Source organism: Erigeron canadensis, chromosome 5, assembly GCF_010389155.1.
Source record: "Erigeron canadensis isolate Cc75 chromosome 5, C_canadensis_v1, whole genome shotgun sequence".
NCBI lineage: Eukaryota > Viridiplantae > Streptophyta > Magnoliopsida > Asterales > Asteraceae > Erigeron > Erigeron canadensis.
In genome coordinates, this window is record NC_057765.1 from 29,590,938 (window position 1) to 29,729,386 (window position 138,449).

Below are 138,449 nucleotides of genomic sequence, written 5' to 3' on the forward strand. Positions count from 1 at the left end.
GGTTGATATATCGTTACTTTTTATAAAATACAGTAATGTTGGGATTTCATTGGGTTCTGACTTAATTTTCATTCGACTCAATATTTGTTAACTTTTGATTATTAATATTTTCATTGGGATCTGCTAACTAATGCATTAAGATTACACTTATCAAAGTTTTATTTCCTAAATAAATAAATTCTTTTTAAAATTTTTTTATCTTTATTCCTATATAAAACAAATAGCTTTTTATTTTTTCTATACTTTTCAACCTTTTAAATACCTAAAATGTATTTACTAATATAACTAAACATTATATATGAGTCTAATGAATACTCAATATATCATCAATGAAATTATTTTACAAAGTGCCACTTTATTCTTAAAATAACTATATTTACATTAATAGCCTAGTATGATCGGCACCACCACCATCATGCCCCCATCACCAACATCGTCGATGCATCGTGGGTATACGTCTAGTAATGCATACACAAAACTTCAATCCTATTAAAAAACAATTTCTTTTAATGTTGACCAAGGTAATTTATTTTACCTAAAATTATAAATTTGGATATCAAAGCTAACAATCTGAACTTACAATTGGTAAATAGGTGTTTCATCAATGAGATAGCAATACGGGTTATGGGCGGATACTACTAAAGATCAGATGTTTCCTTGCATCTACTTTTTTTTTCTTCTTTTCTACGTGGGTTGTATGAACCCATACCCTCCACTCAAAAGCTAAACCGATAGTCATTCTAGTTTAAAATGGTGAAACACCCTGAAAATATAGTACTCGATCTATACCAAAGTTACAGATTTAACTCAATTTATAAATTTATAAAATAAAATTCTACTATAAGTAGAAACGATAGTATCATACTGTCACACCCCACCTTAGGCGGAATCGTAGGATATGACGAAAAGATATAGTTATAGCACATGGACTTTATAATAGAGTCAACTAAATGAAATTAAAATAAATGTAATTTCCACAAACGGAAAGTCTAGGCAACACGCCTCAAATAGCAAAGAAGTAACAATTGCAAATAGCGTTCAATGTTTCACATGCAATCTAGGAGTCCATGAAGGATCTCTTTATTGGTCATCCTAAAGTCCATAAGCTCAATCTTCTTAATCATTGTTATTACCTGAAAATGAATGCTCGAAAATGTCAACATAACGTTGGTGAGTTCGTAGGTTTAAAGGAATACAAATGAGTTTGCTGTGCATGATATATCAAGTTTTGGACAATAGTGTAAATATAAACATGTAGTAGCGTACTAAATACTGATCAATGCCATCATAGTTATCCAACAACAATCCCCATCACTCCTGTTAACAACTCAATCATGCTTTAAATACCAACAACTACCAGCTGGAGTATAAAGTTGGTCGATAGTTATCCAATAGTCTTCAATAGATATCAACAGACATCTATTGCATCATAGAAATCAACACAAGCAAGCTAACATGCACATTTCATAAGTACACGTATATGTCCAATAAAACAAACTAGTTTTGGCACAGCTAGTAAAGAAATAAAAATATTTTGAGCATCATTTTCCCCCAAAGAAATAATATAAAAAGGGGCCACGAAACTCACCTCAAAAAGCAAGTAGTTATGCAAATCCAACAAGGTCGCTAGAATCTACACAACATATAAATATGAACAAGTTACAATTATGGACATAGTCAAGAACCATCCATTGTAACCCGTATTTGATGGAATACACATATGGCTACTTTCAAAATATTCACAACTAATTTGTCATATATTATTAAGTTACAAGTCACATAACTTAATAATATTTGTTTTAATGATTTAAGATTAAATTCTACAAGTTCATATTAACTGAAATTTTTGGTAACTTTATCTATTTTTTTTTTTTGGGATGAAACGAACGATTCAAGATTCCAAATCTTAACTACTGTTACCTTAGAGTGTTATATACTTACATGAATTTTTACATAATTTATTTGGCACGTTAACTATTTTTAAAAATTCAATGATTACAGACTAGTCAGAAAAATCACTGTTTGCGCACAGAAAAGTTTTATAAAAGTTAAGGGACTTCGAAGCTTCAAAAAAATCCAATTTTTTTACTGTACAATCTTAACATCTCAAAAACGTTTCTGGAGAAAAATAATTTTCCAGTTCATAAAATCGACCAAGATATGACTATTTGAAGTCGACCAAAATCCGTTCGGAAAACTCAGCTTTGCGCAGTTTTGTTATAAAATTCGTTTGACAACCTTAAACTTCATATTCTGACACGAAACCACTTCCACCAGAAAGTAGACTTCCTGAAATTAATTTTAGACACCAAAAACGTGACTTAACCATCTTCCATGACCAAGATACGACCTCTTAAAGTTAACAAACTGAATCTGTCCAGATTCTGAAATAACTCAAACTTACTGTTTTAAAGACTACTACAATTAAATACTTATATAAAACTTTCAAATCCTTCCAACACCTATTTACATCTGTTATTATGATTTCCATGTCCTCATAATTGTATTTCTTTAATTACATTAATTATTATGCTACAATAAATACGTAAACTTTTAACATTAATATGATTTATACTTCAAGCTTTTGATTTAACCCTAAAAAAAACCCTTTCATTCATTATTATAAATTTGCCATAATATATATTCATCAAATAGGTTACTTATAAATAAAGATTAATAAATAAAAAGATATGCTTATATATATATATATATATATATATATATATTAATAAATAAAAAGACTAATATATATGAAAAGAGAAGACAAGTGATTTTACCCCAAGATTGATGATCTTCTTCTTAGATACCTTGAAAAAAAGAATAGAATATAATCTTTAAGAATTTATTATTAATTGTAATTTAAATCAAGATTCAATAGAATTATAATTAAACTTACTAAAGTTTGCTTTGACAATGAGATGATTAATAATAATAGAAAAAATATTTGATGTTGTGATTTTTTGTTGGTTGGTCGACAAAAGAGAAAAAAAAATCAAAAAGGGTTTTGTTTTTTTTTTATTTATTTATTTAGGGTATAGTTATTATATATATAGAGAGAGATAAGTGTTTTAGTTAGTTTATGATTAGACTTAATGCATCATAAGAATTCTAATGGAATTAAAATTCCTTGCTCACCATAAATTGTTGTAATATATATATGACTAAAATTTTTTACTAAACATATGATATTTTACTATTACTATTACCATCTTACTACTTATACTAATTATATATTATTTTCATAAATATTGATTTCGTTCACCACTAAATAGCGTATACTAATTTATCAATGTCTAGAAATAAATATGACTAACAACTACAAGTCTAGAAATTACGGGGATAGTTATAGTCATCTATGTTTAGGAAGATCAAATATCTCAATCCTAAACTTTTGAAATTCAAGTAATAGAAATCCCATATTGGAAATGATCACCACATTTTTATGCTTGTTATACTATATAGGCATATTGACTAGTCAAGAAATTTGGAATGTAAGTTAGAGACTATAATAAATTACCAGTTTTGGTGACGGATGTCACACATACACACAAATCACAAATTAACCTTAATATGTAAATCAAAAGGTCGATCATCATCTATTTTCTTAAGTTTTGATTGTATACTTTTATCAGGTTTACTTATATAAGCTTCAGGGTATATTTTATAGTTGAGTTAATTACAGAAATCGTCCTTGTCGTGGACCTCTACTTGTAGTTTTCGTCCCTAAATTTTAAAAATTACAGTTTTGGTCAAAAAAAGTTTGCTCCGTCAACACTTTTAGTCCAGATGACTAACGGACGTTTAAAAACCCATCATGTGACTTGTACGTGATGGGTATATTCTTCTATTCAATTGTTCATGGACCAAAAGTGTAAAAACAAATAGATTTCTTATCATCATCATCAACTAATACAAACAGATTTTCATTATCATCAAATCCAAATCTTATGAGATTTCTTCAATCCCATTAACACTTATATATATATATATATCCAGTTCTTTCTCTTCTTTCTTTTTTACCATCAAAAGAAGATTGCTGGGAACCGATGCAGGAATCTATTTTTCCAAAACAAAAAGAAAATTTATATATATATATGTAAATGTACACACAAATAATTTTATGCATAACAGAAATACAAACTCCACCATATATTTGTATATACGGGTATTTATATTACCTTGCTGCCATGAGAAGAAAACGATGGGTGGATGAAAAATCCTAATACAAAACAAGGGATCATGAAAAATATAAGAAAAATAATAAGTCGGATGCACGATGTAACTTAGATCTAGCGAGGATTTGGTCAAATGAATTCGCTCCAACATCAGATCTAGCGACTTGCACGATGGCGATAGATAAATGGTGGCAAGCGTAACTCAGTGAAGGGTGGCCGTTGGAATTAAAGGTGGGACAACCATACCTTCCGATCTCTCTATCTCTCTCTCTCTCTCTCTCTCTCTCACACACACACACACTATATATATATATATATGTATGTATGTCTCCGATCTATATATATGTCGGAGATGGTCACCATGTCGGTAGATCTTGAACTAGGTGTTTCTACATAATTTTCATTTGTTTTACCAAATAGATATATATTTTGAGATTCCAGGGGATAAATTTTTTTGGATATTATTTATTTTGTGTATATGGTCTATGAAAGGATGAAAACAAGGAAATATGACTCAACTGTCTTCTACTCGTATTAGTTAATCTACATATCACGTGAAGTATCAAAATTGCATCTTATCAGAATAAAGCATCTTTGATTTGTTAATTTATTGTTATTAAGTTTTATTTATATTTTGACATTCAACTTGTTAGGTTTTTGGAATTTAGATCAAGTTTGAGTATTTAATTTGAAAGGGTTAGATTGATGATGAATGTAATGAAGATTTGGAAAAAGTATTGTTGATCTATTGTTTATTGTTGTAGATATAAATATAAATTTTGGATCAGATTTCTTTGGTTTCAAAATCTAGAAAACAAGATTGAGATGATAATGATGATAAAAGGTTTATAATTAATTACATTTTTGGTCCTTGAAGATTCAGAGTTAATTACGCTTTTGGTCCTATGATAAGAAACAAGACTATTATACCTATCACGTGCAAGTCACATGATGGGTTTTTAAATGTCCGTTAATCATCTGGACTAAAAGTGTTGATGGAACAAACTTTTTTGGACCAAAACTGTAATTTTTAAAAGCTAGGGACAAAAGCTGTAAGTGCATGTACACGACGGGGACGATTTCTGTAATTAACTCTTTATAGTTTTATACTACTACTACTACTCTCGCTTTTACAATACCAAATGAAAATAAACAACTTTTTGTATGAGTCATTGGCACAATAAAATCCGTATTTATAAAAAATAAGATGGGTACCCGCGCAATGCGGTGGCGGTTGCGGCAAATCTGTATTTATAAAAACGAGATGGGTACCCGCGCAATGCGGCCGCGGTTGCTGCAAAGGGTGGTGCTGGTTGGGGTGATGGTAACGATGTAGTTATTAATCTAAAAGTGATTGATGTAAATGGTAGTGTAGTTATGTTATGGTTAGATGATACATCTTTTGTAAATAACTTTATTAAGAGTATTATCGAGATATTAAGTGAAAATATTTAAATTAATGAATAAAGAAGATAGATAGTTTGAATAAATATGGATGAAAAATATTTTAGGGATATATTAAGTAAATTTAGCGTGTGAGTTAAAAATGTGTCAAAAATTAAGGGTATTTTAGGTATTTTAAAGTTAGAGGATTAAAAAGAGTGAATGGTAGTTTGTTTATTAATATTCGATCCTCATCACATGCAAAGGTTGGAGGGTCTTTTTTACCATTTAGGTAGAACATGGAAGCAGCCTCTCTACTTAGGTAGAGGTAAAGTCTGTCTACATCTTAACCTCCCTCATACACCGTCGAGGTATCAAGGCTCAAAAAACCGACAGAAAGCTCCACCTGAACAATTTCTTTCTTTCTTTAGATATATATCATCGTCATCTTCAAAGGATTTCCTTACTGGGTACAAGTGTACAACACCATATATGGTATTTTGATATAAATAAGTTAGCATTTTCCTTGCAATTTTTTTTTTTTCAATTTGTCTGTGTGTGTTATTCTTATTTCTTTCTTTTCATCAAATTTCCTTTCCCTTTTTAATAAATATCAATCGTCATCTTCATATTGTGTTACTTAATTATAGTAAATACTATATTTTAGAAATGATTGGCCGGTGTCAATCTATTAGCGTGCCGTCATGCAACGTTATTAAAATGGTCCGCATGGACACCTCCAATTGTACGAACGTGACTTGATTTTCATTCAACTCAATATTTGCTAACTTTTGACTAGAGTTATATCCGCGTAATGCGACGACAGGCGGGTAGTGATGGCGGGGGTGGTAGTGGTGAGTTGGTGACTGTGGTGGGGCAGCAGTGGGGACGGTAGTGGAAACGGTTATGGGGCGACGATGGTAGTGAATGTAAAAATAATTGATGTTAAAGGTGTTACTGTAATTATTTTAAGTGTAGGGGATCTATACTGTAAATTATTTTATTAAGGGTATTATAAGTTTATTAGATGGAAATGTTTAAATTAGTGAATAAAAGAAAAGAGTATTTTTGGTTTTTCAAAAGTAGAAAGTTTAAGAATAAAAAGGGGTGGTTGGTTTTAGGGAAGATCTATTTACACACCAGCAACTGTTCAAAAAAAAAAACACCACTCATACGCCCCGTTTTATGTAGCACTCCCCGTTTTGGTGATGAAAATTCCCCGTATGAAGTAAAACGGGGTAAAAAAGACGTGTAAATACGACGCAATGATTGCACTGACATGTCAGAAAATGACACTTCAGATTCCATTAAATGAGGATATATTATAAAAATAATACGGACCGTCACACATTTAAAACGGGGGATATTTGATTTTTATTATAAAAAAGAGTAGAAAATAAAAAGTTTCCATGTGTTTTCACTATTTATCACTTATCATCTCTCTTTCCTAACTTTTTGCAATATCAATCACTTACTATCCCAACGTTAATCCCATCAATTGGTTTCCCGTAATTATCCATATACTATAAAACGGAGAGTATTTTACCTAGCTAATATAATACGGTATGTATTAGATAAATGGCATAAAAACCAAATCACTAGGTGTCCCATAATTATCTATATATTATAAAACGGAGAGTATTTTATGGCTGATAGTCTATATTAAATAAAACGACACAAAAAGTAACATTTTCTAAATAAAAAAAATTTGATATGCTACTGGTCAATATGCTTCTCAAATGGGCCTATTGGGCCTTATGGGACAAATTAGGTTCATCAGTTATCTAAATGGGTCAAATGGGTTGTATATGTTCGTCTTTCACTCGAATGGACCTATTGAGCCTCATACTCGTTGGATATCTCATCTGAGTAATACATACATATATATGGATATATGTATGTATTATCATTCAAAAGATCCATATCTTATTACTCAAAAGTTTCATTTCTTACACCTAGCCTGTTACAGACATATGGCCCTAATTAGCCCAATATGGTTATCATTAAATCGTTTGGGCCTAACAGGCCAAGTATGCTTACATTTTTAACCATTTGGGCCTAATGGACCAAAAGATGTTTATTATTTGTATAAATGGGCCAAATGGGTTGTATGTGCTCATCTTACAACATATGGATAATACAAGACACCTATTGATGGAGAAGTAAACGGAGTTAAAAGTAGAGGTGCACAAAAAAACCGGTTAACCGAATTGATACGGAAGTTAACCTATAACCGTAACCGGTTAGTAACCGATACTGTACAAAACGATTATAGGTTAGGAAAAACCGGCGGTTAGTAATCGATTTTCACTTCCAAAACCAAAAACCGATTCCTAATCTGTTAACCGATAATCGATTTTTATTTTTAATATTAACTGGTTAATCAATTAATTATATATATATATTGGGATTGTTTTGTATTTTATACTTACCAGTCACTCACTCAGTTATTATTATACCCAATTTAGTACCGATCGATTCACAAACCAAATAAAAACCCTAACAAATAAAATCCCTAACAAATAAAATCCCGAAAATCGATCAAATATCCTGCAACTCCCAAATCGATCAATCGCAATCCCCAAATCAATCATCCATTTCTTCTTTCAATCATCATTCGACACACCCATCAACCCCTTTCTTGTAATGCTACTGTAATGTTTATGTTTTTGTTGGTTTATGAAATTCAATCTATGCTACTGTGTTTATGTTTCTGTTGTAAATGATTCTTGGTCCTTCGGTTAATTATGAACGAAAATAGGTTAACCGGTTAATAAAAACCGAAATCGGAAAAGGTTTTTACATGTCGTAATCGGTTATTAACCGATATAGGTTAACCGAAATCGATTATTTTTAAAAAATAAAAAACCGGTTACGGTTATTACTAAAAATTAACCTAACCTATTAACCTATATTTGCACCTATAGTTAAAAAGGGGAGACGGTTGTGTTACAGTTTTTATATAGTAGCGATGGATAATGCAAAATCTTAACAAAGAGGGATGGTAAGTGATAATTTCCTGAAAATACAGGGAAAATTTATGTATTTGAATCATTTATATATAAAAAATTACTTATCTCTTGTTTTTATACGAAACTTCCTGTCTTAAATCATAAACACCAATTTGTTGATTATGACGTGTCATTCTCTGACATGCCAGGCAATCATTGTGCCGTATTTACACACCTTTTTTTACTCCGTATTACTCCATACGGAGAACTTTCATCACGGAAACGAGGAGTACTACATAAAACGGGTCGTATGACCGGTGTTTTTTTGAACAGTTGTCGGTGTGTAATTAGGAGCATCCTTGTTATAATAGATAGTATAGATTATTATTATTATTGGAATTTGCTAAATAATACATTATTTCTAAACAATCAATTTTTTCTATAATCTTTATCTTTATCTATATTGTTAAAATACCAGGGTCAGACCTCCATCTACCTCATATATTTTTATTTTTTAACAATGGGTGGTGGGTTGCATAACCCATGCCCATTTCCATTCGATCAAAAACTAAAAGTTATTTATAATTAAAAATGATGAAACACCCTGAAAAATGTAGTAGCTGATCTATATGAAAGTTACAGATATAACTCAATGTATAAATAGATAAACTTCGATCTACTAATAAGTAGATACGATCATACAACGTACATCCTTCGACCTTATAATGACTACATTACCCCATCTTACATTAATTACTTTTACATCAATAACCACACAACTATCGCCACCATTATTACCAACTCTGCCATCACCGCCATTACGTACCGCCACCACCATCCGTTGCCGCCACCGCCACCACCACCATCTCACTGTTGCATTACGTGGATAATTGGCTAGTTATCTATAATATAACTAAAAAAGGAGGTTGGGGGTACACTTGGCACCCTAATCCCCCTCTTTGAGTATAATCCTCCCTCCTTATTAATCCGCTAATTTTTTAATATTTATTTAATAGTTATATTTATTAAGGTCGACCTTTATATTATTAATAAAAAAAAGACTCTCAAAAATTATTATTATTATTATTATTATTATTATTATTATTATTATATATATACAGCTTAGAAATAACCGTCACATATTCTAAACCCGGAAAAAAAAAAAATACGGCCAAAAAAAAAAAAAAGCTACAATCGACTAACAAAATGTTTTTTTACTTATATACTATGTTCATATTTAATCATTATTGTTATTGTTATTGTTATTATTATTATTATTATTATTATTATTATTAGTAGTAGTAGTAGTAGTAGTATTTAACATTAAATTCTTATGTTAATTTTTTTATTATCTCTTTTAGTTTATTTTGTTGTCCATTATAGGTTCATTATGGCTTATTCTTTAACAACAAAAAATAAGACCAAGCCAACACATGTTACCATTATTTACGACTCCGTGTTGTGCATGTATGAACGGTTTCGAAGTGGAACATCCCGAAGAAAATCAAAATGTTCGAGATGGTCTTTGTTGATGAATTGGTATGTATTTTTCAAATTATATACTGTACACTTTTTGTTGAGATTAACTCTAAATTGTTTAGTATAAAATTGTTGTTTGTGTTTGTAGTAAGTTTAGATATAAAAAAATTACAAATTTTTTATTTAACTAAAGTTGATAAAAATGGATAAACTGAAATAAATATTTATATGGAGTTAATTTTCTTATGTTTCTTCTTTAGTTTTCGTATTGATTAATGAAATTGTTGCACAATATATGTATTATGTATACGTTATGAATTGGTAATGGATCTTGACGATCATGAGCTGATTCAACGTGAGGGATAAAAGTATTATGAACGTTTCCTTAAAATTTGTTTTGGTTTACCAATAATCAATTTTATGGTTTGTATGTGTGTTTTTAATTCTTTAGGTATGTGATAACTAAATTTGGTTTACCAATGTATGTTTTTTTTTTAATCTTCTCAAATTTCCTTTCCTTTTTTTATAAAAATATAAATATCATAGTTATCTTCAAATTGTGTTATTAGTAAATACTATTTTGTTAAACGCAACTTAAAGACTGTAGTTAAGGTGCATTAAATAGTTGTACATTTATTATAAAATTTATTCGGTGTGCTTAATTTTAATATGGAAGATATAAAATTTTGTATGCGCGTTAAACTTTTTATGCCGTGGCTGTAGTCAGATTCATCAGCAGCCACATTAAAGGAACACTTTTCGATGTTATCATTGACTAGAGAAAGATGGGCCGCCGCTATCAAGATTCAATCAGTCTTCAGAGCTTATTTAGTAACTAATTTTCCTTATTTTGCTACGAGTAATGATATATCAACCTAACAAATCAACCTAATAATCAACCTAAAACATTTATCACATGACAAGTGTATATATATGGAAAATGATTGATCAACTTAAAAAAACAACCTAATAATCAACTTAAACACATGATGATAATATTTGACATAATTAAAGGAAAAGATTAAAAGAAAGAATAAGTGGATTACACTTGTCATATAATAAATATTTTAAATTGATTATTAGATTAATTTGTTAGGTTAATATATCATTATTCTTTTATAAATCATTTGGTTAGACACCATAATAAAAACTAAAATGAACCATATTTAAATGAAGATGTCCGTTTGGACCGTTATTAATAATGTTGCATGATGACATCAGACCGACTATCTTATATTTATTGAAAATTTTGGATACAAAATCTTTTTAATAGTCAAAATCTAATTAGATTTCATCAATAAGGAATTTAAATAAAATTTTTAAACAGAGAAAAACTTTTTAATTAATATAAAATAAAATAAAATTTGTGTGTTCAACTTTATGCGATTTCAATCTGGCAATGTGCAATTTTCTACTATCCAATTCTCTAGGTGACCAATCCATCTCAGTAATTAACTGAAAAGATTGCTGTTATCATTTCTTCTATATTTTTGATAATTTCTGTCTTTTCTTTTTCTTTCTATTCCAAACCCACTGTAATTAAATATAGAATTGTACTTGTAACTAGATATACTAGGAGCAGCAAATCGAATGAAGTATGATCTAAATAATGCACAAGGATTGCTTGCTAGACCTGCCGCTTTTACAGTAAACGAGCAGACTAGCTTAGTAATAACGACGTGTGGTTTGCTCATCTTAACTAACAGGTTAATGAAGTACGAAAAACCAGAATCCTACACATCCTCTTTGCTTTCAAGAAAGAGTGAGATATTATGTCTGCAACCGTGGGCACATCCACCATATGTCCAGATTAGTCATTTCTTATGTGAAAAGACAAAACATTATGATGCACAACAGAAATATGAGATATAGAATAAAGTATAGACCGTAAACATGAGATTTTGATAAATTTGAACCAAAGCAAAGCCACATGTGAATATCTAATAAGCAAAATCACTCTTGAAACGTTAAAAAGGAAATATATATGATAAGTCTTAAGCAGACTTCGACTACATTGATTTATCAGAACTCGTAATGTCTATAAAGACTTTAAACAATTCTAAGTATTCATCCTAGATTGGAGGTTTTAAGAGTAATACCCAACAATTGATTACCAGATGACCCAAGCTCGATTTTTCACTGACTGGGTAAAAAGTGGAATGGGATGCTTAAAAGTGCAGCATGTTAACGCATCAGGGGTATATAAAAGTAATTAGTACATCTTGATTCACAAGTAATTAGTACAGGTTTCTAAACCAACATCTTTCAGCCATACTAAAACCAATTTGAGCTTAAGCCGCCAGGATCACCTTATGATCCCTTCGAGTTCCAGCTACCTAAGTTTCTCATCAATAGTCCCCCATCACTATGTGTTTGGATCTATACACTATCAATTTCGCACACTTGTCAAAGTAAATGAATATAAGGACCTTCCACACCTGTTGTAGCAACGCCGACCTTCTTTTCCTCTTCATGCGCATCAGCCTGAAGAAGTTGTTCTGGTGTAGCAGCAGGGTCAAGATCCCAACATCCATCTGGCAAGTTCAGGCCTTGACCTTTTAGCAAGCAAGATGGAACCTGGTGCGAAAAACGAACCATCTCTTTTCTTGGAATTATCCGAACAGCGTTCTTGTTTGGGTTCCTTTGATACACAGTCTTGTATCCTTCTAATTTGACCAAAGGTGTCACAGAGACTCCAAGTTTTTCAGTATAATCATCAAGAACCTCCACCATTTCATACTGTTGCCTCACTTTTTTTAATGTTTTTTTACTCCAACTCTCTGACCAGTTCTTGAAAATCGCCCATATGTCGCCTCTTTTAGGGTAAATGTTGACAATCGCACCTTTGCCAGCCTTTTCTCGGCCCAAATAATGAGAAAAGATGTTGACTTGGTCAACAAAGTCAGAATGAGAAACCTTGAAAATTCCACACGATTTATTGATTCCAAATTCAGTGTCAGGTTTTGAGTTTAAGTAACTGATATGAAGCTGAAATGGTTTCACAGAGATGACCTGGCGGACCAGACAATAAAGGCGGGGCATCCCGTCTGCTTCATCATATATAGCCCATATTTGTTTTGGCTTAAAGACCTCCTCAGATCTATCCATGTCAAAATCATGGAAATCTGGATCAGGGACCGTTATTGCCATTGAACTACTTTTCTTGAGCATTTTTCCATTATTTTCGGACTTTGTAGCAGAAGCTAATTTCATTTCTTTTAACTTGCAACGAATTACCGATCTAGCCTTCTCAATTAACAACTTTCTAGCATCAAAAGCAGGGGCAACCGAGTATACTCTAGTTGGAATATCACTACCATTTCCATTTAAGTTGTTAACTACCAAATCTTGTTCAGTTCTAATACCCACTTCCCCATTTTCTATCTTTCGTTTCTTAGGAGGCCTGCCCATCCTAGGAGCCTGTGTATCCCCAGGGCGGTGTCTCCCGTTTACCTTTGATCTACTACTGTCGACAGATCTAGAAGGTACACCATTAGAATCCGAAGTTTTCCACTGAAATGCTACAGTGCCTGCATACTCATAGCCTTGTGTAGGATGCATAACAGTGGGCCCATTGCTCGTAAAACATACCGAGGTGCTTGGCACATAGGAACCCGCATTGTATGAGTGGTTGGCATATCCATTTTCAGAAGTATAAGCCCAAGGAGTATAAGCCACTGGGGCTGATCCTGTTTCAACAGCTGTAAAAACCCCTCGACAATTCTTGCAAGAAAGTCTTTTGTTCACATATTTTCTAAGATATTCATACTGAACCCGACATGAGGTGCACACAGTCCAGAACGTGTCGAGTCTCGGAGTACTCTCCGAACCTGAAACACCAGGATTACCATAAGTTGCAGCCGATAACTGTTTATTTCTTTTCGCGTCATACAAATTTCTTTTCACATTATCAGATAACACGGCCCACGCCTCAGACACAAGCTTAAAAGCCTCATCAGCTCCAACTGTCTTGTTCTTGTCAGGGTGAAGAAGAACAGCCATCTTTTTATAGCGTCTTTTCAGTACTGACTTCTCTGCAGATGGATCCAATCCAAGAATTGAATAAAAATCAACTTCCCGATTCATACTCGCCTCTGTAGCTGCGTATATTTCAAATGTAGCTACCATTTGAGAAATACCCTCCAGTTGAGGGCATAAACTTTGGGCCCTCAAAGCATACTGCCTCGCACCTCCAAAATCTCTCACCGCAAATAACTTCTCTGCATTCTCTTTTGCTCTGAGAGCTTCCTCAATGTTCGGATCCATCTAAAAACTTCAACCCTACAACAAAAAGAAATAGCCACTGAATAATCGACAAAAAACCGTATTACAACTTCATGCTCTACCAAACCTACATAACACAAAGCATATACAACATAATTTCAACATGAGCTACAGTAACACTCAAGACCGTAAAATGTAAAAAATCCACCACAAAAAGTTCAAATTTCCCTATTTCCAAGAAGTTGATTTCCCGGCAACCCTCCGGACCCATATAAAAGAGGTCAATCAAGCTAACCCACCGGAAACTAAAAATCACAAATGCATGATACATTTGCACAAAATAAAAAACAACAACAATCCATACATGTCATGTTCATGTTTCAGAATAACTATAACTATCCATCATCAAAAAATTCCCAAATTACCAAATCAAGATGATAATAATCAACCTTGGAACATTGCATACTCATTTCTATCCTAATCCACAAAACAACCTTAAAATAACAACATGATCAAAAAACACACAAACTAAAAATTCCCAAAAATAAACAAAATTTACCAATTCAAGAAAGTTAATATACGTCAACAAAGATTCAAACTTTATCTCAAATTCATAATCAGAGCACCAAACCCACAAAACCCTTTTCAAATTTCAACAAACCCATCAAGAAAATAGTAAGATCTCAGCTTAGATCAACCAAAAAATCAATTTTAAAATTGAAAAACCCTAAAAATTAAATTTAAAAAAATAAACAATATATCTTATAAACATAATAATGAAGTAAACTTACTTGAATCTGCATCAAATAGCAAGTGAACAGGAATTAGATGTAATATTTGTTAATGGATTTATATGTGTTTGCTTTAGATCTAAGATAAATTGAGAGGAAGGCTTAATAACTTTTTGTAAAATATTTAGGGAAAAAGTGAAAAATAAAAATAAAACTTGTTAACCTTTAAATAATAAATACTTCTAAATATACTACTACTACCTTTGTTGTAATTAATTATTTATATAAAAATAACAAATATTTATTATTAGTAGTAGTATTATTAATAAGGTATTGTTGGGTGGATTTGATAATTACTTTCTTAAAAACACAATAAAGATTACAAAATAAAATTAAAAACTAAATTGTGGGAATTCCGGCAACCGGCGGGAAGAATTGAATATTCCGGTCAAATTGCACTATTTGGAATAGAAATTTAAAATTATTGTAATGTAATGTAATGTAGTAAAATAAAATACTTGTATAATAAGTATACATTGATTTAAATTATTTATACATACATTGACAAGTGAATATGTTAACAAGTATGGTTATTTTGTAATTAAAGTAGTAAGTTAATGATGTTAGTTTTTTAAAGTTATTTGTGTAAAGTTAACAATGCTAGATTATTTGGTGATAAATGATTAGTGATTTAAAGATACATTTGATGTGTATGTTAAGTTTTTTACATCAAGTATGGTAGATAATTTAATTCAAAAATAAGTTACACTAAAAAAACGTTCCTCCATATAAATAGAAAAGGTATATAAAGAAATCTTTAACATTATTCATTTTAATTTAACTAGTTTTTAGTTTCGTATGTGTATATACATAAAAAAATATATAAAGTATAAATACTTCAATGACTATAAAATAATATTGAAATTTTTATATATATAAATAGCGTATATGTATAAATCAATCATTTTGTAAGACATGAGGTTTTTATATTTTCATTTTAATGGGTCATTTCGTTTGAATATTAGTATAATATTTCGATTTAGTAAAAAATTATGTTGAGCTGTCTATAAAAAAAATCTAAATTAATCATAAATATATTTCGTGTACATGCGTAATACGTTTGCATTTTTAAGAAAAAAATAAATTGTAATGCACACAAAAATCGTCAAATTATTTAATATACGCAACAAAGATAATGATAAGTCTAATATACGTGTACTTAAAATATATGTTCGTTATGGCTAAAATATCTAAAAACGAAAATAATTATGTAAGGTAAAGGATTTAAAAATGGTATAGTAAAAATTCAATAATTGATTTTTTTTTAAAGTTAAGATACCTTAAAATGAATGATAATGTACAGTATGGACATATAAAGAGATTTTTATATTTTATTTTATTTAAAAGATGTAATGATAATCTATTAACAAAAAGTAACTATAATTATCAAAGTGTTAAAAAAATCAACTTTTAACCATGGGCTTATACTCCAGTGGCCAAGGTTTTTATAAATCTACTATATGAGCTCCGAAGGTGAGTTTACTTAAAATCTCGGGTTCGAGCATTAAGGTTTTCACTTTAAATGTATTTTTCATGAGAAGAGGGTTGGAAGTCCAAAAAAATATGGTTAAAACTGTCTCTAACACGTCTGAATCAAAACTCACTTTGTAAAAAATAAAATAAAATAAACTTTCTATATCTATGTATATACGTTTTATAATAACGAGCATGATACCCGCACAATGCATCGGCGATGACATTAGTTGCGATGTGGTGGCGTCAGCGTCAAGTTGTGTTAGTAATTGAAAGAAGATATTTGATTTTTAGAGATAATGAATGTCTTTAAAAAGATTATGGAATAGTTGTATAAGTTAATTAATTAAGGGTAAAATGATAATTTTGCATGTCATAAAATTGTAAACTTTTCAACATATGAGAATATTTTTTATATAGTAGTATAGTTAAATGTATTATAAAAAGTCCAAGGGTATTTATAAGATTTTAAAGACAAAATTGCTTAAAATAAAAAAGAAGGCTTTCTCTTTAGGGTTTGCTAAATACAACCTTTAGGGCTGTGTTTAAGGTGCATAAGTTATTTGTACATTTACCATGAAAATCAGGGGGCGACCTTTTAATTTGGAAGGTACAAGTTTTTTTTTATGCACGTTAAATACAGCCCTAAGGATTGTATTTAACATTTCCCTTCTCTTTATTAGGTAGTATAGATTTCCTAACTCATATTGAAATTTTATATATCTATCTATATTTTCCTTATATATTTAATCAAACATTTCATTTTTATAATTACCCATTTGACATATTTTAACTTACTTTTTATTATAAAAATTAAAAAAAATAAAATATTATAATTTAATTATACGTTAGTTTTATTTTTATAAAACAATATAATAATATTTAATAATTAATTGAGAAAAACTAAAAAATAAAATAAAAATGAGCTCAATAAATCACAGTCACCACTCACCATAGATATGAAAGAAAGAATAAAAAAGAGCCCAAAACATGACACTAATTAAAAAGTCATAAAATATACCAAAGAAGCCCATAAGGCCCATTAGTGCTAGGGCTGAAAAAGAAAGGTTCTATAAAATGCAGTCATCAAAATAGGGTTTGTCACATTTCAGTGTTTCGCAACGGCTTCCTTCTCTCTGATAAAATCGATTTAATTCATTAATTCCCAGGTTTTATAACATATGTAGTAATTATAACATTTTTATTTTATTTATATTCATTATGTTACTATGAGTCTATAAATATAAGAAAAGGAAGGCTATATTGTACCAAGAGAAAGATTGATTGAAATATCTTTTTCTTGATTGCCAAAGTGGGCTGTAGCTATAATAATTTATCACATGAAGTTTTACTGGCCGGGTGTCGTTTTTTTCAGTCGATAACTCTGCTTACCGAACTTCATACATATTATATTTTTTTATTATTAATTATAATTATCCCTCTTTTTTCAGTTTTTTTAAAGAAAATGTTGATTTTGACTTTTATAGTTTTTTTCATGTAAAGCTTTGCTGATTAAATGACATAATTTTATGAAATGTTATTTAATCATCACTTCAGTGTTTCTATTATTTAATACAAAAGATCAACCAGAAATGGAATCGTTTGATGAATTGAGTTTACTAAAATGATGTTGTAACCAATTAATTCGAGAGGAAATTACATCTTTGTCCCAAACTTGGCAGCTTTTACATTTTTGTCCATAAAGTAAAAAAAATAGAAATTTTTTCCAAAACTTGGTATTTTTCACTTTTTGTCCTGTGTTTTTTTCTTCCGTTAATGTTTTTTGTTAGGTTTTTTTTTTCCACTTTTCGTCCCTTTTTTTCACCAACCAATCTTAAAAGAAACTATTAAAAAGCCAATAGCAAATAATACAAAGGATCCACAAAAATGATGAATTATAAATGACATAAAAGTAATAAATAAAATTAAACACATAATATGTTGTATAAATGAACTAAAATACGATACCTCTGTCTCTTTGAGGCTATATTTATTAACCTTTTTATTTATTATTTAAGATAACATTAAAAAACAATAAATGTTGATACTTTTAGTATTATCAAAAATATTATTGTATTTGTTATTACCGTATGTAAATTAAAATATATATGTAAGTTATTTTTCTAACATTTTCGATTATTGAACTTGACAAATGATCAAACCAAGCCATAGATATTTTTTGTTAATTAACTGTAATATATCTATACTTCTTTATAATAATTATTAACCCTTTTATTTTAAGAAAGTATTAGAAAATGGATAGATACAAAAATACTAAATTACTCTTAATAAATCATTTCTATGAAAATGGTTATTAGAGATTACCAAATTTACCCTTAGTGAATTAATTTATACTTTAGAACCTTATCTAATTTACACTTTAAGTCCTTATCTTTTAAAAATATTTTCACTATCACCATTACATCAACTTACACGGTTACATCACTCAACACTAATTGTAGATGTCATCACCACCCGTCACCGACACCACTAAAACGCTGTCGTCGTCACCGCCGCCGCATTGCACGGGTACCATGCTAGTAAACTATTACACAAATTAGCTATTTTATTTTACTTTGTTTAAAATTACAATGGGTATATTTTATTAAGTATAAATATAAAAAAATTGTAAAATGTCTCGATTTATACACTGACAGGTAGTTTTGAAATTATCAAAATGTAAAAAAGTATAGTAAAAAATGGGAAGGATTAAACGTGAATAAAAAACTAATGAACGTGGACAACATTAACAGAGTAAAATCAACGCCTTTAGTTGCAGGGACGAAAGCGAAAACTATGTCAAGTTTAGGATTTTTATTTTTTCACTTTAGAGATGAAAATGAAAAACATACCAGATTTAATGACAAAAGATGTAATCAGCGGCGGAGGAATTCTTGTTTAGGGGGCTTGAACACGAAAAATATGCTACTCCAAGATTTAATAATTTCTATTTACTGATATTGTCCTTTAAAATCCTTTTAATTATTCAATTTTAAATGAAAAATTAGATGAAAAATTATTTAATTTTTATATTTAAGAATAGTAAAAGTTAGAGTTAAATTTGTTTTTCACATAATTGTTATCGTGTAGAAGGTTTTGAACATTAAAAATATTGTTATTATATGTCTTAAAATATACTGAAAATGTAAAAAGCTACAAACTTATGGACTAATGTAAATTTTAAATGGATGTAGAAGGGGTTTTATACAAAATGAGTAACAAATATCTCGAAAGTCTTATCTTCTCCATCGTATTGTATATTTAGTATTCGCACATGAAGAAACCTTCATTAAAGGTACCAAAACCTGCATTTTTTTTTATTCTTCAATAAGTAGTTCAAGCATAACACAAAATATACATCAATCACCATAAAAACTATTATAGTTTTAATATAATATGAAAATCACATCAATTTAAACCCCCAGATTTGGAAATTGGGGGTGGCTAAGTTGGCAACATGTTTAGAATTATAAACCTTGTAAAGGAAAAGAACGACAAGTTGGCGGGGGCTAAGCACCGATCAGCCTCTGCTGCCTCCGCTACTGTCATTAGCATTAGCACTACCAATTTTACATTTGTACACTATGAAAAGTGGCATTTAAGTTAGATTAGGTGATAATTACATACCTAAGACCTTAAGCCAAATTTCGATATATATATATATATATATATATATATAGGAAAGTGGGATGTAAACATAAGTTTGAATCACGCACTGATATATATAAAAGTTAAACATTACATATATATATATAAAAACAATAAGATAAAATAAACAAAGCATAAATGAGCCACACACAAAAATATATAAAACATAAAACATTGAGGGCATGTAACATAGTTTTTGTCACAAAATTTTTGTTAAGTTTTGAATCATTTTGATCAATAGGCACCAAATAACCTTTTGTTCCATTATATATAAGATTAATTTTTTCACATATCCCTGAATGCCTGACATATTTTAATTTTCCCCCCATTGTTTCTTGTATTATTACATTACTCTTTTATGGTTACTTTTTGTATTAATTCATATCTCTCACCCTATGATTATTCGATGGGCTTTGTTAAACCTTTCATGTGTGTTGCTCATAATTACATAAGTACATATGGGTTCTTTTGCATCTAAACACCCTACCCCCTTCTTTATGTTATTTTCTAGATCATAAGGGATTTCTTTTAAACAAAAACTATGTTAAATATAAAAAGAGTAATGAAAAAAAAGGGAAAGATGTTTGAGATACGAACAAACCAATATACCCTCATGCGAAATGTTCAACGAAGCCCATTAAATAGATTTTAGGGTGAAGGAAATGCGTTGATACAAACATTCACCGTAGGAGTATGTAATGATACAGATAACTAACATAATACCCGTACAATACAACGGTAGTGGTTACGATAGCGGTCTGGTTTTGAATCTTCCATGTTGCCATGAAGCTCGTTAGTACCATTTTTTTTGAAACATTGGTACCTTAAAGCATGTGTTACCCTAAATAAAAGATTAAGATTTTCTAAAGTTGAAAGCAACTTTATAGGTAATATTGGAGAATTTTAACCTTTGTATCAAAATCAAAAGTTAAGATTCAAAAACCACCTTTAAAATCAAATGTTAAGACCCTTACTTATAAAGTTGATTTCAACTTTAGAGGATATTTATCCCTAAATAAAGGGTGCACCCTTACAAAAAGTATATGGTCATAATAAAAAAATTATTAGTAGAACAAGTATAAATTTTATCACATATAAATACTTAAATTTTGTTAGCTACAAGTCGATCTTTTAAAGGGGCAACAACTCACTCATGCCCTTCATGTCTTTCGCCACTGAATGCTGCATAGGCCTTCACATTGATGCAGTCGTCAACAAGAGCGGTTGTTGAGAGGGTATTGGCAGTGATTCTTAAAGATCAATTCTCGCTACCTTGTGAAAGTGAGTCATGGAAGTGGTTTTGTACGTGAACATGTAATTGATTTAAGAACAAGTTCTAGGCCCAAGAACACACTTATTCTTTACCCGTAGAGATACTTTTAAATTAAGAGCATAACTCGTTATCTACAATCGGAGCGTAAGACAAGTGTCACTTCTGTAGTTGGATTGATAACAATTTAAGGAAATAGATGATACACATGATTTACTAGATTCCATGATGAGAAAGCATTTGGTGGTTTCAAAACCAATATACTTGGTTGAAAACCACCCTATAAGACTATAAATACGTGAAATAAAGACAGTCTTACATCAATTTACAAAGGGAAAGAAGTTCACCTCCAAGCAAAAAAGGCAAAGCAAAAATATATAGTTGTTACGTAGAAGAACAAATTTTTGGTCCAAAAGATGCACCTCCAAATGTGAAGTAGTGCATCTGAATAGTTCATCGAACCAAAACAAACCTTCAAATTATTTGTAACATGAGCCAAATAATCCATTGACTAATTGAATTTCATGACAATTATCTTTTATTAGTATTAAGATAAGATTACTATTATATAAAAAGTAATAAAATGGGGTGGCAAACATTGTTAAATATTTATAAAAAACTCCTACATGTTTACGATTGGGTACAAATTTAATGATTAGGGATGTTTACGCGTCAAAACTTGGCCAGATCCGGCCCGTTAAGTACACACTGTGACCTGTAGATGCACCAAAACGGGAATCGTTACCCGGCTCGTTACCTTCTCGGGCGGGTCAGTTCAGGTTAGACGGGTCAAAAACAGATCACGAGTTTTCGGGTCAATTGCACACCCATACACATGATAATTGATTCCAAATCATGAAAAATTTATAACATAAAACAATGGTGGATTTATATATTTCGTCGAAAGGGGTTAAAATAAAAATACATTGTTGGAGTTTTTTATTCTTTGTAATAGCATCTCTAATTAAGCTTGATGGAGAAACAAGTCTCTCAAAAGGTTAACACCATTGGGTGTAAAAGTTTTTTTTTTTTTTTCAAAAGTTTATGATGAAGCTATTTAACAAAAGTTTTTCTTTTTTCAAATCATTGATATTTAATCAAAAAATTACTATTAGAGTAGATGATTTTTTAAAAAGGTTGAAGTTAATGGATTTATAGGGTGATAACATAAAAAGAAACTTTTAAAATCCTTTTATTTTTTAAGATGTTCAAGATTAAGTGTTTTTTTGTGTTTTTATTTAATTATCTACTTAACTCAAGATCTATCCAATTATAAAATTTATATATATATATACTAAAAACCAAGTTATTTTTTACAACCTTTTATGCCTAAGTTACAACCATACATGCATATAACTTTTACCTCTTTCCCTTTTAACCCTCTAAACTTTTAATCTTGTACATTTTTTTCCATCTTCACTTATTTACCTTTTAACTCCTAAACTTTTAATCTTTTACATTTTTTGCCATAAACTTTTACCTCTACACCTTTTAACCCCCTAAAATTTTATATCTTTTACATTTTTGCCTGTCAATAACTATATTTAACTTTTGCTTCTTTACGTTTTTATAATAGGTTCTTATGTTTTTATCAAACAACTTCCATTTATACCTAACCTGTGTTTGGTGTGAAGTTATTTCTGATCATTTTTTGCCTATATTGTTAGAGTGCCAAATTAATGTATGTTAGGGACTTTATCAAATAACATTGTCATCTAAAAAAACAATCTACTTAGGTCCCGCTGCAAGGTGTGTGATATAATCTGCGACAACGTGTGAAATACACAATTACTACGTTTAAGCTTAATGAACACTTATCCGCGATATTACTATAAAAACTCCGCGACAACGCGCGGGTGTTTATTTCTAGTATACTACTAAAATTTCATTGCAGGTTGCAACTTACAAGCCTACAGGTTGTTGGGACAGACTCTTCCAACTTAAATACATTGGATCCGATAAAAGCACAAAAGACACAATAGCAAAGTATTTAATGAAACAGAACATTGGATCCATCATATCGTAACAGACCGTACTCACAGATTGGGGATAACTTGCCCCCGATGGTGCTCCCAATCTTTCTAATTCTCGTAATTTGTAAAGCTTTCAAACGATTCTGTTTGTACTCTTTTATATCTCTAGCGTCTTGTTTACTTGGTACTCGTAATACATTACTCAGTAGATAAGAAACGTTTAGTTGGATTAAATCTTTAACTAGTATGGTATCCGCGCAATGCGACAGCGGTGACGAGAACGGTGCTCTAGTGGTGTCGGTGATGGTACTATTGGTGGTGGATGCGGTGTCAAGTGAAATATTTTAGAGGATAAGGGCTTAGAATGTTAATTATTAGTATAAGGGTTTGGAGGATAAATTAATTCATTAGGGGCAGATTTGATAATTTATAAAAACTATTGTGTAATTATTGTGTAACATTTCTAAAATTAGAAGGTGTGATAATTTTTTATAAAGGAGTACAAATAATGTAACAAAGAAATTCAATAAACAAGATAAGATTACATTATATGGTGGAGTAACATATATAATCTCTTTAGTGTAGTCATAAATCTTATAAGAGGTGGACTATATAAATAACAATTATTAAGATTGACAAAAATAATCATTGAACCAAGCTAGAAAATTAAAATAAAAGCCTAATTAATTAACATCATATTCACTTTTCAAAAAAAAAAAAAAATTAACATCATATTCAAGTTTCTTACGTACCAACAACATTCACAGCCTCGCATAGAAACTTGAGTGACTTTTCTTGCGACTCGTATCCGATCACCCCACCCTCCAACAATCTCTCATAATACTCGACACAAAACAAAGACAATAATACTTCCACCTCGTTTCGGTTCCACAACAAAGACTCACCAACTCTCCTTATCTTGAGTCTACTTACCACGGGACGTATACAAACCATGTAGAGTCTTCGATACCCGCCAAGTGCCACAACAACTGAACGAACACGAGGGGGAGACAAGTTTTTGAAACATAAATGTTCCCATAATGAATCGTTGCGAACAATGGAACACCATTGTTTGCAGACACATGCGGCCATGCCTAATGACTTACCATCCAACAATTGTAATATTTCGATTAGTATATCTACGTGATCGTTTATAGGAAATTTGTGTTTTTGTAGTTTGGTTTGGCATCGGTCATATTTGTTATTGTTATGAATTTGCAGCATTGGTGAATTATTATTAGTTATGATTATGATACGAAGGGAATGTTGGAATTATGGGTTGTGTTGTGATATATAGGAAGTGGACTTGACTAGTGAATATATGTAAATATTAGGGAAACTTATAATTGGGGGTATCAATAGGACAGTAGGGAAATGACAACCCACAAAATTCCAAGGGGGCGTGAGAGAACAGTGAAAATTGATTAGGGGTTTGTTTAAAAAAATTATAAACTTCTCTATCAAAGGATTATTAGTTAGATGTGATTATTTTGTCTATTATTGATGTTATTAACTATCTTTATTTTTATTTTTATTTTTTTATAATAACAAGTTTTATAAAGTTTAATCATGTTTCTTAACATATCACGTTAGCCTAATTAAGAATCTTTTTTTTGTTTACCAGTTTTAATAATAAAAAAAAAATTCTATGTTTTGGTTCTAACATAAAAATTTTAACGCATCTAACAACCACACTTTGTAATTTTCAAATAAAACTGATAGGTATTCCTACGTACCTCTACTAGAAGTGTTCATGTTGTTTCTTCTCTTTTATCATGTAAAAATAGATAACTATTTCTCTTTCATGTAAGATTTAGATTATGTTTATTGTACTTTATGACCACCAAATTTTATATCGATTATTCGTAGTTATAATAATTATTTGAGAAAACTACAACATATTAGCAAATGACATCCGTATAGTCAATTTCTTTGTTTATAGGGAGAAGGAAGATATTGGTTGTTTGTTGTTGTTTCTCATGAATTATTTCGGATTTCAAATCTCAATACTTCTCTTGGCCCGTTGGGTTGAAAATGCGTTCACCTATAAACGTTATGACAATAATATCTAGTATCTACACACTCCGTATCAAATTATCAGTCTACCTTTACTTTTTAGTTATCCCAAATATATTATCCACCAGAATAAAAAGTGCTGGAATTGTTCAAATCAAACTTATCGTATTAAGTATTAAATTAGTCAAAAAACTTATTAACAAAATTAAATAAAAGGATTAATATATAATCGTCAAAGGTACGACTGTGTTATTATGGATTTTGCAAAATTCAAAGCCGTAAGAAATACAGTTTTTTTGAAATACGAGTTTTATTATTTTATCTAAAAAAATGATATTGAGATAAAAGGAATATATATTTTTGTAATACAAGGTTATGATATTTCAATTAGAGCTGACAAATCATGACTTAGAGTGTTTTTAAAATGTTAGAAATGACGTGATTAACATAAGTATCAAACATGAAAACAACTCGTTTAATATTTGGTTTTAATGTTATAAAAATAACAGTTATATGTTTTATGTATCAAAAAAGTTAAATGACAAATTTTAAAATATCTATTTCTTTTATAAAGTATAAAATTGCATGTTTTTTTTTTCTTTTACTTTTTTTTTTACAAACATGACTTATCGTGTCTTAACATATACATGTGGCCATATTTGATCATGATACTTCATGTTAATGTAGAATAATCTTAACTTTAAATTTCTCACTAAAAGATTCTCACAAGAATCTTCCCCTATACATCTGTACTAGTCCTAATATCTGTACGATGTACGGTAGTTATATAGATTGTATCATAAAGAAATATGAATATGCCTCATACATGATTCGTGAGTACGAAATAAAGTGTGGTTAAAATAAACCGATGATCGAAACTAAGTTATAATAAACATTATTGATAAATATAATATATGTTTAGTTAAAGTTTTGGATTTACATTAAATTTTTACAATCACATCAAAATCGGAACTTGTAAATATAGTGGATGACGACAAATAGTCTTGTAATTTCGGATCGTAAACTTCAATTTTTGAAGTATTTATGCTAATAACTTATTATAAGTAATATAATTGATAGGAGATGAAGAATTAAGAAAGAAAGAGAGACAATTTTATTAATGAGAAATCGATGAATCAAATATGGTTATAATGTGTTTTGTATCTATATGTCAAGATTTAGAGTTTAATTCTAAGTTTAATAAGGAAATTGAATGTATATACTATTAAAAAAACTAGTTTAATATAAATTAATTAATTAAAAGGACACGTATCATCAGAGATTACGCCACGTGTCATTTCAAAATTATCTCAATCATGTTTTAGTTTAATAATAAATATATTAAATTATTAAATTTATTGTAAAAAATAAGATTAGTGATGAAAATCTATATTTATGGTAATAATGAACAAATATAATTTTTAATATAAGAGTCATAATTTTATTAGGAATCTATATATATATATATCAAATAAATAATTAGAAGTTTTAGTTGTATATGGAATCTAAAATCTAAAAAATATATAAATAAAGATTTAAACGGACACGTGTTGCTTAAGAAACACGCCATGTGTCGATCAAAAGATGTCTCATATCTGTTTTAGTTTATTGGTAGATGTAATATGTATAAGCAAACCACAGGATCTCGTTTACATGGTTGGATGGGAAAAAATGACTGTGAAAAGACCATCCTACCTCATACTTGTTTCACGTGCTTTCATTAACGGCTAAAAATTCACGATTGCATATACATGTTCGTCAGCTTTAAGATAAAAATTAATATTTTATCATTATTGGGATTGAAAATGAAAAAATCGTCAACTTCAAAAACGAAAGAATAATTTACTCCTAAAATTCGGAAAATAACATCAAACTTTGAAAACCGGTTTTTCTTTTTTATAAAATGTAAGAGAATAAGGTTCGTTAACATCCGACCAAACTAAAAGAAGACCAAATGAATATAGAGAGTCAAGTTGCTTTCACTTCACAAGTGCTTAAGTTTCAGGTCCTACAAAATCCCAAGGCCAAGATAAGATGCCTTGTATTATTATCGAGTATATATCTATAATTCTACATTCCCGTTCTTAAATTAGATTTTTTGGATTGGAGTTATAAATTGCTTACTTAATGCCTAGGATAAATAAGAAAAAAAAAAGGAGAGAAATAGGTAACTTTCAAATTCAAATAGTATAAAGATAATATATTATGTAATGTAGTTTTGTTTTTTCACTAGTCTTTCACAAGTCACATAACATTAGAAAATAGAAAAAAAAAAACAAATCTATATGAGGAGACATAAATAATGATAATAATAAAGATATATAAGTAAATAAGTAACGTCCAATGCCGTCTTTTATGGGTTTTGGGTCCCAATACCTCGACGGTGTATGAGGGAGGTTAAGATGTAGACAGCCTTATCCCTATCATGACGGTGTAGAAAAACTGCTTCCAGGTTCTATCTAAAGATAGAAAAGGACCTCCGGCCTTTTCTACAAAGATATATAAAAAAGTTATAATAGTTGTAATCGTGAAAGAGTTTGTAGAGTAAACAAAAAGAAGAATAAAACAAGAGACAAAAAGGCAAACAAAGAAACCAAGTATTTAATGCCAAATATTTAACTCCATTTCAATTGGGAATTGGAATCTGAATGCCCCCTATCATATGGTGAAGCAGACTACTCAATACTAAGACATAAAAAGTTTTCAATGATATGATTGGAACAAAATAATTAACTGTTTTTAAGCACACATTGGGATTACCCATTTGAAGCCTTGAACGTATTTGTTAATCTTTATGGAACATATATGTATTGTTTAAGCAGATAGATTTGCATGGGTAATGGGTTGGATATGATTGTCGATCATAAAAAAATAATGGGCTTTGATTGTGTTAAATAAGAGGTGTTACTTGAAATAGATACTATTATACTAATATCTTTATCTTCATTAGTTGAAGCTTGTATTCGGGTTCAAAATAAGAGCTTTTATTTAGAGATTGTAATTCAGTAATTGGAGCTTTTATTTATATTATAGTGTTTGACAAAAAAGCTTTTGAAGTACAAAGAGAAGTTTATTAAATTATTTCAAAATATAGAAGTATACAAAGCAAATAAGCATGCTGGGAACACAAAAGGAAAACCCCAACAAGAAACATATTTGTCCAAAAAGAAAACAGCCAAATAAAATGTAAAGTAGTCAACCTCCTAGGTAACATTAGGGATTTGGATTACATATGTTCAATTTCAAGGTAGACTTATCAAAGATTTTGCGAGTTTGTTGATGGGTTGCTGCTAATTTATGTTATAATAATATTTACATAGAATTGAAATTGTTCATGTATTGTTGAGTTGTGAGTTGTTAGTGTGATAATGTAAATTGCTCTTCTATTGTTGAGTGTGTACAAGGATAGAAAATCTTTAAAAACTTCCGCCAAAAAAACTAAGCATTACAAACGCAAGTATGTTTTTTAATTACTCCGTATGTTCAAAAATCGTGAGATGACTTAATTTTTAAAGTATTAAAACATCAAAAATATAAAGATAAACAATAAATTTAAACTTTTATTAAGCCTGCTCTAAACAAAACATGTTCCATGAGTCGAATATTAAAAATATCGCCATACTCCTTTTTACTGTACTTTTATCAAGTTATCATTGGTATCAAGTTTTTAGCCTGTTTACTATGGGCCTGGGTGCTCAAAGGTTAAACCCAAAGACTATCCACTTCAGCCCACTTTACTTTATGATTACGTGACTACCAATCCATTTGTCGAAGCTACTATATTACAATGACATTTGAATTTGACTTCACTGGGTCAAGTATGGCAACTTAGGCCTGTGCTTATAGTAGTCCAAATGGTGCGTCCTAAGCATCAAGGACGGAGGACTCCATTGGCAAGGAGCGTCCTCCAGCTGTGTTTTGAAGGGGGAGTCCTCCCCAAGACTCCGCAGGACGACACGATGTGGGGTAGGAGGAGGACTAATGTGAGGTAGAAGTGGATTAATGTGGGGTAGCATGTGGGGTAGAAGCTTATGTTATAGGTAGGGAGAGTCCTGAAAAAAATCCTGAGGGGAGTCCTGCTGAGTGAAGAAGCGAAAGGACTCTCCTCCTTATAAGGAGAGGCCTTAGAAAGATCAATTCAACCTTACCATTATTATATTATATATAAAGACATATATACACCACATATATTATACATACACATCCACAATTATCATTGTTAAGCAAATTCAAATCCTTTTTGGCAGAAAATTATGTCTCCAGTCAACCCATCTATGGATAACTTACCATCAAATGTCATGTTTGATATTCTATCCAGAGTTCCGGTCAAAACAATCATCCACTGCAAATGTGTATGCAAGAGGTGGCAGAATATTATTTTGGACTCTTACTTCGCGGATATTCACCTCTCGAGATCACCTGCAGGCCTCATGATTCATCACAATCCTGAAAAAGTGAGAGGTGGTTACGAACCAGGAATATTGAAGTGGGTGGAGATCGAAGACGAATCTGATTATCACTACTTGCATCATGATCTTTTCATGAGTCTTAATCTTAATCTTGCAACCATATTTCAGGACTCTCAAATCCTTATAGTGGGATCAGTCAACGGCTTGATATGCTTGTGGCAGTTCGGCCCTAGAGGTCATGATAACACTTACATATGCAATCCAATCACCAGAGAATATATGATACTCCCTAGGCAACAATACTATAGAGAAGGCTATGCGATAATTGTTTATGGTTTTGGAGTTGGTTTAAAGACAAACGAATACAAAGTTATTCGTACTTTTCAAGGGAACATACTGCCTGATCCTACCTCAGTATCTCGCCCAAGGCTATTAGAAGCTGAAGTATACACCCTTGGCACGGGCCAATGGAGAAGTCTTGGACATGTCCCTTACTGGAATGATGGATTTCTCGGTCCTTTTTCGAACGGCCATACTCATTGGTGTGTTCTTGACCCGGATTCCCCTGAAAAGATTTGTGCTTTTGATTTTGACAATGAGACATTTAAGTTATTTCCATCTCCTCCTGTTGAAACTATCGCAGAAAGTCAGATACATTTTCGAAGTTTGGGAGTCCTCAAGGGTTGTCTAAGTCAATCGGATACGTTTGATTCTCAATTCACGATTTGGGTCATGAAAGAATACGGGATCAAGAGTTCTTGGCATAGAGAGGTGGTTATCAAACAAAGTATTTCGCCTGAATTGGATTGGGTGATGTGGGAACCAATGTATCTGCTAGAAGGTTTAAAAGATGGAACAATTTTGATGATCTATAAAGAGAACACATTGTTGTCATACTGTAATTGTAGCAAAACAGTTGAAGACAGAAGCATTTTCGAGCCCCAATTCACAAGATTGGCTTATCATCCTAGCTTTCTTAAACTCCTGGATTTCAAATCAGAGAAAGTTCATGTGTTCTAGTACTCTAAGTGACAAGAAGATTACGAACACCTACTATATATATATATATATCATTGGATTTTGTATCAAACAATCATTGCGACTTCTAAATGAAAGTATTTACTAATGTTTTACTTACATATATAACTAAGACATGTCAAGGGCGATAAAGAATAGCATTTTTCTACAATTAGCAGTCTAGCACATATTGAACTTCAAATATGAAGTTGAACAAATTCAAATAAACCAATAGAGTCTAGCAATAAAAAGAAGAACATCATCGAATTGAATCAAGGTTAGGCCAAATGTAAATGAGCCCAGCAGTTTATATTTCATACATACTTTGGCAATACAACCAGCTAGTTCTATTTTGGGTACCAGGTTTTTAAACACTTTTCTATAGATGTAACTATTTAAGCTTATAAAAGTTAGCTCAACAACATCAAACTGCTTCTAAGGATGAAACAAGATATCAATTTTTAAATTTGGTATAAAGAATATCTTTTAATGTACTTTTCACAAAATATTTCAAAATAACAAGGAAAACAATGCATGAATAATAAAAAGTTAGAGATGACTAAAGAGGTTCAATACATACTTCAACCGGTGGTTTTTTGAATAAACATTTTTCGTCCTCGCCGTTAACTTTTGGCTAAAATCGTCCCCATGGTTTGCATTTCGTCCTTGCTGTTATAACTTTGCCGTTAAACCCCTCACATGCAAGTCACGTGAGGGGCATTTTCGTCTTTTCATAGAGTTAAGTGCAAAAATCGTCCCTGTGGTTTATCGTTTTTGCATTTTTCGTCCTCGCCGTTAATAATTCCAGGAAAAAATTTCAAAAAATAAAAAAAACAAAAATTACCGTACCAATTTAATCCAAACAAAACAAAAACCTATATACCTACATTTGAGGATATGCTCAATCACTTTCAAATGCAACCACGTACATACAATATTTTAAATACCGGTAGTATACCCGTAATACCGGTATCGGAAGGTACCCCGCTACAACTATTTCTGATATTTTCGGTATTACCGTTCCAGTACTTCCGGTATTCACATTTTTTATTTTTTGAATTTTTTTAAAATTTATTTTTACAATACTTTAATGTTATTTTTTGTAATTTGTTATAAAGTACCTATTTTTTTTTTTTTTGAGTGAATTCTAATTATATTTTGACTATTTCCCTTATATTGTAGTAAGTTTTATAACATTTTTTAAAAAAATAAAATAAATTAAATTAGTTGTACCGGCCGGTATTAAATTAGATCCTCATATGTAGGTGTATATATAGGTTTTTGATTTGAGTTTGTTTTGATTTTTGATTAAATTTTTGTTTGAAAGTTTGTTAAATTCAAGGATGAAAAATGCAAAAATGACAAACCATAAGGACGAATTTTGTACTTAACCATAGGAACAAATGGGTAAAAAGACATATATGCCCCTCACGTGCAAGGCACGTGAGTGGGTTAACGGACCCAAGGACGAAATGCAAACCACAGGGACGATTTTAGCCAAAAATTAACGGCGAGGATGTAAAGCGCTTATTCGAAAAACCACAGGGACGAAAAAAGTACTTTGGCCTTTAACTTAATTAGTCTTTGGGTTTGACTTCCTTTTCATAACGTAGTTATTGACAACTGTGACTTTTAATGATAGTGATTTAGCAAACAAATTCATACAAGTGACACTTGGTTGTATGTGCAGGTCATTTATAACACATTATAATATAGGAGGTTTGAATAGTCATATGTGGCAGCTTAGAAATATAGGTTTGAATAGTCAAACATGGCAAAATAGAAATGGGGGAAGAGTAATGATATACAGATTATATGACTAATTTTATAGGGCTAAAAAACATTTGAAAATCTGATGCTGACACATAAATCATGTTCATTCTCTCCTAATTTTAACCTTTAATCTATCACCATCAAATATTAGGCATGTTTCCTAGAAATAAATACCAAACACTAGCCAAAAAGTCCAAATCTACTTTACTAAGACTTTTCTATTTAGTTTCTGCAACAAAAAAAACACAATTACTTATATACCAGGACACCACAAATAACATATCCAAAATCATCACCCACCAGCAATTTCTAACTCTTCTTTGACCAGAACATTATGTCTTCTTTCAGTTCATCTATGCAAGACTTACCGGAACATGTAACAATCGATATTCTACTAAGGCTTCCAGTCAAGAAAATTATCCACTGCAAGTGTGTATGCAAGAAGTGGCATAATATAGTTTCGGACCCTTACTTTGCTGATCTTCATCTTTTGAGATCACCTAAAGGACTTATGATTCATCATAACTCCGAAAGAGATAATAGGACCGGTCACCTTAAACCGGGTATCTTAAAATGGGTAGAAATTGAAGACGAACCTGATCATCACAATTTACAACACGACCCCGTCATGAGCCTTGACCTCAATCTTGCAACCATTTTCCAAAAAACTCAAATACTTCCAGTCGGGTCAGTCAACGGCTTGATATGCTTGTGGCAATTTGGTCCTAAAGTTGATAACACTTACATATGCAATCCAATCACGAGAGAATACATGATTCTTCCTAGGCAAAGATACTATAGAAAAGGTTATGCCATAATTGTGTATGGTTTTGGAGTCACGTTGAAGACAAACGAATACAAGGTGGTACGGACTTTTCAAGGGAATATACCCCCTGATCCTACCTCAGGATCTCGGCCAAGTCTATTAGAAGCCGAGGTTTACACCCTAGGGATGGGCCATTGGAGGAGTCTTGGTCAGGTCCCTTTCTGGTGTAGTGGATTTGACGGTCCTTCTTTAAATGGGCATGCTCATTGGATTGTAATCGATCGAGACTCTCCTGAAAAGCTTTGTGCCTTTGATTTTGACACTGAGACGTTTAAGTTGTTTCCATCTCCTCCTTGTGAATACATAGAAGAAAGCTATAACCATTACATAAGTTTGGGAGTCCTGAAGGGTTGCTTATGTCAAGCTGATACGTTTGATTCTCAACTCACGATTTGGGTGATGAAGGAATACGGGGTGAAAGAATCTTGGCATAAAGAGGTGGTGATCAAGGAAAGTATTAGCCCAGATCTTGATTGGCTGATGTGGGAGCCTGTTTATGTAATAGAAAGTTTAAAAAATGGAACAATTTTGATTGTATTTCGCAGGGACAAATTGCTGGTCTACTGTCCTCACAAGAATGTTGTTCAAGACACGAGGATTTTTGATCGCTACTTAACTGGAATGATATATTGTCCAAGCTTTCTTAAGCTCCAACACTTCAGATTAGAGAGAGTCCATGTGTTTTGAAGTATCAAAACATCAACTACAACTACTGTATTTGAGTTCATTTAATCACACACTTTATACTCTTGAGCTTTGATCCTGGTAGTATGTGTTCAATAATTAACAAATAGCTAGTCGATTCAACTTTTGATGTAAATAACCTCTAAGCAATCGAGAAGTATTGGAGGATGTCCCTTACTGGACTGATGGATTTCTCGGTCCTTTTTTGAACGCCCATGCTCATTGGGGTGTTCTTGATTCCCCAAGAAACTTTGTGCTTTTCATTTTGACAATGAGATATTTTATTTATTTCCATCTCCTCCTATTGAAACTATTGAAAAAAGTCGAATACACTTTTATATTTTGGGAGTCCTCAAGGATTCTCTAAGTCAATCAGATATGTTAGCATGATTGAAAACCAAAATGAGACGCCATACTGGAAGGCGATAGGTTGCTCGATTGAGCAGACAAGGAGTTAGTCAGTACAAAATTTGAGTATTGAGAAGATCTTAGAAGAAATCCATTGATCTCAGTTGAATTACATTGACATTTTGTATTATACTTGAGTGTTTCTAATTTCTATATATGTATGCAGTATGTATAAATGAGTAACATTCACATTTCAAAGAGCAAGAGGCCATCCAACCACTAATTAACAAGTACAACTCGCACACTGGGTTGGATCAAGTGGTTGGAGTCCTTGCCTCTGAACACAACGGTCCAGGGTTTGATCCTCCAACAAGGCTGGAGGTCCTTTTCTACCTTTGGTAGAACTTGGAGGCCGCCTCTCTACCTATGATAGAGGTAAGGCTGTCTACATCTTAACTTCCCCATACACCGTCGAAGACGGTATTGGGACCCAAAACTCTTGGAAACAGCATTGGGGGTAAATTACAATAATTATTTTTTTGTTAACTCGCACTTGAACAGTTCCACTTATCACTTAGTCACTTACTCCGAACTTAATATAGTCTTTACTTCATAATCCTATAAGGCTTTAAAAAGGGGAGATTCTCATTCAGGTAATTCATCAAACAGATTGCGTTCAACTAGTAAAGTAACTCAAATTCAATTAAGCATTATTATAATCAAGCTAATCCAAAATCATCTCAAATAATAATTAAATTATACAGCCAAGAAATAAACAAAAAATTAAACCGAAACACATCAGAACAAAAGCAACAATTAAGCAATGGTGTTTGTGTATTTAGTTTATATAAGCATGCAGAAACACTTTCTCAATCAAATTAATACAAAAGTAGAGCTTTTAGGATTGAAGAATATAATACCGAATTTGATGAACAAAAAGCGAGATAGAAAGTATTATTATTAGCACACTTGAATCTGAAATCGCCATGTGAGCTTCAAAATAAGTTTTAATGGAGGATGAACATAGGGGGTGTTTGGCCTAGCTTTTATAAAATGGCTTATGGTTATAAAATAAAATGGCTTATGATTATAAAATATAAATAGCTTATGGCTTTTTTCTTTTAAGTTTATAAGGTTTTTTTTAATGTTTGGATTAACTTATGGCTTTTGAAAGGAAAATGAAGAGAAATAAGCTAAAAAGCTTGACAAAGATGGCTTCTCAAAAATGACTTATATAAGCTAATAAGCCTAAGCAAATAAGCCTACACAAACACTAAAAAGTAGCTTATTTTACTTTCATAAGCAAATAAGTAAAAAAGCCATGAAAATAAGCTAACCCAAACACCCCCATAAACCGATTCGAGCTACAGAAAAACAAAGTTTACACTGTATTGTTTAGTTTATTTAGAGGTGGAGGTGGAAAGGAAAGAAAAGGAGAAAGAGAGTGGAAAATTATAAAATACATTCTTAAGATTTTTTTAAGTGTGGAAAGGGAAGAGTGGAAAGGATTAGGGGGAAGTGTAGTTGTTTTTGTTTAAAAAGTTTTCCTCTCACTTTTGAGGTGATTATGAAGGAAAACTTTCTTTCCCTCTCTTCTCCTTTTCTCTCTTAAGTTAACTAAACAATACAACGTAGTGAATAAACTAGCCTAGGTTCCCTCCTTCTATTGGGTCGATACCAACCATTTTTTAGTGAATTTTAAGCTTAGAAATTAGAATATTGATTATTTATGGATAAATTTGAGTTATTATGTGAAAGAGGTGGAATGTGTGTAATGGCAACACCAACAATGACCCAATTCGGGTACGGGGAAGTGAGCGGAAGACTGTCTTACCTCTAACAAGAGCTAAAAAAAACTGCTTTCATAAGGACCTCTGGGCACAACGAGGTAAGAACGGAAAGTGTGAAGGTACTTGTCGGTCGAAAACAAAGCATTACCCAGCTGCCTAAAGAGTAGGGAAGAGTAGCAACATGTGATTACGACCTAACATACTATAGTGTAGGTTCGACAATCCATATACAATAACAATCATATTGAACATATTAAACAATAACAAGCATAGTTGTCGACTCCTAATTTTTGACTCGACTCGAAAACATGATTTTTTGACTCGTGACTCGAATCGCAAGAGTCAAGACATTTTTATAAATAACTAGCTAATTAACCCGGGTTCAACCCGGGTACTTTAACTAAAATTTTAAAAGCAAAAAAAAATCTAAAAAAAGTATATAATTTTTGTTATTGATATATTTTAACCTCGAAGGTATTAAAATTGATAGCACACTAATCTATATATCTATTTATATATTAGTACCTATTGCATTAATAAAACATAAAAAAACCATTTTTATGATATTATATAAAAAAGAATTTACTTTACAAAACATAAAAAGCCATTTCATAATATTATATAAAGCCAAATTTACTATCTTTCTAATAAAAGAATAAATTTGTAGACATCATAAATAAAATAACATATTTTAAAAACATTTAATTGGCTATTTATTTTTAAAAATACTATTAATTAAATATGACATCATAAATAAAAAAAAACATTTTGAAAATATTTGTAGACATGCCACATCATAATTGTTACTAAAATTAGTTTAAAAAGGCAATCCTTCATTATTATATATAAAGATAAAGATATTGTATAATTTTATATATGTGATGTTTTTTAAAACAAAATATAAGTTGATTTATCTTAATTCATTTATAAAGTGATTACATGTTCGATAATTTGAGTCATAAACATACAATTTATTTCCAAATTCAAATTAAAAGTATCAAAAATACATATATAAAACACAAAATAATGTAACTATAAATATAAAGTCAATTATATAACCATAGTATCTAATTACAACAATCATAAATTTACGACTCGTATGACTCAGTTCAATTTCACACATCGACTTGTAAGAATCTGGACAAAAACGAGTCATCTAGCGAGTCGGCTCGTTTTCATTGTAAAGTGATTCAAGTAAGAGTTTAACAACTATGATAACTAAGTGTAACAACATAATACACATAGGGTCTTGCTTGAAACCAGCATGTGATGATAACAAGCATGCACATACATATAAAAAGACATTAACTAAAAATTTATAGGCTGATATTTTTGGGAATGCCTTATTCTAAATAAACAAACAAAAACCAAACAAGGTCTGAGTAAGATTCACACCTATCTCATTATATACGAGTGTGGATCATTTCATTGGACTCTGATATGACAAGTTGCTAATAATACGTATGCAAGTTTTTGTCACTAATTACCATAGGCCAATTCCTGCTTTAAAAAATTTAGTCTTTTCATAGTGAATTTTAACAGGGTAAGATTATATGTAGTTATATCAATTTTATAGATGAGTTGAATAGTTTTAATTTTTGGATTAAAATCATAAGAATAGAATCGTTGACCTCTTCAAGGTGTTAACCCATCTAATGTTCAAATTTATCTATACTGCAAATCTTCTCTTTCTATATTTACATTTTATGTTTCAAACATTTAATTTTCTAAAATACCCCTATATCAATTATATATTTACCTAACACTCTTTCTCTCTCTTCAAATCTCAACTAATAATTTTTTTTTCTCTCTCCTCCATAAATCATTTATTCCCCCAATTCATTTAAAATCTTTTATCTCAAAAGCCGTACATCGATAAATTATAAAAATTATATGGGTGTTCTTAAAATTTCATGCTCTTTCATTAGAGATGTCATTCGATATACTTTCGGCAAATTTTTAAATCCGAAAGTGGACCCCATACGGTTAAGACATTTGGCTATCAATGTATCACACTTTATGACCTATCACCTCAACCATCTCACCGTCGCAACGCGCGGGGTCTTACTCTCGTATTACTATATAAAAATTATGGCCCTATGTTAAAAATTAAGAAACTTACGAGAAAAAAAGTGACCAAACCACCTAAATGAAATAAATTACAGTACTAACAACCCTTAATAAATTATCTCTATTATTCATTCTTAAAGAAACACCTTTGCATCAATTGTTTACACCCATTACCACCATCACCCTCTGTGATCGTCATATCATTGCTATTACATTATGCGGGTAACATGCTACTTATATTTTAAACAAAACATGTATATCTAATATAATTTATCAACTTAATATAATCATATTTTAACCGCATCTTTTAATCAACAATAACAAACATTTCTGATATAGTTGCGAAGAATCCGGTAGGATTAATGATTCTATTATCTTCATTCTAATTTATAGGACTTTTTATGCTTGACATATTTGAAGAAAAAAAAAATCCTATTTTATATATATCTTTCTTTCTGTTGTTCTTACTATCATCAGAATTCAGAAACCAAGAATGTCTTGTCGCTACAAACCGGACATGGAACTAATGTTACCTGACGAGGTCATGTTCGATATTCTACCGTGACTTCCTGTCAAAACAATCATCTGGTGCAAATGCGTAGGCAAGAAATGGCGTAATCTGGTTTCGGAATCTTATTTGGTTGATCTGTTTGGGGTGAAGTTCCTAACCGGGTTAAGGGAGATCATTGGGATCGGTTTGGGGTGTTTTTAAACGGGTATTTGCATTGGGTTGTTGATGGTGAATTATATGCTTTTGATTTGGAAAATTTCACATTTCAGTTATTTCCAACTCCTCCGAGATATAAGGAACAAAGGTATACTTATTTCGAAAGTTTGGATGTTTTAGGAGGTTATTTATCTTGCTTATTGTGTTCTGAAGACGGGTTAAAAGTTTGGGCGATGAAAGAACACGGAAGTAATGGATTTTGGCAAGAAATGGCGACGATTAGACTACCAGATGAATGTACATGTCTTTTAGATGTCGACCCGTGGTCTTTTTTGTGTCGAACTTTGTTAGATGATGGTTTTTTTCTTATCAGTTTTTCTATGATTTCTTACGGCCGCTTTTGTTCAATTTCTTACTTTAATAACTTTTACCTTATTGCTCATCAACGCTCTTTTATTCTTAATGCTTCTTAAGATGAGATCATGCTTTTTCGTCGATGTATAATGAATGTACAGATTTTTTTTTACGCGCACAAGGCGTTTGATGAAATATTTGACAGAAATTCTAACAAATTTTTATAGGTCAATATTTTATAGGTCAAATTGGTTGAACTGTATTTACTGGTTCTTCTACATTTATTAATTATTAGTTATCTCTGATAAATAGTAACAAATTAGCTGGTAATTTAATATTTGAAAAATTAAAAATATTGACAGTGGCAAAGGTCATTTTTAGTAACCTTGTTGGGCCAGCCCTGTATTTAACTTGTTGAATATGAATGAATAGTCACGTGCAGCTATATGTATTGTGGGGGAGGTCAAACCTATATACATTATTCTAAGGCCGGTCACTAAGCTGTGTCGACAGCCTCTTCCACGCCTCGTCGACGAGGCAAGGCTTAGGGAGGGAGTCCGTCGACAGAAGCTTCCTTCGACTTGTTTCGTTCGGACGATGACCATTGACGAGGAGGAGGAGCGTGGTGGTGGGACCTTGTTAACGTTAAGTTTTTTTTTAATTCAAACGGCTAGATTTTTTTTTTTAAAAAAACCTCCTCTATAAAAACCAACTTCAACCATTCTCATCTCATTCACTTCTTTTCATTCATATATTTTTATACATAACAACACACACTCCTTATATTTTCACTAAATATGTCGAGTTCCGACGAAGATTCAGTTTCATACATGAGTTAATATACAATAGATGCGGAAATGTTAAACACTTTCGTTACTTTAATCGAAGATGAAGAAGCAGAAGCAAAGAGCTCGAGAATGGCAATCAGACCAAAAATACCGAGACGAACAATAACCAGAAACCATGTGGAAGCCTCCACACGTTTATACAATCATTACTTTGCCCCGCAACCCATTTTTCCTGCCGATTATTTTAGAAGGCGTTTTCGAATGCCGAAAGAAATGTTTCTTCGTATAGTGAACGATATATATAACTTTGACGCCGTACAACCATTACCGCCCCACTTTGCATTCTTCCACAACGCTCCAACCGACGCTGTGGGTCGCCCGACGTTAAACATTTTTCAAAAATGTACTTCCGCTATACGCCAACTGGCTTATGGTTCTACAGTCGACCAGTTAGATGAATACCTCGAAATGGGTGCTCAAACGTCTGCCGATTCGTTGAACTCCTTCTACAAATGTGTTGTTCAATTATATCACGCCGAGTTTTTGAGAAAACCAACACAAGAAGATGTTAACCACGTGACCGCTAAATATGAGGCGGTACACGGTTTTCCGGGTATGCTTGGAATCGTTGATTGTATGCATTGGGCTTGGAGAAACTGCCCAACGGCATGGCAAGACCAATACACTCGTGGTGACAAAGGACATCCGACGATTATGCTTGAAGCAGTTGCTTCGTATGATTTGTGGCTTTGGCATGCTTACTTTGGACCCGCCGGTTCGAACAATGACATCAACGTCCTTAATGAATCTGACTTGTTCGACCAGCTTCTCCAAGATAGAGCTCCTGCGGTAAATTTCACCGTTAATGGCCAACAGTTTACAAAGGGTTATTATCTAGCTGATGGTATTTATCCAGAATGGGCTACACTTGTCAAGTCTTTCAAGTGTCCCATGGACCCTAAGACCTCTAAATTCAAACGCTTCCAAGAGTCTGCAAGAAAAGACATGGAGCGTGCTTTTGGGGTACTTCAAGGCCGATGGAGAATCCTTCAACAGGGTGCGCGTCCATTAAGTATTAACAAAATTAAACGCATCATGTACACTTGTGTGTTGTTGCACAACATGGTCGTTAAATATAACGGGCGTGCAATCAGTCCTTTGGATTTGGAGCTAATTCCCGATAACCCGCCAACGCGTTCTTGGGACGAACGTGTTGACATTCAGTTATGTATGACATGGGAGTTACGTGATAGGGCGACACACAACCGTCTAAGAGGCGCCCTAGTCGAGCACATTTGGAACTTGCCGGAAAACAAACGTGAACGTTGAGTGTATTTTGTTTTTTCTAGTTGTGTTTTTTTAATTAATAAATGTAATGTATTGTTTTTCTTTTTTAAATAAATGTATTGTGTTTTTTTTTATTAATGTAGTGTGTTTTTCTTAATAAATGTAGTGTGCTTTTTTAATATTTAATTTTAAATAAATGTTGAATTATTTATTTTTTATGTAAATACAAAATAAAATAAATAAAATAAAAAGTGTAGAAGAGGTGTGGAAGAGGGGTTATAGGGAGTGATTGTGGAAGAGGTGGATGAAGAGAGAAAAAAAAGCTGATGTGACAGTGTGGAAGAGGTGTGGAAGAGTTGGAAGAGGTTCTAGCTTAGTATAAGGCCTAACAAACTAAGAGCATCTCCAATGGTGTTTTTATAAAGCTTTTTCTAAAACACTTGATACTATTACAAAAACCTTTTATAAAGACTTTTATCATTGGGAGTAAAAGTTTTTTTTCCAATGACTTGTAAAACTTCAAGCTTTTACACTCTCTCTTACATATTTTATTACAATTTAAAAGATTTAATGCTAGTTTCAAGCTTTTACCATTGGGGCAAAAACTTTTTTATAAAAAGCTTTTGGGAAAAAGCTTTGTCATTGTGTATGCCCTAATTCAAGTTTTATGAGCTTGAAAAGATTGTATGTAGATATAAGCCGCGCCCGAATGTAATATGAAATGGTTTACTTTTTGAGGAAGTCACTTTTACATTGATTAATTCCACTATATAGCAACATATTAGGCTCTATTTGAAATATAGAATGATGTAAAGAGCCTTCACGGTAGAATATTTTACGACCTAATTTAGAACACATGAACTGTCTCTGCTCTGAAATTTTGGAGTTTCAGAAAGCTAGGACGATACGCCATAGCATCAAGGTAGCGGTCAAATAGTTTTGTGTCTTCAACTGTTTGGTTTTGAGGACAATATTCGAGTAGTTTGTCTTCATAATAGACCATCAGTATTGTTCCATCTTTTAAACCCGTTATTAGATACATGGGTTCCCACATCACCCAGTCTAGACTAGGGCTAATACTTTGCTTAATCACCACCTGTTTATGCCAAGAAGTCTTTACACGGTACTCTTTCATCACCCATACCGTGAATTGAGAATCAAACGTATCCGATTGACTTAGACAACCCTTTAGGACTCCCAAACTTCGAAAATGTATCCGACTCTCTGCGATATTTTCAACAGGAGGAGATGGAAATAACTTAAATGTCTCGTTGTCAAAATCAAAAGCACAAATCTTCTCAGGGGAATCCGGATCAACAACCATCCAATGAGCATGGCCATTAAGAAACGGGCCGTGGAATCCACAAAGCCAATAAGGGACATGACCAAGGCTTCTCCATTGGCCGGTCCCTAAAGTGTAAACCTCGGCTTCTAATAGACTCGGCCGAGATGTTGAGGTAGAATCTGGTGGTATATCCCCTTGAAAAGTCCGTACCACTTTGTACTCGTTTGTCTTTAAACCAACTCCAAAACCATAAACAATTATTGCATAGCCGTCTCTATAGTATTGTTGCCTAGGGAGTATCATATATTCTCTGGTGATTGGATTGCATATGTAAGTGTTATCGTGACCTCTAGGGCCAAACTGCCACAAGCATACCAAGCCGTTGACTGATCCCACTAGAAGGATTTGAGAGTCCTGAAATATGGTTCCAAGATTAAGATCAAGACTCATGAGAAGATCATGGTGCAAGTAGTGATAATCAGATTCGTCTTCGATCTCCACCCACTTCAGTATTCCTGGTTTGATAGTACTACTTCTCATATCTTTTTCGTAATTGTGATTAATCATGAGGCCTGCAGGTGATCGCGAGAGGTGCATATCGGCAAAGTAAGGATCCAAAATAATAGTCTGCCACCTCTTGCATACACATTTGCAGTGGATGATCGTTTTGACCGGAACTCTAGATAGAATATCAAACATGACATTTGATGGTAAGTTATCCATAGATGGATTAACTGGAGATAACACAATTTTCAGCCAAAAAGGGTTTGAGTTTGCTTATAATGATAATTGTGGATGTGTATGTATAATATATGTGGTGTATATATGTCTTTATATATAATGATTAAGGCATGTTTTCTCTTATGCTTGGAGGACAAGTCAGGTTGAATTGATCTTTCTAAGTTGCCATATATATTTGAATGGATGAAGTCAAATTCAAATCTCATAGTCAAATATATATAGTAGCTTCTGCAAATGGTACGTAGTCATTATCAATTTTTATTTTTATTTTTAAATTTCAAAGGAGATTTGCATAAGTCCATTTATGTAGAAAGAATGCTTTAGAAATAGAGTATCTCTCAACAAATGCTCACAATCAGCCTGCCCACAAATAAACAAGTACTTATATATATAGTGTATATGAAACAAACAATCTCTGCCTTCACAAATTTCTAAGACAAACCATCCAAATATAAACCATAGAGATCATAAGGAGAACTACTTCAGTGACAAAATTGATACCTTTTTCTACACCTTTCTTGTCTTTGCAGCTTCTTTGTAAGGCCGTAATTCAGCTTCAACTGCCTCTAGCCTTTATCAATCCTTTTTTCATCGACTACAAAACCTTCGTGTGACCTCTTTTCATCACTAAAACTAGATTTACCGAATTAGGGTCCCATTTCGGCTGCATTTCTTTCTCATCGCCAAAAAAATGATAACAAGTAGACCTATCAATCCTGAGTTGCTCCATACCACACAAGAAATGATCGTGATCACCCTACATCGAAATACACACGTACTTATATCGTGAATATCAAACACACAACAAAATTATCCTTAGAAATCCTAAGGAAAACTATACAACAAAACTAGACCAGTTTTGAACCATAAAACGTACAGCAGTTGAATGACAAAATCGATACCTTTTTCCACACCTATCTCGTATTTGCAGCTTCTCTGTAACTCTCTAATTCAGTTTCAAGTTCCTGTATCCTTTCCTCTAAAGAATGTTCAGACCAACTGGAGCAACTACTTGTGATGCTAGAACAACTGGAAAATGACACTCCTGATGAGCTCTTCGTCGAATCACCCGTGTAACTAGATTTACCAAAGAGGGTCTCCATGTCGGAACCAATTTCAAGATTTCATCCTTGATCCGGTCTGCTAAGGTATCAACATCTTCATGAATTATGCCAACTTCTTCAATCATATCTTTCGCAGTTTCATGTGGATCTTCAGCATCCAAGTTGAATGGAAATTCAATATTATGCCCATTTCCATCAACATCAACCACTCTCAACTTTATTGTCACAAACTTTTCTTCATTCTTCTCTTTTTTCACATCGAGATCCTTTTTCTCATCAACACACGGAAGTTCTTCTGACAAAACACACGATGGGCCGCCATCATCCTTCTTTACACATGAACTACCCAATGACACCATATTGTCGTCACTAAGCTGCATATCGCCGAAAAAATCTTCAAGTCTTGGCTCAAGTACCTCCTTGTTTATACATCCTTCGGCAAGATAAGGGTCTTTTAACAACTCTTTTGCTGACAATCGTTGAGCCGCAGGGACCAAACACTTCTCTTTGAACTCCTTCACTTGTAGATCCCTGACTTTTGAAAGACAAAGCGGCTTTACACCAGAAGTAACTTTCTCATGTATCTCTGATTGATCACCTTTGCATTCGCTATACGGATGCTCACACGTAACAACCTCTAATATGCACATTCCAAACGAATATGTGTCAACAAGTTCATCATACTTCTCTTCAAAAAACTCCGGTGCCATAAAATCAAGAGCCCGGCTACGTGTAAAACTTGCTAACCCTGTATCTCCTATCTTCACTTCTCCACGACATCCATTGAAGAAAATATTGTCACAACTTAAATCTCCATGAATGATCGGCGGTTGTTGACTATGAAGATAAACCAACCCTCCAAGAATCTGTCTAGCCCAATTCTTGACAGCCTTCAAATCAATACTTTTGTGTTTCATTCGAAATTCCCTCAAACTGCCCAGAGTAAACGATTCAGTAATCATGTTAAGCGTTTTCTTTTCCTCATCCACCCAAGTAACATACGACTTAACTACGTTCTCATGCCGGGTGTGGATTCGTCAATCCACCGTCACGTCAATACATATAATATACGTCATACGTCACAAGTATAACATCATAATAGAGTGGCCATGATCATACCGAGTGTGGATTCGCCAATCTACCGTCACGTCTATACATAATAACAATATATATAATATACGCCATTCGTCACATTTAAACATCACATAACACGTATCACAATCAATCAAGTAGATATCTAATGTCTCATTTCATATCACAATAAGTTGTATCAACCGACAAATGTTTAACAACTGAGTACACTTTCCACCCCAAATAAAGTATATGTAGGGGCTACGAAACTCACCTTAGTCAATTAGAGGCAAGTTAAAATCAAGTTATAAGTATCCAACGAGCTACAAATATCCGGAAGTCTTCAATGTTCGCAACCTATCAATGTATATATATATATATATATTTATATATCGTTTGTATTAAAATGCAAGTATTTATATGTTCATATTAATATAAATCATAACATTTACAAATCAATTCCTAATTGAGACCTAACCAATTTATTTGTATAATGTTGTATATATATATATTATTATGTGTAAATTAAATTGGTAAAGATCTTCATTTGGTGACAACCAAATTTTTATATCAACATAAAGAAGGAAAAGATGAAGACTTCGGGTGGAAACCAAACCGACCCAAGAATTGAAAAGTAGGCTGGCCCAAATTTGATGACATTAGTATTCCCATTTTATTGTTTAATGTGGGCTTTTATACTTTGACTACACCCTCACGACATAATTAAAAGAAACATAATCGGAGCAAGGAACACAGTTTGACTTTTCAAGTCAAACATTGACTTACGAATTTCACCCCAAATTGACAAGTGAATCCGACTTGTGAAGGTTCAACTCGTTTTTGTGCAATGGTAAGTTTTAGAACTTAAATGGTTTTAGAACTTAAATGGTTTTTGACTTATTTTTATGAACAAAACCCTATTTTGACCCACAAGAGATTTGACTTGGAAAGATGACCCAAGAACACTTGTATATGATTAAAAACAAGTTTATAAACATGTAATGATAGTAATGAATCAAGCTTAACGAAGCCTCAAATCCGAAATTTAAGCTTTAAATAACTATTTCTTGCACTTGAAGGTTCCAACTTTTTATATAATGATTAGATGATGATAATGATGATGAATTTAATAGCAATCCAACTTGAACAACATTTAATTGGTGCAAGAATTTAGTAAGAGATTGAGGTAGATGTCTTGCATTTAGTGTGAGAGAGAGAGATAGGTGGAAGAATGATTGAAATGAAGGTGTAAGGCTTGGATTGGGTGGTTTGAGATAGGGTTGGGTCAAGGGTGGTTCATGGGTCACGGGTCGACCCATGGATCACCCGATTACATTTCTAGTTGATTTAAACGGCACGTCACGCCATATATCGACTTAATTCCATAATATAATCCCGACTAGCATAATACACGTCATAAAATCGTCAAATAACATTTAAATCATTTTATTACCCAAGAATAAATTAAATCCGCACACGTCACGTCAACGGGTCAATTTAAATAAAATTTTACTAAATCAGGAGTTTAAATTACAATTAGTCACGTAAATTACGAGTCAAAATTCACGAATGTTACACTTTATCATCTTTAGTACACCTGGCATACTGAAGCAATCTTCCCTCTGAACGTGTATCTTTTTTTTCTCTATCATAATTGAAGAATCTTAGCTTTGCTCGTCGAAAATGTTACTTTTGAAGTCAGATGTCATTAGCTTTCAATGTAGCAGGGTAAGTGGTCTCAAAGTGGGAATTGGGGCATAATTTGTGGAGTAATTAGTTTTTCATATTAAGCCATTTCATGCATTACTGGGTGCAAGATGCTCTTAGTAAGCATCTGAAAAACCATTTGTACTATGAGAATGACTTGTCCCTGCATGTTCGCCGTTTTTGGCTTCTATATTGCACCCTTACTGCAACTTTGGGTGGCAGAAGATATATATATGAACAACTCGCACTTGCCTAATTCGTAAGGACATTCATATATTGTAGGAAATACAAGGTTAAATGAGTTGTATGGTTACATGATCAAACACCATGATGATAGTCATTGACCAACTCCCTTACTGTAATATCTAGTTTTTGTGACGAGTTTGGCACTTGTATCTAGTATAAACATCCACTTGATTTATGTGAAGCCTGCGGTTGTTAGTAACATGGATTGGCTCCTCTTTGGAGGAAGCAACTCATCTGCTAATAAGTGCAGTTGCAAGGTGTCGGGATTGAAAAGATTGTATGTAAAACATTTAGATATAAGCCCGAATGTAATATGAAATAGAGTTTGATAACAGTGTACCTCAAAAACTTAGGATAAATAATTAAATTGAAAGAACAACTTACATTCTTTGAAATAGAATCAAACTCAAACTTTAGCTCAATTAAAACAAAATCTTTAGTTTTGTATAAAGTCTCAAAAATCTGAACTCTCCTTTACTTGATAAACAAAAATATGTATCAACTACAAGAACATCCACAGTTCCACACTGCCTTTTCGGAGGTTAAGAAGGCTGTATTCAAATGGTCTTGAAACAAAATATATGGGTTAGAGTGTTGACACCAGTAAAAGCTAAATGATCAAAAAAAAATGGGCCGGGCCTATCAATCTTGAGATTTTTTTTTTTTTTTTCTTTTTGTGAAAATGTGAATTATATTACTAACCAAGTATTTACACATTCTTGGACAAACCCAAGTACTTCAATCAAAGTGCAGAAAGATTCATAACTCCTATACATCCCAAAAACAACTTACAAAACCAAACAAACCAGAAACTCGAGTCTTCTCAATCCCACAATTAGTGCTAGAAGAGGACCAAGTAGCCTCATCTTTCACGGCTCACTATTCCAATTCGCAAGCACTAATTAAAGCACAAATTCCTCACTCCCCAAACCTATTCATCCCCTACGAACTTTGGTTTTACATCCCGCTTCTTGTATTCCTTTATCACATTCATAGTTTTCTTGACCTTAAGCCCCATAAGTCTCATTCTAACAGCTTCACAAATGCATTCAGTTACTGCTCTCTCATCTCTTTCTTCACCATTAACCATTCTTCTATTTCTCTCCTGCCACAAATAGTAAACAGATGCACCTAATATTAGCTTCCCTATCACATTGCAACTGCACTATTACCACATTTCCGCAACAATTCCTCCCAAATCACTTTAGAATATCTACATTGAAAAAATAGGTGGTTATGAGGGTCCATACTTGATTTGCAGAGGTAATATATCATATTATTTTCATGATTCCACACCGCAATTCTGTCTTGAGTTTGTAATCTTTCTTGAACTGCCAGCCATAGGATAAACATGTGACTTGGGATTCCTTGAGAGAACCATACAATTTTGTTCCCCCACTTCAGGACTATTTATTTTGAAGTCATTCCACACTCTTTTTATAGCAAACTCCCATAATTCTCATTATTTTGCTGCCAAACCACTTTGTCATTTCTTTCTAAATTTTCAGCCATAGGAATCTCCCTTAATATAGGAAAGATTGTTACCCAATTTATTGGCCAATTCCACCTGCCATCAACAAGCATACTTGCCACTTTCATATCAACAGTAAATCCAGCTTCATGAACTCTTCTCACACTAAATTCCTTACATAATGGTCCACTCTCACTATATATCTGTAGTTGGGATTTGTCGTTTCTTCATGGTCGTAACACCACCAGTCATACCAAATTGAAGTGATATTTCCATTACCCACCAGATGCTGAATGTGAGGGTGTAACTCTTTCTCTTAACCCCAAGAAAATCCTCCACAACTCTTTCTCAATTTTTAACAGTGCTAACCCATTAACCCAAAGACTCTTCTTTCTTGAGAATTGCTCCATACTTCTCGCAGCAGAACCCTTTTCACAATACGACACAAGGAATACTCGTGATCACCCTACATCGAAATACACACGTACTTATATCGTGAATATCAAACACACAACAAAATTATCCTTAGAAATCCTAAGGAAAACTATACAACAAAACTAGACCAGCCAGTTTTGAACCATAAAACGTACAGCAGTTGAATGACAAAATCGATACCTTTTTCCACACCTATCTCGTATTTGCAGCTTCTCTGTAACGCTCTAATTCAGTTTCAAGTTCCTGTATCCTTTCCTCTAAAGAATGTTCAGACCAACTGGAGCAACTACTTGTGATGCTAGAACAACTGGAAAATGACACTCCTGATGAGCTCTTCGTCGAATCACCCGTGTAACTAGATTTACCAAAAGAGGGTCTCCATGTCGGAACCAATTTCAAGATTTCATCCTTGATCCGGTCTGCTAAGGTATCAACATCTTCATGAATTATGCCAACTTCTTCAATCATATCTTTCGCAGTTTCATGTGGATCTTCAGCATCCAAGTTGAATGGAAATTCAATATTATGCCCATTTCCATCAACATCAACCACTCTCAACTTTATTGTCACAAACTTTTCTTCATTCTTCTCTTTTTTCACATCAAGATCCTTTTTCTCATCAACACACGGAAGTTCTTCTGACAAAACACACGATGGGCCGCCATCATCCTTCTTTACACATGAACTACCCAATGACACCATATTGTCGTCACTAAGCTGCATATCGCCGAAAAAATCTTCAAGTCTTGGCACAAGTACCTCCTTGTTTATACATCCTTCGGCAAGACAAGGGTCTTTTAACAACTCTTTTGCCGACAATCGTTGAGCCGCAGGGACCAAACACTTCTCTATGAACTCCTTCACTTGTAGATCCCTGACTTTTGAAAGACAAAGCGGCTTTACACCAGAAGTAACTTTCTCACGTATCTCTGATTGATCACCTTTGCATTCGCTATACGGATGCTCACACGTAACAACCTCTAATATGCACATTCCAAACGAATATATGTCAACAAGTTCATCATACTTCTCTTCAAAGAACTCCGGTGCCATAAAATCAAGAGCCCGGCTACGTGTAAAACTTGCTAACCCTATATCTCCAATTTTCACTTCTCCACGACATCCATTGACGAAAATATTGTCACAACTTAAATCTCCATGAATGATCGGCGGTTCTTGACTATGAAGATAAACCAACCCTCCAAGAATCTGTCTAGCCCAATTCTTAACAGCTTTCAAATCAATAAGTTTGTGTTTCATTCGAAATTCCCTCAAACTCCCCGAAGTAAACGATTCAGTAATCATGTTAAGCGTTTTCTTTTCCTCATCCATCCATGTAACGTGCGACTTAACTACGTTGTGATGCCTTAATGTGTTCAACAACCGAACCTCAGAATAAACTTTCTCCAAATTCTTTGAAGATTGCATGGAATCTTGATTATCATCATCTAGGATGATCTTGACTTGGTTCCATGCAACTTCAACTCCTCCAACTTCATCGAATCCTTTGTATACCGTCTTGAATGGACGTTTCTCTACTACTTCGTTATTCCTAACGTAACGATTATTAAGATAACATCTTTCTACGACGTCATCGTCTTCTTCAAACTGATCTTGTTTTAGTTTCAGATTCATGGTCTCATGCATCAAAGCCATCACTTCAGAATCCATTAACACCATGATGATGAATCAATACTAATAATAATAATTGAAAAGATATTGAAAAAGTAATAAAAGAATGTAGAAAGGACGTACTTACGAAAGAATATTAAGAACTTTAGGGTTATAATAATGTGATTGATCGAATTACTTTTTGCTTGCTTAATTTTGAGTAGTAATGATGTACGAATGGAAACCCCAATTCTTGCCCAAATATATAGGAGTACGTACGTACTCTAGGACCGTCATATTGTAAGTTATTAATTACGTGCTCTTCACTACATAAAAAAGTTATCAAAAAAAAAAAGAGTCTGTAACAAACCAAACTCCAATTTATAAACGGTGTAAAATTACTTAATACTTCTAGCTACTTAATTAAACTATCTTTTTTATTATTATTATTTATTTATTTATTGTAATGTTTTTTGTTTTTTTTTTAATAAACAGGGAATACCCATTATCTCAATATTTTCAAGGGTGGTTATTACAATTTGATATATCTAATCTAAAATATATTGAAAGTGTACGTACTATCAAATTAAGAACACCATGTTGGAATAAATATGATTCGATTCGAGTGATAAAACATCTCAGATCATCCTGTGGAACCTGTAAGAGCATTAAACATGATTGCTATAGATTTCGGGTTCCCAAAACAAAATGATTGAGTAATAATGGGATGAGAAATTCGGCTGAAACATGATGCACGAACTTCTTAGAGGAGAGGCACACGAAATTAAGTGAGGGATTTGTTTCTCATTAACCTTAAGTTAGGGTTAATAACTCTCTATTTATATAGAGAGTATTTACACATTCAGTGTTTAATGTGTGTAATATTAGTCATCATAGTTTCAATCATGTAAAGGGAATTGAAACTCTATAATATGTTTTTAAGAGTAAATACGTCAATTATATATTTAATAGACATATGGATTTTAGGTCAATTATCATATCAGGAATGATAGATGATCAGTGACGGTCACTTTCAATTCACCAAGATCAAACGTATACATATTATTATTGGGTCATTGATTGGGGCCATTCACGCCACTATTGTTTAACTAGATCGACACCCGAATCAATGGTTAAAACAGTTACATTACTTTGAAAATTGGATTTAACTTTAACTATATTGTCAATCAATAAATTTATTGAAAATGTAAGTGAAATATAACTTTGTTAATTTAATCTACTATATAATCGGATGGTTTCATATGAAAACAGTAGAATAATTTCAATAACTTAACATTGATATTTTCATTCAATGGAGAAAGTAGATGAGAATAATTTAGCTATTGTAGGTCCGTAGTTTAAATATTTGATAGGTTGACTATTCGGGTTAATGTAAAAAAATCAAGTTAATCAAAATAAAACCTTTACCCAGTTATTTAAAGACCACATCATTACTCAGTTTAACCTGAGCTCTAGAGGTATTGATCGTATCCCATCACATGAGTGCCCTTTTTGTTCATTGGGGGTCGACACAATGTCTCATGTATTTGTTGATTGCGCGTTTGTTGAGGAAGTAAGACAACATCTATGCTCTTGTTTGCGATTTAACATTCTACAGATGTTGCCGGAGGAGATTCAAGTGTGGATTACTTCAAGTTAGTCGTCGAAGAGGTCAAAAAACATGGTTAGAGCCATTTGTTTCGTATGGTGGTGGTCAATCTGGAAACACCGCAATGATATCCTTGTTAACTCGAGACGGCCGAGTACCTACGATGTGTTCTCCTCTATTGTTTCATTATCTTTTTTTTTGGTTGTCGAAGCGTTATAACGCATTTGATTATTTGTGGTCTACTTGGATTGTTAGTCCAAGTTTTTTATTGTAATTCTTTAGCGGCTTGCCGAAGGTTTGTTAAAAAAAAAAAAGCCTTTGCCCAATATATATATATACATATATTTTTTTTTGTTGTTGCTAGATCAGATATCTAAATAATTTTGAAATTAAGAACGTATGATTTATGTAAATTTTTAAAACAATGATGCATACAATTAGAAAAAAAAAAAAAAAGCGTTTTTAGTTAATTAAATTGTTCACGTGGTTTCTATAGATGAATATAATTTTTTTTTAAAGCTCATTTTCTTATTCAGTCATCAATTATCAGTGAAAGATGTTTTTATAAAAGGAGGGTGTTGTTATAAAAACATCTCCATTGTTAGCAAATATCAATCGTATAGCCTGTACGAGTATATACAACCCCTATGAATTGACTGGTGATCCTTTTTTTATGGACTGTTCAACACTGTTAATATATTTTGTTTTTTCTTTGACACTTAGTAAAAAGAGCTGATCTTATTTCTGATGGACATATCTAATCTTTTTTCTGACATATCCAGTCTCATACAACCAGTATAGGTTGATATGAGAGTATAGGTTGATATGGGAATATAACACTTTGTTTTTTCTTTTTTGCCCAGAGTATACGTATAATAACATACGGATTATATGATTGGTGTTTTGTGGAATTAGTAGGTGTGGATAGACGAACCGAAAAGAATCTAAGTTTGGAACTTCATAACTTTTTTCAAGTGTTACTATTTACTTAAAATTAAATTAAAATTTTTTTTTCATTGAAATGTCTCAATCCAATTTTAGTTGTCATGTTGACTAACTTTGACCGTAAATAACTTTGTTTGTACTATATGTTAGTTGATGAAACTTATATGGACGAAAAGTACATTAAAAACCCAATTCATTCATATATTTTATATCAAGTGTTAAATGATACAAACAAATTTATTTACGGTCAAGTTCAATATGATAATTAAAATGGGACGGAGGATAATACGGTATATACGAGTATTTTTCATGTAGTCAAAAGTCAATGTTTTGTTTGGTGTTGGAAGCGAAGGTTCCTGCCAATCTTCAACATCCTACCAAATACCGTGTGTTACTCGCTGGCCCACTCTTTCTAACTTTTCCTAAATTATAAGTTGACTTACCAAGACTTTGACGACTTCTTATTCTTCTATTTTCATTTGAGGTTACCAAATAATGTTCCTTCCTTATCAGAAAGGGAATTAAAATTTATTAGTTTTCTACATAACTAATTCCCTAGCAGAAAGGGAATTAAAATCTATTTTCCTTGTTTCCACAATTATTTAATCATATTCTAGTTATATTATTGTCAATACATGGCAAACATATCATATATTTACATATTGATGGAGAACCACATGCTCAGTACATAATGATTTTAACCGTTTTTTCCCCTTACATCATAGTACATTTAAAGATAGTGTACTTTTAAGTACATTTTTGTTGTTAAGAACCATGTAAAGAGTTTTAGATATATCGGTAAAAAAAAAAGTTAATTTATAGTTGTTGATGGGTAGTGATAAATTTATGATATTTTGTTGCCATCAATAACAAATACATATATCACTTTGTAGAGTATACAATTATATAATCTATGTATTGTTGTATATAATAATTAAAAATTGTTATAAATTTATTATTCTTATAGTAGTTGATAGTTGGTAGATACTCAAAAACTTTTTAAATATATTTAGGTTTTTGATAATATATTTGAAACTGTTAATAAAAAATTAAAATGAGAAAAGCTAGAAGCTTAAATCCAAAAGTTGGTTTATTTAGCTTCAGATTGCAAACCTTATGATCAAATAAGAGTTTCATTTACAAATCATCTAACTAAAGTTTTGCAAAATTACAATACATCTAATATATGATATACAACATTGTTACAAATTTACAATACATTATGATATCCTATCATATCGTTATGATGATATACAATAATGTTTTGATGGAAAAGAAGATCTTTTTCATTTTTGTTTTTTGACGTATCAAATAAGTAGTTTAAATTAGAGGATAACTTGGATGATGTTAACATTATTTTAGTTGGATGATGTTGCTCTCACAAACCATTAAAATCATGGGGGGCTTTTTGACATGTGTAGAAATTAATTTAAGTGAGTTTGTGAGAACAACATCATCCAACAAAGATGATGTTAACATCATAAATCATTTTCTCTTTAAATTACATGGTGATCAAGGGTGGGTAAATTAGTAACTTCATTACTTTTCAAACTTATAAATGGACACAAGGATATCACACTGATCCCCATAACTAAAACCACCCTCACCTTAATTATTCTCATCATCTCCTTCTCTAGTTACAACAATGAGCAAAATTACATATCAAATCAAGAATATTCAAAGCATTCAATCACCACTAAAAGCCCATTTTTTCAAGCTCAACACCAATATACTTTCAATCTTCATATGCATCTTCTTGTTCTCATCTTTTGTATCTCTATGTTCATACATTCACAATTTCTCCATTTTCACCGATTACAATGATAAACACTACATCTTCCTTCTCTGCAATGGAATCCTAGCTTTCCTAATCAACAATTTCAAATCGACCCACGTTTCTTCACCAAAAAAGAATCAATATGATGACATCAAACATCAGCCTATGCTCATATCATCAAAACCAATAGTCTCGATGGAAAAAAATGATGGAGAGATCAAACAAGACTTTGAGATCAAAGTTGAGCATAATGAGAATCGAGTTTTATTAATTGAAGATCAAAATGATATAGTTGAAGAACAAAAAGCAGGGGAGTCAAATGTAGCATTAGAAACAGAGGAATTGAACAAGAAATGTGCAGAATTCATAACAAAAATGAAAGAAAGAATGCGGCACGAATCATGGCATGGCAGCAATCTTCTACCACCAAGCCAAATCAGTGCCATAACCACTTGTTAGTGAAAATCAATTGTTAGCTTTAGTATTTTAGTAGGTAGATATTTTTTGTAGTGTTGATTCATATTTCAATGCTAATATACGTCTAGTACTAATTCAGTATGTATTTATGTCTATAATTATCAATACATATAACCTACACGGTTATGGCAATCATCTGGTATACTTGGAAAATTGGTCTACGCTCAATATATTGTGGGTTTTAGACCTGTGATATTAATTGCTTTTTTTGAAAGATCAGATTGAATGTCACAACGAAGTGTGTCTAGATTATGTTGTCTTCACCGAGTTTATAATAGATTAAGTGTAAATATATATATATATATATATGTAAAGAAAATAAAATCAAAACGATTGTTAGTTATGATATTGACTTGGAATTTAGAAAGTCTTCGGATAGCAAGACAAAATTGTAGTCTATATATATATATATATATATATATATATAATTCTTATAAAATAATAGTAACCAAACATTTTAAAGCCCTCTTGCAATCTAAAACTAATTTGAAAAATTGCCACATAAGATTTTATCCTATGTGTCAACTCCATATTTTTCTTTAAATAAACTATATATTTAGAAAACAAATGAACCTATATATGTTAAAATAAATAAATATATATATTGTAAGAATCTAAGATCTTCTCATTAGATAAAATGATATATTCTCTTTAGTTTAAAAAATCACGTCTATACCTAATGATATTTCATTATCTTTTTTATTCAATATTTATATGAGGTTCCTTTCGGTTTTTTTATGGTGATTATATGAAAGTTTGCTCAAGCCGTTGGTTAGTTGGAACTCTCATCGCATTAATCATTAGTGGCAATATTTAAAGTTTATAAGCTTTTTTATCACCACTAAATTATATTCATCTTATATGAGTTAAGAGCTTTGTATAATATCATAACATTCTGAAAGAGTTATGTTAATTCTTTCGTTTATATCACCATGGAAATTATGTAAAATTTTTGGTTTAATTCTTTTATCTTTTTTTGAATTTTATGATAATGGTTAATATAATCTCTTTTTTCTTTTGTTTTTTAACAATACAATTTTTCATTGTGATGATGAGAAAAATATTATGATGGTAGACGCAGAGTTAGTTCAAAGCAAGTGTATATAACAATTAGTTTAATGATTGGATAATGAATACGTTATTGCTAATTTAATTAAGTGAAACTAAATAGATTGTTCGTCCATATGTTTTTTTTACGATCATTATTGATCCATTCCATTAACTCATTTGTTCACATATTAAGTGTTTCATTAAATGTTTTTTTAAGCAAGTTTAACTCAAATCTCACTTTATTGAGCATCTTTTTAAAGCAGCCGCACATCGTGCGGGTAAAAAAATCCTATATATATATACTGTTGGAAAGAAAATAAATCAAAGATTTAAGGGGATCAGGTTCACATCATGTCCCGGATTAAAAGATATCGTCAAATAATTCCCAGCCAAACATTATTGTGTTTCCATATTTAAACTTCTCTTGTACTTATAAATTGGGACGTTTCCCATTGTAATGGAACACACAGAATAATATAACTTCTCATTTTCCCATTCTTTCAATTATTAACATGGCATCAGAGCAGGCATACGACCTGGTATGATAATCTATACAGTAATCGTCTAATTTCGAAGCCATCACTTAACCTAAGTCACCATGGCAGAAGCCGGCGACTCAGGCGTGGGTTCCGAATTAGCACTCCAATTAGCCGAAATATTACAAAATAACCAACCACATAATCCCAAATTATCCGATAACCTGCAAATCAACTTGAAACTAAACAACCAAAATTACGCTCTATGGACTCGAATGATTCGAGTCGCCATAGGCGGAAAATCCAAATCCTTACTCAATCATTTAACCGAAGAACCACCAACAAAAACAACAACTGAAAAATATGAAAAATGGGAACAAGAAGACCTGATCGTGTTTTCTTGGCTCATCCAAAACATTGAGCCCGTTCTTGCCGGAAATCTCACTGAATATTCCACCTCAAAGGAATTATGGGATGCTTTGGCAACCACTTATAGTAGCGGCAAAGACAAACTGCAAACATTTAACCTTCATGTTAAAGCAAACAATCTCAAGCAGCATGAGAAATCTCTTGAGGATTTCTGGATTTCTCTCCAAGGCGTGTGGGGAGAAATTGATCGAATAAATCCAAATCCCATGAAATGCCCAGAAGACATTAAAATATATGCCAAGATTAGATCCGAACAGAAACTATTCCAATTTTTAAACGGATTAGATCGTAAATTCGAATCCGTCAAACGGGAAATTCTTCGGATTGACCCGCTACCAACCACCGAGGCTGCCTACGCCACCGTGCGTAAAGAAGCCACTCACCAGAATATTCTGGGAGCAACTATTAACGATTCACAGGGCATAGCATCCGGATTAATCGCCGGAGAAACAGACGGCGTGAGTTTGGCAACCAAGGGTTTTCGCAGATTCAATGGCAAGAAAAAACCGGCAACCAAAGATGAGAAGTCCCATCTCCAATGTGAAGAATGCGACATGTATCGACATACCAAAGAACAGTGCTTCGAACTCTTAGGGTATCCAGATTGGTGGACTGACAACCATAAAACGGTGGCCAAAAACGGTTCTTCGAAATCATCTCCTTCTCCTACCACCAATACCAGCAGTTCAACCACCAAAAGAAATACTGATCGGCGATCGGAGAATGGATCAGGGGGAATAGCAGCAGTGGCGGCTGGAGAAAATGGGGGAGATGATTCGTTTGGGGTAGCAAGTAAAGGGGAAGAAGGTGAAGTTCCCAAAAATAAATTCTTTCCTAATTTCTATCCTTATAAAAAATATGTCAACCGCCCCCCTACATACAAAAAATATGTATATACCAACCGCTCCCTTTATTTAGAACGTCCCCCTCATTTTTCTTATTTGGACCGGTCCAAATATGGGCTCAAAAGTCATGGACTTGGAACTAAGAATGAAAACAGCCCATTAACCTTATATGGATCGGCATATATGGCCCAGAACTTGTGCAAAAACCCAAATGGGCCATGGATATTGGATTGTGGGGCTACGGATACAATGACATATGAATTATCTGATTTTACAGAAATATCCAAGCCTGCAAAAACTCACATCGAAGTTGCTAATAAGGGAAAAATGGATGTAAAAAATGGGGGAACGATTAAAATTTCTCCTAGCATCAAACTTCCTAATTGTCTCTATGTTCCTAACTTGTCACACAAACTTTTGTCAATAAGCCATGTAACAAAAGAACTCAATTGCTCTGTTCTAATGCATCCAACCTTTTGTCTCTTACAGGATATTAGGACGGGACGGATTATTGAGCGTGGCACTGAAAGAAACGGATTATACTATGTCGATGAAGTGGTTCAAAGTGGTACTGTGATGTTAGCTCATGGAACAACTGATAGAGAAGCATGGTTATGGCACAGAAGATTGGGTCACCCCTCAGTTAGTTATTTGCACATTCTATTTCCTGATTTGTTTCCATTAAATAAATCACATACTTGTGAAACATGCATTTTAGCTAAAAGTCATAGGCAAAGCTTTAAACCCAGTAATACTAGGGTTAATGTTCCTTTCTCTTTAGTTCATTCTGATGTATGGGGTCCAACCCCTGTGATTGGGGGTCAAAATTTTCAATATTATATAATATTTGTTGATGACTGTACCCGCATGACCTGGATTTATTTTCTGAAAAGTAAGAATGAAGTATATGATAGGTTCACTAATTTTTATGCCATGATTCAAAACCAGTTTCAAAAATCCATCCAAATTCTTCGATCTGATAATGGTGGAGAATATGTGAATTCACAGATGAAAATATTTTTTCAATCCAAAGGGATAGTTCATCAAACCACTTGTCCTCACACACCAGAGCAAAACGGTGTGGCTGAAAGAAAAAACCGTCTCCTTTTAGAAATGACAAGGGCACTTATAATTGAATCACATATTCCTAAATCCTTTTGGCCAGAAGCTATTGCCACTTCCACATATTTGATCAATCGTCTCCCAACCAAAATCTTAAAAATGAAAACCCCCTTAGAAACACTCTCTGAATACACCACAATTCCTCAACCCCTCACACTACAACCTAAAGTTTTTGGATGTATTGTCTTTGTTCACATTCCCAAAACCTACCGGAACAAACTTGATCCTTGTGCTGAGAAATGTGTCTTTGTAGGATATGGGGTAGGTCAAAAAGGCTACAGATGTTATAACCCAAAGACACGTCGCATGTTTACAACAATAAATTGTGATTTCCTTGAAACAAAGTACTATTACTCACCTCAACACAGTGGTCAGGGGGAGGAGAGTGATGATCCACTTAGTTGGTTGAGTTATAGTACCACCTTAAGGGAGGACCTTCCTAAACATGGTACCACTGATAATAGCACTGACCATAGTACCACTGATCATAGTACCACTGAAGTCAGTGCTACTGCCACTCCCGAAAATCCGGCTCCCGACGTGATATCTGAGGTAAGTAATTCTCAACTGGATGACTTAAATGAAATAATGCTGGTAATATTCAAGAGCCCACTTCTGAAAGAATGCAGGAACATGAAGAACTTGTTACTAACGAAGTGCCAGGAAAGTATGTTCTTCCCCCAAGATCTAACAGAGGAGTTCCAGCAAAAAGATATAGTCCAGAGAAAACCACCAGGGGAACTAAGTATCCGATGGCCAACATAGCTGAAGGGAATCTTTCTGATAATGCTAAGGCATTTATTGCAAGTCTCTATTCGGAAGAAACTCCCCCAAGCATAGAACATGCCCTGGAATCAGAAATATGGAAAAGCGCTATGGACGATGAGATGAAGGCATTAAAGGAAAATGAAACATGGGACAAATGTGTTTTACCACAAGGAAAAAAGCCAGTAGGATGTCGGTGGATCTTCACAGTAAAATATAAACCAGACGGGGCAGTTGAACGATACAAAGCTCGGTTAGTTGCCAAAGGGTATACTCAAACCTATGGTATTGATTACTCAGAGACCTTCTCCCCGGTGGCAAAAATAGATACAATAAGGGTTTTACTGTCATTAGCAGCCAACCAAGGATGGCCCCTCACCAGTTTGATGTAAAAAACGCTTTCCTACATGGAGAGTTAAAAGAAGAAGTATACATGGAAGCTCCACCAGGTTTCTCATATCACTTTAAACCTGGAGAAGTATGTCGATTGAAGAAATCACTGTATGGATTCAAACAATCCCCCAGAGCATGGTTTGGAAGATTTACTTTAGCGATGAAGAGGTATGGATTCAAACAAAGCAATTCAGATCATACTCTGTTTCTCAAAACCAGAGAGAGTCTTGTGACTTGTTTAATAATCTATGTTGATGATATGATTATCACTGGAAATGATGAAGATGAAATGAAGAAACTAAAAGGAAAATTGTTTACAGAGTTTGAAATGAAAGATCTGGGAAATCTAAAATATTTTCTTGGAATTGAAGTATTAAGGTCACCGAAGGGGATCTTCATTTGTCAGAAAAAGTACATATTAGATCTTTTATCAGAAATAGGGATGATTGATTGTAAACCAGCTCAAACACCTATGATAGCCAATCAGAAACTGTTTATGGAAGAGAAAGCTAAACTGGCTAATAAAAACAAGTATCAACGATTAGTAGGGAAACTGATATATTTGTCACATACTCGTCCTGACATTGCACATGCTGTTGGGGTGGTTAGCCAGTTCATGCATCAACCACAGACTGCCCACATGGATGCAGTCTTAAGAATTGTCAGGTATCTAAAAGGGACCACTGGCCATGGAGTCCTGTTCAAATCAAACGGACACTTGAATATTCAGGTATATACAGATGTTGATTGGGCAGGAGACAAAGGAAACAGACGATCAACATCCGGCTATTTTTCTTTAGTAGGAGGTAATCTTGTTACTTGGAGAAGCAAGAAGCAAAAGGTGGTGTCATTATCAAGTGCAGAAGCTAAATTCAGAGGTATAGCCAAAGGATTAGCAGAGGCATTGTGGATAAGGAAACTTATATCTAAAATAGGATTCCCTCCACGAGAAAGCACTGAGATCATGTGTGACAATGAAGCCGCCATCCAAATCTCAGAAAATCCTGTACAGCATGATAGGACAAAGCATGTAGAAATCAATCGACATTTCATCAAAGAAAAACTGGAAGCAGGAATTATCAAGCTACCGTTTGTTAAGTCTTCAGATCAACTGGCGGATATTCTGACAAAAGCAGTGGGGACAGATATGTTTCACAAATGTCTAGGCAAGTTGAATTTTAGTAATCCCACCATTCAACTTGAGGGGGGGTGTTGGAAAGAAAATAAATCAAAGATTTAAGGAGATCAGTTTCACATCATGTCCCGGATTAAAAGATATCATCAAATAATTCCCAGCCAAACATTATTGTGTTTCCATATTTAAACTTCTTTTGTACTTATAAATTGGGACGTTTCCCATTGTAATGGAACACACAGAATAATACAACTTCTCATTTTCCCATTCTTTCAATTTTAATTCGATATTTCAGTTGTTGGTGGTAGACGGGTGATTTTAGAAAACTCGAGTAGGGAGAGATCATGATACATCACTTGTTTAGCTTTTCGCAAGATTGCCTACTTCTGATTTACAAAAGAAAGAAAATTCTAAAACATATATAAACTTCAACATTCCTCATGAGTTTAACCTTTTAAGTCAATTTCTAACAAGGTTAATTAACAATTTAAATAGACATTTGGAGAGTATTTCGTGTTCAATCTTCTTCATGGGAGTTAATGAGAGCCTGATTTATCATAGAATTCTTTGGTTAAAATGGGTAAATTTGTTGGGTCGCAAATTGAACAACTTATCTCTCACGTGATGGGCTTGTCGCAGTCACGTCTTCCTTTTGGATTTTGTGAATCAAAAACCTTTCGAGATATTAAAAACTACACGTGTGTAAGGTATTTTATTCATTAATTTGGTGCTTTAGTTTCATGTCCAACTGTTCTATTATAAGAAAAGGTATTACAAGCCATGTTTAATTATGGAACCGAAGAAGGAAAACATAGAAACAAGAACAAATTTTCTCAACATGGGCATCGCACATTAATGGGCTGGTGACAAGGGTCGTATTTACTTAGCCACGTGCATGAACCATGGAAATACATTTCGTTTTCACTGTTTGTAGGTGGCCGTTTTCTGTCTATGACAAGTGACTTGCAAAATCATGTTCAAGAGATCGAACCTTGAGAAAATCTCCAACAAAAAACAAAAGACTTAAAAATGATAAATTCTATGATCCTATCTTTGTCCTGATTTATAAGCTCAAAAGACACAAAATTCAAAAAATCCCCAACAAAAAACAGAAGAAAGCAAGAATCTAGAGAAAAAAAATGTTTACTTTCTTCCTTTCTTGAATGGCTTGTAAAGAACCGTTGTCACAAATTTGGTACGAAATCTTTGGGATGAACTCAAAGCAACAATGGGTTGATTGTTGTTGTCTCTCTTTATATACAAATGGTTCAAATTGGCTGATAAAGGCTTCTGAATAGCTTGTTGGTGGTTCTTGGATGAAATTCGCTGATTTAGAGGCATTTGTTCTAGCAACGGGGGCAATTCAGGAAATTTCTCGGCAAAATCTTCTAAGGTGAGCAATGCATTGTTGTAGCTTGACACCGGTGAAGAAGGACTTTTGGGTTCTTGATCTCTGTCCACATTTTCAGGGTAACTATCCTGAAATATTAAAAAGTCAAAATCTTGCAAAATTATTAAAAACCGGGATGTTTTCCTTCCTCGTTTTGTGTTGTGGCTATAATCTTTATTCATCTTTCTATCAAGGGAAACTAAATTAGTGAAACTAACAGTTCACAAAGGTCAAGTCAGAATACATAATTTTTAGAATGACTTTAACACCTTTTGAAATCACCTCCAAGGACCAAGGTAACATAGCTGGTCCGGAAACCTGATTTCCCACAAGAGGTCTCAAGTTCCAAAACCTAACTAGGTTGGTAACATCTAGAGTTGGCCACAGAAATGGTTAGAAAACGGCCATAGAAATACTCTCGTTAGCCTCATGACTTCCTGTTAACATATATCTCCTCTAATCTCTTAACCTCGCTATTCAAAAAACCAGGAAAAATAAATAGCAGTATCCATTTAGACCTGCTTAATGGGTTGATTTGGGTTGTACTTATTACAACGAATCAAATAGGTCAAAGGGGATTTTGATGACTAGCTAGGAACTCAGTGAAAGGTTAATTTCTTTTTGTTTATACTTTTGTACACATTAACTAATTATTACATGTATATTTTAATTAGAATAGACAGTTTGCACTACAACGTAAAACCCTTTTTGAAATCCAGCCAATAGTAAAAGTAACCCTTTCAGTGAAAACCTGTTTTAACCCATTAGGTAATAGGTTCGGCATGCGTGATTTGCCAACGTCAAAGAAAATATGCAAATAATGAAACCCGAGAGTGCAAGATGCAAAATACTATTAACATGATGCGTTTGATCCAAAATTTGAAAAAGACGCATTAAATTTTGCATAGATTGATCATAACAGAGAAAGTAGACAATATGTAGCTAATGAAGAATACCTTCAACTCCAATATATTGAATTCATTCCCCATATTATTGCGCTCATGTGGTAGATCAGGAGCAAAAGTCCACTGCCCATCAACAACAAAACGATAATAGTAAACTCCGACATTTAGTACCTTAACGATAGAGAAATCATTGCCCGAACCGTCTAATAACTCCCTGATCAAACACAAGATTCAGTAATAGTCATCAAACTACCAGAAAAACTATAAGTGGCAAAATGGGCAGTTCAGACGGGTTGGGTAATGGGTCAAAACGGATACTTTGGAAATAAGGTGGATGCAAAACAGTTTTGAACCAATTTACTTTATAGCTAATTTTTACTGTTTTACTGCTCTGACCCATTTGAGATAAAAATATATCACGAATTGACCCATTTGATATTAAAAAAAATAGCCGAATTGACCTATTTATAAGTAAATTGGTCATCACTGTCACTTCTAACAAAAACTATAAGAGGGAGGTAGCAATGCTTTGCTAACCTTGTCATCCAGTTATCCCATGATCCCTCAATGGCAACTTGTGTGCCACCATGAATCCAATTGATAACTATCGGTATTCTCTTTTCTTGGCCTGCAGATCTATAATGCGTTGATATCTCATTGAACTCATTCTTTTCGATCTGCACACTCTGATTAGGATTTCGTGAAGGAGAAAAAGATGCCTGAAAAAATCAGTATATTTAAGATATTATTGTGGGCTTTGTGTACCAAGAGTCTACAAATTTCACAAGATATTCAGAATGCAACAATCTCTATAAAAACTGAACACATAAAACAGAAATGTCAATGGGTCAAGATTGAGTCTCAAGTTCCGAAAAGTAGTGAAATTCTTTGCACAACTTGTTGTTGAACAAAAATCAAATAATGTTTGTGTGTGAATTAATGAGTTATTAACTATATCAAGAAAAACACCATATCTTGCAAAAATTAACAACTTAAGACAATTTTTTTGGCCAAAAGCGATGGACCTTTTTGGTATGTACATTTACCTAGCTTACTTTAAATGTTTTCTTCTTGCAAATTAAAGTGGGCTACCAACATTTTCATTTTGCCACAAAAGATTTACCAATTCTTGCCTTCTAATTGAACTTCTAGCAAACATTTTACAGAATTATAAGAAATAGTCGCGGGGATAACCCTATTAGGCTGCATAGATCTGAAAGGCTCGCCTTTCTCAGATAACTTATACATGGAAAACCTTTTTCATTTACCCGTTTATAGAAACCCTTCAATTCTAGTATAGAAAAGTTTTATTGTATAAAGATACTTAGTCCATTACTAAAGATCCAAATTTGCGCGTAACAAAACGTTAGGAACACATATACAAGCTTGAGTTACCTGAGGAGTGACAGTCAAAGGAAACTGAGAAGGCGTGGAGGGTTGAAGCGTGTAGTAATCCTCTTGCTGTTTTCTTTTTTCGTCTCCGCCATTAACATTACCCATTACTTAAAAACTATGTTACAAAGCTATCACATACACACACAAAAGAAAAAAAAAACTTGTAGCAATCAAGAACACAACTTAAACACTCAAAAAAAAGATAACCAACTCATTATCGGTCCAACTTAAACACTCAAGAAATCATTAAAAGCAATAAAGACCAAAGTAGTGTTTAAGTGTGTTTTTATATATAACTATACATGCCAATGTCTTTGTTTAACTAGCTTATGTTCTTTTTATGAAGAAAAAGGAATTTGATAGATATACATATATATATAACTTGTTACAAAGACAGAGGGCAGGTAACATGATTTTAACAGCTTTGGCATGATTGATAGAAGGCCCTTTTTGTCCTTTTTATCTTTCAAATAAAAACAGACAATGGGTCATTTATTTCTCTCTCAGATACCATGGTTTTTGGTGGAGCAAAAGACTAGTATGTGTTGCACAGTTGAAATCTGCTTTATTCTCCAAGCTCCAATGAGTTTGGAGGAGTCTTTCTTTAGGATATTAATTTAATAATTTTATGGAGGAATGTTACATCATTTTGTATTTTGTATTAACTAGACGGGTGCCCGCGCAATGCAGCGGGAATGGTGGTAGCGACGAAGGTGTGGCGACGGCGACAATGATGGTGGCAATGTGTGGTGGTGGTGAATGTAAATTAATTGATGTAAGAGAGGTTAATATGGTTATTTAAAAGTTAGAGGATCTATGTTGTAAGTTATTTCATCAAGGTATTATAAGTAAATAAGTGAAATGTTTAAATTAGTGAATAAAAAATAGAGGTAATATGGTATTTTCAAAGTCTTAATTACTTAAAGGAGAGGATGCAGTTTGTTTTACATAAAAGTATAGATATAGATATAGAAGTATAGATTAGTGGAGTGGAAGAGTGCCCTCGTAGTCATAATATGACAAGAATGAATACATACGATCGTTAGTTGGCATCAGACGACTTTGAATGGTGGTTTTCGCTGATAGTTAAAAATTACGTTTTAGTTTTTTTAAAAAGATATTTTATGATTTTCATAATTAAAATTAAAAATATATAAAGTTGATCGAGCCGGTTTCTTAAACAAGATTTAAAGGCTTTCTTCGAGGTGCAATTTTTCCTAAAGCGTAAAATCCTGAACTTCCAATTACTTGGTATATGGTTAGAATGTTGATCAATTGCAAGCCGATAGGTTAGATTTGAGAATAATGTCATAGGGAAAAATTAATTTACTAATGTAGTCATCCACATAATAACAAAACATAATAAAATTTGAAAATTCGAAAAATCTTATTCATATTCCTTTAAAAGTTTGAAATTGCATATTGGAATTTTCTTTCTTAATGTGGGCATCAACAAATTTTAGGTTCTTATATAATCAGTGGAATTATAATTTACTTCTTAGAACAATTTGTCATGATTATATCTATATTATCAAACATGTCACATCAAATATTAAGATATAAAACCTTCTAGCACAAATTACTATTTTAATGTATTTTTTTTAATATTCTCATTGCAACCACATACATTATTTTCTAATTCGTAACGAGTTCAATGACATTACTATATACCCGTCTTCAGTTTAGGGAAAACCCAATTATTTTCGGAAAAACCTCAGTCTTTAATACAGAAAACATTTTGCTTTTGATTTCAATCCAATATCTTAAATCCTCAAGTCCATTAAATTCTAATCAATCTATTAATGTTCGGGATTAATTATGATGCCTATTGACGGAATAAACCCGCTTACATGTGTGACACTACTGACTTTAGGTTTGTGGTGATAGTGTATAGGTCCACATGGTACTTGAAATCGATAAAATTCCATCGTGGGCTACAAATACAATACCACTTCTATTCGGATCAATAATAATACCCATTAAAATTCCAACTTTGTAAATTCGTTCCTCGTCCCATCAAATGGACTTCTTATGTGTGCAATACGCGTAAAAGGTCAAGGATTGACAATTGTGATTCTCATTAAGGTTGCGTTTATCTTATTGTATAATATGTAATTGTTTATAGTTTAATTAAAGAATGCCCCTTTAGAATAGAAAAGGAAATATTCATAAGATAATTAATGATCTAAGTCTTTTTTTTCTTCCTTCTAAACGGCAAGTGTTGGATGTCAATGGCAGAACCGCCTCATAAGAGGGATAAGCTAGGCAGGTGCCTAAGGCCCCCACTTCTCAAAGGCCTCCATTTTTTGGCTTAGTCTTTTACAAGTTATGACAATTAACAACTCGTTTAAATATGGTGTGTGAGTGTGTCACTTTGAAATCGTATCATTAATTCATTATGCATTCCCTGTTCCTTCAATTGCCAATTCTTGAAGAGTTTAAGTTTTCTAGTCTTTTTCTTATGTTTTTGTATTTTTTTTTTCTTAATATTCACACAATTTCTAGTTTTTTTCTTTTTATGTTAATGTATTTCTTTTCTTTCATATTCACACAATTAAATAACTCGTCCAGTTTTTTTCCCCCACAAATAATAGACTTCTTCATTATTTATGCATAAACATATTATTATAACATTTAGTATATAACACTTATTTGAATCATTTAGTTTTAAGAATTTTATGTCCTTTAGTTATGAACCTTTTAATCTATTTTGTCATTCTCAAGTAGGATAAAAGAAGGTAAACACTTTTATAAAAGCCCCTAAATTTTGGTTCCGCTTAGAGCCACCAAAAATGTTAAGCCGACCTTGGTTAATGGTTTGAACTCCAACACTGACATCCAAGATGGACAATATGCTGGAATTTGGAACTCGCATACTCCTACAGATCAAACAAGAAGGATAACACGAATGCTCACACGCTCAAGAGATAAATGCTCGAAACCACGGAGAATCAAGATTCGATCCTGGGTCTCTAAGCCAACATCTCCTCCACCAGTTCCTCCAAAGAAGGCCCAACTGGCCACTTGTTCTAAGACCAAATGGTTAATTAATGATCAGTTTAATTATATCAGCTTCTACTGTACTTGTTAACCATAGGCTACTTAGGCACAAAGAAAAATTGTCATTAAACCAAAGGAACATTCAATGAATCTTCATGGACTGTTATTATTAATTAATAAGGTAATATAAGGTAATGTGAATATGCTCAAGCTCTTACATTTATGTTTATAATTTTTGGAAAGTTTTGTTAATGTTAGTTCTCACAATGTTTTATTTCCGTACATCTAGACTATTTATTGAGCTACTTAAAAACCATTTCAAGATCTAGAATTGACGCGTAATGTTTCTAATTATATGCTATAGTTTGTTTACGCTTGAGCTCATTTTTGTTGGTCATGAACACATTACACAAATGAAATAGTATGGGCGCAACTCTATCTTTTTATTATCTGTTTGTGAACCGTTGGTTAATTATACAAATGACAGACTTCATACATCTTCATTTCATTCATCTACCGATGTAGTCATATAGTAGCAATCAAATAAATCTTTATAGCATTGAAAAATTGAGATGACAACTAATGATTGCAATAACTTGTAAGTACTTAGGCATTATACATCTAATCAACAAAAGGGTTATCGTAGCTTTAACACGGAACCTCCACAAATAAAAAGCAGATAACATGAATTTGTCGAGCCGTTCAAAAATATGACAAGTATAGCGAATAACATAATAATAATCATCAACATTATTGACATATGATCATGAGGGGACCTTGATGCCTTGCGATATGAAAGTCTTTAAAGTGAATGGGCATTTCACTTTTGTTCCTCCAATATATGGTAACAACCTCAAAAAAGCATTTTAGAATATAGGAATCCTTATATATATAAACTATAAGAATGGACAATTTTATATAAGTTTAAGAATAGATATGGATTTTTGAGAATCTAAATGCCAAGAATCAATGACTTTGAAAAAAGAAAAAAAAGGATTGTTGTTTTGTTTAGAATATTTGCATACATTACAAAGAGGTTAATTTACAGATGGTCTTATATGTTAGCATCAAAGAGGTGGAAAGATTCTTGAGGAGTCACCTTCGTAGGCTCCACCATTGTTGGACTTCCCTTTATTCAACTTTTTTGTTAATCATGAATGTGTGAAAATGGTAATTTCAAAGACGACCACAAATACTATGTCTCTCTCTCTCTCATTGTTAATACAAGGTTATTTACTTGGTGAGTTGGTGGATAAGTACATTAAAATTAGGTAATGTTTGTTCGTTTCATAGAAAATTTTGTGAAGGAAATTATGCAATTTTTTTTCTTATTACCAAAGAGCTACCTCGATTGGTATGGGTATCTCACTGTCTCCAATGAAGGAAGATCGACTAGATCGAATAGATCGAATACTAGAGGCCATAGGTCTCTAGTGCGATCGGACAGAACAACGGGCTTTATACTCTCGTGCTATCGAGTGTATTAATTCTCTCAATGTGGTCTTTTTTTATATCATCTTAAATATAAGATTGAAGATTTTTCTATAGGCATAAGATTGATTTCATTTTTGATAAAAAAAAAGAATCTTATTACTTAAATATTTTCCGTATATCATTATCATATTTGTGATTTCGAAGAATTTCTTATGCTATTGTTTCATAAGGGCTTATCATTTCTCCATAAATAACGTATCCATTAATGCTCGAAGGTGGGGGCACTTCTTGTGACTAAAGTACTTATGAATTATTTGTGTTCTTTGCTAAAATTTAATATCAGGTGGTTAATGCATCATGGTAAATAGGTTACAAAGTATATTCAATCAGATTTAACTACTAACGTAATGTCGATCACATTTTCTCCACTAATTAGTTTTTGCTTCTATTGGAAAAAAATGAAATGATCTCCAAATTCTCACATTAGGGAATCCTTTGATTGATGTAGTCATTATTGTTGTATTGTTGTAACTACATAAATCAAACAATACTTAAGGATGAGAACTAATAAAGGTATTATCATTTTTAATAAATTTATTATCAATCTGGATTGAAGGCCTTTCAATTTAAAGTTATTTTTAAAAATTGACACATAAGTTTTTATCCCATGTGTCATTTTTATAAAATTTTATAATAATTATCTTATTTAAACATATTTAATGAATTCCAAAAATTCTATATATGACAAAGATATTTTAATAAATTCTCATCAAATATAAATATTAATAAACTATTTTGGGGTTTATGGAATTTGTGTCAAAATTATTTTCCAAAAATAAATTTAATAACCACACATCGTGCGGGTAAAACACCTAGCATATAATACATCAATATCAATATAATAAAAAAGATTGAAACATTCATTATTCAACACGTAAAATAGTATATAAACAACACGTGCTCCTTTAGTTTATATTAGTAAAAAATACTACGAGTATATTTTAAATATCATGTATAGTTATTTGATTTATAAATTTAAAATCTATAATATCAATGACTTAAAAACTATGTATCAATCTTCTCTTATTTAGATTTTCTAGAACTTCAATTCAATATTAAATAACTAACCTTATATTTGTTTTAAAAAATAAGTTAATAAATAATATAAAATAATCATTGATTAGGTCATAGACTTTGGAAAAATTCATCAGGGTTCAAATCCTACTTTACATTTATAGTAATGAATTATTATGGGGGTTTTCAAGAGTCTTGGGTTTCATCCAAGGCCTGATGGTTCAAACTTTGCATATTGCCCAACTAGATGTCATTGTGTTTATTCGAATGTTAACTAATAACTAGCAACTCGTTGTTAAAATATATATATATATATATATATATATATATATATATAGGGTAACACTCCGGTGAGAACACTCTTAAAATAAGAACGGTGAGAACACCTTAAAAACATTATTTTGATGCATTAAAAGTCCATAAAACTAACATAGTGCATAACTAATTATCATTATTTAAGTGTTTAACAACACATTCATCTGTCAAAATCGAAATAATCATGTTTTTTGTTTTGTGCATCCATCTTGGATGCATATTCATCAAAATGATGCATCCAACAAAAAACGTGATTTTTTCAATTTTGATGAATCAATGTGTTGTTAAACACTTAAATAATGATAATTAGTTATGCACTATGTCAGTTTTATGGACTTTTAATGCATCAAAATGATGATTTTAAGATGTTCTCACCGTTCTTATTTTAAATCTGTTCTTATTTGATTGTCCCTATATATATATATATATATATATTATATAATAACCATGAGAAAATGATCTGAACTGCAGTACTATAGAACTGTTGCCTCAACATCCCCCATGAATTTTTTCATGTGATGAAACAAATAAGAAACTCCCCCTTGATCGTGAGGGTTGCCGTTCGAATCTTCCGAACAGCTGCACTGCATATAATTTCCCCAATAACCATATATCTTTTTGTATTTTGATATTTTAATAAACCAATTTATAACTAAATTAATTTTGTATGTGTTTTATAAAATTAAGGGGAAAAAAATCTACAATGAAACATCCTCAATTAAAAGTCTCAATTACCATATTTCATATAGTTAACAATTTTTTAAGCTAAATCAAACAATATATCTTTATACAAACCTTTTAATAAGCAACATAACTAAATATAAGCAACATAACTAAATATAAGCTTTCAGTATCATACGTAACAAATAATTTAATATAAATCAAGTCAAACTCCGCATCACATACAACTAGGGTTGTAAATGATTTAGACGGTTCACGAACTGTTCGGTTGGAAGTTCGTTCGTTTAGTTAAAGGAATGAACATGAACAAAGATTTCGTTCGTTCATTTATGTTCATGAACGTTCGATAATCTTTTCGTGAACGTTCGTTCGTTTATGTTCATGAAAATTTGTTTGTTTACATATACTAATACCTAATCAACTATAAAAAAAAGGTATTAAATATAAGAGAATTATTTCTTATATATATATATATATATATATATATATATATATATGTCTTCATTTCGTGGTTCGTGTTCCCTTGAGACTTATATGGGTTTGCATAAAAAACATCACAGGGTGAAAACTGGTGGTTCGGCCCCTGTTGATGAGGGTTTTTCTTGTATCTAATGGTGCGAGTTTTTTGACCTTTTTTGCATACCTCGCAGTTCAAATCTTAAGAAGTGTCTAGGATAGTATTGTTTGTCGCTTATCCATGACTTTGTAATTGTAAGTGTACTATTTCTTATGTCATCTAGTGCTTTGCTAGATGACGTTAGATTTATTCTAATAATATATTGCCTTTCTAAAATATTATATAAATTTTAATGTATATTAAATTATTAATACTTACTACTAACATTTTTTTAAAAAAAATTAAAAATAATTACTTTTTTTGTATTAAAAGCGTATGATCCTATTATATTGGACTCGAAGTTTAAGCTTTAAAGTATACGTTTTTTGAAATGAAAGGATATAAACCTATTTTTTATTAGATAAATGTTGTATCTTTGTATCATAAGTAGGAATATTTCGTAAAACTTTTAATCGATGGATATTTTGTAATTTTGAATTTAAGTTCTAATACTTGTAACCATATGTTTGTTCATTAGTGTTCCTTCGTTTGTGTTCGTGAACCTAAACGAACGAAAACGAACAAGGTATTATGTTCGTTCATCTGTCATAAACACAACATTATGTTCGTTTATCCGTTCGTGTTTATTCAATTCATTTATAGCCCTATATACAACTATACAAGTATTGACTAGTAAATTAATTAAAAAATATATGATACCTATGGATAGGAAAAGACGTCCCGTATCGGGGAATCCAGTCCCAAAATTCACCTATACGTTATACCGATCCCGATACTATATAAGACAGTAGTAGTACGAGACCGGGATAGTATTGAGAAATCTCACAAATTATGAGATTTCTCGATATCATCCCAGTCCCACTCTCAAAAACCACCAAAAACAAATATCTCTCGATCCCAAATGAAATCCAATACCATGTGGGGTAGGATCAGGATTTAAGATTTTTGATCATCCTTACATTAGGGACCCTAATGATACTGATATGGCCATATCACATATGCGCTCCTGTATTTAAGACCATCATTAAAATCTAAACTTACGCTCGGCCCCTCAAGCATTATGAGGATGGCCACTTGGAATGTTAGAAAATAGAAAGCATTAAGTTATTAGTAGGATCTCCATATCAAATTTATTTTCTGTAGTATTTATAACTTTTTACAACCTTTTATATTTTCAATATATACGATATGTTTAAATATCTCAATACTCAAATATTAATTACATAAAATCTATTTAGCCAGATATATTTTCCTTTTTAATTTTGTACAAAGTCAATCGTATTTAAAATTGTTATATTGTAAGTGTGAAATACCTCCATAATTCCCTTAAGTTACATATAACTCGATGGGTCAATTTATAACAATCTTGACCCTTTAATCAAGGGTCAAGATTTACCCAACTTGACTAACTTAGAAATTTTCTCCCATTTCTTATATAGCTAAATTTCATTTCACTGAAAATACAATACATAACCAACCATTAATTGTACCTAAATCAAGAACGTACCTAGAAACCCAATAACTACTCACCCGATATGACATATTCACTGACCCCATCTCATAGCATGAACATCATCCTAGAGTTAAATATCCAAGATCCAAGAAGTGGAAATATAGGTGGTCCCAAAAAATAAGTAAACACTAAGAATTTCAATGTGGTTCGGAAAGTGAGTGAGACTTGACAATCACATTGTGGCCCATCTATATATTGCATATTCTATGTTAGTATATATGATGAAAAATGTATTGTATATATATTTTACAAGAGAGATGAGTAATATACACAACAACATTTATTGACACAATAAAAAATTTGGTCATACACAACAAATTCACACGAAACAAAATACAATGTGTTAAAATATTCTAGCATTTACAGGGTAGTGTTGGATATTTACAACAAATTCCGGAAGGAAAACTTAACTACGTACACTTTGACAACATTGAAAATTGTTGCAACTTTGAGTGGTCTAATTGAAACAATGCAAACCTAGTGGTTAAAAAAAAAAAAAAAAAAAAAAAACACACTTAGTACAACAAAGTACAACAAAAGGTACTAGTCTGTCTAAAAGTAATCCATTTTGATTTCCGACCTTAAACTTATATGGGCCTAAGTCCAACTGTAAGCTTCTGGTTTCTGGCTTTTGGCCGGCCCACAAACAACTTTAGTTTCAGTGGTCTTAGAAATTTTATTTATGGAAAAATACAAATTTCGTCCCTGTGGTCATTCGAAAAGCTAGTGTTTCATCCCTCCGTTAGTTTTGGATTTTTTTTCATCCCTGTGGTGTGCTTTCGTCCCTGTCTCCGTTAAGTCTTCCTCACGTGCAAGTCACGTGAGGGGCAATTTCGTCTCATTTTTTTTATTGGATTGTGGGTCTCGATATGTAAACAACCACCGTCCTATTTTCTCATTTTTCATCCCCGTGCTCTCTCTCACTCCCACCCTTTCGAATTCCCCCCAAAAAACACACACAAAACACCATGGAAAGACCACGATGGCGTAAAAGACAACCAGATGACGAAGATGATCTGAATCATATTTATGGTAAGTATTAATATAGGTTTTTCATAAAAAGAAGTATTTAGGGTTTTTTTTGTTATTTTTTTAGGGGTTTCGCAAAAAAAAAGGTTTATCATTTTTTGAAATTTTTTTTGTTTTTTTCCTGCAGATGTTTACAAGGATCTTTTTACCATCCACGTTCATTATGATGGTAAGTTCACAAAAAACCCTAATAGAGAATACGTCGATGGAAAGATTCAAGCTTTTGACTTTATTGAGCATGATATATTTTCTATGCATGACATGAATGATATGATTACAGAACTTGGGTATGATGGTATAATGTATTATCATTTTTTGCTTCCTGAAAAAGATTTAGATGTTGGTCTTAGACCATTAGGAACTGATAAGGATATTATTAAGATGATAAGTTATGTTCCTAAGTTTCAAGAAACTAATGTGTATGTGGAACATGGGGTTACCACATTAGAGGATTATTTTCTCCCTAAAACAGGGTGTATTATAGAGGAAATAGATGCTGAGCTGAATGTAGTTGATTTTAAGAATTCTAGGTTTAGAAAACCATTGTTGATTGAAGGTCCTGGTGAACAGAGTAAGCAATCAATTAAAGAAACAATTGTGGAACAAAATGTAACAGAAAAAGCAATACCAAATGTCATGAATTTAGAACAGAATGTGAATGTAGAACAGAATGTGGAAGGTTATGGCTCAAATGTAGAAGAGAATGAAGCAGATGATGAAGAGAATGAAATTGAGGAACAACAGAATGAAGCAGATGAAGAAGAGAATGAAACTGAGGAACAAGAGAATGAAGCAGATGAAGAAGAGAATGAAACCGAGGAACAAGAGAATGAAGCAGATGAAGAAGAGAATGAGAGCAGAACAGAGGGAGATGATAGTGAGGATGGTGATTTTGAACCTGAGAAAGAAAGAGATGTTGGGGATGATGACAATGAGGAAGATGAGCATATAGGTGGTGGTGCAGCACTTGACAAAGAAGGAGATGATGACTATGAAATTGACATGAGTTTAACTTTGAGAAAGAAGTAAAATCCAGTGAGAAAAAAGAGTTTACTCCACAAATAGGTGAATTGGAGATGAATGAGGAGGTTGTGCCAATAGACTTTGATGACTTTGACAGTGGTCCTGATGAGGACACTGCAGATGGTGATAGAAAGAAGAAACCGAAACACTTGAGAAGGAAGCAGATTTATGACCCTAATATAATGGTTAAAAGTAGATTCTATGTGTCCCAAGTGTTCAGTTCAAAAAAACCACTGAAAGCCATGATCAAACAACATGCAATTGACACTAGGAGGGATATTAAGCTTGTAAAAGATGACAATGTGAGGGTGAGGGCTAGGTGTTTTGGTATGGTTTCTTCATCTTCTAAACCAGTGATGACAAAGAATTTCATAAGGCAAGAAAAACAAAGACTTGCTTCACCAGAAAAATCACAAAAAACAAAGGAAAAAACAACTGTAGAGGGTCAGTTAGATAAAGAAGAAAATGCAGAGGGTCAAAAGAGTAAAATTGACAAAGGAAAGGGGGTTATTGGGGATTTGTGTCAGGATACAGAGGTGAAAAAAGCAAAAAAGCCCACTTGCCCATGGACTTTACATGTATCTAAGGGAAAAGGAGAGAATAGGTGGATGGTCAAAACCTTAAAAGAAGAACATAAATGTCTTCAAGTTAGGGAATTAAGGCAGTGTGACTCTACCTTCATCTGCAATGAAATCATAGATACAGTAGATGCAGATCCAAGGATAAAAGGGGCTGCAATTGTGGATATTGTATCCAAGAGGTATGTAATTAACTGTATACTTATTTTGTTTATATAATTGTTTAATTAACTATGAAATTAAGTCTATATTTAATCTGTTTACTTAATTGTTTAATTAACTATGTAATTAACTCTATACTTAATTTGTTGAGTTAATTGTTTATTTAACTAAGTAATTAACTCTATATTTAATCTGTTTACTTTACAGATTTGAATTGGGTATCAAAAGGATGACAGCTTGATGTGTCATATTTTATACCATTTCTCACGTGACTTTAGGACCAATTATTCGTTATATTTATAGTTTTATATTCAACTTTCGATGCTTTGAAGGTGTGTTAAGTGTTTTCAGGTTGGAAATTGAATAGAAGAATGAATTGGTTGAGTTCGATGATATATAGAAGAAAAGGGAGGAAGATTTGGTTGAAATCGAGCGAAAGACGAAGGAAACGAATCCTGGAGTTTGTAACTCCCGTTACTGGAGTAATGGCCATTACAAAGGAAAATCATGAAACTCCTGTAACTTGCAGTTACTGGAGTAACAGCAGTTACAAGGGAAGTTCAAAGGTAACGGCCATTACTCCACTAACGGCAGTTACACGCGAATTTTGTATATATAGACGATTAGGGTTCTGCTTTAGGGGACAAATTCTTGGCATTTTTTCTTTAGTTTTCTCATAGTTCTTAGCTTTTGGAGCAAACAAGTTGTTAGGATTTTACATCTTTTCAGCTTTGGATTGTAATCATCATTGCTACCGGATTATCTTCAGTCATTTCGGTATAATATGATTTCTTCTCTATTTGTTTGTTCTTGTGTTTTTAATATGAGTAGCTAATTCTTTTGCACCCTCTTGGGTAGTAAGTATGTCATAGGGTCGAATTAATATTGCTTGTAAGTGTTGGACAAGGTTTATATGTTTAATCGAAGATCCACATTTATTTGGATTTAAATATAGTTTTTAACTTTTATATTAATTGATTGATAAATGTAATTAGAAGTTCGGGAGAAATCTATGTCATTGTCAATTGATTTATGAAATGGTTAATCGGTCTATAATTAACCTAAAATCGTTGGAGTTCGGGAGAAATCGACGATAAAGATTAAAAACAATTAAATTCATTTTGAATGTGTAAACGCTTATGATAGAGAGATCTGATTAGGCAAATAAGCAGTTCGGGAGAAAGCTTTCAAAAGATTAAATCATAAAATCAACTCAGGTATTTAATGCTTAACTGTTTAGAGTAGAAATTAAGTGCGGGAGCAATAATTATATTTTGAGCAGTTAAAGTTTCAAGTATAACGGGAGTTCTACTTGTCTACATTTTGAGTCGTTCAACAAATGCAAGTAATATTTAGACCCGATGATTGACATGTGAGCTGACCCAAGTAGGTGTTCCTTTTAAATTTGTGTTGAGATTCAACAATCAAATATTCTTTTGCGATTAATCCTACGGGATTACTGACTTTTCTCACTAACTTTGCAACGTGACTATTCGGTCACAAAACCCCCCTTTTAATCTGAATCATTTTATTGTAACAATTGCTTATTAAGTCCTTGTGTTCGACCTCGGTTTACCAAGTCAACTATATTGCATACGAACGGGTTCACTGCCCGCAAGTGTGTAGTAGTCAGTAGCTAGGTATTTCGTGTTCATAAATTTAAGACTAGAAAATACACATCACAGCTCAAAGGGCAAAGCAAAAGGCTAAGAAATTACTGGCTGGAGACTTCAACCAACAGTATGAAAGATTGAGAGATTATGGTTTGGAGCTTATGAGAAGAAACCCAAACACTACTGTGAGAATTGATGTTCATCCAGAACCAAACCCAAACTCAGAAACAAGGATATTTAGGAGGATATATGTTTGTTTAGGGCCTTTGAAAGAAGGGTTTAAAGCATGTGGGAGAGATTTGCTAGGGTTTGATGGTGCCTTCATGAAGGGTCCATATCCAGGTCAGGTTCTCACAGCAGTGGGTGTGGATCCTAATAATGGAATATACCCTCTAGCATATGCTATTGTTGAAGCTGAAACATTTGATTCATGGAAATGGTTTTTGGAGTTGATTGCAGAAGACTTGGATATACCAACAAATGGCAATTTCACATTCATTTCAGACAGACAGAAGGTATTGTTTAATTAACTATTCAATAAAATTAAGATTTAATTATTTAAAACAATGTCATAATTGTCATACTCTTGTCACTGACAGGGATTGATTCCAGCTTTAGCTAAAGTTTTCCCAAGTGCAGGGGACATATCTATGAAAATATGAGCAAGACATTCAAAGGTGAAATTATAAGAGAGCTGTTATGGAAGTGTGCAACTAGAACAAATGTCATGGATTTTGATGCTGCAATGGAAGAGCTCAGGGTGGAGAATGAAGGTGCATATAAGTATTTGAAGGCAATCAACCCTCAACATTGGAGCAGAGCACATTTTTCTGGTAATTTTCATTAGTAATTTTTCTGGTTATTTTTATACTAGTTAACTGTTACATTAGTATATTGCATTAAAATTTAATGTTATTCTCAGGGAGGGCTCATTGTGATATCCTGTTGAACAATATATGTGAAAGTTTTAATAGTAGATTGGTTGAAGCAAGAGAGAAACCTATTATAAGCTGCCTAGAATACATTAGAGAGTATCTGATGAAGAGAGTAGTTATTGTTCAGAAGGTCATTGATGTACAAAAGGGTCCTTTGACACCTGCAGCTACCATGCTATTTGAGGTAATTAAAACAGCTGCTAATAAGTGTACTGCTATTTGGAATGGGTTGGACAAGTTTCAGGTTAAGGATTCTTATAGGGAGCAGTGTGTGGTAGATATAAGGTTAAGAACATGTACTTGTGGGAACTGGCAGTTGACTGGGATGCCCTGCAAACATGCAATGTGTGGGTTATGGGATGCAAAAAAGAATTCAATATGGACAGGGGAACTTGAGGATTGGGTTCATGCATGTTATAGGTTGGACACATGGAAAGAGGTTTACAATTTTAAGATTGAACCTGTGGTTGGATCCACATCATGGCCAAAAAGTGAATGCCCTACTAGACTTCTCCCTCCTAAACATAAGACTCAAGTAGGCAGGCCCAAAAAACAAAGGAAAAAAAGTACAATGGAAATTGAAGCTGCCAAAATGGTGAAAAATGGGAAGCTTAGTAGGAAAGGGAAAAGCATTACATGTGGGAAGTGTGGGAATAAGGGTCACAATGCTGCCAATTGCAAGGGCCAAGGTGGTGCAACTCAAACTGGTCCAAGTCAGCCAAGTAAGGGTGTGAAGAGAAAGAAGACTGCTGGTGTGAGTGCAAGTCAGCCAAATCCTCCTGTTAAAAGAACAAAGAGAACTGCTGCTCAAGCTGGTGAGAGTGCAAGTCAGCCAACTGCTGGTGTTAAAAGAACAAGAAAATCTGCTACTCAAGTTCCTGCAACTGCTAGCCAAGCTGGATGCAGTCAACCATTGGATGTGTAACTCAATGATTTAGAAAAATTGTTTTTGTTTCTGATGTGTAATTTGTTTCTGAATTATGTTTTTAAACCTAGATTTTGTTTCTGAAGTATCTTTTGGATGGCTTATGTACTCTGTTTTAAATCTGCTTAATTACCAAATATGCTATTGGTTATATTTTGGTGTCTAGTCTCTTAATTACCAAATCTGCTTATGTACATCAATGATGTTGTCTAATCTCTTATATGGTATTGGTTATATGCCAATTCTGTTTGTAACTTGTCACAATTTTGATGCTTATATACACCATTATGATGGTTATCTGCCAATTTTGATGGTTATATGTCAATGGTTATATGCCTACTATGTTTCTGAATTCATAAGCAGATTTAAAGCACCAATATTACATGTTTATGGCAATTTTGATGGTTAAAGCACCAATATTACATTAAAGGGAAAAATTTTATACATTGAACCAACATCACAATACAAACTAATAATACTTCAACAAAAAAGTGAATACAAACCAACTTAATAATACTTCAACAAAAAAACCAAAAACATATAAAAAAAATCCAACTGAAAACCAAGCATTTCTTCAATCTAGCCACTTGTTCATTTTTTTCTTTCAAAGTAGCTTCCAACTTGTTTTTGGCTCTTAGCAATCCAGGAATTATATCAGTCGATCTTTCACACATTGGTGGATCCACCCATCCAAGAAAACCACAACTTTTTGTTTCCTGGTAATATCAAGATAACAACCAAATACAAGAAAACTATAAAAGGGGGTCCCGATTCAAGAAAACTATTTCGACTTTCAAATCAAAACAAACAGAAGGCTTACAATTAAAAATAGGGTCGGGAATACTTACACTTCTTGAACAACAATAAAAACGACGACCCGGATTCAGTGGTATCCATGATGTTTTCACAACAGAAGGCTTCCCACAAAGACAATATCCTACCATCGATTCAAAAGGGGAGGTGAAATTAGGGCTCAATTGAAAAGGGGGAGAGGAAAAGGGGGAAATAATCGGGTTGGACGGGTTGGAATGTTGGATATATGATTTAAGTGGATTTTTGACGTTTTTATATGACTTATATGAGCCAAATTACGAAATTACCCCTCACGTGACATGCACGTGAGGGTCTTAACAGAGGGACGTTAACGGAAAGAACAAAAATTACACCACAGGGATGAAAAAAAATCCAAAACTAACGGAGGGATGAAACACTAGCTTTTCGAATGACCACAGGGACAAAATTTGTATTTTCCCCTTTTATTTAACTTGATACACATTTTCTAGTTTGGCTATTGTTTAGGACAATAAATCATATCATTTGGCACATGCTTCTTGTAAAGTAATATGACATCATTTTACTAAGCAAAGCCAATGTATGACATTCTTGATCAAAGAAAACCATCTCCAATTCATTTGAAAGATATTACAAGTTGCATCCTCAAAGGGAACATATGTAAACCTGATGTGTCGAACGGAGAAAAAACGATCGATAACACCTGTCAGTCAACTAGGGCTCTCCTTTTCTAGCCATAAGAAAAGTGGCATTGTAACCTCAACTACACAACCACTTTTGCCCCACATTTCATCAACCAAACAAGAAAATCAATCCAACTTGTTTTAAAATATGATTTTTAAAAGAGAGTAATCTTGCGAAAGGTTGTATTTAAAGCCTACCAATGTTGGGTAAAGTGTGGATTACTTTGGAGAGTGCACATTTTGATTCAACATAGGTTGTAGGGGACCATATCTAAGTGTTGATGAATGTCTTGGTTTGATGCAATTATACATAATTTTATTACCCATGCTTTTGAATCTAGAGACAAACACTTTAGGATATGGTTAAACAAATTCATGGTTATACCTAAATAAGGATAAAACAAGATAATATGCATTTTTATGATATAATGTATTAGTAGTGGTTGAATCAAATCAATTAATTTTTTGTTTTATTCATTTGTCATATAGCTTTGTGTGTTATGGCTCCTATCTAACATTGTAATGTAATACGGAGTACTTAGAATTGAAGGCTCCCAATCCATTTTTAAGTAAAGTATAAATTTAAACTAACAAGTGGGCATTCACGTGTCTCTTAGTAAAATTTAGATGAGAACTACTCAACTCATCCTTTGAAGATAAAGAACAGCATAAGATGCCCTTGTTTGAGAAAATAGATCATAGTAATGGTGCTCCTTTTATTTTTTTTAAAGAGATATATGATGCTCGTTTTGTTTCCTTAAAGCGAATATGACTCTGGTCATTTTATATATCGAACAATGTTATGTTACAATGCATGATGGAGAAACCATCAATAAGGAAATTTTGAGTTGTGTGTATAGTAGCATGTAAATCAACAAATGGTCCATGCACTTTGAGCAAATCTCATCGTGACACAGCGGTACAGTGTTGTGCAACAATTTTCGACTAGTCTTGATGTTCATATCGAAATCTATAGTTGTGTACTTTGATCGCAAATTACTTGGCTAGCTAAGATTTTAAATGTAATCATTACACGTTTCTTGAATTCTTGACCATTTTATCTATTTGTTACAATAAAGGGAAAGGATTGTTAAAAAAAACATGCATAAAATACTTTTAAGCCACTTTGTCAATAGTAGACTTCTACTTTTCAGAGAGACGACAACGATAACCTAACATACACACAAAAAAAAAGTTTCTAATTAAATGATTATGTATAGATGAAAGTGAAGGGTCTAGTTTGAATTAGATGAAAGTAAAGGTAATTTTTACGCACACTAACAATGAAGCCTCAAAAACGTAATACCCTTTTGGCCCTTAAAAGGACACTGGCACAATGATTGTACTTTGCATTATATAAGATGTTGGCCAACCAAGTGGGGAGGGAAAGGAATTTCAATTCAATATACTAGTTCCGATAATCTAACTAATTAAAGTGTTAGATTTCTAGACATATAAATTAGATAGATTGAAATTATCCTATTACTAAAAAACATGTTAAATTATAATTACTTCATATACATGTAAAAGAAAAGTAGCCCGGGGTTATAGTTAATTTGTTTAGACATGCATGATATTATTATACATCAATATTTATGCATCTTTTCCGGAAATGATTATATAAAATGTCTTACACTTTTAAATATGTTCTGACAAATTAAAGTTAGCCTCTGGGACTATGTTTATCATTTTTCTTAACTCTAAACTTTACCCTTTCAATGTTATAATGGAAATTAATTTAGGTAAATGAAATGGAAAACTAAACTATTCGCTACCATGATAAAATGTAATTTTAAAGTGATGAAATTTTGTCATATTAATCTGAACTATATATAAGTTAGGAGATAATATTTGAAACTTAATTTTCAAGTGGGTTGATCATTATCCGAACTCAGTAAACTCTATACACGAAACGTATTTGTGGTGTGATAGTAATAGAGCCTCAAAGAAACTAGTACCATAGATCTATAGTCTATTGTTGGGTCACTCTGTAAATCCTGCAACCAACTCATATCGTTGGGTCACTCTATCAAACAAATTTTTTTACTTAATCATTTTTTTTCTTTTCACTTTTGTCACTTAATACTACCCACCGGAAAAAAAAAATTTGTCGCCCGCTAGAGTGCTGGACATCACCCACACCACCTCGTAGACTGCATCCACTCACCCACCCAAACCCCCCCCCCCCCAACCCACACACACACAGGCCCACGTCCACCCATTATCCATTTCTTATCGGCGAAATGCCCGCTGGACAACAACACTGATTCATCATAGCGTTGGCACCCCCACCCCCCATCACCAGCCTCCACTCACGACTACCATCGTCTTCAAGCCCCTACCCCCCACGCGGTCAGATGTAACCCACTTAGTCTTGTTGATACGTTAGACTCTACCTCTCTTATCCTTTCCTTTACATTTAATCTTTGAGTTTAACTATTGGATTTTAAAATCATAGCCAAAACAATACGATATTGATCAAGTGGAGTTATAAGAAAATATAACTTTATTTAAGAAAAAGAAAATTGAAAAAACTTGGAAACTATGATAATGTAGCAAAAGAGAGAATCGAAGTAAAATGAGCAAATGTATGTTCCGAACTTTTTCCTAACCGTTAATAAGATTATATAAGAATCAAACAAAAATGTTTTGTGATTGTTTCCAAATATTTCGTAACACACACTCTCACCCTCTCTATATATCTAATGGAATCCAAACCTAAATATTAAAAGAGTCACAACAGATTGACCTAAAAAATATATATATAAGAATAATTCATTCCATTGTTAATACATGAATTATTCATTTCCTCTTTTGCAATATTTGCTATTAACTTTTATATGATAATCATTTTTTATTAAGCACATCTTTAAGCCAATCTTATAGATACATTAAGCATTTTTCAAATTAAAAATATTCAAGTTGTTAATCACTAACTTAGATTACAAGGAGTGGAAGAAAGAAAGGGGCGAACCTCGCCCCCATGTTACATCACCCTAGTTCGTCCTCCACACCGCCCCTAACGGGAGATTTGTATTTCGGGCAACTTTCCTGGCTCGCCCTTTTGCTTGTTGACTTCGCATGATTTTCGGGGGGGAAAGGATGTTGGGTGGAAGGACCAATGTGAAAGTGTCACATGACGCAAGCTGTCATACTCTTCAAAATCCACGTTTTAAAAGGATAACTCTCCCCACCCCAGATATCCAAGGTTGCGAAACTCGGGAATCGGGATTGGATCGGCACGGGGGGGGGGGGGAGACAGGATTTTTTAAAATTCGGACCGGAATCGGATCGGTGAATAGTGAGTTTTTTATATATAAAATAATAGTTTTTTGAAATTATATATAACAAAATATTAAAAAATATATAAAACTACAAATATAAACATAGCATGATTTTTCAACTTAAACATAGTTGTCTAGAAATAATAAGATAGTTAATAAAAGCTTTAAAAAAAAAGTTTGACCTTGGTTGACCGATCTGATCCAGCCAAGTCTTGACCGATCCAACTGAGTCTTCACCGATCTAATCGAGTCTTGACCAAGTTGACCCGATTCTTACATCTTGGCTAATTTTCAGACCGGGTCTCACATACTCGTATCGTCAAAGAACTGACATACGAGCCGATTCTCAAGACTCGGCTGTATCGGTCGAGTTTTACGACCATGCAGATATCACATGACGCAAATCGGCCCACCCACCCCGTCACCACTCACCACTCCTCTCACTCTGAGCATGAACGCGATTTATAGGATGGTCACTGGTACAAATAACGAATATTATATAAAAGGTGTCACGTGTTTTGACATTTATTTTGGATCTTTTTGCTTACATAAATTTTCAAGAGGAAAGTGCCATGTGGTGAGCTCAGAGGTCCTGTTTGCACATGCCTTTCCTAATTCCCAAGCTCTCAACCATCAGGGTTTTGGTTTTTCCAAGAGAATCATCAGTTGCAGAGGAAACATCAAACACCATTCTAATTGGTTACCTCTATTTTTTTAATGCCAAAATCCACACAGACTTAATAGAAAACTGTGTGTAAACTTGTCTGAGTTCTCCTCATCTTAAAATAAAAAATTCTTCATCACTTCAACTCCTATATTTATATCTCTTCACAACAAACAGTAACACACACAACTGTGAACTCAGTTTTTTTTTTTTTTTTTTGCTTCAATTCTTTTTCTTCTCTTTCTAAATCTCACTCAACCAACCTTAAAAAAACCATCTTTTTTTTGTGTGTAAAAGATTAATCTTTTTCTATGTTTATTGATATATAGATATAGTATATATAATATGGGAATTCTTTCTTTTATAGTTTCCATTTTGACAATCACATATGGGAATACCACATTGTTTATTGTCACAAGTTTTATCTTGTTTTTTTCTGCATTTTTGTTCTTGATAAATTCCAAAAACAGAGTGCAAGTTTTTAAGCAACAATTCAGCCAAGAAAATAAGCTAGATCATCTGATTGAATCAGATAAAGGGTGTTTGGATATGGGTTTACAAGATTCTTGTTCAGAGAGTGAAGTAATTGATCAATTTTCATGCACAACTGAAGAAGAACAAGATTCTGATTATGACAGGTGGCAGTTTTCCGGCGATACATCCGGCCGGAGAACCGAATGCTCAGATGGGTCAATATCAGATGAGGAAAGTTTGATCGAAATCGAGTTACCGGGCGGTCATTATGTGGGCCACAATGAATATAAACATGAAGAAGAAAACAAGTTTTATTGCCGGAAAAGGTCGCCGGAATCGGTGTTATGGTGGCGGGAGATGAATGAGGAAGAAAATATGATAGAGATTGACTTGTCAGTGGGGTCCATTAAGTGCTCAAGATTTGGGATCAAAGCATGAGCAATTAAATTCTACTTTATGATGATTATGTTTGTGTATTACTAATTCCTTTTGGGTTTAAAGGGTTTTTTGTGATCTTATTTAGAAAAATTGGATTTTGTTATCTTTTAAACCAAGCAAAAAGGATATGATATTTGTGAAATTAGATATCTTGAGGACTTTAGCATATTTTTCCTTTTGATTATGGTCATTGTAATAACATAAAGTTTAGATTTTGTTTGTATATATATATATTTATAATTAATAATTAATATATATTGACTTTAGGGGACTTATAATCTATGAAATTATGTAGAAATGGCTTTGTCACATCAATTTTTTTTTTTTAAATAGCGAGTTAGTACCCAAGGTTGTTTATGTGGTTAGAGAGGCTTCATAACTTATCTTCAATACATTGTTTTTTTATTTTTTAAAAATATGAATTGTTTACGACAATACATTGTTTTTTATTTTTTAAAAGTGTGAATTGTTTAGGAATGTTGAGAGCTCTAATATTAAGTTATCTAATATCCATTAAAGAGCCCCTCAAATATATAGATAAAAATTAAAGTTGATGATTGATATTAATGTGAGGTTACTCACTTATTCACTTGATAGAGATTTATGTCATAAGTTTTAGATTTAATCTCTAACATAAGTGAATTTAGTATTAATTGTGTTAGTTTAAATAAATTTGCTTTTGAAGTATGATTGGATAAGTAATAACTAAAGATATCAGCAGGATGTACCTTAGTAACTTAGTACTATAGTACATTTTGAATTCTGAAAGTCAAAAAAACAAAAAATCAATTCATTCTTGGTCGATTAGTTCCAAAATCCAAACTATTTCGTTCAATTTAAGAACTATTTCGGAAACAATGTAAAGATTTTTGCAAGTCTCTCCCTTGAGGCCTTGACTAGTTTTGAATGAGGTACAATGTTCATTAACTACAAAAGAATAATGGGACCAAGAGAATAGCAAGAATTAAATCTTTTTCAAACTCAATACAATTAATTAATTTGTAATTGTTTTGAAGCAATTTGCTTAAAAAAATAAATAAATTTGGAACATATAAGCCTTTCTATGCTCCAAAATCTAGTTTTAATTGCATGCGAAGAAACGGAGAATATGGAAGTGACAAGATAATAAGCCGAAGGGGATGACAGATATTATACAAATAAATTTTTACAACATATCTTCTACTAATTAAATCATGTCTATGTATTCTTTCTTTTCATTCGCTCTCATTGTTGATTGTACCACCTCACATGTCACATGTTGTAAAATGTTGGTCAACCTATCATTGCTCACAAAGAAAATGTAACCAACGGCCATATATAATTTAAAGAGCAAACAAAAATTTTTTCCATGCTCAAGTAGTCTGTTATGACAAGTGATTTTTTGCTTCAAGTGTAGGAAACAAACGGGTTTTTTCAATGGTCAATACAAATGTTGTAGAGATTTTCATTAGTTAGTGAAGACAAAAAGCAAAGAAACGGATACAAATGCTGAAGTTACGAATGCATCTCTCAATTGTCAATAGAGATGATTCAATGGTCAATAGAGATGGTAGGCACTCTCACTCTCTCAGAGTCAGCTTTAAGGTAGTGGTAATGTCTCACTAATCACTATTAGTCCAACTTAATAACACCAAAAAAGGCCAAGTAATCAAAAGCCAATAAAGAAAACTAGCCTAAGGCCCATTCAAGAAGTACATAAAAGCCCAAATATTAGAAAGAAAAAAAAAACAAAATAAAAAGGCTAAAAATCTTTCATCAAGCGGATAATAATAAACGTAAAGAAACAAACAATTTGTAATCATGTCATTGAATTACTTAAACTAAAACTATAATTTAATTTTAAGAATATCTTGCCTAATAAGTAATAACGATCACCATGTTATTGTTATTAACTTGTTTCTAAAATGCGTTTGTGATAACGTTTCGAATGATTTTACTATTTTCTACAATGTGACACTTTGATAAATATGTTAATGTTTCGGAATCATCTTTGACCTGTTTGGTGCCTTCTAGTACGTTTTCTGGGCCATTCAGTAACCCTTTTTTGTTCTGCTCAAACGGATCCGGGTATGTTTTCGAAGGGTCTCCAGCCTTGATATGTTAACGTCGTCACTGTTTGACACTTGATGCAATTGCTTATATATGTTACTAAAATATTTATTTTCATAACCAATGGCATCCTGCTCGCGAAGACAAACTATTGAAATTTCAGATGGAGTGGGGCATAAACCCATATTCTTCTTGTTTAGATATGCATACCAAAAAGTTGTCTGCAAGAAAATTGCAAGTTCATTAACTGTATAAATCTCTAAAGTGAACTATAAAATAACTAGTAGTCAAGGACAGGTAGTAAAGGAAAAGAGTCACTTCGTAGCCAGAAAATGGAGTAAAATTAGTTGTCAGTAATGTCAAGTGTGCAAAACTGTATTTGTTCTTGCAGCTATGTACCTCTCCGCTACTTTTTGTAGGATTTGGTGGCGATTTGATTTTTATCACCGATAAGGGAGGTTCTACCCTTTTAACTGCCGATGTCCATTTCATACTAGATGTCCCTGTGTGAAGTACAACTAGGCAGACATACATAAAGCCATAGAGAATGGGTCCTGATTGGTCCCAAATGATCAAAAATCTTAAATTTAAAGGTGTGCTGCAATAAAAACACTATACTGTATAAGTCTTTCAAGTCTACCTTGACCAAGTCCAATTGCTTTCCTTCAATTCTTTCCATTCAGCTTCCTTTGCACTTAGTCAATACTTGTTTTCACACACACACACACACCGTTTCTGCACCACTGATTTCTTAGCCAGCCACCTAACACCACCAACGTTCCTGCATCGCGTCTGTCTTCTAGCCTGTAGTAGCAAAGATGGCAGACGGTGCTGTGAACTTCCTACTGGAAAAGCTGACAATGATCCTAATGCAAGAAGCATCATTGCTAGGAGATTCACAAACTGATGTTGAGACAATAAAGCTTGAGCTAGAAATCATGAGATCTTGCATACGAGACGCGGAAAGAACGATGTCCAAGAGCGATTTAGTGGAAACATGGGTGAGACAAGTCAGAGAAGTTGCACAGAAAGTAGAAGATGTGCTAGATGAATACGTTTACTATAAAGATTTGGAACACGAAGAAGATAAAAAGGGGTCAAGGAATTTGGTTCAAGACATCATCAAGGTTCCAGTGCATATGAGAAGAAGGCGTAAAATCTCTACTAAGCTTCAAAAGCTTAGAGCAGAGGTTCACGAGGTTTGCGAACGAAGAAAGAAGTATACATTTAATGAGAATACTAATGAGTGGGGAGGCAGGAATCCTCCAATTGGTTGGTGGCAGCGTCAAGAAGAACTGTCATTATTTGTTGCTGAAGATGAGATAGTGGGAATGGATGATAACAAAGAAACAATGATGGAATGGTTAATGAACAGTGATCCTAGACGGATGGTTATATCTGTTGTGGGAATGGGTGGGTTAGGGAAGACAACTTTAGTTACTAAAGTCTACAATGATCCGGTGATTCAACGATATTTTGATTGTTGGGCATGGGTATCTGTATCTCAAACTAACGGGATTGATGAGTTGTTAAGATCCATGATCAAGAAATTGTTTGGTGCAAAAAGTGTAAGAGTTCCTAGCGATTTGGGAATGATGACTTACAGGGACTTAATGGAAATGCTTATCGACCATCTACATAAGAAAAGGTATGTTATTATATTAGATGATGTTTGGGAGATACTTCTTTGGCCTAGAATAAGAAGTGCATTTCCAGAAAATGATCTTGGAAGCAGAGTAATATTCACAACTAGAAACGATGATGTAGCGATATCAGTAGGACCAGGGAAGCTTGTTCTTCGTCTAGAACCTCTTGGAGAGCACGATTCATGGGCTCTTTTTTGTAGAAAGGCATTTTGGAGTGATTTAGGCCATTGTTGTCCGATTGAACTAGAAGAGTTAGCTCGGGCGATTACTACGAAATGCGGGGGGTTGCCGCTTGCCATAGTGGCAATTGGAGGCCTTGTGTGCTCAAGAAACAAAACCGGTGTAGAGTTGAAGAAAATATATGATAGCCTAAACTGGGAATTGAGCAATAATCCTGTGCTTGAAAGTGTTAAAGGGATCTTGACCTTGAGCTTTAACGATCTACCATTCTACTTAAAGCACTGTTTCTTGTATTGTTGTGTTTTTCGTGATGGGTATCCAATTAAAAGGAAAAAGCTCATAAGACTATGGGTTGCAGAAGGGTTTATCCTGGAAAGAAAAGGGGTGACTATAGAGGAAGTAGCAGAGGAGTACCTTACAGAACTTAGTCTCCGAAGCATGATTCAAGTCACCGAGACTAATGATACTGGGAGAGTTAAAACATTTCGAGTCCATGATGTTATGCGAGAACTTGCTATGACAACATCTGAAAAAGATAACTTTTGTTCAGCATATGACGACAGAGAAGCCAGACTAGTAAGTAAAGTACAGAGACTCTCAATATATATCAGGAACGGAAATATTCATTTGAGCAACACGTTGTCACGCCATCTCCGTGCTTTCTTTGTCTTTCAAATGGAGACAAACTTGACTTTTTCCATTAATGCAGTACTGTCTAGCTTTAAACTTCTAAAAGTTTTAGAATTGGAGGGCGTATCCGTTGATGTGATCCCCAATGCTGTTGTTGGCCTATTCAACTTGAGGTATTTGAACCTCCGAGAAACCAGCATCGACAAACTTCCAAAGTCGATGGGGAGGCTAAGAAATCTTCAAACACTTGACATCCGAAACACCAACCTTGGCAAGTTACCAAGTGGAATATTAGATATACCAAGACTACGACACCTGCTACTATGTCGCCCCAAAACCTCCATTTTTCATTGTGGGTTACCAGTGGCTGCAGTAATAACGAAAATACAAAGTTTACAGACTTTAGCGTTGATTGAAGCAGAGAAAGAACTCATCCAGAAACTTGAAAACTTGACTAGCCTAAAAAGATTGGATATAACAACGCTGAAAGCAATTGATGGGCCAAAGTTATGCAGTTCAGTCAAAAAGATGACAAATCTGCGACGTCTAAGCATCACTGCAAGTACAGACACCGAAGAACTTGTGCTTGAAAGTTTAACTTCTCCTCCAGTGTTTCTCCAGAAGCTGACATTGGTTGGCCAGTTGAGTAAGTTGCCTCTATGGATGAAGTCATTAGCAAATCTAACTCACCTTTACTTGTGTTGCTCAAGTTTAGGCGATGACGTGCTTTCATCCATCCACAGTTTACCAACTCTAGCATTTTTAGAACTTAAGAATGCTTGCAGATGCAAGTTCTTGCACTTCATAGCAGGTGGATTTAAGAAGCTGAACACAATGCGGCTGTTGGAGCTTGTAGAGCTCAGCGGTCTAAGATTGGAGAAGGGTGCATTGCCAAGTATCAAGGACTTGAACCTAGTTCGATGTCGAGAGATGAGATCATCGTTACAAGGCATTGAACACCTTACTAGTCTTCAAAAGTTACATTTGGAAGAAATGCCAGCCGAATTAGTTCAAAGATTGCGAAGTAATGAGCAAGCAAATCTTCAACACATAAACACAATAAGCCTTGTGTACCTAAGTGGCGAAAGTCGAGTAGTAGAAACACTCTTTAAGTTGTGAATATGTGTACTAGGATCAGACTGTTAGGGACTGCTTTTTCCTTCCCCTTAAGTCTTGTATGACATGTTTTACTCATAGAAAACGATATCGTATATAGAGTTCATCCAAGTATTCTAACTTCTTTCACTAAGACCATTCATCTATATGAACTTTACCTAGGAGCTTTGGCTCTAAATCTCTTATGGTATGTCTGATGACCCATCAACCAATAGTTTGTGGGTCTAAGTCCCCTAGTTGACACGATGTAAATATGTGTGTCTTTGTATAAAAATCTATATGAACATTAATATAGGACATCTATGTATGTATCCTGTGTAATTTATACAAATTGTGTGATTTTGTCAACAAAAATAAACATGCAGCATGATGAAAACAAACGTAAGGTAAGTTTAGCATACCTTGCTAGAGTTAGAGCTTGTAACCGTATATTTCGTTTGTAGTATGTGTTTGGAAAAGTCATTGTAGCTAATGCTTGTAAGAACATTCACAATGGTCATCGGTACCACAGAAACCCCTCTAGCCACTTTTCAACCACTAATCCTATACCTCACCATTAACAAACCACTAATTAACCACTAGTCTGGAACCCACTAATCAACCAATTTATATATATATATACACACACACACACACATAAAGGGGGAAGTATATATATATATATATATATTATATAGGTTTTAGTTAAAATAAAACAAATAAAATAATAGGTTCTCCTTCACTGAAAATCATCGTGTATCATGAAAATCATCGTGCATCAATATATATACATGTGCTTCGTGAATCTTCGTGCATCAATTTTATCATTAACTAAGGGTCAAAATCGTGTATTTTTGTTTTACTTTAATACGAGTACTTGTTTTTGAGTCCACCTTATTTTGATTCCAAAAAGGGTCCATTGATTTTCTTTCATCTCCTCAAATCCCAACCACAACCTACCACCACCACCATCATCTCCGACCACCACCATGATTTTCCGGCAACGGCGACGGCGACCACCGCCACCACGACTTACACATGTGTAAGCACCACCACCATCATCTCCGACCACCGCCATGATTTCCCGGCGACGGCGACCACCGCCACCACGACTTACACATGTGTAAGTTATATGGACCCTTTTTGGACTCAAAATAAGCTGGACTCTGAATAATTTACCCCTATATATATATATATATATGTATAACTGAGATGGAAGAGGGGTAATTAACAAGCAACCGCTTGTTATTGGCCTCACGAGTCTCCCACCACGAGTCCTACACAATGGTGTGGGCTCATGGTTAGCATCTAAACGAGTCAACCACCAATCTCGTTGCTACTAGTCTAATGGGCTTGGCTACATTTCAAAAGCTATTTGAAGTAGCTTATGGTTTAGGTCGTTACACTTGAGCTTTTCCATAAGTTCTTTAAAATCTTGTGAGTTAAAAAAAAACCCACACCCTTAACTTACTATTATATCTGACATTTTTAGAAAAAAACAACAAATTTAGGGCATTTAACATGTTTTTTATTTTCCTTCAAACCGGCACAAACGACAAATAAATCTTAAAAATTGCCAGCGGCTTTCTAAACAAACCAGCACTAAGGTGGTATAGTGGTGTCTCAGGTTGCAACCTCCTTAGGTAAGATAAACGGCCGCACGATACAACCATTGGAAACAACAAAATGATGGGAATCGGCTCTCTCCTAATATAGTTTTAAAAAGGCTAAATGCGTCAAAAAGAAAGAATAAATGCTGATCAATTGAACAACGTACGTACCATGATTGAAGAAGAAATGGATTGAAATCTCTGTTCCCTTTCTTAAAGTTTTGACTCTCGATTGATTTATTACACACATTTATATATTGATGTAATTAATTAATGAAAGGTAATTGGTTTTAAAAAGATGAGTATTTGAGATCTAAAGTTATGCGGCTCCTGAAAATGAATAGTTATGATTGTTTTAAGATGATAAAAATTATATGAATTTTAAAAAAACTTATAAGATTTAGTAACTTACATATATTATGGATGAGTATAAACAAAAGCTTAAAATACAAAGTTACAATTGGTTTTGTCAAATATATTATGATTCACATTCAAATATACCATGATTCAAAAAAAAACCCTTAGGGACGTTTGGTTCGCAGAATATTTTTGATGGAATTGGAATTTATCAAATGAATTGAAATTTGAAGGAATTTAAATTGGAAAGTTTTAAAACTTGTCATGTGTTTGGTTGACATAATTCAACGGAATTTAATTAAAGAATCTGAATTGAAATTATAACAAATGACAAAATTACCCTTTGTTAAATTTTTATAATATCTTAAAAAAAAGATAAATAATAACAATTTTTAACCTTTGTTACATTTTTATATATTATTTTTTAATCATATAACATGTTCTTATCCATAATAATAATAATAATAATAATAATATGTACTCAAAAATCATCACATACCCACCGGCCACCAGTGCACCACAACTCTTTCTTTTCTCATGAACCCCCAACACTCCATTTCGATCGCCGATAACTTTATCCATTTATCACACAATTAATATATCACCCATATTCATCTTTCACTTTTATTCATCTTTCTCCCTTATTCATCTTCATTCATTGTTCATCTTTTCCGTTGGCCACCTTTTTTTAAGATCTATGGTTGTTAAATCCAGGAGCCTGCAGCAAAACATCGACGGTGGTGGATGTTGATGGTTGTAGTAGTCGACAACCGACAAAATCAGAAAATCAATGTGGTGGATGGTTATGGTCATTATTATCCAGGAGTCGACATCAACGGGGCACCAAAAGGAAAGACTTTTTTTTTTAGTTGTAAGAAGGTATTTTGGTAAACACAATTGAATTCCATGGAATGTTTGAAGATTCCATCATGTTTGTGAAGGAGTTCTAAATTCCATGATTCAAGGAATTTGATGGAATTTTTTGAATTCCAATTCCATCCCATTGTTAAACCAAACATAGGAAAGAGTGGAATTCAAATTCAAATTTTCTATAAATTCCTAGAAATTCTATGAACCAAACACCCCCTTATATGACTCGCATGTACGAGTATTAAGGATCGTCAAAGTTTAACACTGTTAGTCAAAGAGATGAGTTTAGGACGAAAGTTGTCACTACGAGGATGTCTATTGCTATTTTTTATTAGAAGGAACAATTCGTGAAAAATGTTATAAGCGGATGGTTTTTTTGTTTTGTTTTTTTAGTTTTGTGACTTGGGCTAATATTTCATGCGATTTAATTTACTGGGTTGGACTCCTCCATATAATCCATCTCCTTGGCTAGCCACAAAGTGGACAAATCGTTGTACACTTGGTTTCAAGTGATCTATAGACAGCCAAATTAGAAAGTATTTCTTGCGATATAAAAAAGAGAACCTAATGGTACTTTTATGTAAGTACGGTCACCGGTGGCTAATATCTTCTCAACACTATCGAACCTCAAATCCACTCTCAATCATTTTTTAGTTGACGGGTAAGGTTTCCTACCCAGTGGCTACAATTGCTAGTGATTTGGTTTATATGAGCAAATTGAGTTGTAGATTTCTCGGTTTTTTACTTAAAAAGAATTTCCCAGTATATAGGAATACTATTGCATATTTATTTGAAAGATTTCAATAAACATGAAATATTGATTATTTTGGTTGTCTTGTCAACTTATTATTTGCGTATCTACTAAGTACTAACTTTACATATATTTCATAAAATAAGTCATATGTCCGCACAATACAACGACGCTATTGATAACAACACAGGGTGGTGGTGTCGATGACAGTGGCGATCATCATAGGCGGTGGCGGTTACGGGTGGTGGGGGCGGCAATGGTGGTACGTGTAAAAGTAATCAATGTTAAAGGATCTAGTGTACTTATTATAATGAGTGAGGAGTTTGTGTTGTAAATTATTTTGTATTATAGTATATTAAGTACGGATATTTAAATTAATGAATAAAAGTAGGGTAAATTACACTTTTGGTCCCTGAACTTGACACGTTTTTCAATTTTAGTTACTAAACTTCAAAAACTGCAAATTATACACTGAACTTTCACTTTTTTCACTTTTGGTCACCGCATCAACTTTGTTACCTTTCCTCCGTTAACTTGCCCAGATTCGTTAGTTTATTTTTTTAATTTATTTTTCAATTTTCGTCCTTTTCATTTATTCCATTATTAAAAGCGATAATTGATGAAAAGTACACTCAAAACTCAATCCATTTATATAATTTATTACAAATTTATATAACACTAACAAAAAATATTTACGGTTAAATCATAAGGCGTTATCGATTATTCAGATAAAAACAATTTAGAACACGTTGCTCCGGATAACCGTTACAATATCTTATTTTTATTATAGTTTAGCAATAGGTAATAAAATGGATTAAGGAAAACTATATAAATTTATATAACACAAACAAAAATATTTACGGTTAGTTTGATTAGATGAAATAAATTTAGATTTTTTTTATTGCCCCTGTTTGAATTTCTTAGTCTTCTTATGTTTACTTTAACCGTAAGTATATTTGTTTGTGTTATATAAATTTATATAGTTTTCCTTAATTCATTTTATTAACTATTGTTAAACTATAATTAAAATAAGATATTGTAACGGTTAACGAAGTAACGTGTTATAGATTTTTTTTTTCTCTGAATAATCGATAACGCGTTATGATTTAACTGTAAATATTTTTGTTTGTGTAATATAAATTTGTAATAAATAATATAAATGGAATGTGTTTTGAATGTATTTTTCATCGATTATCACTTTAAATAATGGAATAAATGAAATAGACGAAAACTGGAAAAAAAAAACTAACAAATTTGGTCAAGTTAACGGATGAAAGGTAACAAAGTTGACGCAATGAACAAAAGTGAAAAGAAATGGCAAGTTTAGTGTATAATTTATAATTTTTGAAGTTTAGTGAATAAAATTGAAAAACATGCCAAGTTCAGGGACCAAAAGTACAATTTTTGTAGTTTAAAGTTGTAATTTGAGATTTGGGAATGAATTCCTTTTTTTTATATTTCATAAAATATAGAGTTAATTACTGAAATGTTACCTCATGTTTGCGCCATATTACTGGTTTCATACCTTTCCTTTCGAAATTACGCTGATCATACCCAACATATGCAAAACTCCACTCGGACAATACTGGAGGCTAACGTCGTCAGCTAACCGTTAAAATCTCCTCCACGTGACTTGCACGTGAGGGGTAAATATGTAATATCGCGTTTCCTAATTATTGAAATGGTACCTAATGTTTGCACGATATTGCTGGTTTCATACCTATATGTTTCTTAATTACTTAAATGGTACCTAATGTTTAGTTATTAATTTTTTATTATTATTTTTTTTAAATTTGTTTTATTTTTCTTTTATAAAAATTCTCCAAAACTTGTTACAATTTAATGAAAATAGTCATAATACACTTATAATCCATTCAAAAATAATTCCAAATAGCTATTCCATAACAAAATATAAGTTTTAAAGTTCACGAATAACCAAAAATAGCAATAAAGTGTAATAAAACAATTTTAAAAAAATTTGCGAGGAAATTTTTTTTTTTTTTTGAAAAAATTCCGGAAATACCGCAATGGTAATACCAGAAATATCCAGGAATACTAGAAATATCAGCCAGTATTTACGGTTATTTAAAACATTTCTTTAAGCTTCGTGTCGCAGTAAATACTGACTTGTATTTCTGCTATTACCATTGCGATATTTCCAGAATTTTTTGAAAAAAAAAAAATTTCCTCGCAAATTTTTTTAAAATTGTTTTATTACACTTTATTGCTATTTTTGGTTATTCGTGAACTTTAAAACTTATATTTTGTTATGAAATAGCTATTTGGTATTATTTTTGAGTGGATTATAAGTGTATTCTGACTATTTTCATTAAATTGTAACAAGTTTTGGAGAATTTTTATAAAAGAAAAATAAAACAAATTAAAAAAAATAAATAAATTAATAACTAAACATTAGGTACCATTTAAGTAATTAAGAAACATATAGGTATGAAACCAGCAATATCGTGCAAACGTTTAGGAAACGCGATATTACATTTTTACCCCCTCACGTGCAAGTCACGTGGGGGAGGTTTTAACGGCCAGCTGACAGCGTTAGCCTCCAGTATGGTCCGAGTGGAGATTTGCATACGTTGGGTATGATCAGCGTAATTTCGAAAGGAAAGGTATGAAACCAGTAATATGGCGCAAACGTGAAGTACCATTTCAGTAATTTCTATTCCTTTGTAAAGCTTGTCTTGAAATACATATACTTAACTTTTAATATGCAAAATACTCAATATATTTCTACAACTTATATCTTAAATTCTTAATTAATATATGTTATTTAGATAGATTTTTAAAGACGTTAATCACATAAATGAAAAATCTAACTAATAATAATTATTTAGTTATAACTATTTAATTATATAAATGGAAAATCTAACTAATATAATAAGTTAATTACGAATAGTATATATGTTAATTTAGTTCAGTTAAAGTGTTATTCTGTATTTGCTCTATATACCAAAAAATTGGTGGGATTTCGATGTATATGTCCCGTAATTCTTCCCGCATAGTATCTTACTCTTTTACTGTGTGTGTGATTTAAAAATAAGAAATAATTAATGAGATGGAGGATGATGAAAGACGTATATTTTGTAACGAGCATAATATCCGTGCGTTGTGATGGAATTTTATAACCACTTTTTTGATGAATACATTGGTTATAGAGTGTGATTTCACGACAGCAAAGTTGTGATTTTATTTGGCTGTCATTTAATAGTGACAATTTGTTATAAGGGTGGATATGAAATTTTAGTGTTTTAGTATATGAAGGGACATTTTGGAAACCACAAATATGCTAAAAGGGGCTTTTAGGAATAAAAAAAAAATATGTTTAATTTTTTAATCTAATATTTTTTATAAGGGTTAAAGATAAAAATTTATGTTGGGTGAAGGATGGATAAAAAAAATTGATGAGTCCATGTAAAATAGAGAAACTCTATGATGGAGGGCCCTTGATAGCTTATAGTATGAAATATTATAAAGCAAAATATCTCTAAATTTTCAACATTCAACTTAAATTTTCATTATTGATTTTAAGTATTTTTTTTAAAATGTTACTCTCATTTATTCTATATTTATCTAAAATAAATATAATATCTTTTCTCTCTGCTTAAATTTCAACCAATCATTTTTTTTTCTTTTTTCCATAAATCATTTTATTCTTTTAATTTCATTCAAAATCTTTTATCTCAAAAACCGTACAACGATTAATTAAAAAAGTTATACGGGTGTTCTTAAAACTTCATGCTCTTTCATTAGAGATGTCATTCGATATACTTTTGACGACTTTTTAAATCCGAGGACGAAGCCCGTACGACTAAGGAATTTGGCTATGACACTTTATGACATATCATCTCATATGACCGATCACACTCTATGAGCTATCACACTCATCATTTTACCGCCGCAACGCGCAGAACTTACTCTCGTAGTATGAAGATCTATATATTATCGCTAATTTGCTATTCCTATCTTAATAAGGTATGATAGTTTGCTTTATCATCATATAACTTATATTAAAAAGGAATTAGGTAGATTTTATTAAGATAATGATATAATAACGACAATAAGTAAATAAAGACGATCAGAAAGAAGCATAAGGCGTACGCATTAAAAACAAAAAGAATTTAAAGATATTGTACATTCATGAAAAATTAAAAACCACGAATTTAGAAAATCGAACGTTGAGAGGTTTTGGTTTTTATGCCAACCGTTGCTTGTGGTCCAGATTGGCAACCGGGGAAAGTTGGTAAAACAACTTATCTGGTTCAACATATATATATGTAGAATTTTATCACTTTATTTTTCCAAAAAATTCCACTTTAAATATATAAAAAGTTATATAGTTTGTTCAACATATATATAGAAGATGTAGTTCATGTTCAACGGAGTATTCTTTTTTTTTTTAACCACTGTCCTGATCCTTTTATGAGGATTTGGATTTAAGAATATCCAGGTTCGAGTATAAGAAGGCAAAGTTTTCCTCAAATATGTTGGTATATCTTTAGACGGATTATTAAGGAGTTTTTTTCCATTTAGAAGGTATTAGATGCCATGGTGCTCCCTTCCCATGGATCGCCCGGATCCCACGAGTGAATCGAAAGTTGGATCCATATATAGTCTAGAGTCTAGACCATTCGTTGATATTCAATCCAAACCTGTTATATATATATATAAGTTATTTTTAAGAATCCCAAAAGTTGTAAAAACTTTTAGTAATTTATTAAATCAAGCTTAATGTTTGATTATTCTTTACATAGTGATTGTTTTTTGGAGTTATTTAGGTGCAATTTTGAACTTTACAATTATATAGAACATGGATTGGAGTGAAGGGAGTATCGGTCGGGTAAGGCTCGGGTTCGCTGTGCCCGATCGGATACACCATGGAGGGTGGTCAGGTAAGGCTCGGTTATGGTGAAATCGAGTATAGAATCGAGTATCTAAACCGATGTTGGGCTTCAAATTTCGAACGTTGGGGATAGTGGGTCCCCCCCCCCCCCCAAACGGCTAGATCAGAGTTTTTTTTAAAAAAAAATTTTAATTCATTTTTCTACCTTTTCACCCATAAAAACCCCATTATTCTTCCATTTTTTACACCACAACTTTCATTTTCACCCAATTTCCATTTACTCCACAACTTTTTTTCAACCAAAATCACTACAATGGACTTTCGTGATTGTAAAATGGCTATCCAAACCCACCTAAATTACGACTCCAAACACCTCTCAGATGTGAATAACGTCATTCAGGGTGTTTCTGAGAACAAAGCTGCTTACGAAGCCGTAACCAGCCGACTTACTGCCCCGGGTTATGCACTTAACACCCCGGAGAATGAGCATCTTGTATATCTTCGACAGAAGATCGACTGGCTGAATGCCTGAATCAACTTATTTTTCAGCAAACACTGTTTCTTCAACATTGACCCGGATGCTTGACCACGGGGTATTCTCACAATCCAATGTAGGTGGTGGTCAGGATGTACCTTACTACTCTGACCCGAGGGAGGAGTACGTTTCTCTTCATCCAGGCGCGGTCGCCAGGTCTTCTGAGCCCTATCACTACATTCACCGCAATGACGGTGACAACACTGTTGACTCAGATTATTCCGAGTGTTAGTTTAAGTTTTATTTAAGTATTTTAGTTTTATTTAAGTGTGTTTGTTTTATGGGATTTGCTAACTAGTGCCCCTGGAGCATTAGTTACGGTGCATTTAATAAAGTCAAATTTTCCTTAAATATTTAATTAGTTATTTATGATTCATATAAAAATAGTAATTATCAAATTGAATTAATGAACATTTAATGTAATTTTTGATAATTTAAGAAAATTTTGACTTCATTAAATGCACCATAACTAGTGCCCTAGGGGCACTAGATAGCAAATCTCTTGTTTTATTTAAGTGTTTTTAGTCGTATTAATCATTTTCTATATTATGTATTGTGGTTTTAAGTTTAATGAAATTATGTTTTATGTTTATATGGTTTTAATTATATGTAGTTTAATTAAATGAAAAAGAAAATGAAATTGGGTATGTGATGCCAGTGATTTGGGTAAAATTAGGTAGTTGTGAGTTGAAGAGTCTTGATTGGAAGATAATTGGGTAAGATTGGGTAAGTATTTTGTACTCCCTCCACCCTTATCATCCATTATACAACTTTTGTAGACATGAACTTTATGGCCACATGGTCAGTGGTCACATGTGCAAATATTTTGTAAATTAATGTTTTAATTAGATTGGTGATGATCAAATGTATATAAATAGTTATATGAACATTTGTAAATAATTATATAGTCATATGAACATGTGTAATCAATCATATAGTAAATAATTTTATTTTAAAGGGAAATGATTGGTCATCTTAAACTATTAGCCTAAAAGTCCTCCTAACGATTGCATGATGACATGTGGAAAAAAATAGGACAAGATTAGAAAAGATATTAAATGGATAACACATGTTACATATTTAACCCAATCCCTGCGCGGGGTATGGGGGAGGTAAGCTGTAAACAGTCTTACAGGTAAGACTGTCTACAACTTACATCCCGTGTAAAACTGTCTACAGCTTACATCCCCCCATACCCCGCGCCGGGATTGGGTTCAGTTGTTGTTGTGTACATGTTACATTTTTATAATTTAAGGAGAATTTTTAGGTAATCTTAGGAGGATTTATCATTTTTCACATATATATATATATATATATATATATATATATATTTCTAAGGGTTGGGTATTGTAAATCAAGTATTAAAGTAAAACAAATAAGACAAGAACTTGACCCTTAGATCATGCTAAAGTTGATGCACGAAGATTCACAAAGCAATTAATGTACGATGATTTTCATGATGCACAATGATTTCAGTTAAGAAAAATATATTGTTTTATTTGTTTTACCTTAATACTTATTTTATTTTACCTAAAACTTATATTTCTAATGGTACATGTTAGTTTAGTTTTTTATACTAATAATTATATATTAGTGTGCGAATTCAAAATTAAAACATCCTAAAGAGTAAAGCCTTCTACTTACTTCTTAAACCATTAGACCAAAAGCTTATCAATATCTTTATTATAATGTATATGTGTGTCATGTCACGATTAATATAACTGAATGAATTATCAATAAATAAATTGATGTTTAAAGAAATTTGAGACTCAAAGATCAGATTCAAATTTTAATGTTACATAATACGAGTACTTTCAAGATTAAAGATAAAAGAATTTTTCATAATGAATTTTCCTTAAAGTCGTAGTCGAGTATATGAGCACTCAGGTTGCCGTTAAAAAAAAAATTAGTATAACCGACAAATGATCAAACCCAGTTAAACAAAATAGATTGTTTAATATTGCAACCGACACTTATTTGGACCCCACGCTTTCCGATTGTAAGAGCAAACCACTAGCAAAATATATTCAGTTTTACCCCTAAAGTAATGAAGTTCTAAAGTATGTTCTTCTAAAGTGCTATTATTACACTTCCGGCCCTAAAGTTACCCCCAAATTAGTTTTATGTGTACTATGTTAATATGTTTTGAAGCCTGGATATCCAATTAATCAGTATTTTTATGTGATAATATTCTAGATAAGGTACATTGCAATGTTAGTTGCTCAATTGGTTGTAATGTTTGTAACTCATATCACATGTTTCATCTTTTTTATCATTGACCAATAATAAAGGTAGATAGTTCTTTTTAGATCATCAATAAAAGATAATTTGTGATCAAAGTACTTGATTTGGACATATATTTTTAAAAACGACTGACGAGAAAAACTATCGACTACCATCTTGGTGTTCTTATTTGTGTTTTTGTCAATGAGTTCTTTGTCTGATAATCCAAATAGAAGGCGAGAGGCTTTGTCATTTTAAAAGTTTTAAGTTTAAATCCGAACAGTGAGTCAGTGATGTTTAAGTATTAATTTAAAGATAACTAATTAACAAGTAACAACTAACATGAGTTAAAGAAACAAAAACAAAACTGTCTTAGGGTAAAACTGTTCCGGACAAACATTTCAAGGACTTTGATGAAAATACATAGTATTGGGAGGGTGTGGATATGGACAATATGACAGTGATACGGTTGTTTGTATTTAACCGAGAGATGATTAAACTTAATGATATGTGTAAATATTATACTGAAAAATAAAATAAAATTAGGTGTAGAAATTTTAAATAATAATATTCCGCTATATTTGGGTGACCATTTATACAATATTTTAACACAACAATGTATTCAACATTGATGGAGATGGGTACCCCAAATAATTTCATGGACAGTCTGTAATTCACTTCCTGATCAACACCTTACACCCTTCCATTACAGTTTATATAATTATAATTATATGTATATGTATATCAGTATATTGTATATGTATATGTTTGATTTAATTGTTTTTAATATTATTGCACAATACTTTAATGATTTTCCTATGACTAATAACGTTAACTATGGTTAAACTTTAAAGAGTATAGTATTATATGTTTGTCGACTTTTATGTCATACTACTTTTTCAAAAATTATGCTAAATTTAGAAGTAGTACCATTTATAACATGGAACAGAAAGCTAGATAAAGTTAAACCAATTTGGCTCCAAACTAAACTTTGAAATTGTGTAACAGCCTTTTTATTATAATATTTGTTAGGTTAAATTTATTAAAGTAAAGATTAATGGAGGTTTCTGGTGTATTTTAATATATTTTATGAAAAAAATATATATAAATGACACAATCTTGTATATACTATATTATACGTACATTTTGCTATTTTACAAGGTTTTAATTTAATTAAAGTGAGAGGTTTTTAATTTTTTGAAAAAAAAATTTTTTTTGATATGATTTTTATGCATTCTTTCTTTGGTTGATTATCATTGTTCCTTTTATTTCATTACTTATTAAAGTTAACATAAACAAACATTTTTTAGGCTTAAAAAAGTACCGTACGATACAAGAATGCCCATTCTTATCGGCATTAGTGATTAGATGTATTTAGATAGCTAAATGCTAATGAAATGAACTTTGCATATCGATGAATATAAATCAAACTAATCAAACCAACTTTTTATTTTACCATGAGCCACCAAACATCTTTAATTACTGAAAAATGTCGGTAAGGTGACAGAAAAACATCATTAAACAATTATTTGATACCATAATTATTTTAAGTCTTAACAAACAGAATAAAAATAATATACCACAAACTTTATCTTTTTTATTAAATAGAAAAATTGTTGACAAGCAATCCTTGTATTCCACATGATATATATAACTATATACATCAACTTTAAACACATACAAACCACTCACACCCCACTTTACTTATCTTCACTCTCACCACCACCATTCTCTCCGGCAATGCCGACGGTGTCGGTGCTCTCCCTCTCCTTTTTCTTCCTCCTTTCGCTCGCGGCCACCGTCAACGGCCACAATATCACCAAAATCCTCGCGAAACACCCCGAGTTTTCCACCTTTAACCATTACCTTACCATCACTCACCTTGCAAATGAAATAAACCGAAGGCAGACCATCACCGTGTGCGCCGTAGACAATGCCGCTATGTCCGAATTAATCGCGAAAGGCCTTTCGATTCAAACGATGAAAAATGTCTTGTCTTTACATGTTTTTGCTGATTATTTTGGGTCCAAAAAACTTCATCAAGTTACTAAAGGCTCAACTTCCACTGCTACCATGTATCAAGCCACCGGTGAAGCCCCAGGTATATATTTATTACAAGTACATTTAAAACTTTTACAATTTTTCATAACTTTTATTTTATTTATTATGTAGAAATATACATTTTGTGTGACTTGGATTTTTTTTCTAAACGACACATATGAGCTGTTAATAGTTAGTTTTTCAAAGTTAGTAATTAAACGTAAATATCTGAATTTGAATCAAGGATATTGAAATGGAAAAATGATAAACGTACCACTAGTTTTGATTAATCTACCACAATTTATAAGTTTTATAAGTGACTGTACAAATCAGTGATGCATATGTGTGATAGATAAATCAAGTTTTGTGGTACAACTATCATCTCCTTATTGGGATAGGCAAAACCTCTTACATAGCTATATCATCCCCTTTTTTATACTTGTTTTCAATTTTATAAAGCGTATCTTGACTTAAAATAAAAAATAAGCCAAAATATAAGTCATATATGTATACATGTATATATGTATATGTATATGTATGGAGTATGTAACTAACTATATTTATGTGAATGATATTATAGGAACAACCGGTTATGTTCATATCACTGATGTGAAGGGAGGAAAAGTCCGGTTCACACCCGAAGACAATCCGGGGCAAACCGATACAACATACGTAAAATCGATACTCGAAATGCCATACAACATTTCAGTTATTCAGATAAGTGCAGTATTGCAATCACCAGAAGCAGAGGCACCAACAGCAGCGCCAGATCTAAACTTGACATCTTTATTACAAAGAGACGGATGTCAAAAGTTTTATAATTTATTAACAACTTCAGGGGCAATTGGGACATTTTTAAGTAGTGCTGATGGTGGGGTCACAGTTTTTTGTCCTGGGGACGATGCAGTAGATGCATTTGCCCCCAAGTACAAAAACCTGACGGCTTCAGAAAAGACGTCATTGTTATTGTACCATGGAATTCCTGTTTATAATTCCATGGGTATGCTTAGATCAAGCAATGGGTTGATGAATACATTGGCTACCGAAGGAGCGAAAAAGAAGTATGATTTTACAATACAAAATGATGGAAATGATGTTACATTGAAGACTAAAGTTGTGACAGCTACAATAAGTGGAACAGTTGTGGATGAAGAGCCAATTGCTATTTATACAATTGATAAAGTTTTGCAACCTAGAGAAATTTTTAAAGGTGCGGTTGAGGAGGCTGATGAGCCTGCTCCCGCACCTAAGGCTGCAAAAAAGAAAAAGAAGACGGGTAAAAAAGAAGGCGAGACGACCGAGGATGATGCTGAGGCCCCTGGCCCGGATTCCTCCGACGATTATAGCGACGATGATGCCGCGGATTCAACAAGTAATGATGGTGGAAGAATGGTGGTGGCTCCTATTATGGCTGTTTTGGTGATGTGTTTTTCATGGTTGGCTTTGGTTTAATTTTTTTTCCTTTTTTTTTTTTTTTTGAATATTTTTTGTCGGTGTGATAAAGTAACAGCGGGTATCATGGGTCTCTCACGCGATATTTCTCATGAAAGAAAGAATTCTCTCTCTCTCTTTTTTTTTTATATATATTTTTGGTTTTTTTATTTAAGGTTAAAAGGTATTTATTTGGTGTTATTTATCAAAAACAGAAAAATAATGAGTCATTTTTTTCTTTTCTCTTTGTAAGTCGTTATCATTGTAATTAGCTATTTTGTGTTATTAAATGGAAAATATTTGTATGATACACCTACTAATATCTCCTTTTTATGGTTACTTTAATAAATGCTTGAAGTATATGTTAATTTATGAAATATACTAATGTTTAGTGACAAATAATATAATGAATTTAATTATCTACTTAGATGATTTCGACAAGGACAAACGTGCAAATTTAGGTGGATCAATCAATACTAATTAATTTATACGTAATGAGTGAAAGTAAGACTTCATTAATGTTTCTAACAATGGTCAATTTAGGCCGTTAACATATTAGGGGTTTGCTAAATACCGTTTTTAGGGCTGTATTTGAAGTGCATAAATTATTTGTACGTTTATCATGAAAATCAGAGGGTGAACTTTTAATATGAAAGGTATAAGTGTTTTTATGCACGTTAAATACAGCCCTTAGGGCTGTATTTAGCATTTCCCAACATATTATAGGCCCCTTTTTAAAAGGAAAGTGATATCTGTACCACACTAAATGATAAATCTACCACATACACGTAATACTGGCTTATACTGCGTGCAGTAAAACTTGTACATTTTGGTAAGTTAATCAAAACTAGTGGTACCATTTATCATTTCCCTTTTTAAAAAGTTACCAACACATAATTTTTCCAATTAGTTGGTCTTGACATAATTTTTCCAATTAGTTGGTCTTGCTTCACCTTATATTACATACTAGTCTTAATACATGTACGATGTACGGTAACCATACAGATTGTATCATAATTAAAAAAAAATTCGAATATGTCTCATACATGATTCGTGAGTATAAAATAAATTGTGATTAAAGTAAATCGATGAACTTAAAAGTTAATTTAACAAAATAAATACATTAAATGGACACGTGTCGATCAAAGATTACGCCATTTGTCGTTTCAAGAACATGTCAATCATGTTTTAGTTTATTGGTAGATATTATTAAGGTTGCATATCTCGATTGCACACGATTAATCAAAAGATAGACTACGTATTAACGTATATATATTTTGATTAGGTATACATCTTACTCGTCTTCCTGAATAACTTGAATAAAAAATTTATCCGGTTAAAACTAGCAACAATATAAGTTCCATAGTTTTTTATGTCCCAGGTTTTTTTTTCCAGACACTTCAAGTATTCAAAAAGTTATATTAAGCTTCGAAAATTGTTTTAACGTGCTTTTACATCATATTATATTAGAAAATAATACGAGAAACATAGATGAAGAATCTGCCAACTGGTTGTGGACATGTGCCTAGTTGGAAGTAGTTGGCTTTCATATCTTTTATTCATTGTTGCCTTCAAATCTAATTTCATTCATACCTTTTTTCTTAGAAAAAAATTAAATTAAAATTTTCAAAATGGTCCCAAAAAGAATACAATCTTTGGACATGACAAAACATACTACGTTAATTAAATTTAAATAAATTTGTAGCTGACACTACATACATTCTTAGTGAATTAATTAATAAAGGGAAAATTACACTTTTGATCCCTGAAATTGACACGTTTTTTACTTTTAGTCACTAAACTTCAAAATTTGCAAATTGTACACTAAACTTGTCATATTTTTTCACTTTTGGTTACCGCGTCAACTTTGTTAGTTTTTCTCCGTTAACTTGCCCAGATTCGTTAATTTTTTTCACTTTTCGTCCTTCCCATTATTCCATAACTAAAATCGATAATCGGTCCAACTTCAGGTCTTATATATTGTTTTGACCGATTAGTGAAAATACATATTCATTTATTATGTTTTGAAACAAATTTTTTATGTTTACAGTTTACTACTCTATTGGTTATACAGTAGTTTGATTAGATGAAATAATTATTTTTTTTCAACGACGATGAAATAATTGTTATTGAAATTTTTATTTATAAAGATAGATTTATTTAGTGACTATGTTTGAATTTTGAGTCTTCTTATGTCTACTTTAACCGTAATTTTTATTTTTGTATTATATAAACTTATATAGTTTTTGTTAATTCATTTTATTAACTATTAATAAATGAAAATAAAAATAAGATATTGTAACATTTATTTGAAGTAACGTGTTGTAGGTTTTTTTTATAATCTATAACGCCTTATGATTTAACCGTAAATATTTTTGTCCGTGTTATATAAATTTGTTATAAAACATATAATAACGAATTACTTTTTAAATATACTTTTCATTGATTTAATTTACACCAACTACTATATATTACAGATAAAAATGTTTAGAGTCAAGTTAAAAGTAAAAAATACTATGAAAAAATCAAAATAATAACATTTAAAATTGGCCGAATGAAGTATATATAAAAAAAATTAGGTAAATTAAACTTTTCATCACTGAAGTTTGTCGATTATCGATTTTAATTATGGAATAATGGGAAGGATGAAAAGTGGAAAAAAAAAACTAACGAATTTGGGCAAATTAACGGAGCAAAACTAACGAAACTGGGCGCAGTGACCAAAAGTGAAAAAAAGTGATAAGTTCAGTGTATAATTTGTAATTTTTGAAGTTTAGTGACTAAAAGTGAAAAACATGTCAAGTTCAAGGACCAAAAGTGTAATTTTCCCATTAATGAATACTCGTAATGCATTTATCAAAATCATATAGATCATTGATCAAATCATTTAATTAAAAAAGGCGTGAAGGAAATCTCTTTCAGGCTTTCACAATCTCTTTCCTCTTTAAACAGCTTCGAAAATTGTCTTTGCATGTTGTGGGACTTTAGCAAGCTCAACATGGGGAGCAAGTATGCATTGTCTACATGTCTTCCAAAATATAATTGAAGAAAGAGAACAATAAAACATGTGCATATCTGGATCGTTTAAGTGATCATGACGTCGTGCCCTCGTCCGGTTTAGTCGGGGTCTCTCATCCTACAAGGTATTGGAGGTGTGGAGACTCTATAACACGGACTTGATTAAAACAACGTATGCTAGACCCTCCACTGCGGGTAATCTACACCTTTCAAAAAAAAAAAAAAAAAATTGTGTTCATGATGTGTTTATAAGATCATATTTAAAATTTCATAATCAAACTTAATTTTTTTTTATTTTATTACGACAAATATTTATTGTTATTAGTTATTTTATCAAAATACGAGTAGTAACTAAACATTAATACATGAATTTGTACCCGAGACAAAATCAACAAAAATGTCATTGTCTTTAAGTTGTGGATCGAAAAGAAAGAATTCTTACCCAGAATGTAAAAAGAGTAAATCGTGTGTAAGAGCGGTAAATTTGGTATTTTATTGGTTTCAAGCAATAATTGATTAGGTGAACCACGTAGACTTATATGGCCAATTCGATTTGATAATAGAAATGGATGTTAGTTCTTACATGCTTTTTCATGTCTTGTTGGATCCTTTTGGCGTGTCTAGGTAAGCTATTGGGGTCATGAGATTTTGATGTTTTTGTTTTTATAACTACACTACAAATCTACAATAATAACGATAGCTTTCTCCCAATTAGTACTCATTCTTGCCCGAGTTTAGTCAAAACTAGGAGTAACTTGTTATGTTGGACAAACGGTAAAAGGAAAGGATTTCTTTTTTCCGCTTTAATGTATGCATTGTAAGAATTTACACGTTTTGATGCTATATTTTGAATGTCAATAAACCAGACCCTTAAAATTGGTCTCGCCTAAGGCCCTCAAAAGATCAAGTCGGCTCTGTCTCTAGCCATTCCAACACAAAAAACCCAAATGAGGTTTCTAATTGGTTTCTTTTGGGACTTCCGGATTGTTACTACCAATAGGCGTCGATTTTAATCTCACAAGTCAAGTCACAATGGAGAGCAATGGCCTGTTATGATCCTGCTTGAGGATCAATTCAAATTATTAAACATTATATCTCCCCCAAGTTATGATTCTCGTGTGGCTGTCATTGCACTACTATTTCGTTTTTCTTTAATGTATTTTGATTGGCTTTGCCTTGTATTTGTACTATATCATTTAGGGTCGCTATTGTCTTGTAGGTCGCTATTGTCTTGTAGTCGATCTTTAGTAATAAAAACTATTATGTTCTAATAAAATATCTCCCCCAAGTTGAATTATTCTTTATCTTGTTTGTGCACAAGACATCCTTCTGAAATATGTTTCCAAAAAGCACATAAAGAAGCAAAGATGCTTCAAGCTTGTATGGGCATAGTTTGTAAGCAAAGGATTTGGAACAAAATCTACAAGCACATAAAGGGCACCCTCTCCACATTTTAAAATCATATAGTGAGTGAGTCTACACCAATTAATTCCCTTTTCAAGATACTTTGGAAGCCATAGTATTATGCGTTCCCTATCCTATCTTTAATTCTTTGACAAAACAAACAAAATGCACAACAATATTTAGCCTATATTTATACCAAATTCATAATAAGATTCTGTAGCAGAATGAACGTGTCATGCCGGTTGCATTGTTGCAAGATGGTCAATCAAGTACTTTTCTTTGGTTAGTCTTAATGTTAAAACTCAACCAATTTGGCCTCAATCCAATGTCCAGTAGAACATACCCTATGAGCCATTTTCTTTAACCTTGTTCATGGCGGAATATTGTTTCATTCGACTTAGAGCTGCCGAGTCGAAAGGCTTGTCAAGTGGCACACCCCATCAGTTTGAATCCAAGGATGGCTAGCTTCTGAAAAACGTCAAAAAGCATGTCACGTTTATTGATGGTGAAAACAAACAATAGCAATGCTAAATGTATAAGACGAGTATGGTTAAAATAAATAAGATAGTAAGATCTAGATCAACTGACAATTGTTTTGGAACTAGTATGGTCATATAAAATCAAAAATAGAATGTTGGTTGAGGGGTAGCTCATTGTTTGTAGACAAAGTTGGAGTTTTATCCTAGAGAATATACCCAAAATTGGCTAGAAAAGTTTTACACTAAAAAATCATAAATCTTCTTTTCTTTCCTTCTTGTTCTTTAAAAAAAAAAAACTAAAAAAGATAGAGGAAATCAATGTTTTAAATACCGGTAAATACCGCCCGGTATTACCGGTACCGGAGACCACGCCGGTATTTTAAGTCCGATATTTTGCCGGTATTTTCACTATTCAATGCCGGTCGGTATTTCCGGTATTTTCCGGTATTACCATACCGGTATTTCTGGTATTTTCAAAAAATAAATTTTGATTTTTTAAAAAAAATTATTTTATGATACTCTAATGTTATTTTTTGTTATCTGTGAACTTTAAAACCTATACTTTGTTATGAAATACATATTTGGTATTATTTTTGAGTAAATTATAATTACATTTTGACTATTTTTGTTAAATTGTAACAAGTTTTGTAAGATTTTTACAAAAAAATATAATAAATTAAAAATAATCGTACCGGCCGGTATTTCCGGTATTACCGATAATACCGGAAATTTTTTCCACGCCGGTATAACTAAAATACCGGTTTTTAAAACATTGGAGGAAATTAAAAGAATCCCGATCTTTTTCTTTCCTTTTCCTGTAAAAAAGTAGAGAAAAATAATTATCAATTTTTTTTTACTTTCCTTATTCTTACTTAAACTCGAGGTTAATCTTTTCAATTATTTTTTCGCTTTACTTTCTTGTTACTAAAAAGTAAAAAAATGCAATACTAAATTGCATTTTTGAGTTGGTTTTAGTAGGAAAAGGAGAGAAGGGAAAAGATAAAAATTTAGTTTTGACATTTTTAAGTTTTATTTAAAGAAAAAAGAAAATAAAATAGAAATGTTTTGGTTTAATCCCAGAATGTTCCATTTAAATATGTGGGATTAAGAAGGAAAAATAATATATTACTATCTAGATAAGGATATAACTAAAGAATTATATCCTTATTAATTTTATGCATCAATTCATACCCGTTTTCTGCTTATTGGTTTTTGTTATAGAAAACTTGTTTCAAATGTAAGCCTCTCTGATTATTTGGGAAGTACAACTAACTCCATTAATCCTAAATGAGCTCAACATATACTCATATTGGTATTTCGTGTGGATTGTATTATCTTCAAACCACGGGTGCACGACAAAAGACAAAAGAACCATTGTACATTGAGATATAAAAAAGTTCAAACATTCTATCAGACGACAATTGGAGTGCGAAAAATATAAACTTCAACTTTTCAGAACTACCCCTATGAATCAATTAAGCAGCACGTACCCTTTATACTAATAATTTGGTTGTGGCACATAAGTTAATATGAATTCAAAGTATATGAAGACAAGTAAGTTGCAAAAAGAAATTCATATATGCCGTTTTTAAATAGTATTATTACTTGAAATAATGTGTGGGAGGGTTATATATGATGAATTTTTCTATGTCAAAATAATTGCAGGGCAAGTGTTTATTGATAGAAGATTAAAAGAAATGGTAGATTCTAATATACTTAAGGCAAGTTTGTGGAAATATATTTATGATAAATAAAGGAATCAATCAAGATTCTTTAAACACATTTATGGTTGTCCTATCTATAATCCCTTATAAAGAGGATTGAGATTAAGAAATTAAGCAAAAAATTCTTCCCCAAAATACCCCTACTTAAAACATAAAACCCTTATATATTCCCCTTTCCTCAATTTTCTCTCTAATCATTATACACTCTATCGACTTTCTATCACCCTCCGTTGACGCCCTCCTTCTCCACAGCCTCCCTCGATCTCTACCACCGCCTGCCTTTCTCACCTTCTAACCGCCGCAACGCGCGGGCACTATGCTCGTAACCACCAAAACGTAGTGCCATTTTTTGTAAAAATTATTATGGTTTTACAGATGTCATTAAGGTTGCCCTCACCATATATGTAACGCCCCACCCTTCTAAACCCGAATATGAATTGTCATTTCGAACTTAAACAATAATACAAGTGTGCTAAATAGAATTTCTCTTAATATTTTTACAATTATAGAGACTAAACGATCCTTGACCATAATCTTCAACAAATCCTTTATGCACGGAAGCTAGTTAAAAGTCCATTGCTCTATCTTTCTTCAAAATCTGCCGCAGGGAAAGAAAAACTGCGACTGAGTCAATTGCTCAGTGCGCGAATATAGGAATACATATAATAATTATTCAAAATAGACAAGATGTTTTTCAAACAAAAATCATTTAACTCATACAAAGATTTAAAGGATATTTTTAACGAATCATAGACACACTTTAAATAAATAGTATTAATCCGAAGCAAATATAGTCATATCATCAAATCCATATTTTAGCATTACCAAAAGAACATATCGTATCCAACGTTATCAAAAAGCTTATAAAGCTTCATATTTTCAAATCCAACATTATCAAAATACCTAAATTTCATAGTTCCGTATTTTCAAAGCCAACCGAGCTCCTACAACAAAACAAAACGCATACATTAGCATATCGAATCTCAAGGATCGATAAAGCAAATGTCAGACATATGTACAATGGACCTGCAGATCCAAATGTACCCTACAAATGTAAAATGGTGTGTCAGACACAACACAACTATCCACCCTACCAGAACATAACCTACAAACTAGAGTCGACTCATACGCCTTTCAAAACAAAAAAGCAATGCTTTTATAGCACACCTACAAAAGGAGACGTCGTAACCAATCACACTGCCACGGAAGTGTCACATCATTGGTGCCCCCAATGATGTGCCTGTAGTACCCCTACAGGTGGTTAGCTTAGGGTTTTCATATCATATTCTCATATATCAAACAACTTTGTACATAGTTTTTCAAATATATATAATCTTATCGTACAATGTTACAAAAACTTTTTTATTTCAGATCAAACTTTCAACATATTAAAGATCTTTCGTACATATATTTCAAAAAATCAGAATTTATTTAAAACCTTGAAATCATAACTAACATATTGCATATACAAGCAAAATAGTTTTGAGGCCTTAAAAGATATATCAAAATTACTTTGACAACAGAATAACACAGAAAGAACAAACAAAATTCAAATTTTAATTTGGATATATATACATATACATACACGTACAAGTTTAAAATAAGAATCCGTACTATTATATACCGAACATAGTTTAAAATAAGAATTTGTACCTTATATATATAATAAACAAAGTTTAAAACCATAATCCGTACTTTATTATATGCGTAAACTACGATCCACTAATAACCACCGAGAAAGCATTGTCTAATTATTGTTGCACGAGCCTCAATTACATACTGTCTAAACGAAGTCTACGTCGTATGTTGAAGAGTTTCTCATATTAATCTAATTATTATTATATGTGTTTAAATATAATGAAACTAAATTTTTTTGTTGCTTTCGGTTGTCACCCCGAATCTCCACTTAGAGCACCCCAATGGGTGTGATGAATACTATCCAACATATCAGCGCCAAATTAGAAAATCTTCTTTTCAATACATTTTTTTCAATTCATACCAAATACCCAATACATTTAATACATACCATTATATATTTAAGACCCACCATTTTAAATAATAAATACTAAAGTATGTGAGAGAAAAAAAAAAAAAGAAGCAAGCCATCATCCGTATTCATTACCGCATTTTTTCCATTATACTCACTAATACTAACCAATACATAACACTCCCAATGATGTTTATTCGTATTCAAATACAATACTAGTTAATACTATGTACATTGGGGTGCTCTTGTTATGCTGCAAAGCTTATTATCTCCATTCTAATGAAAACCAATTCTCTCTATTCTTATCGGCTATCTCGCAATCCCACACGCCAAATTTTTTTTTTTTTTTTTATGAAAGTACGTAGGTTTTTATATCCCACAATTAGTTTCATTCCTTATATAATTCAATTTTGTTTAACTGTTATCTCATAATAACCGTACTAGATGGATAGCTAATTTACTATATAAAATAGAATACTACTAGATTTTAAATCCGTGTCCAACACTAGACACGAGGTTTACGATATTATCAATATTAGATCTTCATACTTTTAAGTCATAAAAGCTTATAATTTTGAAGAAATACGGTTCTAAGTGTTATATTTGTAGTACAATAATCATATGTTTGTCACTGTAATGATTAGCCTAGACATATTGATGGAATTGTTTGTCGTAGTCATTCCACAAGCTATATGTTATATATAATAATTTCTCCATTATAGAACATTTTGAAACCAGTTATACTCATAATGTGATATTATTATGAAAGATAATTAAGAATTAAAATATAAACATATTTGTGATCCTGTACTTGACATTCAAGTATATGTATTTAATCATGATGCGTGTCCATAACACACATAGGTTTATTTTCAATCACTTGTTCTATGATAATATGATAACAATTAGGATTGTTTTTATATTCTTTGATAACAATTAGAACTCTTGATTTGAGTGACAACTGTAACATTAAACATTAATATGTAAAACTAATATATAAAAAGGAGAAAATTATGTACCTTTTTTTTATTGAGAGATAAAATGAATCTTGAATGTAGTTTATATTGATTTGGATTTAGGATTCAAGTAACCTTTTGTTGTAAATCATGTTTGAGACAATTCACATTGTATTTATATCAAATATTAAACTAAATATTAATATTTATAATTATAAAATTCTAATATAATATTTGTTAATAAGTTGTTAGGTTTTGAAATAATTTTTTGTAGAAAATATTTCATATGTTAAAAAATTTTTTAATCTAATTAAATGATTATAAATTTTAAAAAATTCTCTCAAGTTGATGACTAAAAATAAATATAAATTAAGTATTCAGGGCTAAAAAGTGTAAACTATTGATGAAAAATAAAAAAGTGTAAATTAATGAGATTTTTTCTACAAATGAATATAAATAGTAATATAATAATATATTTGGATAATGATTATTAGGATTTTTAATTTATAGTTTATCTAAATGATGATATCATCAAAAGTCAATTTGATGAAATTGAGCGATGTGATTAGTTAATAAGTCATTAGTTCAACAGTCTTATAGTATATATTAAGATTATTTAAATAAAATCCCTCTTAATTAACATCAAATTCCTTGACTACAACAAATTTACTTATGGTTATTTATTAAAAAGTTTTACTTAGATATATTCAAAACTAACAAGGGAAATATAGGACTCTTTATTTATTTATTTATTTTTCTATGTAAAAAAAAACACCATTAGCTAAATGATTTATTTGTTTATTATATAAATTTTTTTTGGGGTGGTTACAATATATAGGAGTGTTCCTAAGTGCCCTAGGTCAAATAATCCAACTCTGATCCATCAAATTTTGGATTTGTTTACAAGTGGATTTTGTTTTTTATTTTGGTTGTTGTATAGAGGTGGCATATAGTAAGTAAATAGCTTATGTAAAAGCAATTTGGACGTTTACATTTTACACTTATCAATTATTTATAGTGCTGACTATATAGTCTCTTTATATAACTAAAAATAAAAATCTTAATTCTTATTGTATTATAATAAATTTAAAACAAAAGAACCATATTTATGGATGTGATATTGTCAAAAAGTCTTCAAGTACAAACATTCTTAAAATAATATAGAGCAAAATCATTTTACATTACTACTTTTAAAATGTTATTGCTATTACATTTTGTAGGTGCTATATGTCATAGTTTAAACTTGTCAGTGCAATAGTTATTGTATTTTTGTTTTTATATGTCAATGGTATTGTTTTGTTGTCAAGATTCGTCGTTTCGTTGCTATAGGTGGTCATTGTAGCAAAATGGTTGTTTAGTTAAAATTTCATTGTTGATTCACGCAACAACACCGTTGCTTTAAATCATAAGCCAGTTATTTTTTACCCCCTAAAATTTGAATTCCTAAATCTTTCACTGGTACCATTATACCAATGTGTGGAAGGAAAAATAAAACCTATTAACTTTTACTATGATACAACTTAAAACAAGGTTACTTTTAGGTGAACATAAAAAGGGAACAAAAAAGAAAAAGTAACTAAATAGAAAAACACATAAAAAAAGAAGGGAAAAAATGTAAAAGACAAGAAAAACACGCAATAACTTAACATTTCCTTTGATAGGGCTAAACATGAGAAGAAGAAAAAAAGAAAGAACATGCAGAAAATAAAAAGTGAAAGAAAAATATATGAGAGAAAAGAAAAAGTGAAAAGAAAGATAAAAACTTAGAAAAAGAATGATTACGTTAAACTAGTAGGAGTGTTCGAAACCGGATATCCGAATATTCATATTAGAATATCGGATTATCCGAATATCCATAACATTCCTAAGGAAGCGAAGAAATGCTTATATGAGCAAACTAAAATCCAACCTATTCGATTAACTAATTCACAACATTTAAATGAAAATATTATTAACATCTAAACAATAAAATTTCTAAACATCATAAGAAGAAGGATATGGATTGAAGAGAAATTTAACAAAAGGTCGGCTTAGTTATTGTTTGATGGTTTAAACATTTTAAGTTAATACCGATGGTCACAAGTTTAAAGCAGACAACTACTCGGATAAACGGAAATTTAACAAAAGGCAAGTAGCTCACGATTGTTGGCGTGAACAATATTTCTTTATTCGCTTTAGTATCAGAAGAAAATATCTTGATTGGATATTTATCTGTAATATTACGGTATTACCTTTAATAAAAGTTAACATAATTAATAATAAGAGAGTAAGAAGTAGAACAGTATAATATTAGTAATAATAATAATAATATTTCTTTTTAATATATTGAATGAAAAATAATAATAATAATAATAATAATAATAATAATAATAATATATGAATTTGAGTCATTTTGCTTCATTTTAGGTGATTTATCTGAGGGTTAAGCGATTGAGGACTTAAGGCCAAAAAGTAAGAGAAAAGAAGAAAAGAGAAAAGAAGAAAAAAATGATAGTGATGGAGAGATTAGGAAAAAGGGTTTATAATTTGGGGTTTTTTGTTTCTACATTAATATTGGATTAACGTAAGTACGGGCTAACTACAATATACATAAAATCATGTGCATAGTACGTAATTTTTGGAGATTCGAATTAGCTGAATATCCAAAATCTTTGAAAACTTCATCCAATATTTAAATCCGAAAATTCGAATATCTTATTTTTGGATATCTGAAAATCCAGATATCCAACCTTTCATATTAGGGTTTTTAAATATATATTTCAGATTGTGAATTCAAATTTTTGAACACCCTACTGCGTCAAAGTGTATCATAGGGTATTCAAGTTACATCACATTTGACTAGAAAGGGGAACCAAAGGGAAGGAAAATAGGAGAAGAGGTGTAGGGACCATATTATATTTACATCAAAGTAGTTATAAATACCATATAATATACAGTTGTTTATTATGTCTATATTGTCTCATTACATTTATACAAAATGAAGCTAATACAATACTTTATTGATAACATTTTTTAAAAAATGTTGCTTTATATATCATTGATTATAAAGCAACACTTTCTAAATAAGTATTGCATAATTATTGCAAAGTTTTTTAATACCATGTTTTGGAGTTTATTTTAAAAGATATGATAAATATGGAGCATAAAGAAGGAAAAATTCATTTCATTTCTTTTTCAATCATTCTATTTTTGGGATGAAAATATTTTGACACAATATGACTAGACAGTCATTTCATTCTTTTTAAAGAAAGAATTGGAAACACAGTGACATTGTGAGTTTTCAAAGATTAGTGACATTTTATCAATGTTTTAAATACCGGTATTAAAGGGTATTATGGTATTTTAAATATGATTTTTTTTTAATATTTTCACTATTCAATACCGGCCGGAATTTTTGATATTCCCTGTAGTTCCAGTATTTAAAAAATAATAATAATTTTTTTAAAAATTATTTTTATGATACTTTAATGATATTTTTTTTGTTATTTGTGAGCTTTAAAACTTATATTTTGTTATGGATTACAGTACCTATTTGGTTTTTTTTTGTAGTAGATTATAATTGTACTTTAACTATTTTCGTTAAATTGTAACAAATTTTGTAGGATTTTTATATAAAAAAATACAATAAATTAAAATAGTCGTATCAGCCGGTATTTTCAGTAACACCGATAATACCGGAAAAATTTTCCACATCGGTATGACTAAAATACCCGTTTTTAAAACAATGCATTTTATGTTTTACGTATTAATGTACTTGTTCATTATTTTTAGCAGTCCATCTGAAAAAACAAACAAGATAATCACAAAAACTATGGCCCCAAGTGATGCCCACAAGCGAAATTACATGTCGGTAATACCTAAGCAACATGTGAGGAAATACTTCCCTTTACAAAGTGGAAGTACTTCAAAAGGTGTTATATTGTGTTTCGAGGATTCTGGTTTGAAAGTATGACGATTTCTTTACTCATATTTTAACAGTAGCCAAAGATATAAGTTGAGTAGTTGACCAAAAGAGAAGCAGATTTTTTAATGAAAAGAACTGGAAACACAGTAGTAACATTGTGAGTTTTCAAAGCTGGACATAACAAGTCAAGAAATTTATGTCATAATAACTCAATCAATTTGCTTTAGTTAACTATGAAGATTTCCAAATTTATAAATTATAATTGAGATGTCATTTTGTTACAAATTAAACATCAACATTTTTCATATACGAGCATGGTACCCGCGCAATGCGGCGGTGGTGGTGGGGAAGACGGTCCGGTGGTGGCGGTGAGAGTACTTTTTTAGAGATGAAAATAGTTGAAGGGCATAATTGGTATATCACATGAGAAGGTGCCTAGCAAGGAAGATTATTTAAAGGTATTTTTGTCTTATCAGGTTCTTAATTAAGTAAAGGGGAGGAACCCAGTTTCCTTTATAAGGTATTATAGATGACCGTAATTTGTTACAATCTCGATGTAATCAAGTTTTTCTAACAGCCTTGACAAATAAAAACGAATCAAACGAGCTAATCTTGTTCACATTTTGTTTGGTCTACCTTTCTGCCCTTCACAGATGTAAATCTTACTAGAACTATTGAGAAAAACTATACTCGTTAATGGCTAAACACCTTCACCTTGAATAGAACTATTGAGAAAAAACTATACTCGTTAATGGCTAAACCCCTTCACCTTGAATGAAATGCTATAAAAACTGCAAAAAATTCTTATATCATTCTGACTTGTCTGATCAGATTTCTTTCTAGCCAAACTTCTAAACTTTGGATATAAACTTCAAGTCATCACAGTTAGTGTGGAATATATAGAATCTGATGGATGCAGTTCACCAGGCTTGGTTTGAGTTGTCGGAGCTCCGAAAGCTTTTCTTCTGGTATTGCCTGCGGTTATGTTGTTTTCAGGTTAGAATGTTGCCTGCTGCTGCCTCTGCTTCTGCATAGCAGTATTAGTAGTTTCTGCTTTTTAAGAAACAACCATACAATAAACATGACCTGATCCACATCTTTATTCAAATTTTACACTAAATACATTAACCCAAATGACTCGTCTCTCAACAATAAACATGACCTGACCACATTTTTATTTAAGTTTTACATTACATACATGCCAAATGACTTGTCCCTCAATAATGATCAAAACATGACCATATAAACACTCTATTATCTTCAGCATACAACTATAACATCACTCATTCACAATCCTCCCATGACCTTATGATACTATGCACCAAGTCTGCCTTTCCATATGCTTAATCCAAGTTAGGGGTAAAAAAGTAAATGTCGTCTAACCGATCATTGCTCGGTGAATTGCCACCATACACCAACAACCCCTCTTTTCCATCACGCCTCCCAGCCGAAAATGCACACCACCCTCGTGGACCAGGGTGATCCCCGCCACTAGAACCGTCCTCCACACGCTTCCACACAAGTGTCTCTGTGTCCAATGCATAGACCTCGTGCGTGAACCTCCCTGCACCCAAATGACCTAAATCACTAGGGTCTATTTCTCCACCACACACATAAATGTATTTTCCGACAGCAACAGTTGAAAACACACTTCTAGGAGTTGGTTTTTCACCCGTTGTTTCTACCTGGGTCCACTTTTCGGTGGCCAGGTCAAAGAAATGCACGTCATCAACCTCCATACCTGCAAAACCATAAACCACCCAGATTTTCCCTCCAACCTCTCCGAGCCCAGGCCCACCTCTGCCTTTGAGATTATCTCCGGGTAAAGGAAACTTGGACCATGTTTTGTCAACAACATCATAAGCCCACAAATCATTAAGCCGACCAGCAACACCACATCCGCCAAATATATACATACGGCGATCATCCGTGGCTACCGAGTGGTAGCTACGGTGAGCAGGCCCAGTGTCCCCAGTTGATAGTAGGGTCCATGTGTTTGTACAAGTGTCAAAAGAATAGAGCTCGTTGAGCTCTGCATGTGTGGCATCTCTACCACCAAACACATATATGGTCTCACCAATGGAAGCCATGGTCACACCAACTCGTGGTGGGGGAGTATCACCGGTTACTTCAGCTATGGACCAAGTTTGCTCGTTAAGATCAAAGACGTAGAGATAGTTGTCCACAGGGACACGGGGTTTGAACTCGCCACCAAAGGCATAAGCTTTTTCTCCAACAATGGTGACTGCATGTGAACTTCTTGCACCAGGACTGGTTCCTTTTTGGTTCAACTGCAAATTATAAGGTGTGTGTTAATTTTCCACTGCACAAGAATTCACTTCTCAAAAACCACAAAATGATGTAATTTTCGATTTTGAAACAAAATCTCAAGTTAAGGCGAACTTCACGAAGAATTCATCATCAGACCAAAAGTTAAAATAAGATGAATTGGTATCAGGTTAGAATTTAAAAGGTACAACATGCTTTACCTTCAATCATCAAAACAAGGAGGTGCGGGGATTCAATGTGTGAAGAGGGCTGAGTTAAGTTACTAGATGCTATCGGTTTTTTTCAGATGCCTACTCACGCACCCGTTGGCCAAAAAGTGTAAAAGTAGTCTACTTAATATGAAAAGGGGTTTTTCTCGTACTTTATGGGTCAAATTCAGAAACACATAGTTATACAAAAAGATACAATATTACTACAAATCAACCCCGGATGATGAATCATGAATATTGTGAATGGTGATGACTACTGCTTGTAATTTTTGTGGGCTCACAAGAACAATAACTGCTTCTGATGGTACAACTAAATATTAGCTTGGAGCCTCAAAACCGAAGGTTGCAATTAGAATGAAACATTATTTGGTTCTAAATCTAATCTAGGCCAAAACCGTTTGTTGTCAACCATGAATCCTGATCATCACTCGACTCAATTAGCATTTAGTGACGTATAAAGTTATAAAATCAGAAATCTGACCAACAATCATGTGCTACTGGTTTCCCTTTTCTTAACAAGTAAACCAGAAATCTGACCAAAGTCAACTTCGCGGACCTGGCATGAAAACCAAATACTCACGAATAGCGTCTAAGCAGGGCAAACACCCATCCTCCATGATATTAGACTTTTGAACGACCTTGTTTAAAGTCAAAGACCTCCTCAGGAAAATCCAAAGTGTTCACTGATCACTGCTCACCTTCCCTATGTGATTCTAACTTGTGACTTATGTTATTATGTATATGGAAGAAAACCAGGTAACAACCAAAGGGCCGTTGGCCTAGCAGTACTCGATATGACCTACCAACCAAGAAGTTGTAGGTTGTAGTCCCGCGATGAACACATTTCAAATATGTGTGGATATTTTCATATGAAGAAAAACAGACCGTGAATTTTCAAAGACGCATAGGCGCATAGCTATCAAGCACTATTGGACATTGTCCACATCACTATCCATGAATCAAATCATATGATTTTGACAACCACAATATTGACTTAGCTTGAATGTAAGAAACAATAACTAACTGAGTCGCTAGCCTACTTTCATTGGTAAGTCCAAATAACGAACAAGGCGTCGTATCCTATAATCCTAACACGGTTTCTTCTCAACCAAACAACTTAATTTAAATACTCTTAAAGGGTTATAATTATTTATTCAACAGATTAAAACCGTCACAATCTTGTTGTACGTCTTTCTGGAAGCAGTCTCTAGTTATAAAATCTATATCCCACCTCCCACTTTTATAACTAATTAACATGGCGCGCATTAGTAAATAAATTTACATGCAATTAGAACAAACCCCTAAATAAAATCTCTAAACAAAGCATTAATGATAAGAATAATAATCTATCAGACTAATTAGTAAGTGATGATAATAAAGAAAAACACTGAGTATATAATATCATATATTATAGATAAAAAGAAATGATAAATGCGAGAGAAACAAGAATTATGCAAGGATTAAATATTAAAAAAAAAAAAGGAGAGAAATGAGATGATGACCTTACCTTAACCCATTTGCCTTGTGTTACAGCCATTTTTTTTTGTTGGTTATTTGACAATGAAACGAAATATAGTCTACAAAGTGTGTAGTGCTGTTTATATATACAAAGCCACTATGGGCAGTTGGTGGTTTTTGGGATCAGCTAATTTGTTTGATAACCGGGTGGGTGCCATCTCAGATGGGATTATTTAAAAAACTGGTTAGCGGCGAAGTTTTATTCGAAAACGAACAAGTCATTTTCCTAAACAAAAAATATTAATCCTCCTGTTAGCCTAAAAATCCCCTTAAAATCATATAGATATGACAAGTGTTTTTCACTTTTTTAGCCTAAAAATCCCCTTAAAATCATATAGATATGACAAGTGTTTTTCACTTTTTTCTTATTATATATCACTAGCTAATTAAACCCGAGTTTAACCCGGGTCATCTAATTGAAAACTTTACAAATAAAAATACATAATTATCTATATTATTTGTTCATACACCCTTTGTTTAAAAAACTCCAACAATAACATTTTGTTTAGATATTTAAAATATGGGGCCAAAAGAGTAACATGTAAAAACATTAATTTAGTTAAACCTTATTAATAGAGAGATGACATCACATTAACAAAATTAGTATATATCAAGAATTCATGTAAGAAAATATTGAGAAGCCATGTAAGCAATAGATGATGTCATAACAGTTTTACTTTATTAATATAAGAGAAGAGATTTTTAGGCTAATTAGTTAAAAAGATTAATCATTTTTCAAAGAAAATATAGTAGAATACCACATATTGAGTGATGTGTTAGTAACAAATTGTACAAGTCACTAATGTAAAAGTAAAGGGGAACTCTAACTCTAACACAATTAAAACAATGTATGTTAAAACTCCTGATAATAACAAGTAGTTCATTTTAAAGGGGAAAAAAACACTTTTTAAAGACATAATAGTAAAATTAGAATGTTATTTTTAAAATAGACGTTCATTTATATAAATAAAATGATATTTTTGAAGACATTTTGACACATAATGTGTATGCCTTTTTCTAAGCTATGTATAATTAACATTAAGATAATAAATACAATCAAAGTTACCAAACGATTTATCCCTAATCTCTTTGTTCATGTTATTGAGTTTAGGTTTGTTCATCTCTTGACTTTCTTTTTTACTACTATCACTTTATATGTAGCCTGTAGGTATATGAGGTACTCAACAAGAACATACAATAACATAAGACAATTACAATGAAGTAGAAACGTCAAACTCAATCCAATTATATAAGCGATGCAAAACGGGCTTTATGTTTGACCAAGAAGAAGGTGTCCTCTTTTACCAACTTTCGCAACCTTGTACACGGCTAATTGGGTATTGCCTTGTCTTCAAACCTATATATATATATATAAAGGTTTTGATCATTTGCTCGCAACAGGAGATCTAGTTTACGTTGGTCCGCGTTAGAGAGCCCTCTCACCCTCAATATCTAGTAGGAGGAGAAACTCCCAACTAAACGATCCGATGCACGACATTTAATTGGGATAAAACTTTGTCCCCTATGCAGGACTTAAACCTGCTTCACTAGAGGACTTTAGTGTGAAATTCCTTCAAATGTCTTTCCTATGTCTCGAACTTGAGACCTCGAGCATGTAAAACTGATGTTCAATTACTGAGTTGTAATGAGAAGTACTTCTTCAAACCTATTTTCATTCCTAATTAACGAGCCAAAATCTCAAAACAATACTTGTTATAATGTATTATGAATACATTATACAAAATACAATAATGTTTAATAGATTAGGTAAATAGCGGCATAGAGCATGCTGTTTGTTTTGTTATGATAACAACCCTAATCTAATCCACAATCATTATTTTAATTAGTTCCACAGATTCCCTAAATTCGTAAATTATATACACCTTAATAAAATAAAGGGCTAAAGGCAAACTATATTTAAACAATGTATGAAAAGCAACCAATGTAATAAAATAGTACGTATACTCCGTATTATTTTGATGGACTTTTTCATAAGATAGCATTGAACTTTATTTTAATTCTCAAAATATGAAATTCAACCATAAAAATTATTTAAAATAGAAATATAATTTCAAATTATTGTAAATGTGAAACATATATAGGAACGAACTTTGTTCATGTTATCATTTATAAAACGATCTATCAAAATTAAATGGAATCTGTTTCTCATATATAACTTGCTACATCACATAGTTTTGTAGTGTTTGCTTGTTTTTATAGGGACCATGACTTTGATTAAAAATGGTCATGGGTCCGATTCGGTTTCCATGTAGAAAAAGGTTCAGATTTTCTTCCAACGTTACACCATTTTCCTACAAACCACTCCTCAATCCAATGAATAATGTATGAATTATATATATATATATATATATATATATATATATATATATATATATATATATATATATATATGGCTACTACTACAAAGAGAAAAAAATAAAAATTGTTTCTAATCCAAACCATTAAAAATAAACCAACAAATGAATCTCCACCATTAAAATTAATAGTCAACTTTGATATTTAATTATGGTAAATTTTTTTAATTAACTAGCTAATACCTATTAAAAAGTCAACATATTAGTCTAACTTCATGTTCAACTTAGTTTTACAGTATTTGGGTATAGTTTTCATGTTCTCACGTTAAATTAAATTACATGTATATCTTCCTTTAGTTTAGTGTAGTGGGCATAATTAGTCTTAAGGAGTTTGTATTTCCCTTATATTGTACGTAGTAATGGAGTTTATGTCTTTATGAAATGGCCGTAAACTAACTTTGTCTACTCTCATTCGATACGAATATATGCTATAAATGCCATTGATTTTAGATACATATAATACAGATATTTGGTTTCTGTATTAACTTCGGACCACAAATGCACAATTGAATTTATATAATATTGCTCATGAAGCTAAAGAAAAAAAATAATTTTTTATTAGATTCATTCAAAAAATAACAATCCACTACAACAAATTAGTCAATTCAGCACACTTTATTTTACACAGTTTTGAAAAGTGTCAAATTTGTTGAATCATTCACACTTAAAAATGTGTGCAAATAAGCTACACGAAAAAGTACGAAAAAAATTTAAAAGTTTCATATGAAGAAAAATGTTAACATTAATGAGCGTGGAGTGTTATATATGCAAATATATTGAGTAGATTAGTTCTCGCCTCTTTTACTCCTCAATCACTTGTTAATATATTTGGAAATCATTGTACTATATTGAGGGTCGTCACATGCATACATATATGGATATATATACACGATAAATCATTCCCCCCTATGTATCTTTTCTAATATTTTTCTATACATTATTCATCTATTATTGATTGTGGATGGTTGATTGTTGTATTGTTGATCTAAAGATCAAAGTTAATAACATGTACAAATTTTATATTTTATGCACTTATAAGTAAAGATCATTTCTCCTCGAGACTTGTGCAGAAATCATTCGTAAAGAAATGATTTTTCAGTACGTATAAACAATTTTAATATACAAGTATTCAAACATGACCTAACTTATTATGATGGGTTTGTTATTGGGTCATTTGAGTTGACATCAAATGGGTTTGTTTTAAGTCAAACGGGTTGTTTTTGGGTCAAGTGACTTGACGAGTCGACATATCAAATAGGTTGGTTTTGGGTCAATTAAGTCAATAAGGTTGATGAGGTTGGTTTTGGTTTGGGTCAAGTCAGTCAATTACTTGACCTAAAACCATCAATTGTGTTGGCGGATTGATTTGGGGTCAAATAGGTCAAGATCACTTATTATTAACTTTAAAAAGTTATTCGGGATGTCGGGTTGAAAACTCAACCCAGACTCGATGCGAAAAAAACTAAGTTAATGGGTAGAAAGTTTTAGACGGTTTGGCTTTCGGGGTCGATCGGGTTTCAGTGTGTTATACATATATATTTTTAAACTAAAAGTAAATACAGTATATTTCAAGTCATATATTTTTGAATTGTTACTATTACACTAAAGGGTAGCAGTGCAATGCGGCATTGGTGATTGGTGGCAGCGGTGACATAGTTACAGATGGTGGCAGTGACAATAGCGGCGTTAGTCATGAGCAGGGGTCAAAACCCGGCCAGAGCTGTGCAAACCTGACGCCCGACAATGCAATAAAATTCAATCCATCGTTTTCTTATCGGATATACGTATTTGTTTAAAATAACTGTTATTAACTTGATATTAATAACATACGTTCCCATCAAGTTTCGATATTTTTTTATAATTTTATTTATGTCTTTTATTCGTATAGGGGTGTCAATAAAGTCGGGTTCAGATTAACGAGTTGAAAATATCCAGCTTGATAAATTTAAGGTCGGAAAACTAACTTGAACCTACTAACAAGATAATCCGAAACTAACTCACCAACCTAAAATAATCAGGTTGGCAGGTTGGTGGACGAGTTTAGGGTTGATAGGTTAAACGGGTGCTGGGTTGGGAGGTTAACGGATTAATTTTAAGTTTTGATATTTTTTATAATATTTTTTTATGTCTTTTATTTGTATAGGGTGTTAATAAGGTCGGGTTCAGGTTGACAAGTTGAAAATATCTAGCTTGATAAATTTTGGGTCAAAAACCTGATCCGAACTTCTTACCAGATAACCCAAACTAACTCACCAACCTGAAATAATCAAGTTGGCAGGTTGGTGGATGGATTTAGGGTTGATAGGGTTAGCGTTTTATGTCACACGTTAATAATAAAAGTTGGATATTTGCACTTTTGTCAATTTATTTTATCTTTGTATATAAAGTTCAACATGTTTCGTATATTCTTAACTATATATTGTTTCTAACCCGGTCAACGACCGGGTATAGATCTAGTTATCCATTGGTTTTGTATCAAAGTTGAAATGCCCCAATATCTTTTGGACGGATATGCCTAATAGTAAGATGATGACATAAGAAAAAATCAGGGCACAAGATTAAAAAAAAAAGTATTGGAATTCACTTGTCAAATTTGTAAAGTTTTAAGTTTTTTTATGTTAATTAATCATTTTATCTTTTGGCCCATTTGGATTTTGGAGATATAAAGCCATTTTTGTAGCCTCATTTTAACAACTTTTTAAGTACTTAGTTGACATAAACTCACTAGTCAAATAGTAGTAAAACCTTGTTTTTGTGTTTCTTGAAACCTTTTCAACCAAAAATGTCACTAGGATACGCAGAGAAGCTTTCTTATAAAGAAGATGTTGGGGATGTTGGAATGTCAGAATTTTTTGATTCTCCAGAAGTCTTGCAAAAAAAAGTTTGTATCTTTTTCCTTTTTTTTTTTTATCCCTTAGATTAATAGAATCCACTATTATTTATAGTTTATACTCTAATTTATGAATGCACTTCTTCATTTTCTTGATGATTTGTTATCTTTATAATTTTTTGTGTTTTTTGAGATTGGTTTTGTTGATTTTCTAATATTATGATGATGGCTTATGTGTTTTACTGGGAAAAAAAAATGCCCTTTTTGGATTTTATAGCTATTGCTTTCAATTTGTGAAATAGGTTTGATTAGCCTTAAATTCCCATTTTCCCTGACCTTGCAATAAACAAGCTAAAAAATTGATATTAAAAAAAGGGATTTCAATTGATAAGGTCTTTGAACTTGGGAAAATCCATCAGGGTTCTAGTCTCACTTTTTACATATGTAGCGGTGGATTTTGATTTTTTTTTTTTTGCGGTGGGGGTGGGTGGGGTTAGATTAACTTGCCGTTCCAAAAAAAAAAGATATGCATATCCCCCACCGCTAGGCCACCATCTCGGAAATTGAATTGACATTTGTATATGGATGGAAGCATTGAGTGTTTAAAGATGTTTTTTTGTGAAATGTAGTTTATTTTCTGTTATCATTAATTCATTACCCAATTGTGAAATACGGTGTATCTTCAATTCTTCTTTTGAACTTTGTTTTTTTCCCTGATTTGCAGATTAATCAACTTGCAAAGATGATCAAAAAGGTTGAGCTTGATATATTCTATGTTTGGTTGTTTGTATTTACTTTTTTTAAAAGTGCATAAGAGATTGGTGTAGTTATTTGATAATATATTGTAAAAATGTGGTTGCAGAGTAAGCATCTGGTGGCATTTACAGGTGCAGGAATATCAACTTCTTGCGGGATACCTGATTTTCGCGGCCCAAAAGGAATTTGGACTCTTCAGGTTTAAAATTGTGTTTTATTAATGACCCAAATTGTCATAATAATTTAAAAGAAACATTATTTATGAGATGCTTTAATATAGCAAGATGAAGAAAAGATCCAAGGAAATGGCATTTCATCATCATTAATGTCGGAATCTAATGTGTTTATTTTGTTGGTTGACAGCGTGAGGGCAAAGATCTGCCAGAAGCTTCTTTGCCATTTCATTGTGCAGCACCGGGTATTACTCATATGGCTTTGGTTGAACTGGAACGGGCTGGTATCTTGAAGTTTGTTATTAGCCAGGTTGGACCTTTTTTTCTTCTTTTTTGGATAACTTAGGTTACCCTTGTTTTAACATAGGGATGGCGATATGGTCAAATGCTCATGTTGATTATTGGTAGATCACAGCTTGACCTTTAATGGGTCAAATTAGCTTAAAACGAGACTGGTCAAATGAGTGAAACCAAACGTGCCAAAAGTCACCCACAGCATAGCCGGAACTTAGTGTAGTGCCAGGGTTCATGGCTCAATCAAAAATGTAATTCTTTATCCCTAAAAGGTTGCATTCCCGAAATAAAAGTTTACACTTTGGCCCTCATTGTATATCTATTCAAGCTCTGTCACTAGCCCACATTGTATTTTTAATGCAAAGACCTCCTAAAACGTTATATTATATGGTTCATTGCTTATCCACAAAACGAACTTGTACCGATTAATCATTGCATGCATTCAACTTGTTCTTTATTTTTTTTATTTAACTACTAATGCAATGTGTACTTCCATTCCATAATTCATACCCAAACATACAATCTGTTGTATAAAATGTAAAAAAATTTCAAGTGATTTGCATTAAATGGTAAATGAAGTGTTGAGGGTCTACAAAAACTGACCAGTTTCTTCCATCATAAGCTCAACAGCATTGGGTTCTTTTTTGTAAAAAAGATTGCAATACTCATGAGTATATCGAATAAGTTTTCAGTTGCTTCCCCTTGAGAGTCTTTGTCCAATGTGAACGTAGTGTCTTAGTTATCATTCTCTTGTATTATGTAGAATGTGGATAGCCTTCATCTCCGTTCTGGGATACCAAGGCACAAGCTTTCAGAACTGCATGGAAATTCATTTAGAGAGGTTTGCCCTTCATGTGGAACAGAGTAAGAGTTTTTAATATATCAATTCGCTTATTTTAATACTCTTTAAATGTACACTTTATGCTCTCTTTTTCACTTCTTATAGAACCACAATTATATTCGAAAAAAAGTTGTTATATCAATAAGGACTCATTATTCATTTATTCATGTAGGTACTTGCGAGATTTTGAAGTGGAAACTATAGGTTTGAAGGAGACATCAAGACGTTGTTGTGATCCAAAATGTGGGGCAAAACTCAAGGACTCTGTTCTTGACTGGGAGGTACTATTAACATTTAGACTGAAGTTCTGATGTAATTATTTTGTATGTGATGGTTCATCCTGGGTGTTGTTTTTGTTTAAAATGGGACACGTTGATAGATTTACCTCAAAAGGGGGTTGAATGGGTAAAAAACACCAAAAGTTAATTTTAAATGCAAAGAGAAATGGATTATTATCATAATGATAGAGTATTTGCAATCATACTTAACTGTGATTATCTATAAAAGATTTTTTAAGAAATGGACAAAAAGCGAATCAAGCATTGAAACGTTTTGACCCATAACTCGCTCCACCTGATTAGCCCATCTTGCATCTTTCTGAGTAATTTAAGCTTTGCAAGTTATGGGCACGTTTATTGACTTTTGCTTCATCCATTGTCCTTTTAGGATGAACTACCTCCTACAGAGATGGATGCAGCAGAAAAACATTGCCGAATGGCAGATATTGTGTTATGTTTGGGGACTAGGTATGTGACGCGCTTGACCCATGTCTCCTTTTTCCGTAATAAAGTGACCACATAGTTTGTTGCTTTGCGATTTGCGAAGCTCTAATGAATTCACTGTCTTGTAAGGGTTTAGATCTCTCAATGTACATGTGTTGATATTTATTATGCACAGTTTGCAGATAACCCCTGCATGCAATCTCCCTTTAAAGTCTGTACGTAAAGGAGGAAAGATGGTTATTGTCAACCTTCAGGTACGTAATGTTACCTTCTTAGCGTCTTTTCCAGTCTAAGCATTAGAGGTGACAAAAGTGCAGGTCAAACAGGAAGTTTATGTCAACAGTTGGGACAGTTGGACCCGAAACACAGTTTTCCATAAAGTTAAGAAAGCTCTATGAATGGTTATGGAAAATATGATTACAAAAACTATATATATTGTTACAATATTTATCTAGTAGTTGAATAAGACAATATAGTAAGTTACATGCCTTGATAGTTAAAGTTACACTTTGGCCAACATTTGATCCGTCTTTTATTAACTAGATATTTTGATTTTGACCTGTTAGAGATGAAACATATTTTAAAATGACCCATCCGTATGTTTAATTGAGTTGAAATTGCAACATCTCAAAATAGAATTGTCTACCAATGTGACTCACAAAGACAACTTTGCATTTGAAATTGAGAATCTCAAAGTAGAAATTTAGTTAAAGCAGAAATTGACTATTCTCAACCTTCTTTTTGATTGTGCCATTGTGGTGCCCAGAAAGCACAATCAAAAAGTAACTAATTATGGTTGCATACGATTTTAAATTCGCTCAGAGTCATTTCTTTCTTAATTTGTGTTGTTGACTACTAACTCATGAGTGTTAATGATTTTGAACCTGCACAGAAAACTCCGAAAGACAATAAAGCAAGTGTGGTCCTCCGTGGTTTTGTTGACAAGGTATGAACATTTATTTGCACTCAACTTATTGCCATGTTTTCCATTTACATACATCAATTTTTCATTTTGGTTGCTGCTTTTTGCACAAATTTTGTGGCTGGATCTTGTAGGACAGACATCAATAATTTGACCAAAACAAAGTAAATCATTCAACTACTTGAGTTAGAAATTTTGTTGTGTGTTTGTGAATATAATAATGTATCTTTTCCTTAACGAGTTTGACATTTTCCTGGTGCCTAACAGGTAATGGCTGGAGTATTGCAGCTTCTCAATATGCATATTCATGCGTATGTTCGAGTGGATCTTTTTCAGATAATCTTTAATCATTCCCGATGTACCACAGGTACCCATGTATTTTGTTTCTTACTGAACAAGTATTCATTTTTATGAAGCTTTAATTTTAGTTTCGTCAATATGCAGTTTTCTATACGTATTTTATACTAGATGATGGCAGTTCTCCAATATTCTAATATACTAAATCTTAACCTGCAGAGTCAAAGTATATAAAATGGTCCCTCAAAGTTATTAGTGTTCATGGCGAAAAAGCTCCCTTGCCATGTATTGAATCTGTGGTGGTATAACCTGCTTTTATGTGATTTTATAGTTTACTGGTTTACAGTTTAACCTTCTGTTCTTGTTATACATCCTTTGCCAAGTTCTTTTTAGCTGTTCATTTGCTATGCAATTCATATTTAAAAGCCACAAATTTTGCACTATATATATGAATTCTGTCGAAGTTCCATTCAATCTATTTGATTAATATGTAAATACAGGTTACATTTCCAGAGAGACCAGAGCTGAAAACTGCTGTCCTATGCCAACAACCATTTTTGCTGAAAAGGTAATTTCTGCTATATAATCATGTAATTAAAAGCTTCCTCATTGGCACATGTGAGCTGCGAGTTATTTACTCTTACTCTATTGAAAAAACGAAATCCGTGCATAATTTAACCTTCTTACAACTACAGGGAAACGCTTAAAACTAGACCCCTTCACATGGTTTTGTGGGTTAACTTCATTGAAGGTTGTGGTTGTCAGTTTACCAGCATTGATTTTCCAGTTAATTTTGAGGTAAAAGCCTCTCACTTTATACCGTAGTACTTGACCTCTGCAATTATTAAAATGAATTCATCCACAAATCAACTCCATTCTGTCAAATAAAATTGTATCTTTTATGCAGGCATCAGAAGACGACATCATCCAAGACAAGGATATTGTTATTCAGCAACTTAGAGACCAAGCAAATGAAGGTCAATATTGTGGGCAGTCATCTATAGTTGATAGAAAAGTCCTTTTAGACTCCGGGAAAACAATTTCTACATATGCTGTTGCTACAAACATCGCTCAGTACAATGGATTACCTTCAAAAACCTCTGATATATCTGGGTTCTATAACAAGGTTAGTGGAGAAAGGAAAAAAGTCGACCTTGATAGTGGTATAGATATTTCTACCGACAGCATGCCTTTGAAGAAAGTGCGAGTTCATTAGCCCGGGCATATCTGTAAATCTTGGTCTTATGTATATATGTTTTTGAAATAGCAAGTAAAAAATGTTGCTGATAGCCGGGTCAACTTTGAAGGTGATAGAGTCAACTCCGTGGTGAAGAACGCCAAAGTGTGTAAAACAGTCGCAAGTTAATTTTTTGGTTAGATTATGTTCTTGCGACTCTGCAACTCATATTCCATATGCTGGATTTGATGGGAACTTGATTAATGATTACCTTATCTGTTAGTAGATTTCAAGCACTTTTGTTTTCAAGCTACAATTCCATTTGGTAAAAACTAAAAAAGATTACCGCAACAGACAGGCCTAGCTCTTAAGGGGTCTTGCAGGATCGCAATGTTGGTTCAGATTGCCCTTCCCTCGTACCGTAAAATGGATTGGTGAAAAATATTCGATGACCGTTGCATATAACACTTGCACAACTTCCAAGTTGTGTAAATACTATGCTTCTCCCCAAAACTTGCATTATGTTTTTGAGTTTGTTTTCAAAAGAAAGGAGAAGAATGAAAGAAGTGATTCGAAAAGAAAGGGTTTAACATCTTTCCTTTTAAATCATCTAGATAATTGTTTTTGAACTAGATTTGTTAAAATTTTTACAAATAAAGACGTTATTCTTTTGTTATGGAACTAATTTAAGGCTCGATTAGCTCAAATTCCTATCTTTCCTTTCTTTTTTTATCAAGACAAAAGAAAGAGAAGATAAAATTTCCTTTTTTTGATACACGAACTCTAGCTCGTTCTACAAAACTCTCTCGTTTCGCACAATGCCACATAGAAGATAGAAATTTAAGTTTTTTTTTTTTTTTCCTTTTTGTCATATTAAATATTAGTTGGCACATTTTATTTTTTTAATATGTTTTTTATTAATTGGTTACTGTAAGATGTCTCAAAACAAGATGTTTATCGTGGACGTGACAAATTAATAAAAAGCATAATAAATAAATAAATAAATAAAATGTGCCAACTAAATATTTAATATGACAAGAAAGAAAAGAAAAAAACTTACATTTCTATTTCTTCTACGTGGCATTGTACGGAACGAGGGAGGGGTTTGTAGAGAAGGAACGAACTAGGGTTTGTGTATCAAAAGAAGGAAGTTTTATCTTCTCTTTCTCTTATCTTGATAAAAAAGAAAAGAAAGATAGGAATTTGAGCTGATCTAACCCATAAATTAGTTCCACAACAAAAGAAAAGGCTTAACTTTTTTCTTTCTAGATCATCTCATTTCCTTTCAGATCCTTCAAAGAAATTCAAGAACATAAAAGGTTATAATATCCTTTAGCTTTCATTATTTTCTTTCTCATAAAAAACTTTGAGAACATAGTTTGATGTTGGTTTGGATGGGTTGATTGTTTTAAGTAATGGTTAAATAAATGGACATAAAAGCAGCTTAATGAATGTTTGGCCAACCCGACGGGGCAATTTGATACCTGAAACTCGAATCCGTTCGGGGCAGGGACTAACTCATGTCTACCCCGACCCGACCCGATATCGATACCTATATCTATATACTTATAAGTGATTAGTTTTGAATATATAATGTTCCACACTAATATCAAGTGATTTTGTATCTATACTCCACAACTTCCACATCCATTTCTCAAAGAGCAAGTAGTATCCTTTGTATTCATACAAGTTTTGAAACATAACTATCCTTATCGGGTCTGGGTTTTGGGCATATTTTTATCCCCGATTGGGTCCCCGATAAGGTACCCGATGCCCGATGGGCATCAGGTCACGTTCAGGTTCGGGTTTGGCACTACCTTCCTCGAACCCGACCTATTGCCATTCCTACTCACAGAGATAAGCAACAACAACAACAACAACAAACAATGTTGACTACACATATCGTGTTATGTTGGGGATAGTTAAAGACTATGCTAGCCCAATGTTTATTGATTTTTAGGAAAATTGATGATTTCCTTAGAAATTGATGATTTCCTTAGAAAAGTGCAGATTAAGAGAAATATAACAGCATGACTTCAGATCTCTCAATCCCCGTAAACTGATATCTGACTTATGTACAGGTTTATCTACAAACTGCACATAACCTTCCTCGAAAGTCCGTCTGAAGTGAAGGGAAGATGGTTATTGTTAACCTTTACGTAGGTCATGTTACCTTCTCACTTTGTCTCGTCTTTGCTCTAGTAGTGTCAAAAGGTGCAAGCTGTGCGGACAAAAACAAGTTGTTTTTAGTATGGGTAGATCAGATTGACACGAGACACTTTTGTCTAGAATGCCAGAAGTTAAAACAAACATGATCATTAAACTACATTATTTCATTTTTTGAGTACAATAATAACAATATCAGAGGCCTTCCAAATCTTCAACTACATACGAAATCTCATATCAAACTCAAATATCGAGACAAGAGAACTATTTCATATGAACTTCAGATGACATCTTTTACTAATCTTAGTTTCACTTGCAACGATTGTCGATAGCCTTGTTCTAGTTTAGGAGAAACATTTGAAATATTAAAGGAAAAAGAATTGAAAGAAAATGGTTCTCTAAAGTAAAATAAAAATTGCATCTCTTACCAAGCATCTCTACACTCTACTTAACTAGTATACTCCTATGGGTTTTTTTTTATCCAAGATGATGCAGATCTTCTCTTGGGATTTTTGATTCTTCAGTATAATTTGATGATCGGTTGTCGGTATTTTCTTGGGCTCCCAAGCCAAAAGTACGTAGTGAATGCATGCAATGGTGTTGTCAACATTCTACCAGTAGTGAAATCTGATCAGTTCTCGATCCGACTGCAAAAAGCTTTATCAGAAGCCATGTTCCAGGAGCGAACATGAATAATAATAAAAGCAGATGTTACAGGTTCAAATTTCACTCCATGCTATGTGCTTACGCCTTTACCTTTTTTCTTGTTGGGTATGAGACGAGTAGATGTTAGCTTTTATATTTGTTAGTACGTGTTTTGTAAATATAGATTAGTAATGTCCTTGTTATTTAGCTTGTTTAGATGAAGGGTTTATCATGTAATTCACCATGTATTTATTTGTAATTATGAGAGGGGGTTTAAGTGCAATTTATATGCCTATATAAACCCCCCACATGGAATAATACTAAACCTTTTGCACCTTATATTAATTATAGTTCTAATACCTACTTTCTCTCACATACCTACTTTCCTTATTTCCCTTAAAAGGTTCACTACACAATTTGCATACATTACACTTGGTATCAGAGCAAAATCACAACTTGTGAATGATCCATGGATTGATTTTGTTCTTCTTGTGTGCTATTTTGTGTTTTTATACCAAAACCGAAAGCTTTGATCTTTATCCCCTATACTTGTTAAA

General features: G+C 32.5%; 15 protein-coding genes, 1 long non-coding RNA gene and 1 other non-coding gene across 17 annotated transcripts; 9 read left to right on the forward strand and 8 right to left on the reverse strand.

Moving 5' to 3' along the window:
- Nucleotides 1–11,947: 11,947 nt before the first annotated feature.
- On the reverse strand, nt 11,948–15,185 carry LOC122599983. Its single transcript, XM_043772614.1, has 2 exons — nt 15,004–15,185; nt 11,948–14,269 (listed from the first exon to the last, which is right to left on the reverse strand). The coding sequence occupies exon 2, from the start codon at nt 14,252–14,254 to the stop codon at nt 12,395–12,397; it is 1,860 nt and encodes a 619-aa protein (XP_043628549.1). The 5' UTR covers nt 14,255–14,269; nt 15,004–15,185; the 3' UTR covers nt 11,948–12,394.
- Nucleotides 15,186–17,790: 2,605 nt separating this feature from the next.
- Nucleotides 17,791–17,884, forward strand: LOC122602456. Its single transcript, XR_006324274.1, has one exon. It is a non-coding gene; the product is annotated as a small nucleolar RNA snoR109 (small nucleolar RNA).
- Nucleotides 17,885–23,959: 6,075 nt separating this feature from the next.
- Nucleotides 23,960–24,642, reverse strand: LOC122602288 (F-box protein SNE-like). The gene has a single exon (XM_043774994.1). It carries the CDS (start codon nt 24,589–24,591, stop codon nt 24,112–24,114), a length of 480 nt encoding a protein of 159 aa, XP_043630929.1. The 5' UTR covers nt 24,592–24,642; the 3' UTR covers nt 23,960–24,111.
- A 4,825-nt stretch (nt 24,643–29,467) lies between these two features.
- Nucleotides 29,468–30,889, forward strand: LOC122602332 (F-box protein At3g07870-like). The gene has a single exon (XM_043775029.1). The coding sequence runs from the start codon at nt 29,637–29,639 to the stop codon at nt 30,810–30,812; it is 1,176 nt and encodes a 391-aa protein (XP_043630964.1). The 5' UTR covers nt 29,468–29,636; the 3' UTR covers nt 30,813–30,889.
- Nucleotides 30,890–32,831: 1,942 nt separating this feature from the next.
- Nucleotides 32,832–34,386, forward strand: LOC122602331 (F-box protein At3g07870-like). The gene has a single exon (XM_043775028.1). The coding sequence runs from the start codon at nt 32,917–32,919 to the stop codon at nt 34,093–34,095; it is 1,179 nt and encodes a 392-aa protein (XP_043630963.1). The 5' UTR covers nt 32,832–32,916; the 3' UTR covers nt 34,096–34,386.
- A 5,792-nt stretch (nt 34,387–40,178) lies between these two features.
- On the forward strand, nt 40,179–41,438 carry LOC122601528 (protein ALP1-like). The gene has a single exon (XM_043774282.1). It carries the CDS (start codon nt 40,179–40,181, stop codon nt 41,436–41,438), a length of 1,260 nt encoding a protein of 419 aa, XP_043630217.1.
- A 615-nt stretch (nt 41,439–42,053) lies between these two features.
- Nucleotides 42,054–43,460, reverse strand: LOC122602285 (F-box/kelch-repeat protein At3g23880-like). The gene has a single exon (XM_043774993.1). It carries the CDS (start codon nt 43,402–43,404, stop codon nt 42,244–42,246), a length of 1,161 nt encoding a protein of 386 aa, XP_043630928.1. The 5' UTR covers nt 43,405–43,460; the 3' UTR covers nt 42,054–42,243.
- Nucleotides 43,461–44,401: 941 nt separating this feature from the next.
- LOC122601529 (probable serine/threonine-protein kinase WNK4) lies at nt 44,402–49,391 on the reverse strand. The gene is made up of 4 exons (XM_043774283.1): nt 49,261–49,391; nt 49,056–49,206; nt 48,472–48,615; nt 44,402–45,502 (listed from the first exon to the last, which is right to left on the reverse strand). Exons 1-4 carry the CDS (start codon nt 49,389–49,391, stop codon nt 44,402–44,404), a joined length of 1,527 nt encoding a protein of 508 aa, XP_043630218.1.
- A 217-nt stretch (nt 49,392–49,608) lies between these two features.
- On the reverse strand, nt 49,609–51,087 carry LOC122601530 (probable serine/threonine-protein kinase WNK4). Its single transcript, XM_043774284.1, has one exon. It carries the CDS (start codon nt 51,085–51,087, stop codon nt 49,609–49,611), a length of 1,479 nt encoding a protein of 492 aa, XP_043630219.1.
- Nucleotides 51,088–62,998: 11,911 nt separating this feature from the next.
- Nucleotides 62,999–66,100, reverse strand: LOC122600401 (SNF1-related protein kinase regulatory subunit beta-2-like). The gene is made up of 4 exons (XM_043773111.1): nt 65,741–66,100; nt 64,883–65,064; nt 64,397–64,559; nt 62,999–63,529 (listed from the first exon to the last, which is right to left on the reverse strand). The coding sequence occupies exons 1-4, from the start codon at nt 65,843–65,845 to the stop codon at nt 63,194–63,196; spliced, it is 786 nt and encodes a 261-aa protein (XP_043629046.1). The 5' UTR covers nt 65,846–66,100; the 3' UTR covers nt 62,999–63,193.
- Nucleotides 66,101–75,302: 9,202 nt separating this feature from the next.
- LOC122601531 (glutamic acid-rich protein-like) lies at nt 75,303–76,392 on the forward strand. The gene is made up of 2 exons (XM_043774285.1): nt 75,303–75,366; nt 75,491–76,392. The coding sequence occupies exons 1-2, from the start codon at nt 75,303–75,305 to the stop codon at nt 76,390–76,392; spliced, it is 966 nt and encodes a 321-aa protein (XP_043630220.1).
- A 9,971-nt stretch (nt 76,393–86,363) lies between these two features.
- Nucleotides 86,364–87,100, forward strand: LOC122602340. The gene has a single exon (XM_043775037.1). The coding sequence runs from the start codon at nt 86,368–86,370 to the stop codon at nt 86,932–86,934; it is 567 nt and encodes a 188-aa protein (XP_043630972.1). The 5' UTR covers nt 86,364–86,367; the 3' UTR covers nt 86,935–87,100.
- Nucleotides 87,101–88,766: 1,666 nt separating this feature from the next.
- On the reverse strand, nt 88,767–94,435 carry LOC122598851. The gene is made up of 3 exons (XR_006323758.1): nt 94,316–94,435; nt 92,957–93,098; nt 88,767–89,204 (listed from the first exon to the last, which is right to left on the reverse strand). It is a non-coding gene; the product is annotated as an uncharacterized LOC122598851 (long non-coding RNA).
- On the forward strand, nt 89,681–92,666 carry LOC122598850 (disease resistance protein RPM1). The gene has a single exon (XM_043771332.1). The coding sequence runs from the start codon at nt 89,802–89,804 to the stop codon at nt 92,556–92,558; it is 2,757 nt and encodes a 918-aa protein (XP_043627267.1). The 5' UTR covers nt 89,681–89,801; the 3' UTR covers nt 92,559–92,666.
- Nucleotides 94,436–105,400: 10,965 nt separating the features above from the next.
- LOC122600163 (fasciclin-like arabinogalactan protein 2) lies at nt 105,401–107,516 on the forward strand. Its single transcript, XM_043772832.1, has 2 exons — nt 105,401–105,836; nt 106,356–107,516. The coding sequence occupies exons 1-2, from the start codon at nt 105,476–105,478 to the stop codon at nt 107,225–107,227; spliced, it is 1,233 nt and encodes a 410-aa protein (XP_043628767.1). The 5' UTR covers nt 105,401–105,475; the 3' UTR covers nt 107,228–107,516.
- Nucleotides 107,517–121,751: 14,235 nt separating this feature from the next.
- Nucleotides 121,752–124,814, reverse strand: LOC122599814 (nitrile-specifier protein 5). Its single transcript, XM_043772398.1, has 2 exons — nt 124,684–124,814; nt 121,752–122,969 (listed from the first exon to the last, which is right to left on the reverse strand). The coding sequence occupies exons 1-2, from the start codon at nt 124,711–124,713 to the stop codon at nt 122,022–122,024; spliced, it is 978 nt and encodes a 325-aa protein (XP_043628333.1). The 5' UTR covers nt 124,714–124,814; the 3' UTR covers nt 121,752–122,021.
- Nucleotides 124,815–129,785: 4,971 nt separating this feature from the next.
- Nucleotides 129,786–135,390, forward strand: LOC122600159 (NAD-dependent protein deacetylase SRT1-like). The gene is made up of 14 exons (XM_043772828.1): nt 129,786–129,950; nt 130,624–130,653; nt 130,762–130,854; nt 131,019–131,138; nt 131,886–131,986; nt 132,136–132,244; nt 132,630–132,709; nt 132,861–132,939; nt 133,578–133,631; nt 133,875–133,974; nt 134,124–134,206; nt 134,405–134,472; nt 134,600–134,702; nt 134,812–135,390. The coding sequence occupies exons 1-14, from the start codon at nt 129,852–129,854 to the stop codon at nt 135,118–135,120; spliced, it is 1,428 nt and encodes a 475-aa protein (XP_043628763.1). The 5' UTR covers nt 129,786–129,851; the 3' UTR covers nt 135,121–135,390.
- Nucleotides 135,391–138,449: the final 3,059 nt, after the last annotated feature.

Excerpts from the sequence above, each read along its gene's own strand:
- LOC122602340 (XM_043775037.1), top strand. The coding sequence starts at position 86,368 with ATGGGAATTCTTTCTTTTATAGTTTCCATTTTGACAATCACATATGGG.
- LOC122599983 (XM_043772614.1), bottom strand. The coding sequence starts at position 14,254 with ATGGATCCGAACATTGAGGAAGCTCTCAGAGCAAAAGAGAATGCAGAG.
- LOC122602331 (XM_043775028.1), top strand. The coding sequence starts at position 32,917 with ATGTCTTCTTTCAGTTCATCTATGCAAGACTTACCGGAACATGTAACA.
- LOC122600163 (XM_043772832.1), top strand. The coding sequence starts at position 105,476 with ATGCCGACGGTGTCGGTGCTCTCCCTCTCCTTTTTCTTCCTCCTTTCG. Across the intron at positions 105,837-106,355 it reads AGCCACCGGTGAAGCCCCAG|GAACAACCGGTTATGTTCAT; the intron begins GTATATATTTAT and ends ATGATATTATAG.
- LOC122601528 (XM_043774282.1), top strand. The coding sequence starts at position 40,179 with ATGTTAAACACTTTCGTTACTTTAATCGAAGATGAAGAAGCAGAAGCA.
- LOC122602332 (XM_043775029.1), top strand. The coding sequence starts at position 29,637 with ATGTCTCCAGTCAACCCATCTATGGATAACTTACCATCAAATGTCATG.
- LOC122600159 (XM_043772828.1), top strand. The coding sequence starts at position 129,852 with ATGTCACTAGGATACGCAGAGAAGCTTTCTTATAAAGAAGATGTTGGG. Across the intron at positions 129,951-130,623 it reads CAGAAGTCTTGCAAAAAAAA|ATTAATCAACTTGCAAAGAT; the intron begins GTTTGTATCTTT and ends CCTGATTTGCAG. Across the intron at positions 131,987-132,135 it reads TGCCCTTCATGTGGAACAGA|GTACTTGCGAGATTTTGAAG; the intron begins GTAAGAGTTTTT and ends TTATTCATGTAG.
- LOC122602288 (XM_043774994.1), bottom strand. The coding sequence starts at position 24,591 with ATGCTGCAAATTCATAACAATAACAAATATGACCGATGCCAAACCAAA.
- LOC122601529 (XM_043774283.1), bottom strand. The coding sequence starts at position 49,391 with ATGGAGCAATTCTCAAGAAAGAAGAGTCTTTGGGTTAATGGGTTAGCA. Across the intron at positions 49,207-49,260 it reads TCACATTCAGCATCTGGTGG|AAACGACAAATCCCAACTAC; the intron begins GTAATGGAAATA and ends ACGACCATGAAG. Across the intron at positions 45,503-48,471 it reads AGGAATACAAGAAGCGGGAT|AACGTAGTTAAGTCGTATGT; the intron begins GTAAAACCAAAG and ends ACCCGGCATGAG.
- LOC122601531 (XM_043774285.1), top strand. The coding sequence starts at position 75,303 with ATGGAAAGACCACGATGGCGTAAAAGACAACCAGATGACGAAGATGAT. Across the intron at positions 75,367-75,490 it reads TGATCTGAATCATATTTATG|ATGTTTACAAGGATCTTTTT; the intron begins GTAAGTATTAAT and ends TTTTTCCTGCAG.
- LOC122598850 (XM_043771332.1), top strand. The coding sequence starts at position 89,802 with ATGGCAGACGGTGCTGTGAACTTCCTACTGGAAAAGCTGACAATGATC.
- LOC122600401 (XM_043773111.1), bottom strand. The coding sequence starts at position 65,845 with ATGGGTAATGTTAATGGCGGAGACGAAAAAAGAAAACAGCAAGAGGAT. Across the intron at positions 64,560-64,882 it reads TGGGATAACTGGATGACAAG|GGAGTTATTAGACGGTTCGG; the intron begins GTTAGCAAAGCA and ends GTGTTTGATCAG. Across the intron at positions 63,530-64,396 it reads TCAATATATTGGAGTTGAAG|GATAGTTACCCTGAAAATGT; the intron begins GTATTCTTCATT and ends TTAATATTTCAG.
- LOC122599814 (XM_043772398.1), bottom strand. The coding sequence starts at position 124,713 with ATGGCTGTAACACAAGGCAAATGGGTTAAG. Across the intron at positions 122,970-124,683 it reads CACAAGGCAAATGGGTTAAG|TTGAACCAAAAAGGAACCAG; the intron begins GTAAGGTCATCA and ends TATAATTTGCAG.
- LOC122601530 (XM_043774284.1), bottom strand. The coding sequence starts at position 51,087 with ATGGATTCTGAAGTGATGGCTTTGATGCATGAGACCATGAATCTGAAA.
- LOC122602285 (XM_043774993.1), bottom strand. The coding sequence starts at position 43,404 with ATGGATAACTTACCATCAAATGTCATGTTTGATATTCTATCTAGAGTT.